This window comes from Carica papaya, chromosome 6 (genome assembly GCF_054855325.1).
Source record: "Carica papaya isolate Zhongbai chromosome 6, ASM5485532v1, whole genome shotgun sequence".
NCBI classification, from domain to species: Eukaryota; Viridiplantae; Streptophyta; class Magnoliopsida; order Brassicales; family Caricaceae; genus Carica; species Carica papaya.
In genome coordinates this window covers 14,360,432-14,500,248 of record NC_142314.1, presented here as the reverse complement: position 1 = coordinate 14,500,248, position 139,817 = coordinate 14,360,432, and the positions used below count along the sequence as shown (strand labels likewise).

Here is a 139,817-nt window from a genome sequence, read left to right as displayed (position 1 = left end):
GTTGCTGTCATAACATATATACATGTATACATTGATGGTGAAGTTAATTTGGTAATGAAGGATGGTGTATCGAATTCCCCTAATGATGAGAGGGAGGATTGACAAGACAATTGCTGTTAGGTTTGGTACAATTTATGTAAAATTTAGTATTAGATTTTGTCATTAATTAGAAACTATACCCATTTAAAAATTTTTGTTTCTAGCAAATCTAAGAACAAGTTCCTTAAGTTTTCTCTTTATGCACGTATGCCTTCAAGAATTAGCAGTGTAATATATTATTGTTAGTAGATGTAAGATTTGAATTTTAAGAAGTTTAAAGCTTTGACAACTTAGATCGGACTATCAACCAAAACTTCTGATGTTATTAGTTAACAAAAATTAATGTACAGCCGTCCTAAAATTATTTTCTTGTGTTTTGATATTAAGTTTTTTAGTTGTATCTTTTATGTTCTTTCTTTAATTTTTTTTTTTAATTATAAAAAAAGTTAAAAAGTATGAATAATTTACATGCCAAACTTCTTAAAATTTAGTTCTTTTACGTGTTTAATCTAATGATAATATAGTAATTATTAAAAATATATGATATGTAATTAATTTTATGTACTCAAAATATATGGCACCAACATATAATTTTTTCTTCTTATTTAATCACATCAGTGTTGTTTATTTGTGCAAACTGTATCCAAGTTTGAGAATAATTATTGGATTATTCCAATCAAAATTGGAGAAAATATTTACAAAATATAATTCTATATTTTAATTCAAATGCCAAATAAAATTTTATTTCAATTGGTAATTTTAAAATATTTAATAAGCAACGCCCTTTTAATTTTATAAAAGCTAAGAAAGGAAAAAAAAAAAAGTGATAATTTGTCATACGAAGTTTGCTGCCTTTTAAAAGTACTGTGTGCGAGCAATGTACTAGTTGCTTTTATCAATTTATATTACCTTTATGTATTTACAAATTATGACAAATAAAATTTTAAGCGAAATGACAAAGAGCATACTCTCTATTATTTAATTATATAAATTAACTTAAAATATCATGCACTTGTAATTTTAAATGTCATGATCATGATTCATCAAATATAATTCAAATGATGACATATGTTTAATATCATATGTTGAGATTAAGGTTACAAATACATTTTAAAGAAATATATATATTATGTACCATACATGATGTCAAATTTTAAATGGAAAAAAAATTAAAAAGTAATGTAATATTAAAAATATGATATGATTTCTACAATAATTGATCGTGTTTATATACGTAATCTTAATGGTAAAATATATTGTTATTTTTAATAAATTTCTCAAATATTGAACTTCTTTATTTGGTAATTATTTAACAACGTTAAAGATACTGTTAAATCAACGACAACTTGAGGAACAATCCCTATGACACATCCGAAACAAAGAAGGCAATCCCCCAGGTTGCAAATTGTGTTTTTTGGAAAATGGGCCGAAAAATAAATCAAAAGGTTTGCTCTAGAAATTGAACTTGGTTGCCAGTAAGTTGGAAAACTAGTTTGAGATTTTTAAGCCTCTCAACGTACATGCAGAAAGAGGACCACGTCCGCTGATGCTCTACCTAGAGTGGGTGTGGGCAGGAGTGAGAATATACTCCTGCCCACACCCAAGTTTATTAAGCTGAATACCACCACCATAGAACATTTACATATACATAGTTGTATCTTAGTACCCAAGTTCAGTATCCCCTTGTTCCCCAATCACAGGCTCCGTAAGAGGTTGCCCAAAAGAAAAGTCTATATCTTACTAGTGACAGCAAGGTACTTGGTATGGCGCCCCTGAGCGACAATTTTCCCAGTTTTCTTTTTCCTGATCTCCACACTGACAACACCAACAGCCTTCCCGATACGTAAAGTCTTTGCCTCAATCTCAATTTCCTCCTGAAAGTGAGAAAACACCAACAATAGTATTCCATGAATTGACAACTGCTGTGCTGCAAATCATATACTGGGTACATTCCCCAAAGTTAAAAAAGAAAATAAACAAAAAGAGAAGAACGGACATGTTCTCAGGCCTAGATGCTCGATATCTACTAAAGAGATGCCACCTAAAACCAGGAGAGCAATAATTCCCTTTGCTAATCTATAAAGCACATACAACTAAAAAAACAATCAACAAAAGAAAAAAAAATTAATGACTCTTCTAGCTTGGCATCATGTTAGAATATCACAAAATTAGTTGATTTCCTAACATTAGTAAGGTAATTTATATTTCTATATATAGATCTCTCTTCTATGTATATATACTCCTAACTCTATGAAATGAAATGTGTAAATATTCAGCATTCCTTTCCTTAAATCTTATATGGTATTAAAGTTGAAGTTAGGGTTAAGATTTTAGGGGTCAATTTACATCAAACTAAAAGAAGGATTGAACAAACCATTCCCGGTGCCGAAGGAAGACAGCCACCGTTCTTCGGCCAGTTCAGCGTGTGGCCAGCACGATGGTGTACGCAGGAGAAGCCTAGGTAGCAGTTCGCACGGCGGTTTAAGGCTGCGTGCGGCGGGATTTCCGGAGGAGAGCATCCCTGTGCGTGTTGGGTTCCCGTTAAAGGAAAGAAGGCACAGAGGACTCAGTTGGCCGGTTTTGTGCACAAAACCAGATGGCCGAAAAAGAAAAAATTGTGGCGGAAGAAATCGCACGACAACAAGCGATTCTTCGCTTTCTGGCGCGATTTAGGACGTTTCTGCAAGCGTCATTCCAGATTAGAGTGTGCATAAGGGTTATGTGGTGATTTTCAGCCGAAAGGAGGAATCTTGATGATTTCCGGCAGCGACACGTGGTTTTCCAGTAGCAGCGCATGAACTTCAGTGGCAACAATGTGGTTTTCTTTATTTCCGTGTGTGAAAAAGTATTTTGTTTTCTTAGAGTTTCTAGCCTATTTGCAGTGTTTTTTGAATATCTCTAATTATTGTGTTTTGAGTATTCTGAGTGATATATTTCTTATAATTTCTAAATTGAAATAGATATTGTCTACTATTACTACTGTGAATAAGAGCATATAAAATAGTACTGTAAGAAACTGCAGAATCGCAGAATATAGACCGCTAGTATTGTTGATGCTATTGCTAGCTCATCTTCTGAGAGAATTGTTATAATTTTAACTGACGAGTATGCTAAATTCACTCAATATCAGAAATTTTTGAATAAATTTTCTACTCTTACTGAACTATAGAAAAAATGTCTAATATCAACTTCGAACAGATGAGTGATTAATTCTAATATTACAGATCACATGACAGGTAATCCTAATATTTTTTTCTAGTTTTCGACTACACAAAATACATTTTCCTATAACTATTGTTGATGGATCAACTATAACATTGTGGGGTCCAAGACTACAAAAGCAATTTTATCTATTACCCTGCCATCTGTATTAAGTCTGCCTAAACTTGTCTTCAATTTGATTTCTGTGAGTAAGTTGACTAAAAATTTGAATTGTTTATTTCAAAAAAAAAAAATTGAATTGTTGTATTACATTCTTTTCTGATCACTGTGTTCTTCAAAATTTTACGACGAAACAGATTATTGGTAAAGGAAATATGTTATATAGTCTCTACATTCTTGATACCTGAGTACCTCAATCGGTTGTCTGCTCTAGCGTTACATCTCCATTTAAAGCACATTGTAAATTAAGACATTCCTCTCTACCTGTATTGAAAAAGTTATGTCCTCAGTTCTATGATATATTTTTGTTGGATTGCAATTTATATCGGTTTGCAAAATATTATCGTATTTCGTCAGGTACAAGAGTCAATAGACGAGTTGATTCTGCTTTTGAGTTGGTTGATTCTGATGTTTAGGGCCCCTATCCTGTTTCGTGCAAAACAAGTTTTAAATATTATCGCCTTTGTGGATGATTTTTCTCGAATGATTTGAATATATTTTATGAAGAATCGTTCTGAATTATTCTCTCACTTTTGTACTTTTGTACTGAAATCAAGACACAATTCAATTCTGTGCATGTATTGAGAAGTGATAATGTCAAGTAATATATATCAAATTCATTTTAGAACTATATGACTTAACACCAAATCATTCACCAATACTCGTGTGTTGATACATTATCTCAAAATGGAGTCGTTGAAAGAAAGAACAAGCATTTATTTGAGACAGCTCGAGCCCTCTTGTTTCAAATGTAAGTCCCTCAACAATTCTTGTTTCCATAACATGTTTCTTGATTAATCGTATGTCATCTACAATACTTGATGTAGATGCTCCTTACAGTTTTCTTTTTCTAAATAAGTCTTTATTTCAAGTGCAATCTAAGATATTTATTAGCACATTTTATGTGCGAGATATGCGACATAGTGTAACAAAATTGGATCCAAATACCCTAAAATGTGTATTTTAATGATATTCTTGCTTTCAAAAAGGATACCAGTACTACTCCTCATATCTCAATAAATATTTGGTATCAATTAATGTGATTTTTTCAGAGAATACATCGTTCTTCTTTTCATTGTCCAAGTCTACCAGTCAAGAGACAGACGATGAGTGACTCATTTATAGTTTCACTTCAGGTGCCTCTACTGAGCAAACAGATAATGATATTTCTCTAGATGATGTGCCTCCAACTTTACTTGAACAAGTTGATGAAAGTGTTAGTGTGCCTCTGACCCAAATATCACCACTGATTGTTCATGTTTATTCCAGAAGACAACAAACTCATGATACATGTCCTGCACCAGGTCTATCGTCATCTGGTTCTGTTTCACAGGATCTTGATCTCTCCATTGGTTTTCGTAAAGGTAAATGTCAGTGCTGCATTCCTCAGCCAATTTATTCCATTGCTAACTATATTTTGTATAATCATCTGTCTCCCTCGTCTACTTCTTTCATTGTTTTTATAAATTTAATTTCTGTAATTATGACAGTTAAGGAAGTTTTGAATCATTCTGGTTAGCATAATGCAATGGTTGGGAGATAAATGCTTTCGATGAAAATTATACTTGGTATTTGGTGGATTTACCCAAAAGAAAAAGGGTCGTGGAGTGCAAATGGGTCATTTCAGTCAAAGTAAACCCAATGGCTCAATAATAAGATTTAAACCCAGACTTGTAACAAAAGACTATGCTTAGCCTTATGAGGTTTGATTATTCTGATACCTTCTCTTTAATGACAATTTACATATATCCATTTATTCATCTCTATTACAACATCTTAAAATTGGCCCTTACACAAGTTAGATATCAAGAATGCATTCATTCATGGCGACCTTCTAGAAGAAGTATATATAAAGTAACCACCTGAATTTGTTGCTCAAAGGGAGTATGAGAAAGTCTGTCATTTGAAAAAAATCTTTGTACGGCCTGAAGCAGAGTTCCCGTGCATGGTTTGACAAATTTAGTGAAGTAGTTATGGAATTCGAACTAAAGAAGAGTACGTGTGATCACTCAGTCTTTTATAAGTAGTCAGCAGCTGGTCTTATACTCCTTATTGTTTATGTTGATACTATTATTATTACAGGTGACGACTGTGCAGGAATATTCTCTTTCAAATCATTCTTACATACCAAGTTTCACACGAAAAACTTAGTTCAATTAAGATATTTTTTTAGAGTAGAAGTAATAAGAAACAATAAAGAGATTTTCTAATCTCAGATGAAGTATATACTTGATCTACTTGTAAAAATTGGAAAGTTAAAAGTTAAACAGTATAATACTCCAATGGTACCAAATGTACACCTTACTAAAGATAATGGTAACCCCCTTGATGATCCGGAAAGATACAGACGATTAATTGATAAACTGAATTATCTCACAGTAACTCGTTCAGATATAGCATATCCTATCAATATTGTTAACTAATCTATATCTGTATCTACAGTCAAACATTGGAAGGTTTTGGAACAGATTTTGTGCTATCTAAAAAGTGCTTAAGGACTCAATATATTGTTTAGCAATCATGAACACATTCACATTAAATGTTTTGCAGATGCTGATTGAGTTAGATCTAAAATTGATAGAAGATCCACTACAAGTTATTGTGTTTTCGTTGATGAGAATTTAGTATTATGAAGGAGTAAGAAGCAAACCGTTGTGTTCCAATCCAGTGCAGAGTCCTTATACAGAGCTGTAACCTAGTCCACATGTGAAATCTTATGGAGACAACACTTCTTAGTGGAAGTGGGTTTGAATCCTAAATTACCTGCAAAACTCTGGTATAATAATCAAGTTGCTCTTCATATTGCCTCAAATTCGATGTACCATAAAAAAACTAAACACATTGAGATTGATTGTCACTTCATTCGTGAGAAAATTCAGAAGAACTTGATTTCTACCAGTTATGTGAAATCAGGGAAATAATTATATGATATATTCATAAAGGTTTTGAATGGAACTCGAATTGAATATCTTCGTAACAACCTGAACATGATCAATATTTATACTTCAACTTGAGAGGGAGTGTTAGAATATTACAAAATATATTATGAAATATTTTTATGTAATTATTAGTTGATTTCTTAGCATTAATAAGATGATTTATATTTTCATATATAGATCCCTCTTCTATGTATATATATCCATAACTTTATGTAATGAAATGCGTAAATATTCAGATTTCCTTTCCATAAATCTTACACATTAGAAATGTCAGTGTTTGGTCTTTAAAAGTATAAGGAACTAGAACATGAGATGAACACCCCAATTCAAGAGAAAGAAGAGAGAGAGATCAACAAATAATTCCCAACAAATAAAAATTTGGATACTTTCCAATGTCTAACGCCTTAATTATCCAATGCACTTTTTAAAAAAAAAATACTTCACTTATTGAAGATAAAACTCAGTATCATAACCTCAGAAATACCAACGTTCTCTTTTGTACTACTTAATCTTGAAACTCTCCTCATATGGTCTTCTGTTGCTTTATTTTGTAGCACATCCATCTCAACATTGGCTTGAGATGCTAATCCTATATCTTCACCCATAATCAATGTATAGTAGGTATACCAAATTTGGAAAGCAATACAGAATAAGAAAGCTTCGTTTCTAGAGATTATGTCACTAACCTAAGAGTTCACTTTTAGACCAGCTAGAAAGCCCCTCAATTCCAAAAAGAAGTCTTTCTCAAGCTTACTTGACATCTATAGATTCAGCTAGTTGACATGCTCACTTAAAAATGTCATGGAAATAAAGTAAAAAAGAAAAAAGTGATATGACCATGCAGATACACAGGTGATGCTCTGACATGGACATAATTATTATGTTCTTCTACACAGAACTGACTTTGCTCAAGGAGTTATTTCACTGCAGGACAAACCAACTGAAATATTAAATGAAAAGAGAATTTTTAAAAGAAAAATGTTATGTAGAAATGCAAATTCTCTTTCCCGTAAGTCCAAGTTAAATACAGATAACAAAAAATAAAACGAATATTTTTTGGTAAGAGTTGACAACCTGCAAATCAGAATAAACTAATGAGAGCAGTTGGTTTCCATTAATTAATCTAAAAAATACCGATGCTCTTCATATAATCCCAATTTAACTGGATAAATAAATTCTAGGAATCTCAATTCTTTTGCCTGAATAATTACAGAATGTTGCCTGTAAGAGTCAAGAGCTGGACTGCAAAGGGGAAAGCAGGACATGGCACAGGGCCAAGAGAGTCTCACACTTTTATTTTTATTTTTTTAAAAAGGCACAGGGCCAAGAGGCTATAGACACATAATTCAAAGAACCTAACTTGCTTTGAAACATATAGAAACAAGTTTCAGCCATGAATTTGTAGAACCATGAACAAAGTACCAAAACCAAATAAAATATGTGACTTATCTGTAAAGTACATTCGATGATGAATGTCAAACTTTAATTAACATGGAGCATCTGGGAAAGTTTAACACCAATAAACAACAGATTTTAAGTGAAAATATCTAGAACTGAATGGAGTAAGTTTTGAAATAGAGTTACATACCAATGTGATAAATAACCTATCATAGTTAAGATACCAGTGTCGGGTAAACGTTGCAATTAACATAACCCTTAGACAGCTAATAGAAATAATATCACTTTCAATCTTTGGACAAGCATACCTGGATTTCAGCCAGGACACTGCTAAAATCCTAACCACATTCCAGGATAACAGGACTAGAAACTGAAACTATTAAACAATTTTTCGCTTCACCGACATTTTACTTTTCCAATTTTTCCAATTCAAGTCCATAACGAGTAGTTGAGCAGCAAATTAAGAGATTTTTTTTTATAGATAAAGCAGTAAATTAAGAGATTGGGTCGAATGAAAATACTATGAATAGGTTTCAATGGTGTATTTTCATAAACGGACACATTGCAGCATCTATCTATCCTTGAATCGGAAAACTCATAATAATTAAAAACATAGAGAAGTAACAACAAAACACTGTCTCTAAACGCAGAATAGAGGAACAGAAATACTCACATCAACGTAAACCGCATCCAAGAATGAAACATTAATCTCTACTGAAACTCCGGTAACGGAGGCTCCATGAGTGAAAATCACAGCCGAACCCACTAAGTCCACAAGAGTCGCCGTAGCCCCACCGTGAAGAGTGTCAGCAGAATTCTTAACGACACATCAAGTAAAAACCCTTCAGTGAACAATAAAGCGGAGTTCAAGAAGAAAAACATAAGAATGGAAAGGTTCCGGGAATTGCTTCGGCCATTTTCCGAAGAGTAAGACAAGAGCATGTATGAATTATTTTATTTATATGAATAATAAATAGATCCTTAATTTGGTACAGATATCTCTCAGACCTTTCTCGAATTCTCCGAGAACCAAAGCGAAAGCCGATTATAAGAACTCCTATTTAATTTGCTATCTACTGGTGTTAAGATGACAACCAATTGGAATAAATGACAAACATGAAACTATTATGATGTTAGTGTGTTTGTGTACGATAAGGAAGATAAGAAGAGAGAGAGAGCGAGAGTACCAGCAAGCGAGAGGGTACTTTCATGGAACAAATAATGCGGCCAGGTTCGATGAGATCGATGCGAAGGCCCTGCATTATAAATCGCTCGAAAAATCTCGAAGGCATATTTGGTATGATGGTTGCGTTCTTGTCGTCCTCACCTCGTTCCTTCTCCAAAAGCTTCTTCACAGCTTCGAAATCCATTTCCTTCCTTTCTTCTCTGAAACTGAGCAGATTGATGGACGCTCTTCGCTCTGGTGGCTCAGAGAACAGGAGTAGTTTTATCAATTTATTAATTGCTGCAATTGCTGGAGTGGTCATATAGTTTCGGTCTTATTTTTAACGGAGCTTGGTTACAAAAATCTTACTTCAACTTTCAATTTTTAATTGATTAAATGGTTGGTATATTTATTTATTTATTGAAAATATATATTTAAGTCTGATTATTATATTTATTTTTTTATAAAAATTACTTTTATTGTGATATAATAATTAAAATATATATCATATAGATTTATTAATTTTTGTAACTTATTAAAATAAATAAAAATTTTCACATATTATTTTTATATAATAATTGTGTCATCAAAATATTGTATATTTAGTTTCAGATAAATATTAATATGAGTTTTTTTATGAAAATACATTATTGAAATTTTTTTATAGTATTTTTATTAGACCCAATTTTTTAATTTACTGCTCATTCTTCGATGTTGTTTATGTTGATGTGAATATTTCTATTCTTTTATTTTGTGTTTGGAGAGTATTTTTTGTTATTAATTCTCTATGTTTTTTAATTATTTAGAATTTTTTTTTTATTATTATTATTCAATGATAGAGAGATGCTAATATGAATCTTTTTATGAAAATAAACTATTGAAATCTATTCATGGTAGGACAATAAGCAAACATAAGATAAAAAGAAGTTTTTGCACTTGGCAATGAAAGCATTTGTAAACAAGGGATTAAGGAATTCATCACATTAGAGATCATATTAGAGAGATGATCGTAGGGTGATAAAATAGTCTTAATATGAAGAGTATGATAGACTTGTTGTGTAGTGGAGCAAAATGAATTGATTTATTACATCTCTCAAGTGTCAATTAGTAGATATAAAGAGCTTGTTCGACATCTTATTTAACTATCTCAATATCAAACACATGATAGATCTCTTTATTGTACAAGTTAATAATCTTCCATGATAAAGATCCATGTAGGACAATTTGTTGAATTTTTTCTATAATGAGCACTTTCAAACTTACTTGATATTCGTAAATGTTAAAATTTTGACGTGAAATTTGTTTGTTATAATATTGTTTAATGAAAGTGATCATATCTTGACATAGAGATTACTAATTTAAATTGAATCACAAATGTTGATTGTTTGTAATCTTGTATGGAGAGAGCATTTGAAAATAAAATTTATTAGAAATTAAAATCACCAAATTATGATCTATCACACTTAATTTTTTCATATATGTCTCATAAACTTTTGTATTGTAAGTATAAATATTAAATATAATCGTTAAATTAAATAAAAAAATACTCATGTTTAAGAAAACATTGCACTTTGTTAACTAATAATAATGCTTTATGTAACACCCCAAAATACATAAAAATTTAAAATTAATAAAAGTAAATTTTTTTTTTATTTTGTGTAAAAATGGAGAAAAATAGGGGGGGGAGGGTGAGATTGAAAACAATTTAGTGAAAAAGGGATAAAAATTTGGGTTCTGGGGGGTATTTTTGAAGAAGAAATCAAAAAATAAGGGCCAAAGTGCAATTTAAAAAAAACGCGCTACGTCAGATGCTCAGTCAGCAGCCTCGACCAACCAGGGCACGCCAGGTGGCAGAGGTGCTGACGTGGGAGGCCACGCGGGGGGAGTCACGTGGGTGATCCGCGTGAACGCGATCGAACAGCTGAGATCCGTTCCCGCGCAGACGGCCCAGATAAAAAACGCGCACGAATGGCCCAGATTGCATCGCGCATCGGACGGCCCAAATTGAATCGCGATGAACGGTCCAGATTCACTCCCTATTTAATCGCGATCGGACAGTCCAGATTAAAAGTGATGGACGGTCCAAATAAAAAATGGATGAGTATAAATAACCCCATCCGCACCCAAACTGCAGCCTACCGGAGCAATTTTCGATTGCCAAACGATGTAAAAATTTCTCCTCTTGGACAAAATTCAATTTTAAACCCATCAATGGTCAAATCAGAGCGAAAGAAACGCCTAATTGGCCGAAAAATGCCGCCGAAGCTCGGCATCGCCGCCGCGGGGTGTTTCGGCTTTCGTCTCCAATGAAGCCCTTCCCGATTTCCGTTCGAAGTGATTTTTCCACCGTTGTAATTACTGTTTCCTCTTTTACAGGTTGACCAAAGCAAAACACCCAACTGCAACGTCAGTGGGAGGAGCCACCGCACCAGAGAGCCCCACCGCCAGTGAGTTTCGATTTTTTGCATTTTTTCGGCCCACCGAGGGCCCTAAGTGTGTTTTCTCGCAGGAACTGGTACAAGTTCGGCTGAATTCAATCGAAAACGGCTAAAAAACAGTCAACCCGAGGTGGATCGCAGCCGCGGGCGGCGGCACCGTCGCTGGAGCACGGCGGAGCCGCCGTGCTGGATTTCTGCAAATTGGCTTAGTGGGCCCTAGGTCTGATTTTTGGGTTATTTAGGATATTTGTAGGTACTGTAAGCGCGTTTCAGTTCCCGAAAAAAAATTCAGAGAACCTAGGGACTGCACGTAGGCACAGTAAACATCTAGTTTTCGATGTCAAATTAAGTAAAGACCCTTCACCCTATTTCCTATCATGGAATTGAAGTTTGAATAAATGATAACACTGTATTTTGTACAAATTAAATAGATATGCATAATTAATTAAGGTTGCTAATGGAGCCCGAACCGGACATTATTCTCTGTCAGTTCCTGTTTGATTTATTTTACAGTTTAAATACATTATAGTATCTGGTTTATCTATTCTATGATTTTAAATGTATGTCTTACTGTCTTACTTGACCACTGTGTGATTTTAAAATTTAAGATATTATTGTATTACTGGGTGCATGTTCATTGTTTATGTGATTATGTTTAACTTGGTAACGAAGATTAAGGGAAAACAGATAAGGTGACAGTCTAAGTAGATATCCTAGGAGATGGTAGACAGACCGGGTTCTTAGAGAACCTTACCGTGAACGTTGTCTCATACTGGACGGGTATGAAGACTTAGTCATTTGACGCTCATACCGGGTGGGGTATAGGGACGACCCGCTTCATCCTCATACCAGACGGGGTATTGAGGTTTAATATCTTGACACTCATACCGGACGGGGTATGGGGATGGCCATGGAATTAAGATTGTTAAGGAGAATGGTTCACGTGTAGCGGGGACACCCCTATGGATTCCCATGGATATTAGTAGGCTGGTGAAAACGAGAAACAGTGATAATCAGTTATTATTAATGAATACGGATTTATGATATATTTTATGTTACTGATTATGCATGAAATTGTGATCTGTATGATGTTATTGTCTTTATAGGTTGTTTTTACAGGTTCTTCAATGGTAAGAAAAAGGGTAAATGATTTTATTTTAAATAAATGTATTGGTTTAAATCTACTGCTCCATTGGTTGTTTTGATTTTTTACCAGCATTTGCTTCGTGGTGGTGATATAGTGTGATGTCCTTACTGGGCTAGTATAGCTCATTCCTTATTTAACTATTTCAGATCAGGAGGACCTGGTTCCCGAGCCCGATCCACAAGAAGACTACGAATAGATGCTAGATGCTTTATAGTTTTCTTTATTTTTCTCATTTCTTGTATTTCTTTCAGAGAACTTTTTCTGTGATGTTGTTTAGTATTTTTAAGTTATTGTATAAGGGATGTTAACCTTAATCTTTTATTTCGCTTCCGCACTTAGATTATTATATATATTTCCTTTTGAATTTCTGAGACCGTTACACTTTAACAAATGAATATAACATAACATAAAGAAGTTCATTTCATCTTTATGAGTTTCATAGATTATATTCCTAATACAAAGAGAATTACTGATATATTTGCTTTGAGTTAACTCATTGCCACCCTTACTCAGTAAAGAACAACCAAGTTTAGTTAGCTCATGAATTTATTAAATTTATTAACACAATATATTAGTGTAGTCAAGATTTAACTTTAACCATCAACTATTACTTAATTAAATAATTAGTACATTTATTTCTTCATACGACATCGTTAATTAGAGTCGGACTGTATTTCAGTAGATGTTATTATTTGAAGATTATTTATATTATATAATTATTGATGTATGTACATTACCTAATTGATGAACGTATAAAATTATTAAAAAAAACTTATCTCTAACCGTTAAATATGAAGATATCTTTTAAGGACAAGATTATGTTAAATAAAGTAATGAAAACTTTAGTTCAGTAAAAAAAATATTCATAAATCTATATAAATTTAGTTTATTGATATACTTTATCTATAAAAATCTCTAAAGGTAAAATATTTTTAAAAAATTTTGAAAGAAAAATATATATAAAATAAAAACAAATTTTCATATAGGTTGATGATTTAGGTAGACACTCATGTTAACCACATGCAAACAATAATAATGATAACATATTTCAAAGTCATATCTAAACATAATTTTGTCCTTAATAACCAATATATGTAGTGGCCCCGGAAATTTAAATGAAATATATGTATTAAAAATGTCAAATGCGGAAGCGTAATAAAAATTTTGTTTAACATCCCTTAAACAATAACCAAAACGTACTCAAAACATGAAGGAACAAACTGACTAAGAGAGGTACTCGAAATAAAAACTATAAATATAACTATAAAGTCTTCAGGCGTCCTCTTCGCCGTCTTCCTGCGGAACGGACTCGGGAACAACGTCTTCCTGATCTAAAATGTTTAAATAAGGGATGAGCTACACCAGCTCAGTAAAGACATCACACTATCTCACCGCCACGGAAGTAAAGGTGGGTAGAAAACAAAATGATCAATGGAGCATAATTTATAACAAATTCATTTATCAGTAATAAAATCCTATATTGTCCACTTACCCCGGCGAGATCCATGAAAATATCATATGAAAATAATAACCTTATAATATCATGAAATCATAAACACTTTATAACATAACATATATCACACCTTTACATTTCCATCATTAGGAAATAGATTTCCTTTTTTACCAGCCTACTAGTATCCCTGGGGATCCATAGGGGGTCCCCTCTACACGTGAACCATTAACATTTGCAACCTGATTCCAGGGGCCGTCCCCATACCCCGTCTAGTATGGGCGCCAAAACCATGAACCTCAATACCCCGTCCGGTATGAGGGTAAAACGGGTCATCCCCATACCCCGTCCGGTATGGGTGCCAAAACACATAAGGTCTCCACACCCCGTCCGGTATGAGAGACCACGTTCCCGGTAGGGTTCCCTACGGACCCGGTCCTTCTACTATCTCCCAGGATATTTAGTCATGCTGTCCACATTATCCATTTATCAATTCACATAACCTTTTTGCCTTTTTTCTTGATCTTAATCATCCAATCATACACAACATGTAAACCAGTAATTGACACCAAGTATGACAAAACAGTATCGGGTTCACCATAATACAAACTATAATAAAAGAAACTCTGATTTATGCATACGAGACCACAACATAATTACATCAAACATCATGCTACATTTAATACTGAAAATTAGATCAAACAATAAAAGACCAACATTGTATCAGACTCGGACTTCATTGGTAACCTTAATCAATTATACATCTAAAAAGTCACACAGTACAGTTTAATTATTTGTTTAGCTTTAATACCGCGATAGAAAATAGGGTGAGGGGTCCTTACCTGTTTCGGGGTCTGAATTCGACTCTACAGTGCGCCTACAGGCTATCCCTAATTTCTCTGATTTTTTTTTAAAAAACTGAAACACACTACCGGTACCTGCACGTGTCCCAAAAAATCCCAAATCAGACCTAAGGACCCTTTCGGCCAATATCGCAATTCCAGCACGGCGGCTCCGCCATGCTCCGGCGACGGAGATTTACCTCGAGTTGGCCATTTTCGGTCGAATTTGGCCACACTTGCATCGGTTCCTGCGATAAAATAACCCTAGGGCTCTTGGTGGGCCAAAAAAATCATGAAAAACTGAAACTTACCGACGACGGTACTCTCGGGTGCGGCGGCTCCTCCGGCGTGAGTCGTGTTTTGATGTTTGGCTACGATCAACCTGTAGAGAAAAGAATGGTGATCACAGTGGTATAAAATTTGTATCGAACGGAGGCCGGGAAGGGCCTCATCGGAGGCAAAAACCCAGGAGGGGCACGGCGGCGTCGCTAGGCTTCGGCTGGGTTTTCCGGCCGTTTGGCCGGTGGATTGGCTTCGGTTTGGCCATAGGCGGACTCAGCATCGAAAAACGAGTAAGGGGGAGAAAATTTACCTCGATCGGCGGTCGAAAACTTCCCCAGTGCGGCGGTGGGTGGCGGCGGCCAGCTCTTCCGGCGTTTGGTTCTTCTTCTCCGGTGAGGCACTGGCGGCTAAGGTTTTTGTGGTCAGGTGTGGGTGGGGTTATTTATACCCTTTGTCTTTTAATCTCAACCGTCCATCAAGATTAAATCTGGACCGTTCGATCGCGATTTAATTGGGATTAAATCTGGGCCGTCCGTGCCTGATTGAATCTGGACCGTCCGTGCACGTGAATCTGGGTCGTTCGTGCGCATGTTTGGTCTGGGCCGTCCGTGCGTGCGGGAACGGATCTGGGCCGTCCGATCGCGCGTACGCGGATCGCCCACGTGGCTGTCCCCTGGTCAGCGTTTCCTTGCCACGCGGCGCGTCCTGGTTGGCTGGGGTTGCTGACCGGGCCGCTGACGTGGTGCTGACGTGGCACAACTTTTTTAAATTGCGTTTTGACACCCCGGTTTCCGATTTTCTTTTCAAAAACACCCCCAGAATCTAAATTTTCACCCTTTTTTCCCAAAATTAATTTCAATTAAATCCAAATAATATTTTTACCCAATTTTATCATTATTATTATTTTTATTTTCATGAAATTAGATTAAATAAAATCAAATTCAAATAATTACAAAATAAAATAAAAAATATATATAACACTTGGGGTGTTAAAGGTTGATGATTTAGGTAGACACTCATGTTAACCACATGCAAACAATAATAATGATAACATATTTCAAAGTCATATCTAAACATAATTTTGTCCTTAATAACCAATAATAGTCTATTTAGTTTATTGAAATTTGGTTTAAAAATGCTTCTAATTTTTATATGTAATGAAGGATTTGATAAGTAAATTTTACTATGTATTTTTTAAAAGAAAAACTGGAAGGTTAAAATTTTTATATAATTGTGACTACATAAATTAACATAACCTAATTTTTGTAGAATCTTTCTTTTACTTAAAACGTCATAGTTTGAATATTTCATATAATTTAAAAAGGCAAATTTTAATGTACTAAAGTAAAGGATTTAAAACTATCTTACAAGTCTCGTGGAGATTTTAATTTGTCTACGAAGTTAGCAAGCCATTTTGAGTCATCATATAAAATTATAAATACATTTATAAAATCATTTGTGTTCAAACTTATATATCGTTCTTCCTGAAGGAAATAATTTTAAGTAATTATAATAATACATGAGATTCATACAAAAATTGGATACGTTTTTTTACGTATTTTGAGAGAAATCACTTATATTAAATGCACGAAATTTGTCATACTAAACGCACACATTTCCATCTTCACCAAAAAGTTGTTCACTAAACCTCTATTTTTAACCCAGTGCCACGTCCATTACTCAACGTCTAATACTCGGGTCCGAAAATTTAGGCAAGGATAATTTGTTAATCTATAAAAATATACATATAAATAGTTAAATCTTTAATTTAATTTAATTTTTGTTAAATTTTTGAGAAAAAATGAATAAAGAACGAAATTAAAAATAATTATAGAAAAAATGAGTGAATTTGTAAATAAGTGGGTGTTTTTTTAAAGAAATTTAAAAATATGGAGTAAAATCACAAAAAGAGAAAGTTTCGCCACGCGGGACGGCCCGGTCAAAAGCCACGACGAGTCAGAACATGTTGTGTGGTGGACACAATGACGTCCACTCCACGCGGAAGGCCACGCGAGCGACCTGCGCGCTTTGGCGATCCGACAGCCTAGATCACATCCCGCTCGCATGAACGGTTCAGATGCATTCCCTCTTCAGATGTGATCAGACGGATGAGATTGATCGTGATGGATGGTCTATATTCACATGCAATTGGTCTAAACAGGCAACGATCGGACGACTCTCCTTACTTCTCGTCGACACAGATGAATGGCTAGGATCAGAGAGAAGAGAGGTAATTAAACCTTTCTTCAGTTAGCCTCGAAACCCTAATCGACACCCAACCAGAGAAAAAGAAGAAGGAGGGCGATTAGAGGGAAGGCCAATTGTCGGAAGGAGGCCGTCATCGCTGCACCTAAGCCACCACCGACCACCGAGAGAGGTAAAATTTTCTCATTTTTGCTCGAAATTCTATCATGAGTCTCCCTATGACCATGTCGGAGCCAAAGGACCGACGAGAGAGCCACAAACCACGAACAAAGCCTGACCAAGCCACCGCAACCAAAAACCAAAAACCTTCTCCAACGAACCCCTTCTCGTTTTTCCTTTCATGCAATTTTTTTTTACTATTGTGTTCTCCATCCTTTTCTGGTGCAGGTTAGCCGAAAGGGAGCTTCGACCATAAAGTCGTACCCAAAGACCTTTTGCCGCGAAGCCGTACCCGGTGACCTTCTACTAGTAAGGTTTCAGTTTTTTGCCTTTCCCGACCAACTGAGGCCTCCTAACTTAGTTTTTTACAGGTTTACGTGCAAAATCAACTGAAATCATCCAGACCAAGATGAACCACCACCGTGGGTGGCGAAGCACGGCAGCGGCGCCGTGCCGGAGCCATAAAACTTTGCGGAAAGATTTTAAAATGCCTATTTTGACCTTTTAGAGTATTTTTGGATATGTGATGGATGTTTTAATTTTTGCAAGAAAAATTCAGGAAACTCATGGACCGCCAGGAGGCGTAGTAGGAAGTATGGTGTTTCGGATGCTAATCTGGTGTAAAAATTGCTCACCCTTTTTCCTGTTACGGTAAATTGAATCTTAATAATCAATAATGTTGTATTTTGTAAAAATTAAAAAATTCTAAAATTAATTATAGATTACTAGTGGAGTCAGAACTGGTCAGTATATATTTGCCGCAGTTTACTGCTTATTTTCTTCTCTACTGCATGAAATGCTTACTATTATGTTGTGTGTGTTAAATTGCTAATTTTCATTATTTTCTCGGTTATTTAGTTTACCTAAACCTAACCGCATATGTAATGACCCGGAACTTAAAGGAAATAAATTTGTATTTTTAAATGCAGAAGCAATCAATAATATTAGAGTTTACATTCCTTACATAATAAATTAGAATATCTAATAGAGTTATGAAAATATTCTTACTACAGTGGCTCGTAAAGAGAAGAAAATAAATAATTTAAAATAATTAGATAAATATCTTAGGGATTCACCTCCACTAGCTCTCAAAGGGGTCCGGGAGGTAAACTACTCACAACACTCTTACTGATCAGAATCTAGATCTTGGTCCTCTTAACATAAATGTTTAATAGAAGAGTGAGCTACACTAGATCAGTAAAAATATCATACTAATCACTTATACGAAAAACTGAATGTTGGCAAAAATTATAAAAACAACTAATAGAATCCTTAATTTAAGTAAATTTATTTATTATGAAGAAAATCGTTTATTCCATATTTAACGTTAGGACTTTTTCAAAAATCAACATAAGAAGATCAATATCCATACAACTTTTTAATTTCATGCACAAGTGAAAAAGAAACGACAATTTTTCTCTTTTACTTGCTTATTGGTACCCCTGAGGTCTATAGGGATGTCCTCTTATGCGTTAATCCAATATCTAAATTTATCAAGTAACCGGTTATCCTCATACCATGTCTTGTAATGGGTTCTAAATATTTCATCTCCTCTATATCCTGTCCGGTATGAGAGTCAATCATATCTCTCAAACCCTTCTGGTATAGGACTTCCTAGCTCCATTCGACTAAGGTAACATTCACGGTAGGGTTCCCAATGTACTGGGACTGTCTGCCCTTTCCTAGGATACCCAGTAAGTATTTCATATAAAGATCTTCATCAACAAAATAACTACCAAACGCATACTAGCATCTCATGTCATATTTATAAATTAATTATATGGCATTTATGCAAATAATACAGTTTCATACCTTAATAAACAAGAAACGTACTCAGGACCTTTATTTTCAATCAGTCAATCAAATCAAGAAAATAACGATTAAGCAGTCAACAAACGAAAAAATAATTAAAAGCAATAATTAAAGCACATGGTGGAATAATAATCAATTTAGACAGTATAGGAAAATGAATAGGCAACACAGATAAACTAGAGCAAATATAAGTTGACCGATTTTGTCTCCATTAGTGACCTATAATTATTTTTAGGGTTTTTTTAATTTTTTATAAAGCACAACATTCTTGATTATTAAGGCTAAATTTACCGTAATAGGAAAAAGGATGAGGGATTCATACCTAGATCGATATTTCAAAATGTTGTACTATCTACTACGTCTCCTAACATATCCTAGATTTCTTAAATTTTTTCTATAAAAATCAAAATATTCGTCACATATCTAAAAATATCCCAAAAAACTCAAAATCAGTGTTGAAAACCCTTTCTGGCTTTTAGGGTTCTGTCACGGCAACACTGCCGTGTCCAGCACTGGCTCCACTGCCACGGTGGTAGTTTGCCTGGTCTAACCAATTTTGCCCAGTTTTAAACGTATCCCTACACTGAAAAACACATTAGGAGACATCGATTGGCCAGAAATTAAAAAAAAAAACTGAACCTACAATGGGCGCTCTCCAGGTGCGACAACTTTGCCGGTTCTCCTTTGTGGTTGAGATTTCTTATTTAGCTAACTTGTACAGAAAAGGATGGTAAACACAATGGTCAAAAAATTATATAAAATAGGAAACGGGAAGGGGGTCATCGGAGAAGGTTTAGGGTTTTGGCTGCGGCAGCTCCACCGAGCTTTGCCCGCAGTTTTTAACTTACCCACCGTCCTTTTTTCTCCTGCATGGCCACAGGCAGGCTCAGAATTGAATTCCAAGTGCAAAGGAATTTTTTTTATCTTTTCCGCTGTCGACGGTGGCTTTAGTGTGATGGCGGTCTAGGATCGGCCTCCTTCTCCAACATCTGGTTCTTCTTGTCTTGTGAGGGATGGGTGGCTAGGGTTATGTTCTTCAGCGACGCGATGTTTAAGTACTGATCTCGTATCAATCTAGGTCATCCGTTCGGAGATACATGGAATGAGGAGGACTATTTGATGATTTTCATTTAGGCTGGTTGCGTGGACAAATCTCGACTGTTTATCACGTTCAATCTTGTCCGTCTAATTGTGTATAAAGAGGGAATGCATCTGGGTCGATCGCATGCGTGAGATGTGATCTGGGCTATCGGATCGCCCATGCATGCGAATCGCTTGCGTGGCCTCCCGCAGGAGCTGATGTTAGCCTGCCAGCCACACGACATGCTCTGGTTCACTCGGGTTGCTGATTGGGTCGTCCCATGTGGTCAACTTTTTTTTTGGTGATTTAGCCCCATGATTTTAGTTTATCTTTCAAAACACCTCTTAGATTCAAATTTTCGTCCATTTTTCTCAAAATTATTTTTAATTTCGTCCCAAATTCATTTTTTCTCTAAATTTAACAAAATTAGATTGAAATAAAATTATATTAATTATTTATATAATTTTTATATAAAAAAAAAATTATCCCGAGTCGATTTTCAAAACTGGGTATTACAATTCTTCACTCCTTAAAAAAAATTTGGTCCTTCAAATTTCTCACCTTCTCTCTTAGTTAAACAAATGAGGGTACCATGTTTTAAAGTCTTATTTTAGTTCGCATGTGGCCTCTCCTTGCGTGTGATTCTATCATGGGACTTTGACGAAAGAAATTTCTTTGCGAAGCACTCTACTCTTTCGGTCCATAATGTCTACTGTTACTTCCTCATAAGATAGATTCTCGTTGAGTGAAAGGGGGCTCGGGAGGCAGGATATGTGAGGGGTCTGAGCTGTACTTGCATAACATGGACACATGATATACATTATGAACTATTGATAGCTCTGGAGGTAGTGCTAGTATGTAGGCGGACCTACCAATCTTGTCTAAAATTTTCAAAGAGCCCAATGAACTGATGATTTTATTTCCTCCTCTTGCCAAACTTGCTGATTTTCTTGAAAGATGTAACCTTAAGAAACACTTAATCGCTTTCTTTAAATTCTAAATCCCTCATCTGAGTGTCTGCATACCTCTTTTGCCTGTTGTGAGCTGTCTGGATATTCTTTCTGATCTTAATTATCTTGGCTGTAGTCTCCTCCACAAGATGTAGACCAAATAATTTTTTATCACCTACCTCTTCCCTGCAGATTAGTGACCTACAGGGTCGATCATATAATGCCTCATACAGAGGCATGCCAATGCTTGCTTAATAACTGTTATTGTAGGCAAACTCTATCAAAGGTAGGTGATCATCCCAATGTCATCCGAAATCTAGAACACAAACTCAGAACATATTCTCCAGTGTGTGAATCTTCTTCTCTGATTATACATTAGTTTAATGGTAGAATGTGGTGCTAAGGGATAATTTCATTCCTATGGCTTGTTGAAAACTAGACCAAAATTGAGAAGTGAACCTAGGGTCTCTATCAGATACTACTGTCACTAGAACTCCATATAACCTGACTATATCCCGAATATAGATTCTTGTTAACTTGTCTAAGGAGTCGGTCATCTTGATAGCCAAGAAGTGAGAGGATCTTGTGAGCCGGTCAATAATTATCCAGATAGTATCATGTCTTGAGCGTGTCTTAGACAATCCTGTCACGAAGTACATTATGATGTGTTCCCACTTCCACTCCAGGATCGGTAATGGCTGAAGTAGTCTGTTTGGGCGTTGGTGCTCTGTCTTAACCTGTTGACATACCGACACTCGGAGATAAAGCCAACTATCTCTCTTTTCATCCCGTTCTACCAAAACCGGAGTCGTATACTTTGATACATTTTAGTACTTTCAGGATATATTGCAAACTTTGAGATATGAGATTCTATCATGATGTTCGTTTTTAGTTCAATGTCATTTGTAACACACACCTTTTCTTGAAATCTGAGCAACCCATCGGCAGAGATTTAAAATTGTAGATTTACTCCCTAATCTGCATCCTTCTTGAGAGCTGCTATAGTGGAATCGGTTAATTGGACTTCTTTTATTTTTTGGATCAATTCGGGTTAAACAGTCAGGTTGGCCAAACATGTAACCCTTTTTAAGTCTTGAAGCTATATCTATTGTGCAACCCATATTACCCTGCATTCAGAAACCATTAAGTGAGCTAACATACATGCATTTTTTTTACTAAGCGCGTCGGCTACCACATTGTCATTGCCCAGGTGATGTAGAGTTTTGCAATCATAGTTTTTGAGGAGCTTTATCCAACACCTCTGACGTATGTTGAGATTCTTTTGAGTGAATATATGCTTCAAGCTTTTATAGTTTATGTAAATCTCACAAGTCTCTTCATACAAGTAGTAGCGCCAGGTCTTCAAGGCATAGATAATAGCGACTAATTCCAACTCGTGGGTTAGGTAATTTTTTTTATGACGCTTCAACTATCTGGACTCATAAGTTATAATCTTCCCATGCTGCATCAGAACACAACTCAATCTCAAGTAGAAGACATTACTATACACTATGTATCACCTGTCCCACTTGGTAGAGACAACACAGGTGCAGTAATCAACCACTTCTTGTGTTCTGTAAAGTTCATTTCACAATCATCGTTACACTCAAACTTGACGTTCTTCTTTGTAAATAGAGTCAATGAAGTGACTAGACTAGAAAAGTTTTTCTCAAATCTACGATAATATCCTGTCATTCCCAAGAGGTTACAGATCTCCTTAACCAAAGTTAATTTTTTTCCAACCGAGTATTGTCTCAACCTTCTCATGATTTACTAACACCACATTCTTTGATATTATGTGCCCGAGAAAGGTAATCTGCTTAAGCCAAAACCCACACTTAGTTTTGCATACAACTTTTTTTTTTCTGAGAACTTGTAAAACCTGAGTCAGGTGATGGCGTGTTCCTCTTTGTTCTTTGAATAAACTAAGATATCATCAATGAATACAATGATAAACTAGTCCAGAAGCTGTCTAAAAACTCTATTCATCAAGTCCATAAAAATAGTTGGCGCATTAGTTAAATTAAATGACATGACCAAGAACTCATAGTGTCTGTACCTAGTTCTGAAGGCTGTCTTAGGAATATCCTCTACCTTGATCTTTACCTGATGGTAACTTGAATGTAAATCTACCTTGAAAAAAATCTGTGCACCTTATAACTGGTCAAAAAGGTTGTTAATTTTGAGAAGGGGATACTTGTTCTTAATTGTGACTCTATTCAATCCCATGTTGTCGATATATAATCTATAGTTCTTATCCCCTTTTCTTTGCAAACGTGATGCCAGCTCCCCAAGGAGATACATTGTATCGAATGAGCCCGCTATCCTGTAATTCCTTAATCTATCTTCTCAACTCTTCCATCTCTACACGACTCATGCAGTAAGGGACAATTAAGATAGACTGGGTGTCAGACTTAATGTTTATGGTGAATTCAACTTTCCTGTCCACTGACAGTCTAGGTAGCTCATTAGGGAACACATTCGATAAGTCTCGGATTATAGAGATCTCTTGTATACAAACTTCTTTATTGGGTTTACCTTATATCACGTTCGGGTTAGCTTCAGCACCCTACTGGGTGAAGTTGTAAGCTCTAACCTAAATAGGATGTCTTGCCTGATTATGATTTTGTGGGCACTCTTTCGCGTAATGTTAGGTGCTCCCCCATATGCGACATATATTGGTGAGACGATAGCAGAGTCGCTCTCTATGATCCTTACCATAGGGCTGACAAGTTCTATCGCGCCTTGTTACTGGAGCCTAAGGAGGAGCCTGAGTTACTAGTCTAGACCTCTTGTTCTGCTGAATCGGTACATTGGATGTTGGTCTGTAGTGTAAAATCGGGGATCTGGGACTTTCCACTGCTGAAGAAAAAATACAAAGGTTCCTCTCTACTAATTGTGTCTTGGCAAAAACAGTTAAGTAGGTACTGAGCTCAAATACGTATAGCTACTTTATGATTTCAGGACAGAGACCCCACTCGAACTTTCTTACTTTTCTACCTTCATCCATCATACTCTCGAGGGAATACTGGCCCAACTGAAAGAACTTTCGGGCATACTCTAACACAATCATATCACCCTGTACTAGGTGTGCAAACTCAATTTCCTTCAAATGTCGAAGATGCTCTAAGAGGCACTCTGCTTTTAAAACCATCAGAAACTATTTTCAAGTGATTGGAATGGGTAGGGTGGCTTGTTTAAGTTGTCACCAGCGACCTGCCTCTTCGACGAGCATATAAGTAGTAATTACCACATTCTATTCAAGAACTATTTCAAGAGTCGTAAAAACCTTCTCTGTCTCAGCTAACCAATATTCGGCATTTTCGAAAAAGGATGCCCGTACAAAGGCAGATAGTTTTAGCCTTTTATACATTTTAATGTAGCTTGTGTCCATCATAGGTGGAACAAGGTCCTGTGGGATAGGGATTGGATTGTGCTGGAGAGGGGCTGGGTGACCTGTGGTGGTACCTGGTTTTATAGTGGGGCACTGGATTGTACTATGGCAGTGCCGGATGATATAGTGGAGGAGTAGGGCTTTACAGAGGTAGCACCTGATCTTCTTGCTCCAAGAGTAGCTCAAACTGTGGTAGCAGTGGAGGGTTAGATAGCTCCCTCATCTCTTCTCGGTCTGCTGGATGGAGATGAGTCTCTCTAACATTTCAAAAAATCGATCAACATTCTCTCGAAGTGACCCATCCTGGGCTGTTCGGTTTAGTGGGGGCCTTCTTCTCCGCATATCCCTGTACCTGCATTTTATAAGAAAAGGTTAAACGATAGTTTATATTTTGTGTTTTTAAGTCTTTGTGTAATGAATGGTTCCGAGAAACGCGACACTGATACCAACTATAAGGACCCAAAACTTAAAAGAAATGAATTTATATTTTTAAATGCAAAAGTAAGTAATAATATTAGGGTTTACATTCCTTACACAATAAATTAAAACGCCTAATAGGGCTACGAAAATGTCCCTACTACAGCGGCTTGTAAAGAGAAGCAAATAAATGATTTAAAAAATTAGATAAATATCTTAGGGATTAACCTCCGCTAGCTCATGAAGGGATCTGAGAGGTAAACTACTCACAACTTTCTTGTTGATCAGGTGATGGGTGTGTTCCTCTTTGTTCTTTAAATAGACCAAGATATCATCAATGAATACGATGACGAACTAGTTCAGAAACTGCCTAAAAGCTCTGTTCATCAAGTCCATAAAAATGATTGGCGTATTGGTTAACCCAAATAGCATGACCATAAACTCATAGCGTCTGTACCTGGTTCTGAAGGCTGTCTTAAGAATGTCATCTGCCATAATTTTTACCTGATGGTAACCTAAACATAAGTCTATCTTGGGAAAAAACTGTGCACCTTATAACTGGTAAAAAAAGTTGTCAATTTTGGAGAGTGGGTACTTGTTCTTGATTGTGACTCTGTTCAATCCCCTATAGCCGATATATAATCTAAAGGTCCCATCCCCTTTTCTTTGCAAACGTGATGCCAGTACCCTAATGAGATATAATGTGTCGAATGAACCCACTATCATGCAATTCTTTGATCTATTTTCTTAGTTTTTTCATCTCTACACGACTTATGCAGTAAGGGACAACTGAGATAGACTTGGTGTCAAACTGAAGGTTTATGGTGAACTCAACTTCCCTGTTTACTGGCAGTTTGAGTAGTTTATCAGGGAACACATCCGGGAAGTTTCGGACTACAAAGATCTCTTGAATACAAACTTTTTTCTTGGGTTTGCTTTGTATAGCGTCCAGGTTGACTTTAGCATCCTGATGGGTGAGGTTGTAAGCTCTATCATAAATAGGATGTCTTGCCTGATTCTGATTTCGCGGGCACTGTCTCGCGTAATGTTGGGCACTCCCACATATGCAGCATGTATTGTTTAGACGATAGCAGAGTCAATCCCTATGATCTTTGCTAAAGTGCTGGCGAGTCCTAACATGCCCTATTACTGGAACCTGAGGAGGAGACTGAGTTCCTGGCCTCTGCCTCTTGTTCTGTTGAATCGGTACAGTGGGTGCTGGTCTGCAGTGTAAAATCGGGTTCTGTGACTTCCCACTGTTGAAGGAAAAATACGAAGGTTCCTCTCTACTAGTTGTGCATTGGCCAAAACGGTTGAATAGGTACTAAGTTTAAATACGTATAGTTGTTGTCTGATATCAGGGCAGAAGCTACATTCGAACTTTCTTACCTTTTTACCTTCATCCATTATACTCTCAAGAGAATACTGGCCAAACTCTATGAATTTTTTAGCATACTCTAACACAGTCATATTACCCTGTATTAGGTGTGCAAACTCTATTTTCTTCAAATGTTAAAGGTGCTCTGAGAGGTACTTTACATTTAAGGCTATTGGGAACTGTTCCCAAGTTATTGGAATGGGCAAGGTGGCTTGCTTAAGCTGTCACTAGCGACCTACCTCTCCGACGAGTATGTAAGTAGCAAGTATCACCTTCTATTTAGGAACTACTCCAAGAGTCGTGAAGACATTCTTTGTCTCAGCTAACCAATACTCGACCTCTTTGAAAGAGCATTGCCCTATAAAGATGGATGGTTTTAGTTTTTTTATACTTTTCAAGGTAGTCTGGGTCCATCATGGGTGGAATGGGATCCATTGAGAGAGCGACTGGATTGTGCTGGAGAGGGGTCGGGTGGCTCTGTGGCGACACTTGGTTATATTGTGGGAGCACCAGATTATATTGCGACGGTGCCGGATAATATGGTGGAGGAGCAAGGCTGTACCAGGGTAGCACTTGATCTTCTTGCTGCAAGGGTGGCTCAAACTGTGGTAGCAGTTGAGGGTCAGATGTCAGCTTGCCTGCCATGCGGTGTGCTCTGGTTCGCTCGAGTTGCTAACTGGGGCGTCCCACGTGGCCAAATTTTTTTCTTCTGAAATTTAGCCCCCTGTTTTTAATTTTTTTTTCAAAAACATCCACTAGATTCAAAATTTCGCCCATTTTTCCCTTTTTTTTTTCAATTTCGTCCATAATCCATTTTTTCTCAAAATTTAACAAAATTAAATTGAAATAAAATTATATTAATTATTTATATAATTTTTATAAATAAAAAGATTATCCTAGGCTGATTTTCATGTCCGAGTATTACAAGATAGCCTCATTGTGATTCATTTTGCAATAAGTGTCTCAATTATATTGTCTTAATTTAAGTACCATCTCTTTGCATGACTTATTAACGATTGGTAAATATGGGATGTTGATATATAATTGAGAATTAGTTGATAATGTGAATCTATGTATGAAAGTTTATTGGGTATCTTGGGAATGGGTGGATGGACCCGGTACATAGGAAAAATCCTACTACGAACTTTACCTCAGTCGGACGGGTTTGGGAAGTCATATACCAAAAGAATTTGGGAGATATGATCTACCCTCATACTGGACGGGGTATCGAGACGATGATATATTTGGTGTCCATTATCGGACGGGATATGGGGACGAACGGTTGATTTACAAATTTGGATATACCCCAATGTACCATTAAGTAGGTGAAAAGGGAAGTTGTTATTTTTGCTCATTTGGAGATGAATTACAATGTTATCTGAGTTATTGTTTTCATAGGTTGATTTTTGGGAACCTATAATGGTAAGTATGGAATAAACAGTTTTATGTTAAATGAATTTACTTAAATCAATGACTACATTAGTTATTTTATAATTTTTACCAACATTCTACTTTCTGTGTAAGTGATTAGTGTGATATTCTTACTGGGTTAATCTAACTCATCCTCCTATTTAATCATTTCATATCAATAAGATTAAGATTCAGATCCTGAACAGTAAAAGAGTTAAGAGTAAAGGTTACTTCCCGAACCCCATCAAAGTTGTCAGTAGAGGTTAAGCTCATAGGATTTTAGTTTAATTTCTGTTTCTTTTATTTTAATTTATTTAAAATGGATATTCCCGTAGTCTTATAGGACACTCTTCTTTATTATGTAAGGAATGTAAACCCTAAATTACTATTTGTTTTCACTATTTTAATATATATACATTTTCTTAAAGTTTCGAGCTTTTACACAACGTATTGATATTTTCAAGTAGAATCTCAACTCATATGCATTTTTTGTAATTAAAGAAAACTTTTCTTTTCTATGTATATGCAATTAGTCAAAAATATAAAAAATAATCAAACAAAAAAAAACTGTTGACAATGAACTATGAAAGTAACAAAAATAAGCACATTCAAAATTGAACTTCTTGCATTACCCAATATTTGATGCTACAATATTCACCAATTTAAATAAGATATTTTTTTGAGATGCAAAATAGTGCATAGTATAAAAACATGAGACATCTATGCTGAGATATAGATTATTTGACTAAACGTGATTTGTGTGTACTAGATGTGTCACCAATAATATTATTCGTAAATAATTTTTTTTTAATTATAGTACTTAATTAAGTAGGACGAGAGATTAAAATATATTACATGAAAAAATAATATGGAAGAAGAGGTTGTTTATATTTTGTTTTAGTGGAGTTTAAAAATTATAATAACTAGATACTAATTTTAATAAAAAAATAATTTATCTTATTTAAACCACATAATAATAACATATATTGGGGAAGAAGAAGATGTTGGCAATAACTATTTCTTGATTTTTTAATTACTAATTTTAAATAGATGTATTGCATTTTTTAAATTAATCTTATGGTACTTAAATATTACAAAATAATATATTCTATTTGTCTAAAAGAATTTGAAAAAAATTTAAAATAATTTTGTGAATTTAAAATTAAAGTCTCATAAAAAATTAAATCTAAATTATAACAACTCATAATTAAGAAATCCTGGGACTAAGAGTTTGATTGGATGATTTGCATGATAATTCATTAATGTTGGGTATGGTATGATATGTGCAAAATTCATTAATGTTCAAATTTAATTATGTTTGGATGATGATCTATTAATATCTAGTAATGACATTTATTTTTATTTGAATTGACAGTATGATATGACTGTATATTTGAACAAATTTTCTATTTTGTCGATAATTTATTGCAATAATAAATAAAATAAAAAAAATATTAAAAAAATATATAGTATTAAATATAGAGATATATAAATATATAGTTAAATATATACATATATATAATATATATAATTAAACATATATATAATTAAATATATTATATACATATATAATTAAAATAGTATATACATGTATATTTATAAGTAAAATATTATATACATGTATTTATATATAATTAAATATATAAATATATGTATATATATAATAAAATATATATACAATAAAATTGATATAATCAAATATATTATATATGTAATATTCAGGTTTGAAATTTGGTCTGATATTAATTTTAAAATTAAAAAAAATATATATATAAAAATATAGTTTTTAAATTTATAAATTTTTATTTAATGTAAAATGAGGAAAAAAATGAATGGATGATGAAATTGAAAATAATTTTTTAAAAAATGGGTGAAAATTTGGGTTCGGATGGTATTTATAAAAGATAAATTAAAAACTGGGAGTCAAAATGTAATTAAAAAATTTGTGCCACCTAGGACTGCCCAGTCAGCAATCCTGACGAATCAGAACGTGCCGCGTGATAAGATACACTGACTCGGTGCCACGCGGGAGGTCACACTGGCAATCTGCTTGCCCGCGATCGGATGGACCGGATGCGTTCCCACGCGCGTGGACGATCCGGATTCGTTCTCTCCTCAGGCACGATTGGACGATCGTGATTAAACGCGATGAACGACATAGATTCGTTCTCTCTTTAAACAAGATCGTACGGTCGAGATCAAATTGTGATGAACAGTTTAGATTCATTTCATCTTTAAATACGATTGGACGGTCGAGATCAAACGCGATGAATGGTCTAGATTTAAGGGAGATGAATATAAATATTTCGCATCACATCGAACCAAACTCTAGCCACCAGTCCCCCGCTGAAGAAGAAGAAGTAGTCGCTGGAGTAGGGAGCCAACCGCTGGCCGCCGCCGCACCAAAGCCACTTCTGACAGCCAAAAAAGGTAAGAATTATTCTATCCATTCGGAATTTGATTTCGAACACTCCCATGGCCAAATCAGAGCAAAAGAAACCGCGGATGAGCTGAAAACTGCGGGTAAAGCCCTGTATCACCACTGCGAGCAAAACTAAAAATTGCTTCCGATGAGCCCATTTCATTTTTCGTTTCGTGTAATTTTTTCACCATTGTGTTCACCGTTCTGTTTTTTACAAGTTGGCCGAAGAGAAACGCACAGGTGTGAAGGTGAGCCGGTGGAGCCACCACACCAGAAAATTCTGCCACTATAATTTTTTTTTTTGACTTTTTTCAGCAAACTGAGGTCGGCTAACATTTTTTCTCACATGGATAAGTATAAAACCAACCAAATTTTTGCCAAAAATGGCTGAAAATGGCCAGACCGAGGCAAACTGCCGCTGCAAGCGATGGTGCTGTTGCCAGAGCATGACAGTGCCTCTGTGCTGGAATTCTAATTGTCCGAAAAATATTTTTAACACAAAATTTAGATTTTTAAAGGTATTTTTAGGTACGTAAAGCGTGTTTTAATTTTTGTAAAAAAATTCAAGAAATCCAGTGACCGTCAGTAGGTACAGTAGAACATTCGGTATTTCGAACACCGATTCGGGTAATAATCTCTCACCTTATTTTCTGTTATAGAATTGAAGTTTAATTATCAATAATACGGTATTTTGCATAATTTAAAAAACTTTTAGAATTAATTATAGGTTACTAATGAAAACAAAATCAATTATTTATTATTGTTGTCTTGTTTAACCGATTATTTGATTTTATAACTTTAAATGCATGATAATATACTAGAATTGGTAAAATTATTCAGTTGTGTTTCCTTGATGCATGTATTGTTTATCTTGCGTTGATTTACGATTAGATTGTGAAATTAAAAATTAAATATAAATAGAAAATTGATTGGTTAAGTGAATGAATGAATGACAGTTTTATTGGATATCCTGAGATATGGTGGAGGAATCAAGTATATAAGGACTCAGAACGTCGCCTCATATCTGACAGAGTATTGAAGATTGGTATTTTTGGCGCTTATACCGGACGGAGTATAGAGACAGTCAGTTTCACTATCATACCTGACGGGGTATTGAAGAATTATATTTTTGGTGCTCATATTGGATGGGTATGGGGATTGTCAGTTAGTTAATAAAGTTGGATGTTGGTTCACGCGTAATGAGATATCCCTATAGACCCCAATGGATACCAGTAGGCAAATAAAAATGAAAAATTATTATTTTTGCTTACTTGAATATGAGATTATGATGTTGTTGAGCTATTATTTCTATAGGTCAATTTTGAAAATCTCGCAGCGGTAAGTAAGTAATAAATTATTTTACTTATGATAAATGAATTTACTTAAATTAAGAGCTCAATTGAGTATTTTTATTATTTTTACGAACTTTCATTTTATGTATCGGTGAGTAGTGTGATATTCTTACTTGGTTAGTATAGCTCATAATTTTATTAACTATTTCAGACCAAGAGAACCAAGACCCAGATCCCGATCAACAAGAGAGTGCTGAATAGTTTACCACCTGAACTCTTTCAAAAGTTAGTGAAAGTCGTCTTAAGATGCTCAGTTGTTTATTTTTCATTTATTTCTTTGATTTTTATTTCTTCTTTTAGAATGGATATTCTTGTAACCCTATTGGATATTTTAAATTATTGTGTAATAAATGTAAACCCTAACTTTATTATTTCGTATCCGCATTCAATTAATGTATTTATTTTCTTTTAAATTCTGGATCGTTGCAATATACATGTATATATAATTAAAAATATAAGTACATGAATTTAATTAAATATATAAATATATATTTATATAAAAAATATATATATACAATAAAATAAGAAGAAGAAGAGGTGTGCGGCTCTTCTTGAATTAGTGCCGGGTAGAAGAAAAATAAGAAGAAATTCTAGAGTAGAAGAAAAAGAAGAAGAGTAAAAAATGTAGGTTAGAATGGTTTAAAATGAAAAATAATTTTATAAATAATAAAAAATATTAAGTATATAAAAAAAATTATCAAATCATCTTAAAACTATTAATTCGGTAGTTTGAAAAAATGAAAAAAATCATAGTTTTAATAACCATGACTCAACTATCAAAAAATCATACTATATATTTGAAAGTATAAACAAACAAAAAAAAATTATAAAAAAATCATACTATCATTATTGAACTATCATCCGAATAAATAAATTTTTAAATAATATAAAAAAAATAAAAAAAACTTTAAAAAAACAACACATCATTATTGAATTATCATTTAAACAAACAGATTCTTAAATATTGTTAAAAAAAAAAATTATAAGTAACGCTGAAAAAAAAAACGGAACAGAACTGGCAGAAGCAAATGGGACCTGCAATTGCTACTTGATAAACCTTACCTTGGGGGACGTGATTATATTAAAATTCATTTTATATATGTAAATAAATATATCCGAAGAAAAAGAAATCTTTTTTCTTTCTTCAAACTCACTTCCATCTCCTGCTTTTCTCTCTGCAAAAAATCGAGGGAATGGAAGGAAGAATGGAAATGGAAGTGAGAGTGGTGGGAGGAATCGAAACCTGCTTCGTGTCTCTCCCTATCAATCTTATCCATACATTTCAGTCGACGCGCATCGATCCTCTTCCTCCTCTCCTCCCTCTCGAACTTCGAAGTCTTCGCGACCCTCACCATAAATGGCTCGTCGCTTGGTCCGGCGCAACTTCTTCCTCTTCCGCCATCGAGGTTAATATTTTTGCTTCTTCAAATTGAATACGCAGTTTCCTTTATTCTCTCCATTGCTTTTTTGTTTTTCTAGACTTCATTTTGTGTTTTACTTCACATGCTTTTTTTTTTTTTTAATTTTTTGGTTTGAATTGGGTGCAATTGTCGATGAAGATTGCTCAGCAATTCGCTGAATGCATTTCTTTACCAGACCGTGCTATGGTTCAAGTGCGTGCCCTATCTAATGTGCCAAACGCTACTTTAGTTACTGTAGAGCCCGAGACTGAGGATGACTGGGAAGTTCTTGAGCTCAACGCTGAACTTGCAGAGGCTGCTATAATAAAGCAGGTGATTCACATGTTTGCTAATAATTATAATTGATTTCATTTGTTCCTGTTTCATGAATATTCGTTTTGGTTGGTTGGTTGCTTGCTACTGTGCACGAGAGTCTTTTTAGTGGTAAGGAGAGAGTTGCATTTTTCAGTAATAGTAAGATGATGATACTCGTAATATTTGATTGGGATGCTTACGCTGTTTAGGAAAGTTTTGCGTAATTACGAGCGGTTAGGAATCATTTACTGCTGCTTAGGTGATTTTTCGGATGCGCGTTCATCATTTGATTTTTTCTTTTGGAAGAATAATGTATATTCTGGTCTTTTTTCTGACACAGATATAGTGATACCTGATATGATATTTAAAATTTTACTTTTTTCATAATTGCATTATTGCAAATTAATAATATCCTCTGATTTCATTATTTTCAAGTTTTAAGAAATATCTGTTTCAGTTGGAGGCCCTTTATGCGGTTGTAAAATTTATGGCTGATAAAACAGTAAGTTCCTTCATTGAGTGTCTTCTACCCGGAGTCAATTAAACCACAAAAGAAGAATTGTTATTGAGAAGGGATAAATGATAAATTATAACTCACACATTAACTTCCATTCTGTTTGGACTTGGTTTAACCTCACAATCCTGGGCAGAATATGATATCTCAACTCTTTGAATTCTCTTGCTACCATCCATTTGACAAAGCAAAACCTAACATCCTGAATTACCTACCATTCTAAATAGGTGAACTTCTGTCACGCAGCTTGAGTAATCATTAGTGATTTAATATAAACTTGTCTCCTACATATACAGGCAGCACCTCAATGGTGTCATCTCAATGAAGTTATGTGTGTGTGTGTGTGTCTCTCTCTCTATGTTGAGAAACTTGTTATACACTCTAGACCTAAAGATAGCTTTTAGTTTCTTTCAACTCTCCCCGGCTCCTCTTCAACCTATATAGTTGCAATCTCTTTTTGTTGGTTAGTATCTTTCTAAATTCTCTATAAGTTTGTTAGAGCTATCCAAAAGTTTTATGGACTAGGTTCATGCTGCAGGTTTACTCCAGATGGTTTGTTCTTGAAATTGTAAATTCTGGATGGTACTAAATTGCAGTAATTGAAATAAGAGGAATCTAACTTTCGGTGCTTTACTTCCTACTGCTTAGCATCTTCGTACATTAACTGAATCCTAGGTTCCTAGCTGGAAAGGGATATTTCTAGAGCCTACCTTGTTGCTTCTTTGGTTTTTCTGCATTGTAATGCTATTCTTATTTTTCTTACATGATATGTGAAGGTTTTTCATTCGTTGCATGCCATATAAAATTGTTTGCCACTGCTTGATTTGACATTCGCCATATATGGAGTTTCTTCACTTTCTAAAAGATCGATTGGTTAGTGTTGTTTTTGAATTTGTACTTAGTGCTTATTCCATGTAAAATATGTTCATCCCTGTGTCTTTACTCCAAACTCCTAGGAGTAGAGAGTTTTTCCTCCAATTTTTTACTTCTGACCGAAAGTCTCTACCTTTATTTTTTTTTATACACTTATAAGCATCATTATGAGAATTATTTAACAAGACTCATTACCGAAGTTTTTGAAGCTAATGTCACTAAATACAGGTGAGGGTTGTTCATGAAACCATGCGATTTCCTTTGTGGTTGCAAGGTCGAACTGTCATAACATTTATTGTGGTGTCTACCTTTCCACAGAAAGCAGTAGGTAAGATGATATTAATTATTTCCTCTTTTCAATTCGAGTACATATGCGATTTTGCCTGTACTTTATAGAACTGTTCTGATACTAGCATTAAAATAATTTTCCAGTACAACTTGGATTAGTTCTAGGATGGAATACATCAATCTGAATTGGTGTTTCAAATCACTGCATAAGTGTGCAATTTCTGCTAGGCATGGGAAAGATTTTGTTCATCATGGATCAATGGCGTTGCACATCTAGCTCCTAATAATGAATACTGTTGGAGTATAAATTATGTAGGGAAAAGTGTATCTTTGTATAATCATGGTAAATTGTATATTAGTAAAATGTCAGAAAATGTAATTAATTGTATGTTTCCTTTTATTGTCCTAAGATTGTGTATATACATGGCCCTCTAATTCAATTAAAAAAAACAAAATATTCTATTCTTCAACATGGTATTACAATTGTAGGAAAAAATCATAGTTCTCTTTCACAAAACCCAGTCTGCCTTGATTGCTGAAATAAGAAAAAAACCGAGTTAGGGGGGTCAACCTTCATTCCTGACCACCACAACCCCAGCCGCAGGCCACAACAGACTGGCTACCAGCCACGGAGACCAGCCTACATCGCAAGCTCCAGCCCCTTAACAGTGTCCTAGTCGTGCCTACCAGCCTCTGTCCACACATAGCCCATTCTCGACTGCCATCCCCTACAGCGCACAGCTTTAGCCATTGCTCCTTGCGGTCGTACAACCTTAACCGTGCACGGCCAGAATTTGTCCAGCCTAGCCACACCTGCACTTCCTGCATGCAGCCACCAGCCACAGCTTCAAGCCATGCCTGTTGTCCTGCAAGTCTCTGCCACACAGCCGAACCTGTCTAGCCAGTAAGCTCATTTCTTTAACTTGTTTAATTGACCTTAATTGCTCAAAAAGTTTTAAACAATGTGGGAGGTCACTTCCCAAATTACTTACACAAGTTCCCACATAGGAAATTCAGCAGAAAGCAATAACAAATTTCATTTAGTCCATTGCCTATCATTTAAATGGTAAGAACTATTTGAATTGATCACAACTGATTTGGACCATCCTAAAAGGAAAAGGAAAATCAGTCACCTTCTAAATATCGGACCAAAACTGGGAGACCCAAATTTTGATTCATGAGATGAAGGAGATTCAACAATAATGGCTTGACTCTGGTATTTAATGGCACCAGAGACAAACAATACAATATCAACTGCAAAGGGGGGTTTTGGGACTAAATCAGGGAACTTATTCCAAAATGAAGGATGCAACCCAGTTATATGACCTGACTGTCAAAACTTGGACAACCAAATAAGGGAATAAAACAGTTCCAGATTATTCCAACCTTTTGAAGAACTGGTGACAAGAGCTTGATCAGTATCGCAGTCTCACTATGAGGTGTAGCATAGATGCAACAACTTTGAAGGAATAGTTGAAAAAGTTAGGGTGTATCTATTCATGGCTAGAGTCAATTAAGAGTATGATCAAGTGAGAATTTTACTTCTGGGAAAAAGAAGAGATTTCATCCTTGAATGAGGTATTATCTCTTGTTAGTGCAGAAGAAAGTAGAAGAGGAGTTATGCTAGAGTCCCGCAGTACTGACAGTTCTGCTATGACAATTAAATGCTCCAAACCATGCCAACAAGGGAAGGAGTGAATTCACAATGAGATCGTAGCCACTGGCGGGCAGAACGCGGACAATATTTGATGTATCTTCTATAAGAAATCTCGGAATACCAAAGAGATGTGTTGGAAACTTCATGGAGAGACTCAAGCGTCTTGTAAGGATTGGGGATACAAGAAGAATTAGTGACAGACCCATATAGCACAAGGAAAAGAAAAAACTACAGACTGTAGTGATTTCGAGGCAGAATCGAACACCTGAGATCTGGACTTGAATGTCTTGAAAAACCTAAAGGGACCAGTTACTTGGGCTATTAGGTTATTTTTCTGTATCTCATGGTTTAAATGCCTCAGATAGGCCTTTTGTATTATCATGAGCCACAGTTCATATAACTAACTCTGCTTAATTTTTTAATACCTATGCCTTTTGCTCCAGCAATAGGAAAATCATTACTACGTATGGTTCACTAACCATGTGGTTATGAGCTGAAACCATAAAGCTTAGCCCTCACTTTATAGTTATTGATGTATTACATGTTCCTAAATTATGCATAAATCTAGTATCAATAACTTGGAGAGGACAATTTAACGTGTTCAGGCTCGGAATGAGTTATACTTCCTACGATGCACTTGAGGCTCCATGCCCTGCTAATTCTACCAGCACCCTTGATAAGATATGACTTTATCACTGAAGATTAGGTCACCCCTCATTCTCCACCCTTAAAGTTATGCTTCTCTCTTTGTTTTTGGATTCCAATAATGGAAATTTATACTATGGTATACGTGAATTGGCAAAACAAAAACATGTAATTTTTCTTCCTAGTGATAAAAGAAACAATTTTCCTTTCAATTTGGTTCACAATGATATTTGGGGACCCTATGATATTTATGATATTTTTAGAGTCCGATTATTTGTTTCTTTTATTGATGATTGCACTAAAGTAAGCTGACTTTTCTTGCTAAAAACCAAAATTTTAGATGAGTCTTATTATTACCAACTTCCGCAACATGATTAAAACCCAGTTTGGAGTAAAAATCAAATATTTTGGAATTAATAATGCTTGTAACTACTTTAATCAAACAATCTCCTCAATTTTAGGAAGCGAACATATTATTTATGACTCTTCTTGTTTTTACACTCCATAACAAAATGAAGTTGTAGACAGAAAAACAATCATTTGCTTACTATTTTCTATGCTTTCTTGTTCCAAAACCATATGTCCAAGGACTACTAGAAGGAAGTTGTTTTGACCGCAACCTATCTTATCGACGAGTTATCACCTCGGGTACTATACTTTTGTAGTCCCATGGGAGTTCTAGCTCTTTTTTTTTTTGGAAGTTTGAAAAAGGAATAACCTTATTCCTCAAGTCCTTGATTATGTTACCTATGTTCACATATATCAATCTCAACGAGGAAAAATTGAATTGAAGTCCATCGAATATGTGTTTCTAGGGTACTCATCTATACAAAAATGATACAGATGTTATCATCCTCCCACTCAAAAATTCTATGTATCTACTATTGTTACCTTTGTAGAGATGAAGTGTTTCTTTGCTAAACTTTATCTTCAGGAGGATAGTCTATTAGAAGATAAAGGGGATTCATTCCTTTTTGTTATTCCCCTACTTACATCCCCTCAACCAAGTAACCACTACATCAGAAAACTAGAGACTGCAAGATACACTTGAACATAAGTACCACTAGAAACCAAGAAAATAAACCAAAACCCTCAACCGTACAACACCCGTGGTTTTCTCAGGTGTATCCAAGAAGGATAACTCATAATCAAATCCAAAGCAAGTTCGTGAATCCAACTTGGTTGCTAGAAATGAGGTAAGCCATGAGAACTCTTTACCGTCTGATATGAATATACCTATTGCACTGAAAAAAGAGATGAGTTAATGCACTAAGCATCCGTTCTATTTGACCTCGGACTTTTTATCTTTTGAAAAATGTTTTCCATCTCATAAGAACTTTTTAATGAGTCTAAATACAATATCTGTTCCCAATAAAATATCTAAGACTTGACTGTTGAGGAATAAAAAAATGCTATGGAAGTTGAAATATAGGCTTTGGAGAAGAATTAAACATAGAAAGTGGTGGGCCTACCGAAAGAGAAGCAACAAATAGGATGTAAATGTTTATTTATGATAAAGTATAAACCTAATGGATCTATAGAGAGATATAAGGAAAGATTGGTGGTCAAAGGAGATGCTCAAACTTATGAGATTGATTACCAGGAGACTTTCGCACTAGTGGTAAAAATGAATTTGATACATGTTCTATTATCCTTTGCTGCAAATTTTAATTAGCAGTTGCAACAGTTGATGTGAAAAATGCCTTTCTGCATAGAGAATTAAAAGAAGAAATTTATTGGAAATCCTTCCAGGATTTACTAAGGGCGTAAAGGCAAATCAAATGTGCAAGTTAAAAGAGGCACTATACGGCTCAAACAATCTCCTAGAACATGGTTTGGAAAATTATAAGGGTTATGCTAGTTATGACTTACAGGTAGAGTCAGGGAAAACATACCCTATTTTCCAATTCAGGGGGAGCCCTTGTAGTGTATGCAAATGACATAATATTTTTTTTTTTGGAGATAAACATAGATGACATAATAGTGACAGGTAATGATGAAAAGGAGAGAACAATGTCAAGTAATGTCTGACTAGAGAATTTGAAATCAAGGAATTAGAGGATTGAAACATTTCCTCGGGATAGAAGTAGCCTACTGTAAAGCTCAGATATTTATCTCACAATATAAGTATGTCACTAACCTTTTAAAGGAGATCGACAAGCTAACATTTAACTCGTTGATATCCCAGTTGATCTCACTCAAATTGGGATTGGCAGAAGAAGACTCGGATGTCAGTAAGGAAATGTACTAAATAGTAGTTGGAAAACTAATATACTTGTCATACAACAGATTGGATATCACATATGTAGTAAGTGTAATAAAGCAATTTATGCACAAGTTCAAGGAGGACACTTGCAAGTTGCATATTGCACTCAATGAGTGAAGTTGCATATTGCACCAGGGAAAGGTATTATATTAAAAAAGAAATAATAGGTTGATGAGTGAAGTCTACACCGATGCAAATTATTCAGGGTCATTAGTGGACCGAAGATCCATTACTGATTATTGTACTTTTTTTGAAAGTTAGTCACTTGGAGAAGTAAGAAATAAAATGTGGATGTCCGGTCTAGTTCATAGTTGAAATTATGGGCAATGACACAAGAAATGACTAAATTTTTATGGCTGAAATTGATCCTGGAAGATTTGAGAATTGAATGGGATAAGCTTATGAGACTCTACTGAGGTAACAAGTCAACAATTAGTATAGCACACAATCCGATATAACACGACAAAACCAAATATATTGAGGTTGACAGACACTTTATCAATGAGAAACTGAATAATGGTGTTATTTACACGTCTTCAATGCCCACCAGCTCACAATTTGCGGATGTGTTGACTAAAGGGTTGAGTAATCTCGCATTTTAGATGATAATTGTCAAGCTGAGAAAAAAAAAATCTATTTACCAGCTTGAGGGGAAGTGTTGAGAAATATATACATTATATAGGAAAGTCTATACTTGTATAATCAAGGTAAAAGGTATATGTAATTAATTGTATGTTTCATTTTATTAACCTAAGAATGGGTATATATATATGGGCTCTATAATTCAATTAAAAAAGCAAGACTTTCTATTCTTCCATAGATACTAGGACATAGCTCTACACTTAGTGATAGTTGAATCTCCATTTGCTTGTATTGAAACCATATGGATAACACCTGGACTTTAAGTCAATGGTGTTTATCTCGTGATTACGAGACGAATTCAGTTTCAACTCCTGCTGTAAGCAGCTCTATGCCTAGCAAAAGGAAGCAGCAAAAGTAAGTTATATAAGTAATGTCAGTGTAAATTTCTTTAGAAATAGTTGAGCATTCATTTAAGCTATAAAATGCTCCTAGGTTTCTTCTGGTTTTTTCCTTCTTTCCTTTTACACATTTTCCCCTTGTCTTCCTCCCCACAACCATTGCTGTCTTCATTATCAGCATTTTCAAGATTTTTTTTTTCAAAGCTTCTGCTGAAGTAAGGTCTTAGGAATAGTATTAGCAAACTAGAGTTTTAGCATTTCACTTGTTTCCCCTATGTGTTCTATCTATCATGGTATCACAGCTTGCTGGTGTATATATTCTGCTGCTTTTGGACATTAGCATGTCTGGTTTAAGCTATACATTTATTTACTTAAATGGATATGGATTAAAAAATCTGTTTAATGATGATATTTTGTCTCTTTGATGAGTGTCTTCTCAGTGCAACTTGTGCCGGGAAGTGAAGTTGCTGTTGCTCCAAAAAGACGCAAGAGAGACACAGATGCAGCTGGAGATTCCTACTTGTTGTCTGCAAATAAAGAAGACCATATTCCAAAGGCTCTACTACGTGTCCAAGATTCAGACAGATCATTTTTTCGTAGAGCTGATGTCAAAGGCCTTGAGCTGAATGTAGTGCTCACATCTATTGCTTTTATTAATCCAGAAACTGCCAAAAAATTTTCGTTATGGTCTCATCAATTGGTTGCAATTATCCCTAGATTATCACCAACACAGAGCACAAATCTTGAAAATGATGCTGTCAGAATGAAGAGCAGCTTAACTGCCAAGGAAGCTAATGGGGGAACTGACAAAAAGGAATCTCATGCAGCAACTGTTCGCCTTCTAATTTCAGATTCAATAGCTCTAGGACATGTTATGATAGCTCCGTCACTTCGTCTTTATCTGAAAGCAGGCGTGCATTCATGTATGTTTAATTTTTTTGGAACACATCTGTTATTCATCTCTGCTTACCTGTTCCTTAACAGTTCCTGTTCTTTGGTATTTTAGGAAAGTTATTTTTTGTGACATTTCTTATTGGAATTTCTTCATTGTTAGGAAAATGAAAAATGACAAATTTTCTGGTGCAAGATAATTTCTGAATTAACACATTTTCTTAGAAGAAAGATCTTGCAACATTGCTGTCCCCTACACCGATATTCTCAGGTTGAGCATGTAGAAAACAACACCATTGATCATCAAATCATTACCTATCATTACAATTGGAATTCATTACTCAGTACATGCATGTGTGGTGTAGGAGCATAGAAACAATATTTAACCTTAAAATAAGAATAGGGTTAATTTAGTTGTTTACTATATTGATTCCTCAACTTTTAGAATTAATTGTGGATTTATTATATTTATCTATAGTTTTGCAGATTTGTTTTCCTGTTGGGTTAGGATTTATTTTACTTCTCAAATTAGGAATTATATCTATGAATAGTATTAGAGGGCTCCATATATATGTTGTATCTTTTGAAGAAAATTTGTTCCACACAAACTAAAAAGCAAAGTAAGAGAAGTTTCCTCAAATTTCTGTCTAATCAAAATTTCTACAATCCTATAGATTTGGATTTGATCCTAATGTGTATTTTCCCCACTGTTTTTTGGAGTGTATTCATGAATCTTGTGAAGCTAAAGATACTTATTTATCAGGCCATGATGGCTTTGTAAGATAATAGTGTTTGGCTTCCTGGGTGAAGTAGTGATCCTTGGCTGGCTAAGTTATGGATGAATGAATAATCCTGTTCTCAAAACATAACTAAATTGTCGGAGCTTGTTGCCTTTATGAGAAGAGGAGAAAAAATTTGGTTTTTATACCAGTTTCCTGTTGTAAGGCGCTTAGTATTTCAGCAATCTGTTATCTCTTAATTCATTTGCAAAGTTGGTTTCAAGTGAGAATTATCTCATGCTTTCAGGGGTTTATTTGAAGGGAATTAATGCCAATTTGAAGAAGGAAATTCCTGCAATTTCACTTTCTCCGTGCCACTTTAAGATTATTGGAAAGAGTAAGGACAAGGCACTAGAGAATGGCATGGAAGTACTTGATATCCACAGGGACCGAAAGACAAAAAATGTGCTTCCAAAAGCTGGCATCAGCACCTATGTGGATGTTGTAGATTGGTCAACCCATGATGAAGTTATTATGGCTCTCTCTTCTGAGAGTCCATTCAAAGAGGAAGCAGAGACCACTAATCTATCTGACAACAGGAAGGGACTAGAATATCTTCTTCACTTGTGGTCTTCTGCACAACTTGATGCTGCTGCTTCAGATGCAGCAGAGGATGTCAATACATTAGCTTTGGGGAATGAAACTCTACTCCACTTTGAAGTGAGAGGGCACAGGTCTAGCGATTACACAAAGGTACAGGCACCATCTAATGGTTTTTTAGAGAACAGAAACAAGACTAGAGAGCTTCCAGTAGAAATCTTATATGTATTGACTGTCTCAGAGGAATTTTCACATGGTGAAAAGTTGGATACCTACAAGTTTGCCATAGATGAAAGAAACAGAAAGGGGAACACTTTAGAGGGCTTAAAAATTCTCGCTGGAAAGATGGATTTGTGTGGTCCTGTATCCCTGTATTCTGTTAAGGAAAGAACCTCTATAAATGGTATCTTGTCAGATGTATCTTCCTTGAGCTGGATGGGTCCAATTGTATCTGATGTTATCAAGAGTGAGTATTTTCTCTTTGATATGCTTTACATGAAATGCCTTTCTTCATAATTCTTTCATGTACAAAATGGTATATCTTTAGCAACAATATGCTAGCTTTTGTATTTCTTACAACTCTGTATGATCTTTATTGCTAATGGTTTGCATATGCATGAACATGCTAATATAAGGAACACACACACCAATCCAGACAAACCAAGAGGTTGGTTAAGATTATAGAGTGACTTTTTTGTATTATCTGCTAAAAACATGGCCAGAACTCATGCTGCTTTCTCTTTATTAATTTGGTTTGGATGAACTGCTCAAATCTTCGAATGTTTTATTGTTGATGTAGAACTGTTCTATGCTGCAACATTATGACATTTTCTCTACTGTTCTATAAGGAGAATGCAGAATGAAAATGCACCTTGCTAATAGTAGCAGACAAAATGCTTCTCAAGCAAAATAAAGTGGATAAAGGATAAGAACTTTTATTTGCCATTCATGAATGTTCAGAATTTTTTTTTTCTTTTTGATGTTAAGGAAAGTGGATCACAAAAGGGTATCACTGAACACTTTCTAAACCATGTTCAGTATGGGGCTTCGCAGCATGTGACTGAGGCACATCAGTTACCAAAAATGGCTACACATGCACCCCCCCTTTCTCTAATACATACTAAACGGGTTTCATAGTCTTTCAGTAATTCTTTTATTTTTATTTGTTGTTATTCTGAATTTTCTTATCCCTTATTGTAATATTCCTTAACTTATCTATATTATTGCAATTTTATTGCTTATTTGGTTCCTTTTTTATTTTTTTAATTAGTGTTTCTATTATTTGTAATTTAACTTAATATCTTTTTTTATTCTCAATTTCATTTGTTATTCCAAAAACTTTGTTATCATATCACTTTACCACTTTGGTCAATGATTCATAATTTAATTGTCTATTTATTTATTCATGTAATTTCTAAATGTACTTATTTTGGTTCTCAATTTGCTTTATTAAGTTATTATTATTATTTTACTATTCTTTTATTTTCAATTTATTATTTTTATGACCTTCTTTGTTGATTATTTTTATAAGTGTTTAAACAAATTTAGTGGCAGACTTCTACTTACCTATGTGTTTCTCTTGGTCTACTAAGTTCTTGACTTTAATTTATTTTAAATCACTAAGCTTGTGATTAAAATTTTAAAATCATTTTTCGTATTCAATTGTTAGTTATCTACTTCATTTCTTTTATTTTTCCATGTGTACATACATATGGTTATATATATATAAATATCCACAGCACACAGATTTATATACTTAAAATTTTTTTGTACATGTAACTACACCCATATAAATATATGTATTCATAAAAATTATATGTTCCAGATCCACATAAAAAATAGTGCAGTATGGATTTGCAGAAGTGAAAAATACTGTAGCCAGTTCATGATAAAGATGATCATGGCTGTAAGGTATCAGACCATAGAGACTTAAAGAAAAAGAGAGAATGAAAACTCTGGGTTGCATAAAATATGTTTTAAGATCGCCAGATTATTGTTGTACCTGTATTGTCTTGCCCAATAAAACCTGTTTTGTTGCTCAGAAATTGGCTTTAATCGGTTTATAGCTTTTTCATTGTTGAAGGAGAGCTTTAGAGCTGGTACATTGTGAAGGATCCTTAAGTGCCTTGAAATTAAAGGTTTGAGAAGGAGTTCATTCAAGAATAGTGGATGTTTGCAGAGTAATCTCATGCAGTATAATCTTGTTTTCTGTGATCTAAACTATAGTTTTGGTTTTTGAAGGTTTAGTTCTTTTATGCATGCATGCAGCATTGCTATATTTTATCCCAGAAGCAGAACAACTCTATCATTGCTCTTAACAATTTTGCTTCTACACATATTCTCAAGTTAGATTGGGTAAAATCTTTTAAGGTCTGATTGATAATTATAACAGCTTTAGAATCTTTTTTTTTTAATATCTATTTCTGTGAAAATCTTGTAATGGGCAACTTTTGTTTAGGTTCTTAGTTTGATATCTAGTTGCTGAAGTGCCTTTTCAGGATCCTTGAAACGTTTATGCACCTTTTTTAATATAGAAACATTTATTATACCCACCAATCTTTGCTGGAATTGATCACACTTCCCATATGTTCTACTACTAGGGAGAGGCAGTTTCACTCTTAATCCTAACACAAGTCTCAATGCAGGGATGATTGTGTTGTTGTCTTCTGCGTCTGGAATGTGGTTCGGTGTTCACAATCTTCCCTTACCTGGGCATGTTCTAATACATGGACCTCCTGTATGTGCATCTCTTTGAGTTCAGTGATTCATTTTTTATTTATGTTTGGCTGAAGGAGACATAATTAAATTCTTAATTTTGCATGTTCTGATTTTATGTTATAGAGGATTGCTCTGGCTCCAAAATTCAGTCTTCTTGTGCAAGAATGGTTCTTTTAGATAGTCATTGTCAAATTTTTTTTCCTTGTTTGATCTCATAAATACTTTACATGGACTGTTGGGCGATCCACCGCCATTAGTGCAGTTGTATATGTAGGTGTCATGTTCATCAATTGTCAGAGCTTAGGAACTAAGTTCTTGTTGTGACTATTGGGAAATAGATGAATGCATGTAGCATGGGAGGTTAAGTATAGGCGCATGTATATGAACTTCTGTTGAGATATCAATTTGATGAACAGATTAGAAAATCTTTAGAAAATTTGTTAGAAATTACCAGTACATTCATGTGTTCAGAGCCACTGCATGATATTATTATTTTTTTTCTGTTCTAAGAGTGATAGTCATTCTTTTAAGTGCTTATTTTAAGTGGTATTCACTTTAGAGTAGAATTATTGTTTAACTTTTAAGTAAAGAAGTGGTTATAAAAGCATATTTGTTTTTTACTTTTGATAAAATTTAAGTCAAAAGTTGAAATGGATATTTTCTCTTTCAAGAAAAAGCTGAAAATAGATATTTTTGAGATTGATAGGCGAATAATATTTCTACTTATATATTTCTCTGATTTATTAGTTTAATACTGTTAAGATAAAAATATCAGTTAATAATATACGAACTTACATGTTAGTCAAATGATTTTTCCTTTAACATTTAAATAATGGTGACTTAAAACTAATATTTTAAATATTGAACATAATATCTTACATGTGTCTTGTTGTGCTTTCAATCGGTCTCTGGTTAATATTAATTTGATTGTCAGAATTGGTGAGACTAGGTGATGGGAATGATACTACCTAATTGGCAAATGTATTGGGATGCAAAAGGGTGGAGTTAAGTATTTGGGGTTTTTAGGTGCTATTTACAAAGATGTGAGAACATGGGATCTGGTCATAAAAAGGTTTGAGAGGAGGTCAGCAGGTTGGAAGAGAAATCTACTATCTAAGGAGGAGTAGCTTACTCTCATAAGAAATATGTTAGTTAATCTTCTCATCTATTATATGTCTCTCTTGACAATTCTTGGGAGCATGACGAAGAGATTTGGATTCATCCAATGCAGATTTCTGTGAGGTGACTCGGAGGATAGAAGGAGATATCATATAGTGGCATGAGATGAGATTAAAAAACCATTGCATCAGGGTTTGGGGTTGAGATCGTTCGTGGATATGAACAACGCGCTCTAGGGCAAGTGGCTTTAGCAGTTCATGATAGAAAATGGTACTCTTTGGAGAAGGGTAATTGAGGTGAAGTTTGATACCGTAGATAGAGGATGATACACTCAAATTTTGTTAAGACCACATGGGAAAGGTCTGTGAAAGAAAATCTGTATGAGGAGAGAGAAATTTTAGGGTTGCATCAAGTGGAGGGTTGGCAATGGGAGAACAATTAGTTTCTGGACAGATTCTTGGTTTAGTAGGGGGGCTCCAGAATGACAAGTGGAGTTGATCAGGAACCTTAACGATTGGGAGGTTAATGAGTTTGAGTCCCTTATCAGCTCTGTGTCCATAGTCTATCTGAATGAGAGCAATTATCTACTAGTTTGGTGCCTAAGGGCTGAGGGCACATACATGATAAATCTTTATATGATTACTTAGTAAAAAATGACTCCTTTAAGATCAGCTTTCTGTACAAGCAAATTCGGATACTCCCCCTAGAATGGCTTTTTTCGCTTGGGAGACAGGGAGGGAATGTATACTTACTATTGACGAGCAAAGGAGAAGGGGAAAGATTTTGGTGAATGGATGCTTCCTATATAAGGGTGCGGAAGAGTCGTGCAATCATATCTTGCTGTGCTATCCATTGGCGTACAAGTTGTGAATCCTGGTATATGGGTTATTGAGAATCAGTTGGGTTATGACAGACATGATGAGATTTGAGCATAGTAAGGTATTAGTGACGGGAAAAGGCATGTGGGTCTCATATCCCCTTGTTATTTTTTGAGTTGTGTGGAAAGAAAGAAATATGAGAGCTTTTGAGAGGGTGGAAGCTAACTTCTATGGGATTAAGAATAGATAGTTCCAAATTGTGGGTTTATAATTATAGGTCACTCTTTGCATACTACGAAAGATTTTGGGAATCTTATAAATATTATGATTGAAGTGTAAATAATATTGTACATGGGTTGACAACCCCTTGGTTCTTGTACATGATGGATACTATACTTTTATTTGAAAAAATATATATTGAATATAATAAATAAGATAGTGAAATTAAAATAAATGTTTTAAGGTAAATTAAATTATTAGAACTGTTATCGATGCAAATATTTGATATTAATAATGAATATTATTTACTGCAATGCAATGTTTTTTTATTATTTCAAAATTTAGTACTAATTTTATAGCATAATTAATTGAACGTAATATCATATTATATATTGAAATACTTCTTCAGTAAGTTTTACCAAAGATTACCACTTTAACCTTAGAGTTGCTTTTATTGAAAGTAATTTTGACAGCATATTTACGACATTTGGGTTTCTGGATGTAATAAAACTGTAATGCAATAACAACTTATCAGGAATGGAATAATGTAGTAATAGAATTGTGATTACATTATAGTTTGGATGGTAAGCTCAAAAGGTAGAATAGATTAAGTGCCAAAAGTACTCTTGTCACTCTATTAGTAATAATCTATAATTTTAAATTAAAATATTAATCTGCATAATTATGAAAAAAAAACTAATCGATGCCTAAATATCAAAGTTTAAAGTTTTCTTTAGAAAAATTATAGATCCCATATTTTCTTTAAAGAAAAACTTTTCATATTTCTTTTTAACTTTCAGCTTCTATACTACCTCTTTTTGTTTTTTTTTTCAATACCATCTTCCTTGTTTTCTTACTAGTGGCCGCCCAAAAATCAAACAAACTAGCTTATATGGGTGATCTTCCTCATTCTCTTATTAGCAACCGTCCAAAAATCAAACAACCTACCTAAGTTTCTTCTAACTCCTCCTTCCGTTCCTATATCGTTCTGGCACTGGGTAAGTCTCCAGAGACAAGCAAGCAGGTGGATACTAGCTTTGCCTGGACGTTTGCCTCATTCACTCATAAAGCTTCACCAGTGATGTCCATGTGAGGTTTTGACAAGATTTCAGCCACTCTAATGACAGTCTGGCTGAAATCTAGTTAGTATGGTGAGTACTAATATATCTTTCTTACTAAAGTTTGCCATGAGGTGGCTGTGTGATAAACTTCGGCCAGCTTTGATGGTGAATGTGCACTGCTCTTATGGTGGCGGATTGGCTATCTGAAAGATCGCGTTTATTGATAATTTTTTAATGATAACAGGGGAACTTTGACATTTACATGAAAACGAAGAACGACAATGTCCATTTTTATTTTTTAAAAAATGTCCATCTTGATCTTGGCTATCGCTAAATTTCCATGAACCAAACAAATGAATGACTATTATTCGTAATAGTCATTACATTCAAGTGTTATTCAACCTTTAATCTGCTTACTAAATGTACCCTTAGCAACTCACTGCACAAGCACCAGCTTGATCCAACCAATCTTTTTAAAAAAAATAAAAACAGTATGTATATATTACTATAAGCACCTAAGGGGTTGCAACCCATTTACAATAATTACATAGTTTAGTCAACCCGGCCTCAACATGCCTTGAAAGCCTCAGTGACCTCGGGTGATTGACCCGATAACAAAAACTCGAGGGTCTTGAACCATCTATTATTTAAAATATCAAAATCTTTTGTGCTTGTGACACAATCAAAAGCCCTCCTATTTTTGTCCTTCCAAGCCATCCACATAATGGTGAGAGAAATCAAATTGCAGAATGGATACCTCTCATTTAAATTTTCCATGCCACACTCTCCTCCCTAACGGACCCCGCCATCACCCAATCAATCCCCAAGCTTCTATTTGCCATCGTCCATAAACTGAAAACCATCGGGCACCAAAGGAGCAAGTGGTTACAATAAGACTGTAATGTAATAACTATTTACTGGGAATAGAATAAAACTGTAATGCAATTGCAATTATATTACATTGTTTGATTTGCAACTAGGAATAACCATTACAACCTTTTTACTATGTTTGCTTCTGTTGTAAATGAGCTAGGAATATGCTTGTAAGTAACTCTAAATGACTAGAATGCCTTCTTATTGTATTTGGTTAAAAGTGTATTTTAATGCACTTTACAACATAAGACTATGAATAATTAACAAATATTATAATTAATGTAATAATTAAAATGATTAATAAGTAATTCAAATAATCACAATTGCATATTGATAATTAAATTTCTTCTATGTTACATAAAAGTTCATAAATTTGTTAAGTTTTTAAATAATTTCAATAAAAAATCTGAAAATTTTCCAGATATGACCAGGAACTTATTTTTTAAAAATTATGAATTCTCAGTTTCTAATATAAAATTTAGCATTTAATTGAGATATTTTCATGCGTCATTAATAAAATTTACCAGAAAATATATTAAAAACATCATATATATATGTAAGTTTTAGAATTTGCACATTTATATAAAACTAGGTTTTGATGTTGATTTATTTGTTAAAGTGGGGGTATGTTAGATGTAAAATAATGTAAATTGGCCATTGAGGGTATAATCTACTTAAACTAAAAAAATGATATTCTGAACAGACTGATTCATGACCTGCAGGCATGAATCACGACTGCAGCATCTGTTGGAATCATAATTTCAATGGAATTGTGATTTATGGAACGAAACATGGTAATAAGAGTATCTAATGTAATAGGCATTACATTTCTCTCTTATTACAGTTCTGTTAGGCCAAACGATCTATAAGTGGACAACCTGACATTCCTAGAGTGTTGGGGTTGCTGACAACTGGATTAAGCTGTTGGAGTCTAGTGCCTGGTATATGGAAGCTGCTAAGTTGGACATAATTTGGATAGAAAAGTGTTCTTGATCATTCATTTTATTCTTGGAATCAATAGTAATATATATTGTGAATTCAGTTGTGAAGATACAAGTATAAGTAATTGTTTGTTTCAGAAACAAATGACATCAATCTTTTCATAAGTAATTGTTTGTTTTAGAAACACAAGACGCCAATCTTTCTATCTGTATAACTCTAGATTGAGTTATAACGATGTAATTAGAGTCTTAGACCTTTGTTGGTGGTTCAAGTAACATCATTTTGTTGTGTTAGGGTTCTGGAAAGACACTGTTAGCCAGAGCTGCTGCAAAGTCCCTTGAGAAACGTGAAGACCTTTTTGCACATGTGTAAGATTTTCTTTTTCATTTTGAATGATTTTTATTTCTATTAAGTTTTGAAATGGTAATACTTTGATTATATTTAACTTCAGTTCCAATTGAGGTGGTGGGTTTTTGGTATGATTGACCAGTAATTCGATCAGGAGGTCCTGGTCCAGTAACTATCACTCTAAGATTTTACTTGAGATAGGATGGAAGAGATTTGGTCCTGGAAAGGTATTAGTGGAGGGAAGAAACATGTGAGCCTCATTGCCCTTGCTATTTTTTCGGTGGTGTGGGAAGAGAGGAATATGAGAGCTTTTGAAGGAATGGAAGATGATTTTGATAGAGTAAGAGATAGATGGTTTTAAATCTGAGTTTTTTTATTGTGAGTCATCCTTTTTATACGATGGAGGATTTTGTGGCTCTTATTGATATTTTGTTTTATGTGTAAATATTTTTTGTATATAGGTTGACACTTCCTTGGTGCTTGTGAATTAATGAATCTTAACTTACTTTTTATTTTTAAAAAATAGATTTTACTTTAGATATTCATGTCACTTCCTTAAAATGGGATTTGTTTGGAGGATTGCTTGGACTTTGTGCTACGGTGGGTTCAGGGGATACTTTGTTAAAAGGGCAGAAATTATAGATCAATCAAAAATTTTATAGCATATGGGTACTCCAATAGCCATCACTCAGTGGGTGTAGTAGCCATACGAATAGCCCATGTCCTGCTATTTGTTTAGAAATTAGCACTTTATTATATGACATTGCTCCTCTAGAAGTTACATAAACTTTTACTAGAAGTAGTTTATGAGAATGAAATGTTATGGTCTGGTTTTCTTTTATTTGCAGAATATTTGTTTCTTGTTCTGGACTTGCATTAGAGAAGGCCTTGACTATCCGCCAAGCACTCTCTAGCATTATATCAGAAGCATTGGATCATGCACCTTCTGTTGTCATTTTTGATGATCTTGATAGTATTATCTCATCGTCCTCTGACTCAGAAGGATCTCAACCCTCAGCTTCAGTTGTAGCACTTACAAAATTTCTAACGGACATCATGGATGAATATTGGGTAATAACTAAAATCATTTATTCTTGCTGGTTTTGTTGTCAAATTAATATATGTGATGTATCTATATATTTAAGATCGATATGGGTGATATTTTGAGTCAATGTGGGTGTGACATATTCCCCAATTTTCTAAAATCTAAGCCGCAAGTTTTTCTTTTTCCCCACCCCAGTTGGCCTTTCGGCATCCATGCATTTGCTACTGCCATACATTTCATTGTTATTCTGATCAGTCCAACCTAGTACATACCCTAGATATGCATACTTAGTAGTGTTAAGTCCTTTAGATTGGATCTTGTTGTGGATTTTGTGTGGAAAAGGGTTAGGGCTCCTTAAGATAGAAAACTTTGATCTCTTAATAATAAGGGTTCTACAAAAGAGAATCTTGCAGTTTTTATATGATAAGGACTCATCAAAAGAAAAGTTAACAATCCCTTCAGTAGGAAAAGTACTAAAAAACTTCTAATGAAATTTCTGCTTGTTACTTTTACCGCACTAACTGATTACAAACATATATTTTAGAACAGGATAAGGACACAAAAGTAGAGAAACTAATAAAAACCAAACAGATAATATAACCAAATCTTCTAATCTCTTCCATCTGCTGATCTCCCTGATCTGTTCAAACCTTGTGATGTCTTTTCTTAAATAGTAATATACCTATAAAATTTCTTATGAGATATTAATACTCTTAAATGTTGCTGTTTTATCAAAGCGCATAAAGTTACTTCCCTTCCAAAGAAAGTGCTTGTCCTCAAGTCCAAAAGTAAGATAAGAAACCTGCTTCAAGTACTGGCAGATTTCAAATTTGTTACCTACTTTTCTATTTTTTTTTTGAATATAAATGTGAAATTTGTATTAGCATAGGCACCAAGGGATTTCCACCCATTTACAACACTTACAAGTCAATTAACATATCAACAAGTTCCACTAAATACTCCATACTTTTTGTTACCTCCTCTTAGTACTTGTTTGGCCAAACTTCTACTTTTGCTCTGCTGTAAAAAAAATTAAAGTCTGCCTGGACACTAAAAAACATATTTGCTTTTAGGTAACAGCAGAAGCTGTTTTTGACTTTGGATAAAAATGAAATGAAAAGTTAAAAGTTAATATTCTTTGAGAAATGACTTGTGCTCTAGGAAATAAATAATACTTTCAACAAGAATATATATTGATTTATATTTTGTTAATTAACAAATTTAATATTTTTAAATAAAATATAATCTTTGTTTATTCTTCTGTGATTTTATATTTATTATAAATTGTTCAAATGATATTTATTTTAAAATTTAAAAATAATATTTTAAAATTAATATTTATATTTTATAGAATAAATAAAATAATTAAATTCAAATAAGTATTTCAAAATAATTTAATTATCAGAATAATTTGTAGACAAAAGTAGTATATATTTAAATAACTATAATAATTAATATTTTATTATTATGTGATTATATCATTTCAACATGTATTATCAATATCACATAATTAATCAAATGTAATACCACATTTTCTATCAAAAGCATTTTTACAGCAAAATTTGCCTAACTATACTGTTTTTCATTATAAAGCCGCTTTTATTAAAAGTTAAGTTGCAAAGCATTTTCACTAGTTCCTAGCACAAGCATCGGCCAGGTCGAATGGCTTAAACATGCAATGAGTCATCCGAATGGTTGGCCAATTCTCATTGTCTTGCTTCCATGGCCATATTGCCATCTTCCTGATCTATCCTCTTTTGTTCTCTATCCGTGCAACCACACACCCTATCTTCCAGATGAAGTTTTAGGGATGTTTTAAGTTGTTGTCTTAGAGTGCAGAAAACATCTATTAACCCATAGCTCTGACAGGGATATGTTACGCTCCCCTAGTTTGGTTCTTGTTATGTGTTTTGTTGTGGGAGAGAGAATCTTTCAATCTCTTAATGACTTGTGCTTGTTAAGAGAAAATCCAATAATATGTTAAGTAAGAAAAGTACTAAACTTTTATTCAAATTTCTGCCTCCTACATCTATAACCATAGTACAATCGGCTGCTGCTGTTTTATTTTTTGCTAAAAGCCTATAATAAGGAGCTGCCTACTAATCCTTGAAATAGCTTTGCGGGTAGGTGTTTCGTTGCTATCAAAGAGGGTCCTCCAACCCCTCCTCTCTCTTTGTTTCTTTGTATTTGCCAACATCAAAAGAAGCTTATGGCACTGGCTATTGGACATGCTGATGAGAATTTACCACCAGACCGAGCAGAATCCTCCATTCTTGAAAGTGCAGTAAGAGTTCAACTTTCTGCTTCTAAGATCAGCCTACCACTTTTTTTTTTTCTCCCCGGGAGAACTGAAAATCTCAGAAATCATCAATCTTTTGCTAGAGCTGCTGATTTTTTTGGGGTCACTTGTTACTAAAGATTTATTACAGTCTTCCACTGAACCTAAGAACTTATTTTTCAATTTATATCACATCTCCTGGCTGATGCTTCATAAACAGCTCCTGGATAATAGGGTTCTCTATTCTCATATTTAGTCTTTATTTTGTTAGCCTTTCCAAAGTTGGGATATAGGTATATAGAGATCTTGATCTCTATTAAGCCTGGTTTGCAGTTGGTTGCAATGGACCTGGTGGATGGCCCAGTTATATAAGGATGGATCCTGAAAGCCTAATAAGCATTTTTGACTCTGTAACCATGTCTTTATGGTTGTAACTGTTTGAAAGTAACTTATAATGGTTTTTCTAATAAAGAAAAGGAGATTATAAACAAAACATCAAGGTGCCACCCCTATACAATAGGATTGTGTCATTCCTAAAGAACACAAATCTGTTCAGGTTTTCGTGATCTTCCCAGCAAAGGAGAGAACGATCTCTAAACAAAATATTCAAGGTCTAAAGCCAATGATCTCTAATGTTACGGAAATAGTTGGTAGTGCCATCAAATAGATGGTTGTGGATTCATCCCCATGAAGGCACAATAGTTTACTGTGATTTTTCCTCTTCTTCTAAGCTTATTAAAAGTGAGAATTTTGCCCCAGCCATCTTCCAATACCTGGCATCATCTTTTTCTTCTAAATCTATTTCCAAAGAAATTCAAAAGCTGCATCTGAATGAAAAAGAAGGTTCAGGTGAAAGACTTCACCAAGAATAGCCCATGCTTTGAGAGGGCCCAAACTGGACAAACAAACAGAAAAAGGTCAATCTTGCAAGGAGCTAACGATGAAAAAAGCTGCCAAATAATTAATCTCCCCAATCATTCAGATTGTAGTTCAGTTTGCTGTTCAACTGTGGTTATTGGAACCATCCCAAACCAAGAGATCTGTGACTGAGGCTTCCTTGTCCCTTTCTAGCTCAGAGAGACTCAGGCGTTAATCAATTCCTGCACTAATGATCAGATAAAAAACCCACTTACTCCCCATTGCAAACCCTGAAGCACACCAAATCAAACTCAAGACTTTAGTACCATAGGCCTATTTGCTCCTAGCTGTCTTCCAAGCTCTGGCCTCCAAACCATATTGATCAATTGTAACTTGCTTCCAAAAGATGCCTCTACAATGCATAAACCTCCAGAACTGCTCTATGAACAGATATTTTTATTCATAGCATTTATACCAAAGCACTCTCGCCTATAAGGGGTACTTGATATATTCCTACATCAGAAGGTGATAACACCTACACTCCTCAGAATCTCCCAATGGGAATCTGCAATGAAGACACTCGAGCCTTTTCAAAATCTTTGATGAAATGGTAGAATGGAATGAAAGTAGATTGGAATGTTAGAGAGAGTGCTTCTAATAAGGAAGCAGATGCTTGATCCGAGCATTGTAGATGTGAATCATGACATGGTTGGATTCTCTTCTTAGATCTTTCTTAGCTGGTTAATGAATTAAAGAAGCCTAATTGTAGCATTCAAATTCTAGCATAGGAAGCCTAATTTCTCCGATAAGAAAAACTTGTCCTATCCCATAGTTAGCTGTCCCACCCGAAACATTCTGTTTTTCTTTTTTTCTCCCTTCCCAATCAATTTAGCTTTTCCCTCAGCCATCATAAAAGCATCGGTTAATCATAGAATAACTGAGTTTTAAATATCCCAGATCTCCCTGATTTTTATGGTTCATTGCTTGTCAATGTCAATTTATGGTATTGGTAGGAATAATGTGGAAAGCTGGGAAATTTAGATGGATTTTTATCATGAACCAGCAACACAGGATGGAACTAAATTTGAGCAAGACTCAAGGGAGTAGAAGTTACGATACTGTCAGGGTCAAGAGTAACATGGGAAAGGAAAAGAATTAGTAAGTTAAGTTAGTAGGAAAATTTCTTCTTTTTTGATTGTCTCGCTGTTATCGAGGTGTAACTGGATACAAGTACAGGCTCGAAGACCAGCTGTCTCCGTACCACCTTGGTTGTCATTGTACTGTACCAGCAACCGCCACCAGTAAAATACCCTGTGATGGTAATTGAATGATTATTAGCAAGATTTCTCAAAATTATCCTATTCTCTGTTCTTTCTCCTAATCTTTCTCTCTCATTCTTCTTCCTTTTATTGTTCTTCTTCTAAACCCTGAAAAACACCAGTCAGGCCAAATCCTGGCCACCTCGTGAGTCAGTGACCTCACAGATACTCTTGGATCTTGATCGACCCTGTTATGGAGCAAATTCCCCTAGTCCTTTTTCCGTTCAAGGTTTATTTAGAATGCATGCAGCTAGATGGTTCTTTCTAGTCTTAATTATACTATTAGCTGATATATTTTATCTGTATGCAAACAGGAAAAGAGAAGAAACTCATGTGGAATCGGTCCTCTTGCTTTCATAGCTTCTGTGAAGTCTCTACAGGGCGTACCCCAGGCGTTAACCTCATCAGGTATATCCATTTTTTTATACCTTGGTTTGATATCTGATTATATTAGCACCACAATTAGGAAAACTGGAACATTGAACTTACCTCCTATCTTGTTGCTCATAGACTGGATGTTATGCTGATAGACTTAGTTTTATCAGGAAGGTTCGATTTTCATGTGCAATTGCCCGCTCCTGCTGCCTCAGAACGTGGGGCTATATTAAAGCATGAAATTCAAAGGCGTTCATTGCAATGTTCTGATGAAATCTTGGTAGATGTAGCTTCCAAATGTGAAGGATATGATGCATATGATCTGGTATTTAACCTTTTGTATGTGTTTAGTATTTACCCTTATTTCCTAGCATGTGAAAGTAAAGAAATTATCCTTTACTCTTTTATATTGGTAAATATCTTTTAATTGAAATGTCAATATTTTCATATAGTCAATTCTGCCTTCTCATCCTTACCTTCAGTTTCATTTTTCTTATTTTCTTATCTTAAAACTTTTACATGCCAACATTTCTTTTTTAGTGAATTATTCTCCTAAGGCTTGTAATGTTGTTGATTTATCTAGGAAATACTGGTTGATAGAGCTGTTCATGCTGCCGTTGGCCGTTATTTACCCTTGGAATCTGGTCTTGAGAAGCATGTTAACCCAACTTTACTTAGGGATGATTTTTCTGAGGCTATGAATGAGTTCCTTCCTGTTGCCATTCGGGACATTACTAAGCCAGCTACTGAAGGTGGTCGTTCTGGGTGGGATGATGTTGGTGGCCTTACTGACATTCGAAATTCTATTAAAGAGGTATGTAGGCAACCATTACTGACATTTGGAATTCTATTAAAGAGATATGTAGGAAACCATTACTGACATTCAGAATAACTTTATCAATTTTTTAAAAGCTGTAATAAGCTCCCACTTACTAAGTATTGATATATTTAACAACTAGATAAATTGGGATAAAGTGCTTACTAGCAACTGCAGACATCCTTACAATATCTTTGAGTTAATTCAATCGATAGTAGTCTTTGAGTTACCAGTAAATAATAATTTTACTACTTGAACTGCATCTTTCCTCTTCTCCACTTTCAATCTATAATAGCTTTGATTTTAATTACTTGTTATTTATCTAATTTATTTCCATGTTCCAAATTCTTATACTTTATTATCAGATGATTGAATTGCCATCAAAGTTCCCAAATATATTTGCACAAGCTCCTTTAAGGTTGCGGTCAAATATTCTCTTATATGGTCCTCCTGGTTGTGGTAAGACTCACATTGTTGGTGCTGCTGCTGCTGCATGCTCACTACGATTTATATCAGTCAAAGGGCCCGAGCTTTTGAATAAGTATATTGGTGCTTCTGAGCAGGCTGTAAGAACTTCCTCATCGTCTGTTTTCTACAAATCCCTTTTGAGATAAGAATTTCTTTCTTGAATTTCAAGGGAATTTGTAGCCTGTCATGTCTGATTTGCCTAGTCATATTGTGTTATATAGGTTTTATTTTTTATTCTAGGAAAAGTTAGATGTTTTTATAGTTGAGTGAATTGCAATTATAGATAGCATGATCCATGGTTATGCTTTTGAGAAGTTTATCTTTAATTTGTGTGCATGTAAGACAGTTCATTTCTACATTAGATGAGTACAAATAGGAGGTAGTGCTAATGAAAGAGGAGGTAGTACTTTGAACGTTTTAAAAATAAAACAGGTCAGGAGATAGTACTTCCAACTTGTTTCATAACCTTTCTGTGTTCTTTGACAGTCATCCTCTCTTTTATTGAACAGGATCTAGGAGACATTATAGATCTTTTGCCTAACACTCTCTTCTGAATTTTTTGCTTGGGGTAAATGAGTGGCATCCCTTAGGTGCCTTTTTATAGAAATTATTTTTCTGCAAGAAAAAAAGGTAAACACTTCAGTTGGTGATTTTAGAAAACTTTCCTGAAACAAAAATTCTCCTGACTGAATTGACTGATTTTCATTGGTCGTGATAAGTAAAGATTACAATGGCAAAGGAAAAAATGAGCATTTCCTTATTCTCATTTGAATTAGCTGTAGGAATATTTGTATGCTGGAAATTAAGAATGAATTTTGTAAAGCTTTTTTTTTATTAAATACTATGAGCATCCACCATACACTACCAAATTCTAAGATTTGGAAAAACTAATTATTGATTTGTTACATGCTTGTCTCATTCTTTCTTCAATTCTTACAAAGTGATCGGGTGTATAATCTTGCGTATTTTATATCATGTTCACAAGATTATATACTTCACGTTTCCTGATTTTATAGTATGCAGAATGATTTCTGGCATAATCCCCTGTCAGGAACCTTAGAAATTGATACCAATTAGACTGACAATTAGCAAAATGGGAAGACAATCTCCAGAAATTAGCAGAGGAATTAGAGGAATTGGAAGAACAGAATATTCGAGAAAGAAAGAGGAATTACTGATTTCTTTTCTTCATAATACTTTTCTTATCAAATCATGCCCAATTCCAGACTTTCTACACCATTCCTTTCCAAATGTTCAGTAACAACAACGACAGAAATCAATTCAACAGAAAAACAGAATCTCAGCAAATGCAGTGAAAGGAAGTAAAAAGGGGGAAGTAAGATTTTATAAGAAATTAAGAGTTCCGTACTCATTTATTACGCTAATTACCCATTTAGGCTGGCTTAAAGTAGTTTTCTGTTGGGTCAGTTTCTTTTTTCTCTGCATGAAGTGGTTTTCTCTTCCAAATCTTCAGTGCAGGTGCTGACATTTCTCTCCTCTTCAACATTAACCTTGTCCTCAAGGTTGTTCATCAATTGAAAGAAGAGAAAATTTATGCGAACCCTTCCTCAGTGGTAGTCATATATTTCATGATAATGTCATTGTCAAGTGCAACAGATGGGTTCCATAGCTGTGAAGCAGAACTCCTTACGGGCTAATCCCACTAACAATCTTCTGGATTGTCTAGAAAGAAAGAAATAGTAGAGTTTTTGAGAGTCTTGAGGTGAATTTTGCTAACTTCAAGGATAAATAGTTACATCTTTTTGGTTCCATTATTTTAGGACACAACCTTGATAGTTTGGAAGATTTTGGTTCCATTGTAGATATTCTTACTAATCTATAAATTCTCACTTTTTGTACATGGGCGGCGCTCCCTTGGTGCCTATATCAATACCCTCCACACTTTTATTTTAAAAAAATATATACATGGGTTCCATTGAAAAAATCACACTTAATGGATAAGCATGGTCAATCTTGGCAGTACTCCAACAAGCATAATCTCTTGTAGTAAGAAACTTTTGGTGTTTACAGGGGTTTAACCTATACCCGCTCATCAATTAATATCCATCTATTGTCATGCATGGATTTGCTAACCCAAGTAACCTGGGAAAATTTTAGACCAATTACGTCATATCCTCCATTCACATCTTCACTACCAACAACAAAAAATTCATTTCTCAATGAAACTCCTAACTTCTTCACTTCTTTGTTTAACAGCCTCCAGTCATCGTATTTTCCACATAATTAACAATTCACTTGAAATAAAGTGGAGCATCCTTTGATTATAAAGATGATATTTAACATGCACCCAGCTTCAAATGCTAAGGATATACTCTTATAAGTAAAGACTACTGGACTCGTACAAAAACCAGCTTCTACAAAATTCTTTTTCTATGTAATTCTCAAAACTTGTCAACTCTTTGGAACTTTTCACAAAACTTTTGTTTGCATTTTTCTCAGATGGGACTTTCAACAAGTTGGATCTTACTCTCAACTTGTATGTTGTTCACCACCACTTCTTTTTCCTCTTTAGGACTAACAACCTTTTGACAACTTTATCACAAGAACTAATAAATCTTTTCTCACAGTCCCGTTACTCCATTTTTCTCAAATTTATTGTCCCCATTATTTTTACCCTGCAGTTTGGATAAAACAGCTTGAGCAGATTTAGGTGGAGGTAGAAGAGGGACCCGAAGGGAGGATATACTAATACCTTGACCAGATTTTGGTAAAACAAGGGAAAATGATACATGTGAAAAAGGATCTGGAAGGTGCGTTGAGTTCCAAATCATGTCCTTGAGTTGATTGAACCTTTGCTCCGGCCAGTTCTAATTTTGCTGTACATCATAAGAAGCTTTGTGATGGAAGTTCAATGGACCTTTACAAGTTTATCCTATGGTGATTGAACATTTTATCAGAGTTTTTGACATATTCTTCAAGCTGCAGAAGGTGCTAATTATCTGTCATCATGGCAGCCATGGAAGTTAACGTTTCATCTTAATCAACCGGCTCTGACACCAATTTGTCAAGAACCTTAAACATTAACAACAATTAGGCTGGGAATTAGCAGAATAAGAAGAGCATCTTCAGATATTAGAAGGGAAATTAGAGGAATTAGAATAACGAAGTATGGCAGAGAGAGAGAGAGAGAGAGAGAGAGAGAGAGGAATTGCTGATTTCATTCAATAGAGCTTCTTCATAGTATTATTCTAATCAGATCATTCCCAATTCCAGACTTTCTACCCCACTTCTTTCCGAAAGTTCACTAACAACAATAACAGAAATTCAGTTTTAACAGAAAAACAGGATTTCCGCAAAACACAGCGAGAATAAGGAAAAAGTGGGAAGTAAGAGTTTATAACTAATTAAGGATTTCTCCACCCATTTGTTACACTAATTACCCAATTAAGCTGGCTTGAAATAGTTTCTTGTTTCTCTGCACGAAGGGTTTTCCCCTACCATATCTTCAGTGCAGATCTGACATTCACATCACTGATTATTCTTTCAGGTCCGTGACATTTTCTCCAAAGCAGCTGCTGCTGCACCATGCCTTCTCTTTTTCGACGAATTTGATTCCATCGCCCCTAAGAGAGGACATGATAATACTGGTGTAACAGATCGTGTTGTTAATCAAGTCAGTATCATAATACTGGATCACATGATAAGATCATATTCTATTTTATCCCATCTTATGCTCTTCTTCTGATTAATTCCTTTCATATCATGATCCTCCTTTGAGCAGTTTCTGACTGAACTAGATGGTGTTGAAGTTTTGACCGGCGTATTTGTGTTTGCAGCAACAAGGTGAGTTTTGCTTTGGAAAATTAATGTGGTGGCATAACTTTCAGATTCTGTATTGAATGCTAAAATTTATTTTATTGTGTGAAGTGTTTTCTTTTGCTTTCAGTTAATGTGTAATTCATTGATTGAATTTTTTAAGAGAACCAATGGTATTCTTATTTGGTTCTTTTGATTATATGGAAAGTGGCCTTTCATGAATGCCACTAAACTAAGAAGGTTAGGTTTTTCTTTTGGCCGCTAAAATCAAAATAAGGTGGTTTATTGAGAATTTTTCTTTCTATAATTTCTTTTTCTTGATAAGTTATATGCTTTTGCAAATCTGCCTGCATACTTGGGATGCTACTTAGTTGAAGCTTTTTGCATTTATTTTTTTTTTCAAATGGAAAAAGAAAGCATATTTTGGAGGACAAGATAGATATAGAAACATCAGGATCCATGGAATGTTAATGTGTGATTGGGTTTCTGAGATTGTGGAGATGAAATACTATTTCCATAAGTACAATGTGTTCTTTCTATTTGCGCTGTCGAACTCAAAACAGATCCATAATGAGATGCAACTGTCGAAGACTGACCTAGCAACCATAAGCCGCATATTCATATTTTTTCTAAATATGATAAAATATACTCTTGACCCTTTAGGGAGGACCATGCTCAAAAGTATGTCTATATAGTGCAAATTAAGAAATAAAAAATGGTTCAGGAAGGAATCTAAATTTATTGTTCTGAGCATGTATAGCCTTTTCAGTTAGTCTCATTTCTTTGATGAAACTTTACACCATTCCTTTCTGCCCCCTTCAAGCAGTAGACCAGATCTACTTGACGCTGCACTGCTGAGACCTGGGAGGCTTGATCGCCTTCTTTTCTGTGATTTTCCATCTTGGCGTGAGAGGGTGGAGATTCTTACAGTTCTTTCTAGAAAGGTTAGATATATTCTATATTCTAACTGATATACATGTTTTCTACTTGCTTTACATGTTTCTAATTTAAATCTTGGGCATCGCTTCCTTCTGACTTAGACTGAAGTCTGTCGTTATGACAAGATCATTGTGAGTCTGGTCATACATCCAAATATAGAAGTTCTAAAATGTTGAGTTTTTATGAAGCTGAACCACCTTAGACTAAGCATAATAGAATCTACTTAAATAAGGAAACTTGATTTGTATGACATGTGAAAGGAAAGGGTAAACCGAGCATGTTATTTTTATGTATTAATATACGTATATAGACAATAAAAAATAAAAAATAAAAAATAAAAAATTATGTTCATGTACCAAGAAACCTATATTTGATATTTTTCCAAGAGGGAAAATTAACTCTTATATTATGAACTTCATCTAGTTTACCCCCTTCATGTCTTTATTTATCATCCTTCTTTAGTGATTACTCTCTTAAAAACTAATGATGGCCTATGGCTTTATTCAAATTAATGCAGCTTCCACTTGCCAGTGATATTGATTTAGATGCCATAGCTCAAATGACAGAAGGATTTAGTGGAGCTGACCTCCAAGCACTTCTCTCTGATGCACAGCTCGCTGCTGTTCATGAATTTCTAGGTAGTGCAGACAGTGACGAGTCTGGAAAAATGCCAGTCATAACTGATACTCTTTTAAAGTCTATTACATCCAAAGCAAGGCCATCAGTTTCAGATACTGAGAAGCAGAGACTATATGGCATTTACAGCCAGTTTCTGGATTCAAAAAGATCTGTTGCTGCACAGGTTTCTCTCCATCTACATTTCGCAAAGATCTTTGATGTATTGTGTATTTATATTACATTATAGATTCTCAGTAATAAATTAATTTCCTGCAGTCAAGAGATGCGAAAGGAAAGAGGGCAACTCTAGCATAACAGGTAACGTCATTGCTACCAGTTATTTCTGAAGTAGAATGAACTAACAATTATAGTAATTTCTTTAGTTGACTCTTCTGTCAATTTTTTAACTTCCTTTTGTTTAATCTGGATTTAGATTTATTAATTGTTGGTATGTAAATATTTATTTAGTCAGACGTAAACTTATTAGCTGGCTTATTCTATCAGTGATTGATTAAGGCGTATATGATGTTGCATTTTTCATAGTATAGTTTCTTGTTTGACAGAGGGCTTCATTGTTAATTGATAAAAGTTAGGTTGAGGCTCCATTTGGGAGTGGGGAAGAGGAGGGAAAAGAATGACTAATTTGGTTCTGGCAACAAATTAATTAGTTCCCCTTGTTGAGTCTATTCACTACATTGTACCAAACTGGTATTTTGCTATGAAGTCTGAGTAAATATTTTTCCCTTATGTTAGATCTGTTCACATCCTCTTCCGTCCTCTGAAACAGACGTTTAAGCTTAGTCAAGTCACCCATCTTTTACTTTGTTGTGCTTAGAGAAAAAAAATGGAATATGTTTATCAGTAGTGATGAAAATCTTCTAGCATGATTTACTAGTCCTTGTCCACTGGGGAATAAATACTAACATCAGGAAAGGCTTAGACTGCTAGCCCACAGATAGAGAAGTAATATCAGGAATGACATAGACAGCTATCCCATGAATAATGAGCACTCCATTAGGGCCCTTTATTAGGGATCCCTCGTAACAGTACCAAATAAATTTACATTTTACTGTAATTGATATTGATATGCTGTGATTTCAAGAGTTAACTAAAGTCCTTGCAAACAGTAATCTGTTTTGGTTAAAATCTCTAGATAACCAGGGTATTATGGTTTTTGTATGACTTTGCATTTTTCGTATAGTATTTTTTCTTCACTGTCAACAGAATTTATTTTCTTAAAAAGTCTTAATGATGTTGGTCTTTCAACAACTAGAAGTAAAAAATCTGTATGTATACATGCTCTATCTGTCTGCATCTGTATATTTTTAAAATTTGATGTTGTTATGCGTTTGATGGATGGTTTAGTTTACTTTAATGGAAATTCATATTATTTGCTTTATGAAATCTTGACTCGTTTGATGTAATGGATGCATAAGAAGTTTAATGGAGTTAAAAATTTCATTTTTTTGAATTTTCTTTCATGGACATTTATTTGTTACCTTTAAAAAAAATCGAAATTTTTTGTTTTCTTGCTTCCTTAAAAGATTGTGAACTTATGTAATCACGAGTTTGTCTGCACATTTATGCCTGTTATACCTATTTAGGCATATGTTTCCATATAAGTTGAACATGACTGCATTCAAGTACCAAACAAGGAGCGGAAGTAGCATAGGTGGTTAAACATTAGTTTGGGACTCCTGAATGTTGTCTACTAGCAGCATCCTTTCCATTTGATTGACTTGCTTTGTTTTCCTTCATACCAGGAGGCGTCAGAGCCCATGTGGAGAACTATTATTTGTCTTTCTATCTCAGTTTTGGCAGTAATACGATGATCCATCTTTACACGCGGCTTGCCCTATCTCAAGTGGATCCCTTGACGATGATGGATATCTTTGATGCATCTCCATTTATATTGTAGAAATTTAATTGGTAAGGTTGCTGCTTGTCTTTGAAAAGGCATGCTTACCTTATGAACTGAAGGGGGGAGGGGGGGGGAATGGGATTCTGCTTTTACTCTCCCCACTCTTGGGTATTAACAAATTTGCACAATTTCTATACATACTCTCACCTCTTCCTGCAGTAAGATCCCGTTTTATCCAGAAAAGCTAATAGATGAACAAACATATTGTTGAAAAACTTGAGGAACTGAAGAAGTATTGAATCTCAATTCTCATGTTGATCTGCAATTGCTACATGCTAGTACATGGAACTAGTCAACAAGATGAGACAGAGAGATTCCTTGGGCATGAAGATTGAAGAAGCTCATCCGTAGAAGTTGTTTGCTCGGGCATTGTTGACAGCACATGTCAGTGATGTCAGGATTTCATAGTTCACACTGTAAATATACTATCATCGAGCTTTTAAAGGGCTTTCCAAAAAGCATATTTGGCCAGATGGAATCCCTATTGCTCTGTACCACTTGATATGAAGATGTATCTTTCTACGTTTATTATGTAGGGATTGAGTTATTTTTTAATAATAAATTTAACTGTAAACATACTCCAAGTTAAAAGTCTTTTATTTAATTTATTATTGTTATTGTATAGAATTAGGATACCACTTAAAAATTTATGTTGTTCTTCAAAATGTATTAAATAAGTGTTATATCACCATATATGATTTTAATATTTTAACTATCTTCGATATTGAACTTTTTTGTCAGAGTGAGGTGAATTTAAGTTTAGAATTCATGGTGTAATTCTATATGTAAACCAATTTAAAAATAGTGTAATCCAAAAAACTTAAAAACTAAGTGAAATTTCAGTTGAAAGAAAAGTGAAAACTGTGTTAATCAGATTTGTATCTGCAAAACCAGAACGTGCAACCTAAAAAACTAGAAAGGTAACTCGTAGATTGTAGTACCCCATAAAATCTCACAAGCTGAAACGTCTTCTTATCTGCTATACTTTGTATATATTATTGTATAAAAAAGAAAAATAATTCATCAAAAACCAGATTACAGATCAGAAGCTTCTAGTTACTGTGGATTGGATTTGGACGAGAAGTTGTGAGCAGGAAAACCTTCTTCAAAACCTTGAGAATCATCATCATGCGATTGCTTGGTCTCTTATCACACTCCAACTCACTTCCCTTCCTCACCATATTCATCGCCTTCACACAACAAACATCAATTTTCTCTGACTTGGATTGCCTCCTCTCTTCAACTCTTGTTAATTCCTCATTGAAATTCTCCCACAGCATGTCCATCTTCTCCTCAATTTCCCCCGACTGGAATCGGCCAGTCCTCCTCGCATCATTTCCTCCCAAGTTGAATCTGCCGACCTTCTGATCATCTTCATCAGGGTAAACAATCGAAGACACATGCCATAAAGACGGGGAGATTGCAAATAGTGGTATAGGATTACTTATTGTTGGGAAGCTGAAATCTTCACTACCGACCATCCTTGTTATTTGAAAATAAAATGATGAAATTTGAAAAAGGAAGAAGAGATACGTTATTTTGTTGTTGGAAATAATAAAGGAGTTTTAATGGTGAAAAGATATATGCAGAGATATCTGTGGATGTATAGGAGAGGGAATAGAGAAGAGTCAAGCAAGCCAATTAATGAGTAGGGTAAGGTCAGAGGAAGAGGAAGAGGAAGACGAGGAGGAGGAGAGTGGAGTCAAAGTCATTCAAGCCATTACCAATTCATTCCCTTCCATTCGTGGTGTATGGTCATCACTAAAGGTACGCCACTTGGATTGTGCATGAACCAAATTTATTTCCCTGTGCATAAATGTTTCTGTCTGTAACGTTTCCACCAATCTTTCTCACATATATTATTTAATTCACTTAACAAAAAATACCTCCAAAATCCTCCTTTAAATTTAAATATAACATATAGCGGGAGTGTGTTTTATATACAAATAACAACATGCAATCACATTTTTTATTTTTAAAAAAATAATTCAAAATTTTGTGAATATGTCTAATGTAGTATAATCTTATATGTACAAAGTTTTGTTAAGCGAGATTCTGTCTCATCAAATTTTATTCTATAAACAATTTGTTACTTGGTGAGAATAGTTTCTCCTAAAATTAATAAAAAAATTTCTCAATTTTAATTGATATAAGATAAATAACTTTTTGTACCATAATATATCTTCAGTTAAAGAAATCTATTTCACTAATGTAGTCTTAAAGAATGTATGTTTATGTGCAAGTAAGTCTATGACCAAACGTTTAGGGACATCAACAATCCCATTAAGTTTGTCTTGTAAAAATTCTTCATTGAAGAGGGAAAACAATTTTTTCTTAAAAGTAAGACAAATCATCTTCAAAGTTGAGATGGCTTGAGCAAGCACCAATTTTCTATTTATAACTTCTTTGGAATTTGTGTTTCATTTAGTAAAACATCAATCTTTCTTTGTTTATATCTTATATTTCCTATTCCCTTAGCTAGTTTCTTGACCAATTAAAAATCTAGGTTAGGAGACCTCAATCCATTGGTGAATGTGGGCACGGCAATATAGGAATTCAAATTGTAAACTCATAGGGCCTCAAAATCAAAACAGCTAAGGTATAGTTTTAACATTTTACATTTTGCAATGAATTTTTAGGAAGTACATGGTTTTTATTATTATTATTTTTTTGGCTAGTGTCAATTGCTCGTGAAGAGTGCCTAGAAGCTCTTCTAGAGTTGTTTGAAAAGTTGTATGGAGCTAAATGTTAGCAAGAGTACCATTAGTGGAGAGCTTTCCTTAGAGTGGTTAGGAAGGCACAATAAAGGTTATAATATGTTGTCTTGTGGCATCATAAAAGCTTTTAAAATTTAAATATGATATAATTAATCATTCAATCATATGGATTGATGGTTGGAATTATAAAGTATGGGGAAAAGATGTGTTAATAATTAGAAAATGTATAGATGATTCTATCCAATGTTTATTGAGGATTTCTTTTTATTTTAGGGTTTAGATCTTTTTGGTAGCTTTTTGCTAAATTCTTTAGTGAATAATGGGAATTTTGTTTAGTTTTGTTTTTCTAAATGAATGACTTTGTTTTTCACGTGCTACTATTTTATTAACATGGATGTTTTTATATTTAAAATGATTCAGGATGAGCTCCGTCAAGTTTGGATCATAGTCACTAAAGTTTTATATAAGTTTGCTTTGATTAAGGGGTGATCTTTATTTCATATCTTGAAAGTTTTTTAAGAAAATATTTTACTGAGGGTCAACCTGCTCATTTGATTTTAAACTTTAAGATATTTAGAATAATTACATCAGGATATATCATTTATAAGTATTAGTTATGATTTATAAGTTTAATAAAAAAAATTCTCCACTAAAGTGTTGCAGGTGACTTTCCTAAATAAAACACATGAAAAATACATTTTAAGATTTTTCTAGTGTTGTAATTTTAGTACTAAAGTATGACAAAAGTGTAACACCCAAAATTTATTTTTTATTTTTTTTATTATATATATAATTATTTGTTAATTGAATTTAATTTGGTTTATTTTATTTTATTTTAATAATAATAATAATAACAAAGAAGGGTAAAAATTAGTTGATGATTTAATTAAAAATAATTCGACAAAAATGGGTGAAAATTCAGATTTTGAGAGTATTTTTAAAAGAAAAATCGAAAATCAGGGGTCAAAATACAATTTAGAAAAATTTCACCACGTCAGATGCTTGGTCAACAGCTCCGACCAACCAGGACGTGCCAGGTGGCAGAGGCACTGACGCGGGAGGCCATGCGAGGGGGAGCCACGTGGGCGATCCGCGTGTGCGCGATCGAACGGTTGAGATCCGTTCTCGCGTGCACGGACGGTCCAGATTGAATCGCGCACGGACGATCCAGATTGAATCGCGCACGGACGACCCAGATTGAATCGCAATGAACGGCCGAGATTCACTCCCTATTTAATCGCGATCGGACGGTACAGATCAAAAGTGATGGACGACCCATATTAAAAGCGGATGGGTATAAATAACTTCATCTGCACCCAAACCCTAACCCTAGCTGCCAAAGCCCCTCGTCGGAGAAGATAGCCCAGCCCCCGGGGAGCCGACTACCGCCACCCGCCGCCGCACTGGAGCAATTTTCGACTACCAAACGAGGTAAAAAATTTCCCTCTTGCATGAAATTCAATTTTAAACCCACCCATGGCCAAATCAGAATAAAAAAACCAGTTAATTGGCCGAAAAATGCCGCCGCATGGTGTTTCGAAAAACGCCTCCGATGAGGCCCTTCCCGATTTTTGTTTGATATGATTTTTCCATCGTTGTGATCACCGTTTCCTTCTCTACAGATTGACAGGAGCAAAACACCAAACTACAACGTGAGCCGGAGCAGCCGCCGCACCGGAGAGCCCCACTACCGGTGAGTTTTAGTTTTCTACATTTTTTTCGGCCCACCGAGGGCCTTAAGTGTGTTTTCTCGTAGGAACCGATGCAAATTTGGCTGAATTCGGCCGAAAATGGCCGAAAACAATCAACCCGAGATGGATCGCTGCCACAGGCGGCGGAGCTGCCGTGCCAGATTTCTGAAATTGGCCGAGTAAGCCCTGGGACTGATTTTTGAGTTTTTTTTGGGACAGTTGTAGGTACTGTAAGCGTGTTTAAGTTCCCGAAAAAAAATTCAGGGAACCCAGGGACCGCCCGTAGGCGCAGTAACCACTTAGCTTTCGGCGTCGAATCAAGTAAGTACCCCTCACCCTATTTCTTATCATGGAATTGAAGTTTGAATAAATGATAATACCTATATTTTGTACAAATTAAATAGATGTGCATAATTAATTATGGATTGCTAATGGAGCCCGAATCGAGTATTGTTCTCTGATGATTTCTGTTGATTAATCTTGCAGTCTAAAAGCATAATAGTTTCTGGTTTATCTATTTTATAGTTTAAATGCATGTATTTCTGTCTTACTTGACTACTGTACTATTTTGCAATTTAAAATATGATTGCATTATCGGGTGCATGTTCATTGTTTATGTGATTATGTTTGATTTGGTAACGGAGACTAAGGAAAAATAGGAAAGGAGTGTGATATAATAAATAGATAAGATAACGGATAAGATGACAGCCTCACTAGATATCCTGAGAGATGGTGGATAGACCGGGTTCATACGGAATCCTACCGTGAATTTTGTCTCGTACCAGACGGGGTATGGAGACTTGGTCATTTGGCGCTCATACCGGACGGGGTATGAGGACGACCTGCTTCATCTCATATCAGACGGGGTATTGAATTTTAATGTCTTGGCGCTCATACCGGACGGGATATGGGGTCGGCTATGTAATTAAAATTGTTAAGGAAAAGGGTTCACGTGTAACGGGGACACCCCTATAGATCTTCATGGATACTAGTAGGCTGGTGAAACGAGAAACAGTTTCGAGTTCATCTATTTTTAATGGATATGGATTTATAATATGTACCGTGATGGTTGATTATGCATGAAATTATGATCTGTATGATATTATTGCTTCTATAATATATTTTCATGAATTCTCCAATGGTAAGTAAAAAGGTAAGTGGTTTTATTTTAAATAAATGTATTGGTTTAAATCTACTGTTCCATTGGTTGTTTTGATTTTCTACCAACATTTAATTCTGTGACGGTGATATAGTGTGATGTCCTTACTGGGTTAGTGTAGCTCATTCTTTATTTAACTATTTTGAATCAAGATGACCAAATTTCCGAGCTCGATCTGTAAGAATACTGCGAGTAGATGCTAGATACTTAATATTTTCCTTTGTTTTTCTCATTTCTCGTGTTTCTTTCAGATAATTCATTCTGTGATGTTTGTTTAGTACTTTTAAGTTATTGTGTAATGGATGTAAATTTTAACTTTTTATTTCGTTCCCGCACTTAAATTAGTATATATTTTCTTTTAGATTTCCAGGATCGTTACAAAAAGTGAGACGAGCATGGATGAGAATCAATAGGACTTGATCTCTTATACCGAAACACAAATGAGTATTTATGGTGCCATAGTAAAAATACTTACTTTTCTTGTCAAGTTCCTATTTCTCAACTTGTTAGTTTTTAAGTTCGATAAGAGTTGAGTATGGGGATTCTCCATAACTTTGCTTATATGATGAAACTTGTGATTATTAGACATTGTAGTCTTTCGATTATGACATTAGTTCTGTTAAATATATTTTTACTTGCAAATGTCTATATTAACTTTTTTGTCACTTTTGTTTCTAGTATTGAAGTAATTAACCTAAAAAGTTTTGTGGACTTAAAAGCTCATTTGGTGTATATATAAATGCAAAGGGAGGATAGCCCATAAGGTATCATTAAAATTATATATAAGTATAGGGAGAGAGGGAGAGAGAGAGAGAGAGAAAGTATTTGCCCTTGTATATTGTTTAAATTGTCTCTGCAACATATTTGTGTTTAAATTAACTAATAATTTCAACAACAACAAAAAAAACCACTTAAATTAGTTTCCCTCCATCAATTCCTAATAATATTATTTATGTTTGTTCCACGTGACAGTTAACATGGCCACGTGGCTCAATTTTTTTGCTTAATGAAGGTTTGTATGGCCGCCACATGTAATGTAATACATAATATAATTTGTTTATAAAAATAAAAAATCCACTGCAATTTCAAGAGGATCTCATGGTTTTTTTTTTTTTTTATCATCTTTCCATAATTATCTATTTCATCAACATTCAAGAATTTAAACAATCTTTATTCTAAATTAACCGTTATCGTATATATTAAAAAACTTATGAGATTACTCAATAATCGAAATCCAAAAAATGAAAATATTTTCAAAGTTTACATGACTAATCATCTCCACTAAACTCTTAACAGATTGAGGTGAACAACGTGGTTGAGGAGATGAGAGAGGTCATCCATTTGAATTAGTAACTCGTCCATGCACGCATCCATTGTTATAGGCTCATGTCCCCATCTCCATATCTTGGAGTTTCAACCAGTGTAAATATACGATGAAGGGTTTGGGTTGAGGATGAAGATGGTGATGGTCCCTCTTCATTATGGTTTTCTTCCGATGTTGGGCAGTGTGAGGGACTAGGTTATTAAGTTTAGTGGTTAAATTTTTGTAGGAATTTAAGAATCAACCAGAGAAAGGGGTAAAGAATATGGACAATTAAGATTGGAGATTATAGAGCTTTGCTTGGTTTTCTACTACTGCTAACACTCGATGATTAGAGAAAATTAGTAGTTTTAGTTTAGAAAATTCGTTAGATTCACAAATTTATGAGGAGGGGGAGAAAGAGAAAACGATAGAAATGAATAAGCAGAAAAAGAGGTTGTTGATCACCTGATATATATATATATATATATATATATAATGGTGGTCCTGGTGATGTTTTGTAGATTGCAAGTTTCCAAGTCAATTCCATTCAAGTGCAGGTTAGGTTACGTTAAGATTAGACCCTTAACCCATGCTTCTCTTTATTGTTTAAACATACGGAGAACCAGAAGTAATACTTCTCATTTCCTTTTCATTCATATGTGCATACACACACACATATAGAGAAAGAGAGAGACAGTTCACAACGTCCTCTGCTCATCATCTCCAAACAATCATTAATGTCCGCCGTATGATCCATGCAAAACCTCAAATATGCCCCCTCAATAAATTTGAAAGCAAATCACTGTAACAAAAAATTTAGTTGCACGAAGACGAAGAACTGAAAAACATTTTGCCATGAAAATATTTTTTTGTAAGTTTTAACTTTTCATATAATATTTATACACAAAATAAAAGCATGCGTGTTAGTTTAAAAATTAAGACAATTAATATACGCAGCAACTAATTTCCTAGTATGTTAAGCTTAGTTTTTAAAAATGAACAAAATATTCAATACATAAAAATAGGATGTAAACAAAAAGATAATAAGTTAGTACCGAAAACCAGAAAAATTTGGGAATTGAATTGAACTTCCACGTAATATTATTATATACACGTAGGTGCCATTTTTGTTATCTTATTTTGTAACAAATGTTGTTTGCATTCAACGGTCAATAAGGTACAGACAAGTAAGAGGGGTTGTGTTGTTAGAAACCATAAATTAAAGAATAAAAAAAATAACGGTCTTGTGTGAAAATATAGTTAGCTAGCAAAAAGGACATACATACATATATATATATATATATATACACACATTGAAATGATATGGATATATATATGTGTGTGTGTGTTTGTATATATGTGGCCAAAACTAACGGGCTGCAAATGCCTTGTTTATGAGGTTAGCTTTGTTTTGTCCTAACTGGTCCAGACAACCTTCAGCTTCATTTTAGTTGTGTTATTATTATTACACACCCAACTCTTCTTTCTTCTCTCTCTATTAATTCCTTCTCCCTCTCTTCTTCTTCAACCTTTTAATTACCACTCAATCTCTCTCCAGGTATGTCTAATCTTCTTCTTTAATTTCTTTCAGTTTTCACTTTGTATGAATTTGATTCTCCATACCCAGTTCCTGTATTTGGCCACTCAAAACATTCTCACAACTCAAAATTTAGGAAATATAATCTCATTGTCATTTTTTTGTAGCCAAGAAAATTCTAATCCAATGCAACTCATTATTTCATTCCTGTCAGCAGATATATTTGCTTTTCGCTTGCAACTCTTTTCGGTTTTTTTTTTTTTTTCTTGATAAGATCCATTGGCTCATAGAGTTTCAAAGTTTTGACGTTTCTTTATAAGATTCATTTGCAATTCGATTCTATCTACAAACAATTTTCGGCACTTCTTTCATAACTCAATACAGTTTATTCAGTTTTACAACTTGAATTGGATATCAGCTCTATATGAACATGCCAAAATTACTGAGTCCAGATTGGTGAAGAGAGAATCCAGTTGGCATTTTTCTCAAAATTAGCAAGGAGCCAACCTGTATGTACCCATTGACATGTATGTTAGTTACCACGGTGATGTTACAAAAAAGGTACTCTTTTATTTTAGATATCAAAATTAAATAGTAAAAACTTACTAAATATTTGGTTATTCTACTTAAGTTCGTTTTCCAAAAATTGAAGTTGGCTTTTCTTATCAATTTAAGCATTTGGGAGTTTCACACAACATTTTCATCATCCATGGTGTGCATCTTGCATGACATCATCACCAGCATTAAGAATAAGTCAATCAGCAAGTAATTGCCACTCTCTTTTTTTTAAAATAAAGTAATTACCAGACTTATGCAAAGCATAATTCAAATTTTAAGCAATAGCAAGTTTTCAATGATCCAACACAACCAAGAATGACAATAAGTTACAAGTTTTCTAAACACAAAATACCTCTTGTCTGTTGCAGGGTGAGTGCATCAAAAGCCTGCGAATGAGCGAAGATCTATGGAGAAGTCTGCAACCCAAGGTGCAACAAGTTGTAGACCCTTGACAACATTTGTGCAAACAGACACTGACACTTTCAGAGAAGTAGTGCAGCGTTTAACAGGTCCATCAGAGAGTAGCTTATTACAAGAAGGAGCAGCTATGAAGATTGCACTTCCCAAGAAACCAACTTCTAAGCTCCATGAAAGAAGACAGTTGATGAGGCCCAAGCTTGAGATTGTTAAACCTTCCATAAGCTTTAGACCCGGTACATCCCCATCAAAACCTGGGAATACTGGATTTCTAACAAGTCCGGTAGGCACCCCATCTACAATTTTCTCAAAGTTGTCTATATTCGAAGAGGAAATCAAAGAATCAGCAGTAAGTGAACTGAACAGTGAAGAAGAAGAGAGAGCCATTAAAGAGAGGCGATTTTATTTGCACCCATCACCACGAACTAGACCAGGATACACTGAACCACAATTACTCACATTGTTTCCTCTGACATCTCCAAAAGTAAGTGATAAACCATGATTCTGAACATGTAGCTTTCTTTTCTCACATTTTTTGCTTGCCTGTAACAATGAAACCTTCACCTGACAACATGCAATATACTAACATTGCATTTCATTCAAATCTATTCTATTTTACTTCAATTTTCATATATTAATTATTTAATATATAAAATTTAATTATAATTTAAATATTCGATAAGCAATTAAATCAAATCCACTCACATCTTCAATTACAATAATGTATTTATATTTTCGCTTATCGAATGACAAGTAACAAAAACACCCAACTGGGTTGGAAATAAAAACAATTTACTATTAGAAAACTAATTTTGAATTTTTATCTCATTCATACTTATTTTCACTCATTTTACACAAAATTGAATTTTAAATTTTTTTAAAAAAAATAATGAACGCCAAGGGAATGCTAACCTATGTACAAAAAAATTTATATATCTATCAACTTATCAATTCAGTCTCCTAAATCCTTCATCTACTATGGAGAATGCTCTAATAATAAAAAAACTAAGGGTTTAGAACCATATGCTCTTTAATAAAAAAAAAAAAAAATCAAACTCATTCACCTCATCCACCCAATCAAAAGCTCTTTTGTTCCTTTTCTTCTATACTGCCGAAAAGATTATGAGTAGCACTAAGTCTGCTTGTTTACTCCTTCCCCTGACACCCCTCCATGCCTGGGTCTCATCTCTCACCGATCCTGTCATCACCCAACTGATGTCTAACAGCACATAAACCAGAGTCCACAATGTGCACACCTCCTAACACCACAGCAATACATGGTTACAGTTCTCCTTTACCCTCTTGCAAAAGTAACAAGAATTCACCAAAATCTTGCCCCTTCTCCTTAGTTTGTCAATTGTTAAGATACATTCCCTGCTAATCTCTAAGACAAAAGACGATACATGAGGAGGAACTCTTACCTTCCAATTTTTTTTTTGTCTGGAGGTCCAACATCATTACCATCATACTTGAACAACTGCTTGTAGAAAAACTTGACCGTGAAAGACCCATTCTTAGTGAGGCTTCACCAAGGATTATCATTGTTACCATCCAACGAAACAAAGTCAAATATCTTTGCATCCCTATTTTCCATATTCATCTATTTCTCAATCATTCAAATTTTTCGAAACCAAAACTTGCCACTCCTCCTGTGCGCCCCCCCCCCCCCCCCCGCTTCTATGAAAGAGTCACATATCTTTAACATCTTTCTGCTGCATTATGGTTAAAATCCGAGGATATTGATCCCTAAGAGTGTCTCCTTCCATCCACTGTTCTTCCCAAAATCTAACTCTGTGCCACATACCAACCTTCCATCAGTGCATGTCTAGAACTCTTCTCATCTTACCCCTATCTTTTTCCACAAACTTTGATCATGAGATCTTGATGTCATTCTGGTGAACCATCTTCTCACTTCAGTACAGAATTTCACTGCAATGATCCTTCTCCATTACACTGCCTCCTCTTTCATAAATCTCCGTAATCACTTACCTTGCAATGTCTCATTCATTTCCATCAAAGATCGTAAACCCAAACCACCAAGAGTTAGTGGTTTCTTGAACTCATTCCGTGCTACCAGATGATATTTTTTCTATCTTCTACATCTCTCCAAAGGAATTTGCTTTGGATAGCTTCTAACTTATTGGCTACACTCACCGGAATTGTCAAAATGGACATATAGTACATAAGTAACTTGTCCAAAATACTTTTTAATAAGTGTGAGTCTTCCTCCTTTTGAAAAAGGCTCCGCTTCCACCCTGCAAGTCTTTGTTCAAACTTATTTACCATCGAGTCTCAATTATAATTTGCGCCCAGAGGCAAGCCTAATAGGTAAACTAACCGTTCAGAACTCTTGCCAAACCATCTGAATCTCTCTTACTTCCCAATCTCACCATCTCTAATTTAGCACAGTTGACATTGAGTCCTGAGACCGCTATGAAACCTATCAGAACACATTTGAGATTAAGCATGACTCCCTTATCTGGCTCACAAAAAAGCTAAGAGTCATCAGCAAAGAACAACTGAGTCACCTCCTCAACATTATTCCTCACACTCACTTTTATGCCTCTGAACAAATTTCATTTGCTGTTTTTTATCAACATTTTATTTAAAACTTCAATGACCACGATGAAGAGCAAAGGGGATAGTGGGTCCCCCCACATGAACCCTCTAGAAGCCTAGAAGAAAGAGATGGGCCTCCATTAATAATAACCAAAAGATGCTATAAGTAACACAACTAAACCCAACCCCATCATTTCTCCGCAAAGCTCATCCTCATTAGTATATAGTACATGAAACTCTAATTCACACGATCATACGCCTTCTTCATATCAAGATTGCACAGTTTCCCTTCCATTTTACTATTCACCAACTTGTCTACAACTTCATTGTCAATTAACTCAGCATCAAGTATTTGCTCCCACCAACAAAAGCATGCTGACAGTCTTCAATCAACTTGTCTATGATCTTAGCCATTCTCCTTGCTAGGGCATTGGCTATCAACTAGTAAATACGCTCAACAAGGCTTATGGGCCTAAAGTCCTTAATATTGCATGCTCCTCCAATGTTAGCAATAAACACTAAAAAGGAAGAATTAAGAGACTTTAACAAAAGACTCAACTTCATATAACTCCTGAAATAGCTCTATGACACCCTCTTCATCAACTGCCAAAATTCCTACAGGAAACCCATATTAAAACTATCCAGACCTGGTGTCTTGTCTCTTTTGCATGCCTTTAGATCCTCAAGAATCTTCTCCTTAAAAAAGCCTCTTTCTAATTACAGACTGCTAGATTCATCCAGGACCCTAAAGTTGATGTCATCCAATTCTCATCTCCAGTCAACCTCTTCCTTATAGAGCCTGCAAAGATAATCTCTAGTTTCCTTCCTTAACTGCTCATCGCCTTCCACCGCACTGCTAGCGATCACCAAGGACACCAAATTATTGTTTTTCCTATGATGATTGCCAAACAACGAAATAACCTAGTATTGTGATCCCCTTCCTCAATCCAACAAGCTCCTGACTTCTGTCTCCAAGATATCTTCTCCATCTGATGTCTGGTGGCTGCCTTAATCTTAAAGGATTCCCTCCAAGCAATATCTACCGTAGTCGAGGCCCCGCCTCCTCTTCTATCAATCTCCTCAATTTCCTCAAGCACTGGCTTCGTTTCTATTTCATGTTTGATTCCCTCCTCCCTACACCATTTCTTGATTTCCAATTTAATAAATTTTAACCTCCACACTACTCTGAAGCTTGCCTTCCCTCCTGAATTAGTTGCCTCCTACTCAACCTTTACCCTACCTTGAAATCTTCAACTTTCAACCATTTATCATCAAATTTGCATGGACATAAACTAATATAACTTTTTTGGAAAATCCATTTGATTTACAAAACAACTCTTTTTTGCCTTCTCTAGGATCTAATAAATCTTTCATTCACCATTTCATTACATTCTGACAGTATTGTCTTAATTTTTTTAGAATAAAACATGGGTATTCACAAAGCACCAAGATGATGCAACCCATATACAAAAAAGGTATACATCCAACAAAATGTTAATTTAGATCCTCTAAATCCTCCTCGAAAAATGTAATTGATCCTAATAAAAAAAAATCAGGGTCTGGAACCAAGAATCTCTATATCTTTCAAAATTAGCTTCTATATCCTTTAAAACCTTCCTATGTTTTTTTTTCTGACAGTATTGTCTTAATAAAAGATAATTGATCTCCTGGGCATGCAAACTTACATTTCTGAAGAAACAACAGAAAATTAATGCAGAAATCCTCCCCTGAAATTAAAATAGATTTCTAAGAGATAAGGGCATTTCATGGGCACGTGAGCATAGAGAATGGTACCTGTTATGCAGCTTTCCCTCATGTAAAACTTAGCAAATGGCACGCCATCCTTGATGTTTGTAGTTTTGCTATGTAACTCTATAGTTGCAAAAGAGGGAAAATATCATGCACAGAGCATAGATCATTTATTAAATATTATGTAATTGTGTGACTAATTTTCTACAGAAGATCCTTCACCTTGTTCTGACTTTCTACTTTTCTCCCATGCTTAAAAGTTGGTGAATTCATCATAATCATTATCATTGCTTTTGGGAGGAAAATGAAGGATGTAAGACGTACAAAACCAATGAAGTTATGAATCTCAACATAAAACAAAAATGCAGTAAAAACAGCAGTAGAACTTATGGACATATTTTCATTGAGATTCTTTTTTTATTGTTTTGGATAATCACTTGATCATACGTTTACGAATGTGTAAGATGGGAGGGGAGTTAAAGTTACCACATTCACAACTTTCAATTTCAGGGAGGAAACACAAATGAATAGGTTAAAAGTGGACCAAAATCGTAATTCCTTCACTAGTATGTCAGGGACCTCGCTTGACGTGAAGAAATTAAGGAAGAAGAAGAGTTGAAGCAGAAACAGTAACGATTTTAGAAAAAGATGAGAGCGGATATAGGGAGAAAAGGTTAACACGAGAAAGGAGAAACTGTGGTAGAGAGAGAGGTCACTTCAATTAAGTTTCCCTGCCTAATCACTTTCCACTCTGCCCTTATTTATTTCCTTCGGCTCAGATTAGTAGGAACTAGAAAGACAAAAATAAAAGAAATAACAACCCGTTATCTTCTCTAATGACAACCCAGCCTTGTATGTCACCTGGGTCCTGACATTACTCCCTCCACGAAGATAATACTTGTCCTCAAGGATTCATATTAACCTGAAGCTAAGAGCCATGAAGAGAATTCTGAGCAATCCATCAATATCTTGATCTGCCCATTTTCTTTAGACCCTCTTGCCAGTTTAGAACAATACTGATTTGTAAATATGATACTTAAAATATAACCAAACATCCTTCATCCAACTCTTATTGTTGTTGAAGCTCACCCCCAGCTGAATTTCAGAAGGACAATCACCATATACAACTACAGTTTGGATTCTAGTTAAAACTTCAACCCCTTTTTTTGAAAAAAACAAATTGACTTCTTTTTTTTAAACAATCTCATGAGGTCCTGCAGCTACACATTGCTTGGGACTGTTTGATGCTGACAATTAATTTCATCAATTGACACATACCTGGACTGTTCTTGTGGTTGAGGCATTTTAACAAGCACCATATGCTCATCCATTAATCCAACTTTATTTCAAAAATTCTTTAATTGCTTTGGCTCCTCTACAAATTCGTCCAGCTTCTCAACCATCACAGATTTTATATTCTTCATTATTATCTCATCATCAACAGAAGAGACAATTTCAGTGATAAAATCGGGTGGAAAAGTTGAAGATGATGGATGACTCTTCTAAGAGGTAAGAGAGGAAGTGTTGCCACACAATATTTCCATGCTTTGTTGAGTTTATATTCACACCAACAGAAACTCACAACCAGCAAAATTGATGCCAATGAAGGGAAAAAAACAAGAGCTTGCTCGTGGCTTGGTCTTCATATCCTTGATCTTGTGGTCCGACAGATGTTCACCTTCTCGTACAGCAATCTCCTGCTCTAATCTGAGCTCTGTCCATTTTTGGAAATTTACAAACAGAGAAGTTCGATACAGTCGCTCTGTGTTTTCTTGTGAAGCTTCTCTCTGTGTGCATGCTTGGAACAGCCATGCTTTACCTCTCAGAAGTTCCACAATCTGTTCAAATCATCAGCGTATATGCCTTTGTGTTTCACGCATGTCCAATATGATCTTGGACGACTCAGATTGACTCACCGATGCATGGTTGGTTGATTGTCGTTGCCTTTCATTTTTTCCTGTTCATCCCAATAGCAGCGGCTGGCGTCACTGGGAATCCGCTGCTCAGATACCACTTTGTCAGGTGCCCGGCCCGACTTGTTAAGAAATTAAGGAAGAAGAAGAGTTGTAGCAGAAACAGTAAAAATTTAGGAGAAGATGAGAGCAGAAACAGGGAGAAGATTGATTAAGAAGAGAAAGGAGAAATTGTTGTGGACAGTGTAATTTCAATTAAATTTCCTTGCCTAATCACTTTCCACTGTGCCCTATTTATTTCCTTCTGCTGAAATTACTAGGAACTGAGAAAACAAAAATAAAAGAAATAATAACCCCACATCTTCTCTAATGACACCTCAGCCTTATGTGTCACCTGGGTCCTGACATAGTGTTTTATAGCAGGACCAGTAGAATACTAACCGTCCTAGACCATGGATGCTAGACACCATGCAATTCAGTTCAGGAAACAAAAGTAAGAGTAATGTCAATTGAGATAGAAGGACCAGGAAATGGCAATGCAAATATAATATGGCAGAAACTATTAAGGAGAAGTAGAAGCATACGTACCGGATAACTTAAACTATTATAATTGGGTTCTCCAACTAGCATCCTTATATCCAATAATCTCCATTGAAAATCAGAATCACCTGAAAAATAATACAAGTTCACTTTTCAATACAATGGTATACTGAGTTCTCCAACTAATAGTTCAGGCATCTTTTGTTTCAATAATCCACTGAGATAAATTACCTGAATAATAATAGAAATTCTTTTTTGCTAACCAATATAGAAATATTGAAACTTCTGAGTGATGAATAATCAAAATAACTTTTACTTAGATGCCAACACAGAGTTGAAGTCATGCCACGTGATTTTTACATAATACCAGGCATTGTCTATCTCTTCCTCAAAGAAATGGACTGACGGCAGCTAACAAGCTAAAACAACTTCAAGACAAAAAAAAAAAAAGGCACCAAAAGTAATCGTGGCTTTTACCAGGTCCTTGAAGCTTGAAAAGCATATCTGACTTGGAAAGTCACCAACAAAAGGAAAGAACTCTTGTCAAAACCAGTCTTCATAAGGACCAAATACTCATACAAGTACAGTTATGGCCGAGTAAAGTAACAGCCATTGGGCTTAATAAGTTTGATTGAGAGCTGAAGAATGTTAGATTTAGTTTGGATCTAAACTCCCCAAACTGCAAATGGATTGAGTTGCCCCAAGTATACTTTGACAATGGCACCTAAAGGCTGAAACCAACAGAACAATTCTGCTTTCCAAGCTTTCGTGCAATAGGATTGGAGATCCTTCGCAATTCATCAATTGACATTTCCATTAGTGACGCTCCATAAACAAGAAATATCAATGTTGATCTACTCAAACAGCAACGGCTCTTTGAGTTGTTGGTCTAAGATACTTAAGGCACTGTAAATATTGTCCCTTTGAGGGTGAGAAGAGTCTCCAGCAATAAAAAAATTCTTTCTCCTCTGCACTTCAATCCAGCTGCATCCTGCTGGCTTTTTCAGATCTCTCGTTCTCATTAGTTTTCTCATTTCAACTACACGATCCCACCTAGAGTCTGCTGCATATAGGTTAGACATTACGACATAGTTCCCAATATTATTAGCTTCAACCTCAAAAAGATGATCAGCCACAACACGGCCCAAATCTACTTCATGATGGATTCTACAGGCACCTAGTAATGTGCCCCAAACATTTGCATTAGCTTCTGTGGGCATTCCATTTACTAAAGAATATGCTTCATGAATTCGACCTCCTCGAGCAAGGAGATCCACCACACACGAATACTGTTCCATGGTAGGTTTCATCCTGTGAACCTTCTCAATAGAATAGAAAATCTTCAAGCCTTCATCTATTAGCCCAGTATGGCTGCAAGCAGAGAGTATAGCAGTAATAATCACATGATCGGGCTTCACACCCAATTCCAGCATTTGTGAGAAAACCATGAGAGCTTCATTTCCCATACCATGGATGGCATAAGCACCAATCATGGCAGTGAACACAACCAGATCTTTATGGGTGTGTAACTTAAAAAGCTCAAGGGCACTGCCTAATTTGCCACATTTCGCATATACATCCAACAGAGCACCCTTCAAGTGGACATCATCATAGCCGCATCTGGTAACATATGAATGACATTGTCGTAATAGGTGTACTGAGGCCGTTTGAGCACATACAGGAAGTAGACTCATGATAGTTACTTCATCAGGCTTCATTCCTTGAGCTTGTAACTTGTGAAAAAGACCAAGTGCTTCCTCAAGACAACAATTTTCAGCATAAACTCGAATCATCAAATTCCAAGTAGTGAGGTCAGTTTCAGACATCTTGTTAAATATCAACTGAGCATCACAATGATGTCCACAACTTACATATCCTGAAATCATTGAATTGAATGTAACTAAATTCCTCTTCTCTGATAAACTTAGGAAAATTTTGAATGCGTAATCCATATTACCACATTTTGCATAAGCATCAAGTAATGCATTTCCAACAGTTGGTTCTGTATCATTCAGTAAGAGACTGGTCCTAATTGAATAGCAATGAGTTTCCCTAACTTTCTCTTCCCTTAGAGTATTGACACAGAAATGAATTATAGTTAGGATAGTTATGGAGTCAGGAATGATGGCTTCCTTAAGCATCCAGTGTAGGGTGTCCAGAAACTTATCGTAATATTGACCTTCTGCAAAGGCATCAAGCACAGAATTCCATGATATCAAATCCTTCCCAAAAATCACTAAAAATGTCCAGTAAGCCGCCTCTATCTCGCCACATTTTGCATAAAAGTTAACAAGAGCATTCCCAACTGTTGTATCCTCACATAACGAAGGACGGCGGATAATATAGCTGTGGATCTGCTTGCCAAAATGCAAGGCTTTTAACTGTGCACAGACAGGAAGAATGCAAACAAAAGTTACCGAATCAGGTCCAAACTTCTCTGCAGAAATTAATTCATGAAACAAATGCAAGGCTTTCAACCACTCATTATTTGATGCATACCCAGAAATAATAGCATTCCACGAAATTAGATCTCTTGAATTCATCTTTTGAAACAATAATGCAGCTTCTTCCATCCGTCCAACTCGCAAGTAAAAGCTCACCAGAGCATTGCCAACAAAAACATCTGCTCCTAACTCAATCCTCCTCCAGATATAACAGTGGATCTCTCTCCCGAAACAATAGGCACTGCTCCTATCTAAAGAAGCACAAACAGGCAGGATATTTGCAATTGTTGCGTAATTGGGTCGTACAGGCCCCTTTAGCATCCATCTAAACTGCCTAAACGCATCATACATCAACTTATTCTCAGAAAAACCAGCAATGATTGCATTCCAAGAAACAACATCTTTATCAGCAATGCTGCTAAATGCAGCATATGCATCATCCTTAACCAGCCGACATTTTGCATACATAGACACCAAAGCATTCCCAACAAGTGTATGAGTTTCCAATCCAGATTTAACCAGATAAGTATGCATACTCTTCCCTAGATTGGAATTCCCAAATTGAGCACAGCCAGGAAGAATAATAGCAAAGGTGACAGCATTGGGCTTGGTTTCATGAGACGCGTGCATCGCCCTGAACAATCTCATCATCTCTACATAATTTAATTCAGAACCAGCAAACCCAGATAATAGAATGTTCCAGACAACAGGATCATTGCTACCCATTTGAGCAAATAGCATCCGGCAATCATCAACATCCCCGCATTTAGCATACATATTAAGTAGTGATTTTGACATAAGGTGGCAGGAGAGATGTCCTATTTTTACAAGAGCACTGTGTAGAGCCCTCCCAAGTTTGGAAGAAGAGAGAGCAGCACAAGATTTGAGAACACAGGCAAAAACTTGGTGGTGATGCCTACAAGCGAATGAAAATTGGATGTTCTGAACAAATTGGCACAGAACTTCCCTGTGCCTGCCCCCCCCAGAATAATCCATGATAATGGTGAGCCATGACTTAAGATTTGGTTCAAGCATTCCCACAAACATCTGTCCTGCCTACTTATTTTACACTTGAAATCAGTAGCAACCTTTGTTGTTGTCATTTACGAACTGATTGCAAACACAGCTCATTAAGGTAACACCAAAGCCTGTTTACTGTGATTATACATATAAAATACATATTAGAAATATGCTGTAAATGAGAGAAACTTGCAACAGAAAACGTAATTGGATTTTTTTGTTTCAACTTTTAAACCCTTTACATGGGGCAAATGGCTCCAGGCACACTCAAACCTGTGAACAGACTCGATATTAGGGGCGGAGGTTAGCTAAGGTGGCTGCCGAATGTAACTGGAATTTGGATAGCTATGCCTTCACCTATAAGTCCCGCCTTAACCTATAAGTTCCGCTATCTCACTAAATAGATCAAATTTCAATATAGTTGAATAAAAATTAAGACTTTTATAATTAGGTGAAAGATGGAATTCAGATTCGAATGGTCAATTTTTCTGATAGAACTTTGTGCTTTGTCAGATAAAAAATATGCTCTTCATAAAATTAATACCATTTAGTATCGATCCCCAGTCTCAATTTTCTATCTTGTACAAAGTTATTGGGCTTTCTGGTAAATTAGGTTCACTTTTATCTTTTCTAATTAAAACATTTTTAAAAAAAATTTTATGTGTAATGGTATTTTCGGACAATTTTTTATGCATATTGACATAACAGTAACTGATGTAGGATTAATTAGGATTAATTTGCATACAAATAAATTGGGGCAAAATCCAAGTATCATGCCTAGGGTTCTTAAGTATCACACTTGAGTTTTGATTAAGCCACACAATCAATTATGAGAAAATCTCAAAAATATTATTCAATATTTGAATAATCCTCTTAAGAGGTTACAATTTTATTTACAGGGTGCTAAGTAGAACTTTCCTAAAGTGGATTAAGAAATACCAAAACTAATTTAGGAATATTATTTCTAAGAAAAAAAGAATGCTAAAGATAAGAAAAACAATCATAAAAATTGAAAAATAATCAAACAGTAAATTTCTTTAATAATAAATTCCTATTAAGGCTATGAACCACCAATTCTCCCCAAGGGGAAAAACTCGGCTCCATCAAGTTGAAATCATATAATGTGGCATGCATGACAGGGTTGGGCTTCTTGAGGTCAGCTTCTGTGATTCAAGTGCAAACAATTCGAAAACGTCCTTTCTATTTTACTAGAAACTTGTGATAACTACCATTCCTTATGGCTACCCCTTGATAATCAACAATATCTTCAACCTCATCCTTGATATTTGGAGTGTCAGCCAAGCGAATAGGAACACTATCATGAGAAACAATAGGGTCACCTCCTTAATATGAAGTAAGATCTTCAATGTTGAAGACCTTACTTAGATTTATATCTTTTGGCAAATCAATAATATAAGCATTTTTAAAAAAGAAAACAAAAGGTGTAATTTGTATTAGTTACATGCACCAACATGGTGCAAATCCACGTACAAAAGAATTTATATATCAGTCAGTATGTCAATAAGTTCTCCTAAATTCTCCATTGAATACAGTTGTTGCCTCATTATCAAACTACCAAGTGTTTGGAATCATCTCTCTCTCTAATTCTATCTAGGCTCTCCTATTTCGTTCTTTCCAAAGCACCCAAATAACTACCAAAGGGATAAGCCCAAACTGCTTTTTTCTACTCATCATGTCCTTCCACGCGCAAATCTCCTTCTTGACAGTACAGCTATAGCCTAATTGTATCCCAATATCCCAAGAGTCATCAATAACATAAGCATTTGAGCTAATCTTCTTGAGCATTTTGTAAGGGCCAATGTCTTTGGAATGAAGTTTCTTGTAAATGCCCTTAAGAAACCTTCCTATTTTAATGCGTACCATAACCATATTTCCCTCATTGAAGTCGGAAAGTCTTCTTTTAAATCAGCAAAGGCTTTATATCCTTCATTATTTAAGGAAATTTTTGACTAACCTCTGCATGTATGCATGTATATGTGTAGCAAAGTCTTCTGCCTCAATACTAGGACAAGCATTTACTAGAAAATGAACCAAATCAGTAGGCTTCGTTGGTTGTATGTCCATAACACATTCACAGATATTGATTCCTGTGCTTTGGTATTACTAAACTATTGTAACAAATTCAATAATGGGAAGAACAAAGCTGGTAACATGATAATGCACACAATATCGAAGGAGGTCTCCCAAGCTCTTGTCAACTTCAGTTTGCGGATGGAAAGGTGTAGAATACTTGAGTTGAGTATGTAAAATCCTCCACAAAGTATGCCTAAAGTAACTTATAAATTTTGTATCACGACTGGAAATGACGAATAAGGGTAGTCCACATAAGTGAACTACTCCAAAGAACAGTTTGACCGCATGAGAAGCATCAGAGATCCTTACACATGGTATGAAATGAGTCATTTTAGAAAACCAATCTATCACCACAAATATTGAACCATGACTTCTAATTGCTTTTGGCAAACTAAGCACAAAGTCCATGCTTACATCTGTCCATGGCTCATGGGGTACAGGCAGTGTGTGTATAGACCAGTATTTTGCTTCTTTCCTTTGTAGATTTGACTTAAACAATATCTAATAACCGTTCAAGCCACATCTCCTTTTATTCTTGGCTAGCAAAACTAATCTTTCACCATGACAATTGTGTAATTTCTTCTAAAATGACCTATTATACCTCCTGAATGCAATTGATTAATTCTAATAGGAGAGGTGTATTTGGTCAACAAAGACGAGCTCCTTTAAATAACTATTCATCATCCAATAAAAATTCAAATCACACTTCCGACCAACTAAGTCTTGATAAGTTATACCAAAAACCTTATAGGATGGATAACTTGTTTTAACCAAGCCAAATCCCATGACTTGGACATCTATGGAGGTGAGTATTATAGCCATTCGACTTAATGCAGCTGCTGCTTGATTCTCTACTCCTTGCCTATATTTGATAACAAGAGTGTACTCTTGCAAGAATGTTACTTAGCTTTCATGACGGTGGTTAAATTTTCTCTAAAAATTTGATATATTTAAGAGTCTCGTGTTCAAAGTAGAGGACAAACTCTTTCAGGAGTAGGTAATAATGCTAATGTCGAAGTGTTTGGATGACGGTATAAAATTTTTTATTGTATGTAGTATACCTTTGTTTTGCATCATTAAACTTCTTGCTAAAGAAAGTCCGAATGTCCTTGACTAAGGACACCACCAAGATGCATCAGATATCACTTCAAATACCTTGGAGAAATCAAGAAGAGGTAATACTAGTGATTCTATCAATTTCCTCTGGACGAACTCAAAAGCTCTAGACATTATTTTGCTACAAGTAAACTTTCCATTCTTCATGCAATTCATAATGGATGTTATTATAGTGCTAAAGCTTTCAATAAACCTCCTAGTAAAAGATGTGAATCCGTGAAAGTTTCACAATTCATATAAGATCTTGGGAGTTGGCTATTCATGAATAGCTTTATCTTTTTTAGGATAAACTTTTATTCCTTTAAAAGAGACAACAAATCCCAAAAATACAATATTGGTTGTCATGAATGCAGATTTTTTTAAGGTTAATATAGCATCTTTCTTGATAGAGTACTCTCATAACTTGTTCTAAGTAAAAGATGTGTTCCTCTTTGGACTTACTGAAGATAAGGATATCATCATAGCAGAAAATAAGAAAACTCCCATTAAAAGCTTGTAAAACTTGATTCACGAAGTATATGAAGGTACTTGGGGCATTAGACAATCCAAATGGTAAGACTAAATCATTCATATAACTCATCTTTTGTTTTGAATACTGTTTTCCATTCATCTCCTGGTCTTACACAAATTAAGTGATATCCGCTCTTCAAATCTATCTTGGAAAAGTATGTGGAATCTACCATGAGATCTAGCATGGCACTGAGACGAGGTATGCAAAACCTATACTTGATGGTAATCTTATTTATTGTGCGACTATCAACACACATCCTCCAAGTCCCATCTTTATTAGGTGTGAATAATGTTGGTATAACACATGGTCTTAAACTTTCTCGTGTAAATCCCTTAAAAAGAGTTCATCAACTTGTCGTTTAAGCTTAACATATTCACTTGGATTCATACAGTATACTGGCAAGTTTAGCAGTTGAGATCCAGGAACCAAGTCAATAGCATGTTGAAAATTACGAATTGCAAGAAGTTCATTTGATAAATCTAGTGAAGTAATATTAGAAAAGTCAGACAGGCTAGTCACTTCTAGCGATATTGTTTATGTTGAACAAGCTACTTGTTCCTTTAATTTTCGATTTTCAATAGCATAAACAACTTTTAATTTTTTTGCTTTCTCCTTCAAACTGCTTTCTTGATAAAAAATGGAGTTGTTGATCAGTTGTCATAAAATTTGCAATCTTCTTGGCTTTAAAATTTTTGATATTTTCTCGTGGGCTACAAGATAATGTTTCTATAGAAAAGGAATATGTGACTTCCCTACCATTTTTGTGTACATTCATTCATATATCCAATGGAGACCAAGAATAATATGAGTTATTTGCATGGGAACAATATCACATAAGATGACATCTTCTTTACTTACCACATTGGAAAGAGATAAGACATTGTTGAGTAATTGAAATTGTTGTCTCATCAATCCATAATACCTTGTATCGTTGTGGATGTGGTTTAGTGGGAAGCTTGAGACGCTCTATGGTTGAAGCAAACACAACATTCATGCAACTACCCCAGTTAACGACAAGTTTTTTGTTTTAGTCCACAAATTACAAGAGTTTGGGATATAGTAGTACGACATCAATCTTCTTCCTCAACCTTAGGTGTTAGAAGGATATATCTGGCTTCAGATACAAGGGACGCCTCCACATGATAGTCATCATTGGCTAAGTCATCATTGTTGGGTTTAAGCTAGGTAATGGCTGAAAATATAAGTAACGAGTTGTGGGCTTCGGCGGGTTATTGTAAGAAGAAAAAACATTTGTTCTTTATTCCACTAACTGTCTTTTGGGTTGTGTGGAAGAAAAGAAATGCAAGAGCTTTTCAGGGCATTGAGACTAACTTTACAAACATTAAAAATAGATGAATCCATATTTTTAGTTCTATTTTATTAGGTCATGACATCAAATATTGGGATGGTTTTGAGTGCGTCATGAACTACTTAATTGACTTATAACTATACTTTGTACATGGGCAGTACCTTCTTGGTACCTTTGTGCATAATAATATTTCTCTTATATTTCAAAAAAAAAAGTCACCATCATCAATTGAGAAACTGCTTGACTATCATCTTCCACCAACTTTGAATTTTTAGTTCTTCAAACTTTTAAGTGTATTGAATTATTGACATTTTGTCTTAAATTAAAGTACAAGTTCATGAAGTTTGTCAAAGTAGTTGGGAGGTAGATAATTTCATGAAAAATAGTTTTCATTTCATTCCACGTTTGAACTGTTGGTTCTTTCTGGTTGTATTTTCATCAATAGTGAACCATTATATTTCTTCAAGTCCAATGAATTTTATTTTGGCAAATTGCACTCTTTGTGCATCTGACATGTCATACTAGTTGAAGTAATTTTCTATTGAGTTAAGTCAATCAAAAAAAAAATCAAGATCTCTTCGTCCATCGAAATTAGAGGCTTCGACCTTTACCTTCTTTATGATGTCTCCAGCATTATCTTCAACATGTCTTTCAGCAGGATGACTGCTTGAGCAACATGCAAACTTTGAAGTGGTGGATCTACTTGTGTCGTGCATAAGTGTCTCAATTCTTCCAAGATTGTTTTGATAGTGTTTTGATTTGCTTCAAATTTAGTATCAGTAGATTGCCTTATGTGTCCAAAATTTAACATTTAATTTAGCATTAGTGACCATTGTTGAAGCATAATTTCGCTTAAAAAAGTTTGGTTGAGGCGGGAACCAATTGCAGAAGTGAAAGAAGAAAAAATATCACAAGGTCTACTCGCAGCCAGCTGCACATGGGCTTTATGCACTGGCTTCACCGGATGGCAGCATCCATTTGGAAAGCGGCTCAAATGGAGCTGCTGGTCTCAAATTGGAGGCCGATGTAGGATGCATCAGTGCAGGAGTCTGGATTTGTGAGAATCAGCAGTTTTGTGAGCTTGCGACAGCAAGTATGATTGTTTCTAGTGGAATTCCGCAGCAAGGCTATGGGGGTCGGTCAATCAGGACTTTCTGGAGCTGGTGGTGATGGCAAAGTTGACCACCTCTGGCAGGTGGCTGGTGAATGATGCTGGTGGTTGTTTTAAGGTTTTTGAAACTTTTTTTTGGCAATTTTTTTCCCAGATAGATTTGGGACTGTTTGGGTATATGGTTTGGAAAACTTGGGTGTAGGAATCTTTTAACTCTAGTACGAAATTGATGTAGGATAAATTAGGATTAGTTTGCCCACTAAAGTATTGGAGAAAGGTATCACACTTAGGGTTCTTAGGTCTCATACTGAAGCTTTGATTGAGTCACACAATCACTTATGAGAAATTCTCAAAGGTATTTTGAAGTACTTGAATGATCCTTTTGAGAGGTTATGATCTCATTTATAGGGGTGCTACAGAACTTTCCTAAAGTATATTAGGAAATACTAAAACTCATTTAAGAACGTTATTTCTAATAAAATAAGAATATTAAAGGTAAGGAAAACAAATATAATAAAGTGGAGAATAATCAAACAGTAAATTTCTTAAATAATAAATTCTTATTATGGTTATGCACCACCAATGACGCCAGACAAAATTCCACATGAAGTCATTTGTAACCTTATTGGAAGCGGGATCAGATGCTTAGACATATACTGGTCAAAAGGTATTCAAACTTCAAAGTGGTACGAGGTAAGAAGGTGTAAGACACTTATCCTATGGTGTACACTAATAGACTAAACATATTTTGCGTGCATTTATCTTACCTAACTATTGTATAATACGTAATTGGTGACATTCATTTGTAAATAAAAGGTTTCTTAACTAAAATGTTTGCAGATCACATGGGATTGAGAATTAGAAAGAAATACAAAAATTTAGAAGAATATAATAAAAATTCCACCATATGATTCATGAAATTAATTCTCTTGCCTTTCGCGCTTAGCGCACTTCATATTTCATCCACATTGTTAGCGACTGTCATAAACTACCATTACCTTTATGGGGTTTTTTTGGTTGTAATCATAAAATTAAAACAGTATGGAAAATTTTAATTTTAATGTTTTTCCAATAGCAGGCAATAATAAAGAGGGACTAGGAACAACTAATTCCAACAATGACACATTACATGAGCATTGTAGGTCAAATGGGAAACCAATGGATAGGTATCTAATGGCGTGCATACCAAACATTAAACCTAAGAAGGCAGGAACATCGAAAAAGCAACAATGAATCATGTAAGCAGTGGGCAACCGATATTAGACAACCATAAATTTAACCAATAATAAACACAATGCAGTAAGAAGACCAAGAGAAAGATTAAACCACAAACTCATGCACTCCGGCATAAACAAATCCCAAGCAAACCACATAGTAATGTCATTTAAAAAATAAATCCCCATACTTAAACAGTAAATCATTTTCAATCATCCATAATTGGACCTAAACATGGAATGAATAATATAAAATGATATATATAAACCCAAAACGACATATCCAGCAATTCAGTGGAGAACATTGATTAACACACTTAAAAAAAGTGATTTTAGAAATGGTTATGTGATCACGTATGGAACTTACATCATGCAGTAAAATAGATTCACTGAGACACTTAATTTGATATTCGCATATAACTTCATCATATTCCAGATATACTATCATAGAGCATTCCAAGCAAATTTTACACGAACATACTGGAATTACAAAAAATTCGAAGAAATTAGAAACATACTTAAGGATTGGGACAATTCCTCTTTTTCTTCAACTTTCCTTCTCTTTTTTCCTGTTTTCTTCTCTCTCCCTTCTCCAGCTCTTACCTTTACCGGAAAGAAGAAAGAACGGTCCTTCCTGTCTCTCCCTTAGCCCTTGTCACGACTTGCTTCTGGAAATCAGAAACCACTCACGTCTCTCCTCTGTTTTTCGATTTTCCTCCAAGCCAAACGCCTCTGTACCGTCCCTTCTTGTTGCTTCTCTGCCTCATCTTCGACCTGCCATCAATCAATCACCATCATCTGTTCTCCTCTGCCTCCAGCTCTCCAGAGTAAACACTGTCTCTCTCTCTCTCTCCTCGCTATCGACTGAAGCAATGAAGACAGAGGGATGAAGAATCTCTTCCGAACGATGTCGTTTTATATCCAAAAAGGGGATTGGGCCGAGACCATTTGTATTCTGGGCCTAAACGGTGTCGTTTCAGGCCAATGGTACTTGTTGGGGGTTAAATTAAAAACTGCGTTGGCTTTTGGAGATTGAGCAAACAAACAGATTAAAATGGCCGTATAATAAATTCTCCCCTCTTTTAACTTGTGGCTTCAAGCTTTATTTCTTTTTCTCTTTCCTTCTTTTCTTTTTGGTTCCTTTTTCTTTTTTTCCATTTTTCTCTTTCCCTTTTTTTCTTCTTGATTTTGTTCTTTTTTCCTTTTTCCCTGACCACAATGCAAGAGAAATAAAATTAAATCTTTTCGTCACATTTTTTATTTATTATTTCATAAAATTTTAGTATTATTATTATTATTTTCGTTATCATTATTTTTAAAAAATATTTTATTTAATCTTTGAATTATAGTATATATTATAATTAATTTTCAAATATTTTTCTATTATAATTTAGTTTCTAAACTTTTAGTTTTGTTTAAAAATACTAATGTTGTTAAAACATTAATAAAAAAATAAAATTTGATTAGTAAGCACTTCTTTTTTACTTAATAATAATAAAATATTTAGCACTATTCAATATTCCCTTAAGTTCTCATCACTTCCTCTCTCTCTTTCACATACACATACACTATAGAAAGGTGAAGAACTAAATGAGAAGAAAAAGAAAGGTAACTAAATATTTTCCTACCGCGATCTCAATCTTAAATGCCAACACACTCAATCTCTCTCTTTTTAAGTATCTTTTGAGATAAAAATACGAAAAAAAATAAAAACTCACATTCGGTATTTTTCTTAACATCCAAATAGGAAGAAGAACATATAAAATGGGAAGAGGAAGAGAAAAATCTATATATATGCATATATGAATATACACACACATGTACATAAATACTATTAGAAAAAATGGTGAGGAAAAATAACAATTGGTCATGCGCATTCTGAACTTACCTAACATGTAGCAAGTAACTTTACATGATTTGAAGAAGTAGTAACTATTATCTGTTTTACATAGCATCATAATATTGTAGCATCACCAAACAAAAATAAATGACTTATTTACATTATTATTTTATTTGGATCTCATAAATATCATGTATATGTATATCAAATTAGTTGTTGTTTTAAATCCTTTTAAAGAAAATATTTTAAGTATATTGTTCATCAAATATATCTAAATATATATTTAATTATATTTTAATGTCCTCCTATAAATATCTTGTTGATAAGTTTACAAATATTACATTTAATCAAGTATTATTAATAAGATACATTATTGCTGTAAAAACTCGAAACCTTTGATAAAATAAAGTCATAAATTAAATGCGGAAGCGAAATAATGGAGTTAGAATTTACATTTTTTACACAATACTTTAGAATGCTCAATAGGATTATGAGAATGTCTCTTCTAAAAGAATAAACAAAAATCAAAGAAAAACGAAAGAAAAATAACTAAACAATCCTAGGATGACCTTCATTAGCTTTTGAAGGGAGTCTGAGTGGTGAACTATTCACAAATCCTTTGTTGATCAGGATCTATATCTTGGTCCTCTTAATATAAAATAATTAATAAAGGGGTGAGATACACTAACCTAGTAAGTATATATACTAATCACATAGACAAAAAACTGAAGATTAGTAAAAATCAGAAAAACAATCAATTGAGTACACTTAGATAATAATATAGTTTAACACAGATAAATAACTAATGACCGAAATACCAACACACAATACATGGAAAATATATAACCAAATAACCAAAAAGACCTTAAAAATCATCAATTGAGATACACATAATATAATAGTAACCAAATATCGGCAATACAGAAAAATAAATAAGAAATCGAAACGACAATGAACTAACCAGTTCTGCCTCCACTAGTGACCTGTAATTATTTTTAAGGTTCTCTAATTTTTTATAAAAACAAACAATTATTAATTATTAAGCCTCAATTTACCGTAACAGAAAAAAATATGCGAGATCCTTACCCGAATCGATGTTTCGGAATGTCGCGTTGTCTACTACTCTTTCTAATGGGTACCAATTTTTCTGAATTATCTCTGCGAAATTTAAAACACTTGTTAACGTACCTAAAAATATCCTAGGAATCCAAAATTGGTGTCCAAAACTTGTTCCAGCCAATTTCAGGGTCTTGGCACGGCGGCACCGCCGTGTTCCCCCGCTCATAACGGTAGTTCGCCTCGCCCTTGCTGGTTTTGACCGTATTCCTGCAGAAAAATATGTTAGGGACATTGATCGACCAAAAAATTGAAGAAAATCGAACTCATAGGCGATGAGGGACCCCTAGGTGCGGCGGCTTTGCCGGTTTTCCTTCGCGGCTGAAATTCTTTATTCTGTAAACTTGCATAGAAAAAGACAGTGAACACAATGGTCAAAAAATTATGTGAAACAAAAATCAGAAAGGGGCTTATCGGAGGGGTTTTGGGACTTTGGCTGTGACTGCTCCGCCGAGCTTCGCTCGTAGTTTTCGGCTCACCTGCCATTCATTTTGCTCTGATTTGGCCATAAAAGTGCTCGGAATCAAATTTCGAGTGAGTGGGAAATTTTTTTACCACTTTTGGTGATCGACAGTGGCTCCGGTGCAGCGACGGTCAGCAGTCAGCTTCCTTCTCCGGTGTCTGGTTCTTCTTATCCAGCGAAGGCTAGCGACTAAGGTTTGAGTTTCCGTGTGATAAGAGATATTTATACCCATCCTGCTTTGATCTGGACCATCAATCATAATCGATCTCATCTGTCCAATCGTGTATAAAGAGAAAATGAATCTGAACTGTCCATCATGATTTGATCTTAATTATCTGATCGCGTTTAAGGAAGAAATAAATTTAGACAGTTTATCATGGTTTGATCTCGACCGTCCGATCGCGTTTAAAGGAGGAACAAATCGGGGTCGTCCACGCGTGTGGGATCGATCCTAGGCTGTTTGATCGCAGGACATGCGGATCACCCGCGTGGCACCGACGTCAGCATGCCTTGTCATGCAGCATGCTCTGGTTTATCGAGATTGCTGATTGGGCAATCCTGTATGGCAAAAAATTTTTTATTTGCACTCTAACCCCCAGTTTCTGATTTTTCTTTCAAAAACATCCTCCAACCCAAATTTTTACCTATTTTTCTCAAAATTATTTTCAATTCCATCCTTAATCTATTTTTTTGATAATTCCACATTAAACTAAAATTTATTAATTTCAAAATTAGATTTTTTATACATTTTATAATGTTAAAATTAATAACAAGACAAATTCTGGGTCTGGGTATTACAATTCTCCCCCTTAAAAAGAAATTTGGTCCCTTAAATTTATCTCCATCTCACTAAATCAAACAGTTGGGGATACTACTCTGAAGTCTAATTCTAGCTCCTATGTGGCCTTTATGTGTGTGTGATTCTGTCATAGATCTTAACAAAGGGAATTTTTTAGTTGTAGAGTACTCTGTTCTTTCGGTTTACAATGTCCACTGGTACTTCCTCATAGGACAGATCCTCTTGGAGTGAAAATGCCTCGTGGGCCAAGATGTGAGAGGGCTTCGCGTTGTACTTGTGTAGCATGGACACATGAAACACATTATGGACTTTAGATAGTTCCGGAGGTAGTTCCAGTTTATAGAAGGCGGTACCAATTCTGTCTAAAATCTCAAATGGCCCAATAAACCGGGGATTTAGTTTTCTCCTCTTGCCAAACATATTGATTTACTTGAAAAGGGTGATATTGAGGAACACTCGATCACCTTTCTCAAATTCTAAATCGCTCATCCAGGTATCCGCATAACTCTTCTGTATGCTGTGAATCGTCTGGATGTTCTTTCTTATCTTAATTATTTTGGCTGTGATCTTGATGCGGAACCCCAAGACCCTTACTTGAACCTTAGAACTCTTCAATCGGTTTAGAACAGAATCTATATCACAATTAAAAAAGAATTAAATTTGTTCAATCACCCAAACGGTATAAGTTAAATAGAAACCAAGAAAGATAAATAACATCTTTTGAACCCAATCCAAACAAGCACCAAAAATAATTGAAATAGGAAATCAAAATTGAAATACAAGTGATAATAATTGTATACCAAATCAACACTCTGTGCATTAAGTTAAAAGAAAGCCAAAACTCTCTCAACTCAATTCTAAAATATTTGATTACAATTCCTGATGTCCACAAAGAAGAGTTCCTTTGGTATTTATAACAAAAGAAATCAATGATAATGATGCAGAACCCCAAGACCCTTACTTGAACATTCGAACTCTTCAATCGGTTTAGAATGGAATTTAGATCACAAGTAAAAAAAGAATCAAATTTGTTCAATCACCCAAATGGTAGAAATTAAAGAGAACTCAAGAAAGATAAATGATATCCCTTAAACTCAATCCAAACAAGCACCAAGAATAATTGAAATAGGAAATCAAAATTGAAATACAAGTGATAACAATTGTATTCCAAATCAACACTTTGTGCATAAAGTGAAAAGAAAGCCAAAACGCTTTCAACTCATTCTGAATTGTTTGATTACAACTCTTGATGTCAACAAAGAAGAGTTCTTTTGGCATTTATAGCCAAAAAAATCAATGATAAGTTACAATATAATAACTACAATTGTAACTCTCACAATAACTAAGTTAATTATGTAGTAATTACAATTGTAACTCCAATAATAACTAGGCTAATTATAGGCATGTAAATGTTATGTAACTCCTTGTAACTTCAATCTTCTTAACTAACACCACTAATTGTTTGTGGCACCATATAGTTATGGGCCCATTCTTGTAATAACACTAAGACAAGACTTAAGCCTAAAATGAGTTATACTTAACTATATGGGCTTAATTAACTCGAACTAAAATAAAACAATTCAAAATACTTAAAACAACTCAACTAATCCAGGCCATACACAAGGCTTATTCATCCATTATCAATAAGACTCAAACAAGTCTAAATTATCCCAAATCACTTAAATCCAATTAAAGTTACGAATTTGGGCTGTTCAAAAAGTTCATATTTGAACTTTTCACAATTGGCCAGCCCATCATCCACATGTTTTTGAGTAAAAACTGGGAGCAACTCTTTAAGCTTTTTTACCTTTGATTTTGTTACTGGTCCGCTGAAACTTTCTAGGTTGGAACTGTATTTGTGTTTACATCATTTGAAATTTGCTACAAGTCACCTTTTGATATTCTTTGAGTATCTTGAGTGTTTTTAGCATTTTTTGCATCAGATAAGTTACAATACAATAACTACAATTGTAACTCCCGCAATAACTAGGCTAATTATGTGATAATTACAATTGTAACTTCAACAATAACTAAGCTAAATTATAGGCATGTAATTGTTATATAACTCCAATGTTCTTAACCAACACCACTAATTGTTTGTGGCACCATCTAGTTATGGGCTCATTTTTGTAATAACAGTAAGATAAGACTTAAGCCTAAAATGAGTTACACTTGATTATATAGGCTTAATTAACTCAAACTAAAATAAAACAATGCAAAATACTTAAAACAACTCAACTAATCCATCTCATACACAAGGCTTATTCACCAATTACCAATAAGACTCAAACAAGCCCAAATTATCCCAAATCATTTAAACCCAATTAAAGTTACGAATTTGGGCTGTTCAAAAGCTCATATTTGAACTTTCCACAATTTGCCAGCCCATCATCCACATGTTTTTGAGTGAAAACTTGAAGCAACTCTTTAAGCTTCTTTGCCTTTGATCTTGTTACTGGTCCGCTGAAACTTTCTAAGTTTGGAACTCTATTTGTGTTTACATCATTTGAAATTTGCTCCAAGTCACCTTTTGATGCTCTTTGAGTATCTTGAGTGTTTTTAGTCTTATTTGCATCATTCTCTTTCCCCTCAAAAGGATTCATCCTCGAATCAATTCCTGCATCAATTTCAAAATGGAATAAATTAGATATGTTGAATGTAGCCGAAACACTATATTTACCTGGTAGATCCACTTTGTAGGCATTTTCATTGATTTTGGCTATGATTTGAAATGGACCATCCCTACGAGCATCCAACTTAGATTTTCGTTTTGATGGAAATCGTTCCTTGCGCATGTGAACCCACACCCAATCTCCGGGTTCAAATGAAATATTGCGCCTTCCTTTATTGATATGGGAGGCTACTTGTTCATTTTTATTTTCAATGTTCTACCTTGCTTTTTCATGGATTGATTTAACCATTTTTGCTTTCTTATATCCATCCAAATCGGAAATGTCACTTATAGGAATAGACAACAAATCAAGTGGAGTTAAGAAATTAAAAATCATACACAATTCCAAAAGGAGAAAACCCAATATAAGAATGTATACTCCGATTATAAGTAAATTCAAAAAATAGTAGCATATTTTCCTAAGTTTTAACATTCTTTTCAATTAAAGTACGTAATAATATACTAAGTGTTCTATTTACTACTTCAGTTTAACCATCCGTTTATGGATGTAAAGTAGTAGAAAATAAAAGTTTGGTCCCAAATTTGGACCACAAAACTCACCAAAAGTGGCTTAAAAACTTAACATTCCTATTGGACACAATGGTTTTAAGAATGCCATGCATTCTAACAACTTCGCGGAAAAATAAATCTGCTATGTGTATGACATCATCTGTTTTGTGACATGGTATAAAGTGTGTCATTTTAGAAAAACGATCAACAACAACAAATATTGAGTCTCGGCATTTTCTAGTCCTAGGTAAACCCAACAAAAAGTCCATAGAAATATCAACCCAATGATGTGTAGGAATGAGTAATGACATATATAATCCATGTGGTTGAACTCTAGACTTAGCTTGCCTATATGAGATGCACTGTGCATAAATGTTCTCAACATGTTTATGCATATTAGACCAAAAGAAATGTTCATGTAAAATGCTCAAAATTTTGTCAATCCCAAAATGTCCATTAAACCACCACTATATACTTCACGAACAAGTAACTCCCTAATAGAACTATTATGCATACATAATTTTTCCTTTTTAAATAGAAAACCATTAAGGCTATAAAAGTCTTGAAATGCCGCATGTTCACAAGCCACATAAACATTTGAAAAATCACTATAATGCAAATACAATTCTTTAAAATACTCAAATCCTAATAAATTTGTAGAAAGAGTAGAGATAAGGCTATACCTTCTTGAAAGCACATCAGCTACCACATTTTCTTTTCCTTACTTATATTGGATCACATATGGGAAAGATTCTATGAATTCCACCCATTTTGCATGTCGTTTATTAGGCTTGCCTTTCCCTTTCAAATGCCTCAAAGATTTATGATCGGTGTGAATCACAAATTTTTTTGGTAACAAATAATGCTGTCATGTCTTTAATGCTTTTACCAAAGCATAAAACTCTTTATCATAGGTGGAATAATTCAATTGTGCACCATTGAGCTTCTCACTGAAGTAAGCAATGAGTCTTTTATCATGCATAAGAACAGCACCTATCCCAAGTCCAGAGGCATCACATTCAATTTCAAAAATTGAATCAAAATTAGGCAATCTTAATAAAGGCGTATTACATAACTTTTCTTTCAATAAGGAAAACGCATGTTCTTGTTCTTTTCTCCAAACAAACCTCTTATCTTTTTTCATGATTTCAATTAAAGGGGCAGCAACAGTGCTAAAATCTTTTACAAATCTCCTATGGAAACCTATCAAACCATGAAAACTACATGCCTCACTTACACTTGTAGGTGTCGGCCACTCTTGAATAGCCTTTACCTTTTCACTATCTACCTCGATTCCTTTTGCACTCACGATATATCCTAAGAAAGTGATGCGATCAATGCAAAATGTACATTTCTTCATGTTAGCATATAGTTAAAATTTGCGCAATGTGTCAAACATTTGCCTCAAATACATGACATGTTCATCAATAAATTTATTATACACAGGAATGTCATCGAAGTAAACAACCACAAACTTTCTAATAAATTCACATGAAACATGGTTCATTAAACGCATGAAAGTACTTGGCACATTAGTTAAGTCAAATGGCATAACCAACCACTCATATAACCCTTGTTTTGTTTTAAAAGCAGTTTTCCATTCATCTCCTGATTTCATTCTTATTTGGTGATAACCACTTTTAAGATCAATTTTAGAAAATACACAAGCACCATGCAATTCATCTAACATATCATCTAGTCGAGGTATTGGGTGTCTATATTTTATCGTTATTTTGTTGACGGCTCTACAATCAACACACATAAGCCAACTATCATCTTTTTTGCATACTAATAAGGCGGGCACTGCGCATGGGCTTAAACTTTCTCGAATGTGCCCCTTTTGTAAGAGCTCCTCCACTTGCTTTTGAAGCTCTTTGGTCTCCTCGGAATTGTTCCTTATAGGCTGGTCTATTTGGTATGGCAGCCCCGGGAATGAAGTTAATTTGATGTTCAATCCCTCTCAAATGTGGTAAACCTTGAGGTAAATTATCGGGAAAGACATCACTAAATTCCTGCAAAACTTCAACCACAACACTTGGTAAAGAAAGGTCAAGTTCGTTAGTTGAGAAATAAGCTTCCTTGTACATGAGTACAATCATTGGCTTGTTAGAAAATAAAGTTTTTCTCACATCTTTCATTTTAGCATAAAAACTCATTTTTTCCCTCATTCTTTTCTATGGTCGAATGCACCTCTCTTTCTTTTTCCTTTTGATTTTCATTTTTCCACTCTAATTTTCTCTCACTCTTTTTTCTTCTCTTTTTCTTTTTCTTTTCTTTTTCTCTCGGCCTCTCTTTGTGCAAATTCATCATGGGACTTTTCAAGTTGCATTTAGTCTTCAAAAACTTGTTTAGGGGTTAAAAGAAGAAAAGTATACTTTTTACCCTCTTTTTCTACCATATACCTATTGAGATACCCATCATGCATCACTCTACTATCCCATTGCCATGGTCTACCCAACAAAATATGACTAGCTTGCATAGGAACTACATCATATGTCACCTCATCACTATACTTCCCAATAGTAAAAAGCATCCTCACTTGTTTATTAACTCTCACCTCCCCACTATTGTTAAGTCATTGCAGTTTATAGAGTTTAGGATGTTTTGTAGTTTCCAAACCCAATTTATCAACAAACAAGGTACTAGCCATATTTACACAACTACCCCCATCAATAATCATGCTACACAATTTTTCATTCACTAGACATCTAGAATAAAAAATGTTCTCTCTTTGCAACTTAACCCCCTCATCATCATTCCTTACTTGCGTATTCAAAGCACGCCTAGAAACCAACAATCTACCTTCCATAGCCGTTTCTCCATCACTACAATCCTTCAAAGGAGGCATTTCATCCTCCACATCACTCTCATCATCCATTTCAACACCATCACCATGCATCACCATTACCCTTTTATTTGGGCATTGGGATGCAATATGACCAAAATCCAAACATTTAAAACACTTGATATCTCTATTCCTAGCAGTTTGGAAGTTAGAAATACTTTTGTCTTTATTATCATTAGTATCTTTTGGCTTGGTTATGTCATCTCTTTTGAATTTGACAGCCTTGTTATCTCCCCTCCAATTTGGCATCCAATTGGAATTTTGGGCCGAATAAGTGTTGGCTTGCCTTGTGTTCCCCTTTTGCTTTAATTGTCTTTCAATCTTTATAGCCATGTGCACCATTTCATCAATCTCCACATAATGTTGAAGCTCTACAATGTTGGTTATGTCTTTGTTAAGGCCATTTAAAAACCTTGTCATAGTAGCTTCCTATCCTCTTCAATATTAGCCCTTATCATGGTTATCTTCATATCTTTATAGTAGTATTCTACACTCTTGTTCTCTTGTATAAGGCCTTGCAATTTTTGATGTAAGTCCTTATAGTAGTAAGTAGGAACAAAGCGCCTTCTCATAATAGCCTTCATTCCAGCCCAAGTGGAAATAAGACTCTCTCCATTTCTCCTTTTACTTGTGACGAGTTAATCCTATCACACAATGGCATACTCTCCAAACTCCACGGCTGCAAGCTTTATCTTTTTCTATTTCAAATAATTGTGGCACTCAAAAATAAGCTCCACCTTGCGCTCCCATTCAAGATAAGTATTCGAATCATTCTTGCCTAGAAATGATGGGATTTTCAATTTGATGCTCCCAATATTTTTATCAAGATCATTTCGATCTCTACCATAATTTCGACCTTCATTGACCAAAGTAGCTTGGTCATCAAATTCTTCCTCCACTTCCTCATCAAAAGATGGTGTTGGAAGTCTTCTTGCCCTTGGATTAGTTTAGGAAGCTTCCCCTCTCATGGAATTTAATTCACATTGTTGTTTCTCTAGTTTCTTATTCATGTTGCCAATATCTAGTTAAATCCTCTCAAATTGTTGTTGCATTGCTTTGAGGATGAATTCTTGATCTTTTGATATTCTTTCACTCCCTTATGGCTCTATCTTCAAAATCTGAAATTTTAATGACAAACAAAATGGATTGCAACCTCACAAATCACTCCTTCACGTGTTTACTCTCGTAGTATGGGCACTCTTGTTTCACTCAATTTTGGCTTTTTCCCTCTTTTGAGCTCACACTCTCTTGCTTTTTATCACTCAAGTAATCTTTTATAACTTTATACAAAAGGGCCAATTCAAACAACAATTAATTATCATTATGTACTCAATTTTAATTAGAGATAATAAAGAATTTCTAAAGAAACAAGATACACGAATTCAATTGTAGAAGCAAAGTAGAATAATCTAAACAATGAAGAGCACACACTTAATATAAAAATAAGTGTATGATGATTTTTATGTTAATCAGGCAACAATGAATCAATATTATTACCTCAAGATGTAATAAGACGCAAATTGGCAGAGATATTAAATGAAAATTAAAGATGCAATAAAAAAAATGGTGAATATGAAATTTAATGTACAAAACTTGTAATTCTCTAATAAAACCACAAATTATCACCCAAAACACTCAAATTAAGTGAAATAAACAGTTTTGGATGAAAACAAACTCAATTGAGGTGAGTTGTTCCAAACAGCTCCAAAAATTACACAAATAATTTCAACCAAACAAACAGCCTTGAAACGAGTTTCTCTTTTAAATTTTAAATGTATTTGAATGTTATATGAGATAAATAAAAGGGAAATAACAACAGGTGTTTTAATTACACAATGTAGAATTGGTTGAAATGTGTTTTGCACAATTAAGAAAATTAGGCTAATCTGATTTTTTATTTTTATTTTTTGCTGAATGCAAATTTGTTCTTTTTGTGTGCAAGAAATAATAAAAACAAAGACAACAAAATAAGAATAGATTAATTTACGTGGTGAACCAATGCTCTGATACCAAATGATGCGAAATCCCAAGAACCTTGCTTGAACCTTAGAACTCTTCAATCAGTTTAGAATAGAATTTAGATCATAAGTAAAAAGGAATAAAATTTGTTCAATCACCCAAATGGTAGAAGTTAAATAGAACCCAAAAAATATAAATGATATTCCTTGAACATAATCCAAACAAGCACAAAAAACAATTGAAATAAGAAATCAAAATTGAAATACAAGTGATAACAATTGTATTCCAAATCAACACCTTGTGCATAAAGTGAAAAGAAAGCCAAAACACTCTCAACTCAATTCTAAAATATTTGATTATAACTCCTAATGTCCACAAAGAAGAGTTCCTTTTGTATTTATAACCAAAGAAATCAACGATAAGTTACAATACAATAACTACAATTGTAACTCCCACAATAACTAGACTAATTATTTAATAATTACAATTATAACTCAAACAATAATTAGGCTAATTATAGGCATGTAATTGTTATGTAATTCCAATCTTCTTAACCAACACCACTAACTGTTTGTGGTACCATATAGTTATGGGTTCATTCTTGTAATAACACTAGGACAAGACTTAAGCCCAAAATGAGTTGCACTTGACTATATAGGCTTAATTAACTCAAATTAAAATAAAACAATGCAAAATACTTAAAACAACTCAACTAATCCAGCTCATACACAAGACTTGTTCACCCATTACCAATAAGACTCAAATAAGCCAAAATTATCTCAAATCATTTAAACCCAATTAAAGTTACGAATTTGGGCTGTTCAAAAAACTCATATTTGAACTTTTCACAATTGGTCAGCCCATCATCCACATGTTTTTGAGTGAAAAATTGGAGAAACTCTTTAAGCTTCATTGTCTTTGATCTTGTTACTAGTCTGTTGAAACTTTTCAGGTTTGGAACTGTATTTGTGTTTATATCATTTGAAATTTGCTCCAAGTCACCTTTTGATGCTCTTTAAGTATCTTGAATGTTTTTAGCCTTGTTTGCATCAAGTCTCATCCACAAGATCTAAGTTGAATTATTTCCTATCACCCACCTCTTCCCAACATATCGACGATCTACATAGGCAGCCATATAACGCCTCATATGGATCCATGTCGATACTTACTTGGTAGCTGTTATTGTAGGTAAACTCTATTAAAGATAAATGATCATCCCAATGGCCCCAGAAGTCAGGAACACAAGCTTGAAGCATATCCTTCAGTGTGCAGATTATCTATTTTGATTGTATATCAATCTGAGGGTGGAATGCGGTACTAAGATATAGTTTCGTTTTCATGACTTGTTGAAAATTAGACCAGAATCGAGAAGTGAACCTAGGGTCCCTGTCGCATACTACTGTTACTAGCACTCCATGTAACCTGATTATCTTCCAGATATATATTCTTGCTAGCTTGTCCAAGGGGTAAGTCATTTTGATGGCCAATAAGTAGAAGACTTGGTGAGCCGATCAACAATTACCCAAATGACATCATGTCCCGAGTGTGCCATAGGCAATTCTGTCACAAAATCCATTATGATGTGTTCTCACTTCTACTCCAGAATTAGTAACGGCTAAAGTAGTCCGCCTGAACGTTGGTGCTCTAATTTGACCTACTGACACACTAGATACTTGAAAATAAAGTCGATCACCTCTCTTTTCATCCCGTTCCACTAAAATTGGGGTCGCATACTTTGATACATTTTAGTACTTTCAGGATGCATGACAAACTTTGAGTTATAAACCTCTGTGATAATGTCTTTTTTCAGTTTATTGTCACATGGAATACACATCCTGTCCTAAAATCTGAGCAACCTATCGGCAGAGACTCGAAATTCTGAATTTACTCTTTATTATGCATCTTTTCTGATAGCTGCTAGGGTGAAATCGACGGATTAAACTTCCTTTATTCTCTGAATCAACTCAGGTTGAACAGTCAAATGGGCCAAACATGTAACTCTCTTCAGATCCTGAAGTCGTATATGTTGTGCGGCCCTAATTACTCTGAATTCTAAAACCATTAGGTGAGGTAACATACCTGCATTTTTCTGCCGATGCGTCGGCTATCATATTGCCTTTGTTAGGGTGATACAAAATGTTGCAATCGTAGTCCTTGAGGAGTTCTATTCATACTCTCTTATGCATGTTGAGATTTTTTTGAGTGAATATGTGTTTCAAGCTCTTATAGTCCATATAGATATGAAAAGTCGCCCCATACAAATAATGGTATCAAGTCTTCAAGGCGTAGATAATCGCGGCAAGTTCTAAGTCATGGATTGGGTAGTTTTTTTCATGACTCTTCAATTGTCTAGAGATATAGGTTATGACCTTTTCATGCTGCACCAGAACACAACCCAACCCCAGGGAGGAGACATCACTATAAATGGTATATTCACCTGTCTCACTCGATAAGGTCAACACATGTGCAGTAGTCAACCGCTTCTTTAGTTCTAAAAAATTCCTTTCAGAGTTCTCATTCCACTCAAACTTGACCGTCCGATAACATTTAAGGAGGAAATAAATCTGAACCGTTTATGGCTATTTGATAGACTGTCCGATCGCGTTTAAAGGAGGAATAAATCTGAACCATCCACGCACGCGGGATCGATCTTGGACCATTCGATCGCGGGACATACGAATTGTCCGCGTGACATCGATGTCAGTGTGCCTTACTACGTGGCGTGCTTCGGTTCGTTAGGGTTGCTGCCTGGGTGGTCCTACATTGCAAATTTTTTCTTATTTGTACTTTGACCTCTAGTTTCTGATTTTTCTTTCAAAAATAACATTCGAATTTAAATTTTCACTATTTTTTCCCAAAATTATTTTCAATTTCATCCATAACCTATTTTTTTTTCATAATTCTACATTAAATTAAAATTTATTAATTTTAAAAATAGATATTTTATATATTTTAAAATATTAAAATTAATTTCGGACTAAGTTCCGAGTCCGAGTATTACAATTGCACTTATTAATTTAATATAGGATACTTCGAGACCGAGTAATTTTTCATTATTCTCAAGAGATAAAAAAAAAAATTTATGTACACCAAGTGAGCAGACAATCATATGGGTGCTCAATAAATGTGTTTTATCCATATAAAAGTAATTTAATATCTTTTTTATATGTGCAGATTGATAAATATGAATCATTTTTGCTAAATGTTTAATTTATAAATTATGACAAAATTTTATTTTTCTTATTTTTTTATTTTAATTTTTTTTTTTAAAAACTAATCAACTGATTTATAAAATATTTTAAGAGCTTCGATTACATTTAAATCATCCACATATATAACAATTATAACAAATTCATTTACAAATTTCTTAATAAGAACACATGAACATATTACATCATTACTATAACTTATGTTTCAAATTTAACACTCCACATTAATGCAAAGTGGAGTGTTAAATTTGTAAAGCAAAACAAAATTATGTTGTTCCTAGATCTTTTATTTCAAAATTTTTTAAATAATCAATTATTTTATTAAGGGTTTCAAGAGTTCTAATTATATGTAAACCATCTACATATATAGCAATTATAACAAATTCATTTATATATTTTTTAATAAGAACATATGAATATGCATATATATATATATATATATATTCCTTCTCAAACTATCATGCTTGTATTTTGTTTGGCATATAAATGGTTTTTACTTTTTCCTAATTCTTATACATGTATTATGTAAGTTGGAAGAAATGAAAGGCTCTTGAGTAAAGAAAAATTGTCTTTGTAAAGTAGAACATTTAGTTTAATCCATTTTGTTTGTTTGAAATGGAACATGATGATATATATATATATATATATATATCAATAAAAAAAATATTAGTGCTTGTGTAATTTTAGGATCAAGGAGGGTGGAAAAACAAGGTTTTTATGAGAGAAGAATGTGTTCAAGTTATTAATGATAAAAGGTGGTTAAGATTAAAGATAATCTTATAATGTAATGTAACACTAAAAACAATATTATAAATATGATTGTATAATTATGTAATAATTGTTTTATCAATATTAAGATAATCAATTTGATAACATTATTACATTATAAAATTTGATAACATGAAGTAAATACAAATAAGATAATCAATTTTAATCATAATTTTTTTTTTTTTAGTCACATATGTTATAAAAAGAAAATTACAAATAGGACACAGCAAAGTCGATATTTTGAACTCCATTTAATTACTCCAAAAATTAATTGTTCGCACTTGTTAATTAATGTGACGTGGCATTCTATGATTGGCACATAATAGTCTATAAAACACTTTTTATACGGCAACACGAATCAAGAGCAAAGCAAGGTCATTTTTGTAATTTAATGCTTAATCATGATTATTATTATTATTATTAAAAAAAAAAAAAAGAAATACAACGGCAAAATTGCAAGTTGCAGAGTGGAGTGTGACCTGGTTTGGCTGTATAAACTTTGTTTCCAACACCCCTTCGTAACAAAATCACTTTAACGAATCCCAAATATCTCTCCACCACCTCCTCCTCCTCCTCCTCCTCCTCCTCCTCCTTTTGTTATTGTGTGAACTTCGATTCATTTCTGAACTAACAATAACGAATCAGGTAGCTTTTACGGATACAACTCCATGGCGCCGCCTGCACCAGCAACGGCGGCCGGCGGCCAGCAACCACGGCAACAGCAGCAGCAAGCCGGTGGAATAGGCCAGACCATCACAGGAATCATCAGGATCGCTGTTTTTTGGTATTTCGCTTCCAAATTTTTTGCTCCCAAGCGACCCTCTGATCCCTCTCTACTCATCTCCAATCTCTTCCAAAAAGGCGAACCCCTGGTATTCTCACGATTTCTTCTCTCTTATAGCGTGTGATTGATCTTTTTTTTTTTTTGCGATTTTCCTGTTTATTTTTAATTATTCTAATGATTATTGTCTTGTTGGCTCAATAATCTGAATACTACTTTTAACCTCCTTCCCCTGACCGTATATTTCTACGTGTTTTCTGTATTCCCGATCCCTATTAGTAAAGATTGATAACTTTCTCCGATTTGCCTCCATTTGTTTGAGGAAAGTAGGTATTATGTGGTTTTATGATCTGTTTTCTCTAAATAATTCTGTTCTTTAATTTTAATTGGTGATTCGAGTTGGTAAGCTTAATTGTGGTATTTCCGTTGCTAAAGTGAGGTCCCTGTACTTGCTTTACGTTTATACTTAGTTCACCTTTTTTCACAAGGAATAACTGGATAGAGAAGCAAGGAATCGTACATACAATTTTACCTCAATTATTGTTAGTGCTTAAAGTTTCTTTTTGTAATAAGTTTCTCCCGGTAATGTGGGTACTTCTGAAGCAGTCTATGCTCCCTACTGTTGTTGGATGACTATTGCAAAGTTGATATGTGCTATCTTATCTTTTTACTTACTTGCACCCTATACAATAAAATCTTTGGCTTAAGTTGGCATAAGTTTTTGTTGAGATAATTGAGGTTGTTAGTTGTGGAAGTGAGGAAAAGTAAAGGGTTACTTAATATGAATTCAGTTGTTCTTAGCTCCTTATTTTCCCATTTTCATTTTTGGTTGCCAAATTAACCCAACTAGGCATCTAGGTTCGTTGGGGGAAAACCCAAATCCTGAAAGGTAGGATTACAAAACAAGCAGCCCCTAACAATATAAAGTCCTAAGATTTCTCTAGTTGCTCTGTTCTTAGATTTGGAGGAACCCAGGACTGACAAATGATATCCTTCATCTAGAATCTGAAGTCTTGATTAGTTGGGTCATCTAATATTATCCTTCTTACTTCCATGAGCCCTCGTTTGTGCCTTTTGAATGATATTTTGTAGTTTTTCCTGCAAAGAATTTCCTGATGAGTTACCTCACAGGTTGAGATACTTATCTTACTCCGCCTAGGGTTTCATCAATTTTCACTTTTTGGCGAACACTGTACTTGTCGAAAAAAAGCATGATTTCATCAACCACACACTGCAGTATTACATATAAATTTAATTAGATTCTGTCATATGTTTTGCATTCAATGTAATATCAGCCATTTTTTAATAGTTGGTGTCTCATCTTTTCAATTACAATATATGCACTCTCATTAAAATAATGGATGCATATGTGGAAAAAGGAAGAGAAATGCTATGGACTGTGGATGAAGGGTACATGTAATAACACTATGGCTTACATTTTTTCTCTTAAAAAAGAGAAGCCATCATGGCTTAAATTGAGGGGTGTTTATGTTCATTTATGTTATTTTTGTTTAATATATTTGTTCAGTGGCTTGGAATATCCTTTTTTGGTTTCTCTATTGGATGTTGATTCATGCTAAATATTACCTCCATTTATTGCAGGATATGTGGTTATATCTCTCGGACCATGAAAAATTCAACGACTTTGGTAATGAAGGTGCACTTGTTTGGCACGAATCCAACATCCCTTATGCAGTTTGGGGACCTGAGAGCACCAGATCCCTTTCGTTGAAGTACTACCCATCTGAGGTACTGGCCATTTGAAAGACTCGGATTTAACTTTTAGCCTGCATTCTTGCATGCATGATATGTTTGGATATTCTAATTAGTGTCATTCTGTCGAGCACTAGGAATAATTGATCAGATATGTGGACATTCCAATAAGGAAGACTTACGAACAACCATTTCCTTTGTTTCTATTTTGTTTCTTGTTTGGACTTATTTATAAGTTATTTGTTGAAAAGCAGTCAGATAATACTTAACAGAGAATTGTGCAAAGAAAAGGATTTTAAAATGTTTTTGTTACCTTCTTTTATTTGTTTTATTCAATTACTTTATGAATTATGACCGTAGTCTATTATCTCCAGGCCTTGAAGCATAATGGGAGTCTATTTGCTCATGTCTTCTTCGCAAGGTCTGGCTACCCTCCAGACCCAAATGATCCTGAGTACCAGCCTGGTTCTTCCTTTAGTGGGACACAACGTATGATTGTTTTGGACCATCTTTCTTAATTACAGTTGGGTGATAAAATTCTTTATTCAAAACTCTAACTTGATCCCCTTTTATTGATTTTAGCTATTGTGACGTACTTACTGAAATCAAAATCAGATAAAAAGAGGAGCCTGCTTGGGAATTCCAAGGCTCCTGACGAGGTTGAGGCAGTATCCCAGGTTTGTCCCTGATACTGCAGATTATTTCTGAGATTTGTTTAAGATGATAATCACTTTTGAGCTGTAGCTTTTTAGTAAAGAAAGAAAAAATTAAATGTGAAGAAGAAAAAGAAGCTTTCACTTTCGAATATTAATATGCCATATTATATGGTTTGGCATGCATGGAGAAGTCTGATGAGTATTTATATATTGATTCAGAAATTCTAAGATTAATTCCGTGATTTAGGAAAGAGTCAATTGGAGTACATTACAAAACTTCATGTGAAGTTTTTGTACCTCAAAACTGTATTTGGTGTTTGACCAACTATAGAAAGATATGATTGCAGCTGTAGTGTCAGGATCAATTATTTTTCATTAAGTTTTACGTGTTTACTTTCTCCATAAAAAAAGAAACAATTATGTATCATCAGCATAAATCTGTACATGAAGAGTCAGTTGTGAATTTTACACAACACTCTTAATATATGTTTGGAGTTAGAAGGGGATGAAAAAGAAGCGACAATATTATACTTTCCTTTATGTTGTCTGGATGCTAAAGAAATAAGGAGAAAGTAAACGGACAGAAAATGATTTAGTTTGTTTGTTGGCTGAGAAAGAAGAGAACTGTGTATTTTTATGAATTTATCCTTTATAGCAGTATTTGACCATATTCTTTCATTTTATATTTTCGAGTAGTTATACATTATCCATGAATGAATTCAAGAACTTGAAAACCACATTCCAGATAGTAATTAGCAATGCACTTGGATAGCTAAAAATACCAAAAATTACAGTATGTACAGTATCTGTTTGTGTATATATAGTGGACATATACTGTATATATAGTGGACATATACTGATTATATAGTGTATATACTGCATATGCACTATCTATGTTATATATATACAGCATATATACATTGGGTACATGAAATGTATAGTATATATATATATGCAGCATATATCCGGTGTGTGTATGCTGTATATTTGCAGTATTTATGAAATACATATGGAGTGAATCTATGCAGTGAATATGTATATGTAGTGTATACACAATGTGTAAACTGCAAGGTGTTGTATTTATCCAGTTTATATATGCTGTATATATAGTCATTTATATAGTGGATTCATCTGTATATGCTACTTATATACTTCATAGATAATGTATGCATACTACATAAGTACACTATATTTGGTAGACATATACACATGTAGCTGGCAATATATTCAATATCTATGCGGATATGTATATAATATATGCATATACAATGTATGCATATGTGGTATATATACATTACATATATGCACTATATATGTATCTATGGTATAAACACAGTATATAAACTTTGTATACAGGATATATACACTAGACACATATATAGCATATATGTGCTGTATTTGCAGTATATATGTGCTATATATGTATCTATATTATAAACACAGTATATAAACTTTGTATACAGGATATATATGCTATATACATTTATAGCATATATATGCTTTCCATGTAGTATATATGCACTATATGATCACTTTGTATGCAGTATATATTTTTTTTTGAGAAAAAATAAATATCATGTATACAAGGTTTATACAGTATAGACTATTTTTATATACTTCGTGGATATGCAGTATATATAATATGCTATAATATGATTTATATACTGTGTATATCTGTATATATACTGTATACACTGTATATATGTAGTATGTATACCTGAATATATACACTATATACCTATTGTGTGTATATGCATTATATATACACTTATACATGGCATGTATATGGATATATAGAGAGAGAGAGAGATGTAATGTAAAGGCATTGTATGATACTGTATATATGCAGGTATATAAATATGTGATATGTGTGTGTATATATACATGTGCACATGCATATATATGCATGCACCGCTCACTGAGGCTTTGGTTGCTATCTCTCCTATCATCTGATCACCAGCTTCCTTGACCTACCGACAATAAGTAGGTGTCAGCCCCAATACATGGTCTTACGACTTTGGGAGACCTGTGTTTTTGGTAGACAGTCGCCCGGGCTTCATCACTGCAACCTCCCTTTTTGAGGAGGCACCCTTTCTCCTGAAGTTATGGGGCTATTTTTGTCGAGTTCCTTAAAGAGAGTTGTAGAAATAAAAATATATTTCATGATTATAGGTGTAAGAAACGTTAGTTTGATCTTTTTACTTATTAAGTTTACCTTTCCTTCCATTTGACTCCAATATGGAGATTATATATTTAGTAGAGGGAGGGAAAATTGAGGGGTAGTTAACTTCTTATGATGCAGAATGTGTTAGCTCTAGATTGCCCAATAGTTTGGAAATCATAATCACATTAAATATAGAACTACTATATTATTTAGAAGTCTATTATTACAGTTTTAGTAAGTTTGTGATTTTGTTCTTTTTGATATTTGGTCTTTTATTTGTATTGGTAGTTTTTCTTTGAAAAGAAAAGAATATATATATAAATATATATATTCATATGCACCAAGGAAGTACAAACCATATCGAGAAGGATGTACAGGTTTAGCAAAATATTAATAAGATCTCCTAAATCCTGGCTAGAGTGAAGCGGTATTATTAATACCATTGATATTAGTTTTTTCTTAGCTTAATTCCATCCAGGAAATGTTACTTAAAAAACTTAATATATCTTTGTTTTCATTTTTTTAGAAAAACTTAGTTATTCAATAATATAGTTTGAGAATTTTTTAATCTTATTGTTGTATGATTCAATTAAATTCTTAAGTGTGATGCTCAAGATTCATTAGATTTAATGTGTAAGAAACCTTAAGTACGATGTCTAGTTTTCTATCTCTAGATTCCAAAGTAAGAAAATTAACCCTAATGTATCCTACATTAATATGTCATTTTCATTCCTTGGAAAATATTAACTTCCAAATAAGGGGAGGGAAAGTTATTTTCCTTTCTTTTCCCCCATTATTGTCCTTCATTCCCCTCCATCCAGTGATACCCTTATGATAGTGTTGCTTTTATCGATGCAGTTCTTAAGGTATGTGATTTCCTTTTGCTTGAACTTATTCTAGAATTGTGCTGCTTCAGGTGGTTGATGATCAAGAAAATGATTCTAAAGATGATGGTCCTTTGGAATGGGTTTCATATTGGAAACCAAATGTCACAATCAATTTGGTTGAAGATTTTACACGGTAAGTTTCTACTTTTCTTATATCAAAAGTAATATTCAGTTTTCTACAAACAAAAAGTAACGTTGAATTTAGGAATTCTTATTGCTTCTATTGATCTTGAAAGCCTTGGGCTACAACCCAATACATATCTATCCTAGAACAATAGCATTTGCTAGATGTTTCTAGTTTGCACAATATATAATTTTGTGCATAATTATAGAAATAAGTTCTGGAATATTCTGAAGTTTTGACTTTCCATCTCCTTTGTTTGGCTCAAGTAAAAATTTCAATTAGTGGTGAGTGAGTCATTTGATCACTTTTTGCTGAATCAACAATTGATGGTAGAACCATCTTATCTCCCACCCATGTTGCGTAACAGATTCTGAGATCATATTTGATATGTTTCAGGCACAGTCAAGATTATAGTACCTTGTGCAGGTCTAGCTATTCATTAAAGATGGAAAAAGGAAAAAATTTCCTAAGTGACATAGGATGAAAGTAGCTTTTCAAGAAATTAATATCCACCTGAGTGCAATTGACAGGCACAAAAATAAACAAAGTGGAACCCAATCTGTATATAAGAATTCAAATCTGAAGAGAGATTAGGTTTACTTAATATGAAGAGTGATGTCAAAATTGCAATACGATCAAGGCTGGGATCTAAAGAATTAGAACTTCATTTTGTTCCACCAACTCTTTCCATTAGATAGCAGGTCCCACCTTCTTCTCTTCCCTTAGCATTCCCCTCAATCCCCTCCCAGTAAAGGATGTAGATCCTTTTCATTGTTATTAAGAGAAACTTACATCTTATATTCTTCATTTCCTCTTATATTATCCATTTGCTTTCTGCGGTTTTTGCTAATACTTCTCTATTTCTTTTGCAGCTACTCACAGAATGCTGTACCACCAAATATTGCTCCCTGTATCCTTTTATACTTAAGTTATGTGTTCTTTTTGGGCTCATGAAAGCATGTTGGATGAACATTCTTCTAGCATGACCTATTCGTCTATTTTAAATTATCATAGCATTTTAAGGAATCTTCTTCATTCTCTCTCTCTTGCATGACTAATGATTGCTCTTATTCAGTGTTTTAAAAAGTTCTTCGTAGCATCCAATGTTGTATCACGTTGGAAGAAAGTTACTAAGCATCACCAGTCTACTTCCCTTTCACCTTGAGGCTAACACCTTTTTAACTGGTTTTTTAAAAGTAAAGATATGTTATGTTTTTCAGCATATATTCAGCCATTTGTAAATGTTATTGGGAACCAAAAGTCATGAGAGGCGTTCAAACTTTTAATCATTTGTGAAAATCTCTTAATATTATCTAAATTCCAGTCTGCATTCCTTTTTTCTTTGGTAGAAAATGCCTTCATTATTCATTGGATTAGTAATTGTTTTCTTTTTTAAAACTTTCTTTCGCAACACAAAAGAAGTATTATTATGAAGGGCATAAGAAATTACAAAATTAGTCAAGGATCCTCCAACCAGAATAGAAGAAAAGAGATGAAAGGCCCTAGCATAGAATAACCCCCATTTCTCTCTAAGCTAAATAAAATGTATAGTCTGAAAAATCCAGGTGTCTTAGTCCTATTAGAAGCCAACTTTCTTTAACTTTTGTTTAGCCATTGGATAAAATAAATGATGACAAAAATCTTTAGCGGTTAGTTTCTTGAAATTATTTTCTTTCTAATATAAAACCTTTGACTTCTCAGTAGTAGTACTACGAGATCTTAAAGAACAATATCTTTTGCATGACCAAAGGCCTCTTGGCCTTGCTGTACTGCCTCTTTTATGAAGCTTATGCTGCTTGAGTTCAAGCTTTTGGTCCATGCTTTGTGAAGGCTAGGAAAAAAAGGAGTCTTCCGTTTGATTTTGTTAAAATTGGTAGAGCATAAAATACTTTGTTTTTTTCCTTCTTTTGATTTTGTTAAAATTGGTAGAGCATAAAATACTTTGATTTTTCCCTTCTTTTGCGGAAGCTATCTTTACATCTGTAACTGTTCATTGACGTTCAAGAAAGTTTAACTAACATATTTATTCTAATTGGTGCAGAACAGAAAGATCCTAAATTACGCATCTTTTGATGATAAAATCTATTTATGCAATTCTAATATTTATATACTATTAAAGTACTAAGCTTATTTAAAACTAGTATTTATAGACATTAATGATATAAATATATTATTTTTTATTTACTCAGGATCTTATTTAGTTATTCTTTATTACTGATTATTCTAATTAATTAGCTTATTTTCCTATTTAATAGATTCCTATATGAACTTAAGAATTTTTATTTTAATTGTAATCTAGATGTCCTAACTTATTTGGTAGAATATTCATATTATTATCATACTAATACTGAGTTGTATATTTGATTGTTCAGTTATGAGATCTAATTGTGCTTCTTAATGAATTTCTCTAAATATCTTGTTCAAGCTTTTGTTGTCATACACCAAGTGGTATAAGAGCCAAAGTTTGATTGTCCTAATTTTCTCATTCTAACTTTATGAAACACAATCTTACTGCCATATAAACAAGGACTAAAACCCTAAATCAGCTGCTATGAAGAGCAACATTAGAGCAATTGTCAGCTCAACCCAATTGCTGGCCACCTCCAGGAGGTGGTCAATGCCGCTTCTTTCGTTGTTTCCCATGCTCCAACCAATAGGTGTGCATTTCAGAACTCTGAAGTCTTGACTGGTTCAAACTAGGTTAAGCCAATCATATTCAACTTGTCTGATTCAATCATCTTCAGACCAGTTCTCAAGATTTTTTTACTAGTTCTCAATATGCTCAACATATAATCAAGAGAGCCTCAATTTATATAATCGTAGGCTTTCTCCATATCCAACTTATATAAAACACCCTCATTCATGAATAACAGCACATATACAACCTCATTAGCCACAAGAGCCGCATCCTGAATTTGCCTTCTTTCCACAAAAGCATGTTGGTTCTCGCTGACCACTTTATCCATCACTTTGGCCATCCTTCTAGCTAATACTTTCGCAATGAACTTACTGATGCATCTAACTAAGTTGATAAGTCTGAATTTCTTAATATTTACCACTCCCTTCTTCTTAAGATGAAAACTAAGAAAGAAGAATTTAAGGATTTAATAAAAGAGTTCATGTAATTCCGAAAAGCTCAAGAATCTCCTCCTTTATTACATGTCGAACTTTCTGTAAAAAATCCATATTGAAACCATCAAGGCCTGAGGCTTTCTCTTGTTATCACATAGTACTCTCATGGTGGTACTTGGAGTGACTCTAAATTCCTGAAGCATTCTTTGTAATCAAATTCCTTCACAGATTCTATGAGCCATTACCATGAATTTTGATTCTGTGCTGCTCTGAGCCACTACCAGCTATGTTTTACTTCGCCAAGTAACTAGGTTTTCCCACACATAGGAACAATAACCGAAAGTTGATCTTCAATCTATTATTGGCACTGCTGCTATCTGTCTCTAGTTGAGTTTTCTGCCTTCTAGAATAGACAATCCATTCTTATTTACTCGTGTATTTGATTCGGAGGAGTATAAGTGGTGTTTTTGGTGACACTAGAAGTGAAAATTTCAGGTGCAACTGTTGGTGGTGGTGGAGTGGAAGAGTTTTATGGTGATGGACTTGAAGAAAAAATGGTGTCAACATTTCACCAAAATTGGAATTCATCATTTTTTGTTAGCTCCCTCTGAATTGGGATTTTGGAGTAGAAGGGGTTGGTCTTTGCAAAATGTGACATCCATAAATGTAGATATATATATATATATTTCCAGATGACACATTATTATTCTTTGAACTTAAATAACATGTATGTATTAATTTGCTTCAAAGTGGCCTCGGGGCTCGACATTAATTTGACAAAACTTAGAATTTGTACACATTGGGGTTAATGAATAAGAGAGGAGGTTGGCTGACATTCTGGGGTGCAGAGAAGTGAAACTACTAATTAAATATTTGGGTCTTTCATTAGGAGCCAAGTTCAAGGAGGCTTCAACATGAGGACAGACTGGTGATCAACTGTTTTGAATTTCGATTTATGGGTTGGAAAAGGGATTTATTATCGAAAAGGGGATAGACTGACTCTCATTAAAAGCATCTTAGCCAATATCCCTATATTTTTTATGTCTGTGTCTACTATCCCTTCCAGCCTGGCCAGGAGACTTTGTCCAATGTAGCTTCCTATGTGGTGATTTAGAAGATAGAAGGATATTCCACATCGCAGCCTGGGATGAGGTTAAATCATTACTGTGCAGAGGTTTGGCCTTGAGATCAGTGGTGGGTTTCAACAGAGCACTTCATGGAAAGTGGTTATGGAGGTTTGTGAGGGAGGATGGGAGTCTTTGCAACAGTGTTATGTGCTAAATACAAAAAAGCTGGTGGCGGTTGGTTCACTAATTTTCTTAGGGATCTGCACATGGTTGGGTTTGGAAGAAAATACTCATAGAGAAAAGGGGACTTTCAAGAATGTGTTAAATGGAGAGTGGAGTTGTGGTATAAATAAGTTTCTGGAGGGATGAGTGGGTGGGGGGGGGAAGGGGGGGGAGGAGCTTTGATTCAACTCCATTCTTGGCTCTGACTAGAGAGGCATGGTCAGTTGAGTTGGTAAGGAATCTAAATAGTTGGGAGATCCATGAGTATTTGAGGCTGTTAAGATGTTTTTCAGAGATAAGTCCATCACAACCCCATAGACATCAGTTTATCTGGAAACTAGACTCTTTCAGAACATTCGTAGTAATTGGCATCTAAATGGGGAGATAGTGTTTCGTTATGGCTTTCTGGCTGATTTGATTTGGAAGGTTAGGACAACTCCTAGGGTATCTTTTCTCACATGGGAAGCACTAAGAGAAAACATTTTGATGTAGGACAAATTGATTAAGAGGGAAAAAAATTTAGTAAACTGATGCTACTTATGCAAGAGTGCTGCAAAATCATGCAATCACGTTCTTTTGTGGTGTTCATATACTTATTGGATTTAGGCGTCAGTCTCTGCAATTTCTTGGGTCTGAGCTGGGGTAAGTTCCATGAAGGAGGAGACATGGGCATGTAGAGGTGTCCAAGGCAATAAAAGATTAAGATTTATCCCTTTAGCTACCCTTGTGATATTTGAAAGGAGAAGAATAGAAGAGCTTTTTAAGGGATAGAATGTAATTTTGAGGGATTTAAAGATTTTTAGTTCCAGACTCTTAGTGTTTTCTAGTGAGGAGGATTTGAGGGATCTAATTGACATCTTGCTTCATTTTGTACATTTTTTTGAGATAAAAGGTATAAAGTGTATATTAACATATTGGCATCAAGGGGATGCCACCCATGTACAAAAATGTTTACAATTTGGTTAATATAACAATAAAATTCCCAAAATCCTCTACCCTAAAATATCATAACCTAAACACAAATAACCCATATAATGTAGTCATCTATCCCTAATCCTAGTAATCTCTCCTTCAATCCCCGCAAAAGTCCTTTGGTTTCTTTATTTCCAAACAGCACAAAAAATAATAAGTGAAATGAGATTTACAATTTTCCTCCCCTTACTAATTCCTTCCCAAGTCAATAATTCATCTCTCACGGTTTTCACAATGACCTGGTTAGTGCCCGAAAAGTCATAAACTATGGTCCATAAATTGTAGACCATTGAACACCATAAAAGAATAATTCATCTCTCACGGTTTTCACAATGACCTGGTTAGTGCCCGAAAAGTCATAAACTATGGTCCATAAATTGTAGACCATTGAACACCATAAAAGAATATAATTGTAGGACTCTGGCTCCTTTTAACACATAAAACATCCATTCACTAGAATTTTACCCCTCATTAATTTATCAATTGTCAAGATACATTCTCAACCCACTTCCCAAGCAAAAAAAAAAGCTACTCTAGGTGGGGCATTCACCCTCCAAATTTGTTTGGCTGGAAAGTTGGTATCCTTGTCCTCATTATGTTTAACCAGGTATCTATAGTAGGATTTGACCGTGAAGTTCCCTTTCTTCTTTAATTTCCATAATGGTTGATCCCTGTTCACATTCATAGATACCATAGCCAGTTGTCTAAACAGATTCTCATTTTATTCAATTTCTCAATCATTAAGGTTTCTGATTATATTGATGTTCCAGTCATTTTGTATATATTTTCATATATGAGTTTGCACTCCCTTGGTGCTTATGGATATATTATACTTTTGTTTTAAAAAAAAAAGGTCTCTCTGGCAGTATCCCATATCTCCTTGGTAGTATTGTAATACATAAATTTTCTACAGTCTTGCTGATCATTCAATTTATAACCATGACATCACTATGCTATTCTCTAATCTCCAGATACGGTAACCTGGGTTGGTCGGTTCTGGTTGTATGGTGGCTTCCGCGAGTTTTCTTCCTTTGCTGCAGATGAGAATCTGGAAGGACTAAGCCCATTGGATGTAGTTTTGCCCCATTGAGTTTATGCTCTGTGGTGGGGAGGGTCATTCCTTGTGAGCACAAATCCTGGTCTGGAAGACACCTCTGAACTTGTCCCTTGTTCACTGACCATGGTCGAACGAGGGAGTTTTTCCTTTATTTTCTATTTTTTAGACGTGGTTCAGATTGTGCTCTGGTACCATAAAGAAATTATCTTCTTGCTCCGTGATTTTCATTAAGTGCATGTGGATATATATATTCACAACTAGGTTACAATTCAAGCTCTTCATGTATACCCAATATATCTAGGCACTAAAATAGGAAATCTGCAGTTACTGCAGATATGTTCTCTCCATCAGAATACAGAGGAAAGTTGCTTAAACTAATGCGACTCAAATATACATGGCTATCCATTAATTTAGGAAATAAGTCACAGCTAATTGTTAGTTGACCCCAGAAACGAGGAACTATATTTCAGAAGGATGTCCCGATTTAGTCGTAATGGTGTTGTTTGAGGTTGAAAACGATGATATTCTTGTTGATTATAAGAAGAAAGCAGTGTCACCTGAAGTTACTATCCCAAAAATTTCTTTGGCCCCTAATACCAATGAGGAAAGTTTGGCTTTCTTCCTTTTATGAATTTTAATTGTTTCACTGTGTCTTTGGGGGAATCCTTAATTTTAACTTTCTTGTTTTCTCACAACAATCTCAATTTACGTAAACCTCAATTTTTTAAGAAGACAATTTTCAACTTTTAGATTCTTTATACTTTGACATTATAAAATTTGAAGTCGAGTTCTTACCAAGTGAAGTAGAATAATGCAGAATAGGAAGATCCTAAATGAACATAATTTGATGATAATATATATTTATCAATTGTAATGCTTATGTTATTAAAATATTGAACTTACTAGGAACTAATATCTATTAGTTTATTAATGGTATAGATTCATTATTTCCTATTTAATTAGAATCTTATTTAGTTATTTTTATTATAGGTTATTACATGTAGCTTATTTTTCTATTTATTAGAATTCGTACTTAAGACTTACGAATTCTTATTTTGATAGGTATTTACTACCTATGAATAAGGTAGCATAGCTTAATTATATGGTGGATTATTCATATGATATCAAATAAATATTAAGTTATTGATTCGATTATCAAATATGAGATCTTCAATTTGCTTATTGATATAAATTTCTCAAAGTATTTTGTTCAAGTTCTTTTTGTCTTACATCACTAATTTTATCAAATAAATAAACAGAGTGCTTATGCTCCACTGCTTCAATGCTTCATGCTTTGTATCATGAGTCATAACTTTGCCTTCATCTTGATGGCTTGGAACACTGTTTATGTCAATATCATTATTCTAGTAAAGCTTGATCATGCATCTCAGTCACCACTTTGTAGAATTACTGAATATCTTTATAACATGTTTCATCTTGTGGCCACTGAAACTTTATTTTTTATACCAAGATTCCCTTAAGAATGGAGGACCATAGAGAAACAGGTCAATAGTTGAATACGATGGTTATATGTAAAGCATATGGTCCTTTAGATTGATGTTATAGGCAGTCTCTCTTGTTTTTTTTTTGTTTTTTTCCTCTCTCTCTCCTGGTCTTACATACCAAGATTTGGATTGTGAAGTCAATACCAGTTTCTTTTTCTTTTGCATTTCTTGACTTCGAATTTTCAGACTTGAAGATGGATTTTGATACAGGAAATTATTACCCAATCATTTTCTTCAATGAATTTTGGTTGCTGAGAGATAAGTTGATTCAGATTAATGAAACAGTGGCAGAGTTGCCACTTAATCTGGAGGTGGGCCCTATAAGCATGACAAAGTGGCAGTTATTCTTGCAGATTGATCAGTCATTTCAGATTCATCGTAGTTATGGAAGCATGATTGAAGGCGAGGCTGATGAACTCAAGGTATTGCTATTGTCTTGCTACTAAGCTATATGTGAGCTCACAATTGATTAATAATCTCATGCTTGAGGAGAAAAGAGGACATTGACAAGATTTAATAGAATAGGCAAAAGATGGTGAAAGCTTTGGCGTATGGTATTTGCTAATTATCTTTGCATATGTAATCAGATCTCAATTCAAATATTAAGGTTAAGCATCTTGTCTCCTTCTGGAAAAAGGAACACTCCTTGTAGCATTAATTTTTATACCAGGTGTTGTTTGCCTAATAAGAACACTTGTCCAAGTATCAGTACAAGGATTACTCTCTTCTCCTCCTTGCCTCCTGTAACACCTCTCTAATATAAGAGCTGCCTTGAAATGAATCTCTCCTCATATTTTCGAACCTAAGGACCACCATTGCTTTTCAGGGAAAAAATGGTTTTAACAAGTGGAACTTAGTTTAAGGGTGTCATATTTCTGTATTATAGTTGAATTGTTGCTCTAGTGCACATGGATGACTGGAGTTCCCCAAATGGATCTCTTCTTAAATTTTTGTTTTCTCCTAGTAGTGACTCGAGTGGATAAATAGCTAGTTGTTGTTGGATATTGGCTTCTTTTACTGCTTACATTATCTGTTGTTGAAGTCAAAGGATTATGATTCTTTATTTCCCCAAGTGCTGATTTAAATGCAAACTTTTCAGAGGGTGTTTTTGGAAGGAAATCCCTACCTCCTGGGCATCACGATGGTTGTTTCATTACTTCATTCCGTGTTCGACTTTTTGGCATTCAAAAATGGTTAGTATTACAGGAGAATAACACTGGTGAACAGCATTTCAAGATTCCATAATGTAGTTATTAATGTAATTCTTTCCTGCAGACATCCAATTTTGGAACAAAAATAAATCAATGGAAGGATTATCTGCAAAGTCTGTTGTTGTAAGCTTTATAAGTCAACTGATTGTCTTCCTCTATCTGCTTGACAATGATACTTCGTGGATGATACTCGTAAGCTCTGGAATTGGTTGCTGCATTGAATTTTGGAAAATAGGGAAAGCCATGCACATAGAGGTATGAATTGTCTCACTTTTAGACCTAGCACTTTCCTTGTTATGTTGGAGAAAACCACAATTTAGAGATTGCATTTGTTCTTATATTACATATACACGATCGATCCTCTTAATCTTGTCATCTTCTCATGTTTGCGATATCTATGGTTGACATTTGCTGCATTATTACTAGGCTGGTAGTCTTTGTGGAAATATTGCCAATTTTATGAAAATTTTTCAGATTATTCTGACAATTTTCCTTCTCTTCAGATTGATAGAAGTGGAAAGATACCCATGTTGAGATTCCGAGATCGCGAGTCATATGCAAGGAACAAGACTAAGGAATATGATGATATTGCAATGAAATACTTGTCCTATGTGCTCTTCTTCCTTGTTGCATGCTCTTCTGCTTATTCACTCATGTATGAACGCCATAGGAGCTGGTATTCATGGATACTCTCTTCGCTCACAAGCTGTGTTTACATGTTTGGTAAGCCATATCTTTGTTTAATTGTTTAGTTTTGTGATTTTTGCTTCTGTTTCTGTTAGTTTCTGCATCTACTTATAAGCCTTCCATCAAATTGCAAATGTTAGTGTGTAAAAGGTTGTGTAGTAAAGATGAAATTTATTGTTTTCAAAAAACAAAGATGAAGCTTTTTCTTTCTTTTTTTTTTGTTTGGATAAAAGGAGAAGCTTAAAGGAAGAGATGGAAAAAATTGAAAAAATGGAGAATAAGACATCCACCTGAAAGCATAAACAAAAAGAAAAAAGCTAAAAAATACTGCACAAAATCTCTAGTCCCTCTGGATTATTGCATCCCAATTGAAGCTCTAGGAGGATAATGTTAGGGAAATGACCATGTGCTTTTGCCCAAAGGAATGCCATGAAAGTCCTCTCTTAGGTCATAAAATGGTGCAGATCGTTCATGAAAAACCAACCAGTTCCTTGCTAGGCAAATGCACCAAAGACCTGCAAAAGCAGCACCTTGCCACAGAGCCTTAACCTCTTTTCTTATCCCACTCCCAGGATAAAAGAATTTGTGAACCTGTCTACCATAGGAGGAACCACGCAGCTTAGGCTAAATTTATTCATAAGATCTGCCACAACTTCCTGGCCATGCTGCAGTGTGGGAACAAGTGAGATGGGTCTTACTTTTTCTGAAGCACATAACACATATAGCAGATATCTAGCACGGTGAGGGCAAAAAATTTGAAGTAAGTTGTTGGTGTTGAGTCTTTGATTGATAGCAGTCCGTGAATATACCTTTATCTTAGAAGGAACTGTAGCTTCCCAAAATATATTGGCTATGTGGAATTATGTACATCGGGATTGTTAACGAGTTGATTGAAGAAAAACTTATATGACACTAACCCTGAGGAAATTTGGTGGTAAGTGGTTGATCCTCTACCCATATATCTTCCTAAAACCACACTTTAGTTCCATCTTCCATTTGTTGGGGTAAAAAAAGGGTGGGTTTGGGAGATGGATTTCCAAGGGACTTGGTGAGCAATGGATCTTCTAGTGAGGGCATCCTATTTGTCCCTTTCACTTCTGTCAATACTGTTTATCACCCTGCGTGATGAAGAGTTTGGTTCACGAGAAGAACATTAGTCATTTTGCTAGTAGAGATAAATTCTTTGTTCTGAGACTTCCAGTGGCCGATCCTCCATGAACATTTGGACTCATAACATACCTCTCACCACACTGGATGACCTCAACCTTCCTCACCCACTCCAGCCCAAAGAAATCTTCTCATTCTACCCTCTATCCTCTCAGCTTCTGCTGCTGCAGGTATTTTAAATAGGGATAGATAATAACGTGGTATGCTAGGGAAACAGGCGCTAATCAAGGAAGGCCTTCCTTCTAAAGACAAAAGACCATCCCTCTAACTCTCGAGATGCCTGGCTACTTATTCTCTACACCCTCCCATAAAGTCCTCTTCAGTTTACCACCTAATGAAACTCCCAGATAAATAATAGATCAAGATAACTTTGTACAACCTATTGATTCTGCTAGATGGTCAACCGATTCATCTCCCATGTTAATCCCAATGAGCGCACTTTTCCCTTATTAATTGTCAGCCTCAAATGTTTTCAAACACATGAAGAGCATAAGTGCTTTAGCGATGGATCCTATTGTCACTTATCAGGAACTGAGTCCTGCCATCCACGAATTGTAGATGGGAAACCTTCACTCTCCCTGCAACCCACTTTCATACCTTTCATTACGCTCCTCTCAGTTGTCATAGTTAACATTCTACTTAATACATCCACTACAAGGTATAGAGAAAGGGTGAGAGAGGATCTTTTTACCTAAGTCCTTTTTGAGGCTCTAAACCAATCTTGGGGTTCTCCATTTACAATTACTCTGAGTGAACATGAAGATAAATAGCCCCGAATCTATCTTCTCCACCTGTGACCCAACCCTTTTTACTCTACCACACTGTCTAGAAACTTCCAATTTACCTGGTCATATGTTTTCTTAGTGTCTAATTTTAGGACCAAACCCTTCCCTTTCGAGTAGCGAGTATATCTCACTACCTTATTGGCGACTAATAAGGTATCCAGGATTTGTCTACCTCCTAGAAAATCACTCTGGTTTAGTGAGATAATGTCACCTAAAATTTCACTAAGTTGAGGGGAGAGAACTTTCATGATAATTTTGTAGACACTAGTCACTAAACTTATTGGATAGTAATCTGAGACCTTCATAGACTTATCCGTTTGGACCTAGGGTAATGAAAGTAGAAGTTCATGCTTTTACATATGGATCCATTTAAGTAAAACTCCCCAAACACTTTGATGAAGTCTGTTTTTACAATTTCCCAATGCACCTTAAAAAACTCAATGGTGAATCTATCCAGTCCAGGTGCTTTATCTTTCCCTAGATGGTAAGTAGCACGTCTTATTGCCTCATCTTCAAAGGGTTTCTCCATCCAATCTCCCTTTTCTCTTTGTAAAGGGGCAGAATCAATACCTTCAAGGAACCGCCAGTAGACTTCTTCAATATACAAGCTCCTGTATTATGAGTAATCTCCCTAGCTATCTATATATTTACCTCTCTCCTTTGCGTCACCCTGTGGACAAGATTTTTTTATAATAACATTTTTTCTTCTCTGGCCGCTCGCTATTCTATGGAACAGATTGGAATTGGGATCCCCTTCCTTGACCTGCTTGAGAAAACAAAGATGAAGTTTGTTCTTTTTGTAAAATGATGAACTGGAACTTTAATTGTCCAGGAAAAGCCAAGTGTTGGAGTATCATTTAGTTCAAATTTAGCTGTTTCTTTGTCATGTCATGTTATTATCTTATATGGAGAAAATGGAATAGTTGTTTATTTGCTTGAAAATAGATCTAATCAGTAGAGGAGAAAAATTTTAATGTCCATAAAATAATGAAAGCAAATAATTTTGATTATTATTGTGCAATGTAGTTTGTGAAACAGATTTTCCTCCTCCTGTTACACTGGTCTTAGAATTTCAAATGTAAAGTTGCAAACCAGCCCAACTGCCCAAATAAGAAACGTGAACAAAAGAAAAAACGATTTACACTGTTCACTTCGTTCTGTAAACACTTAATTAATGGCCCAAAAGTAAATTGTGAAAATTGTTTGGTTACTAATTATTATAACAACAATAACTTTGTATTGGTTACACCTTTGTGAGTTTACATAAGTTGGAATGTTTTAGTGCTATATGGAGGTGGATTAATATTAAAATATCTGTGTGATTATTTAAGGATACAATTGGTTTAAAGTCGAATTCTATGTGATAGAATAAGAATATAATAGAAATGAAGGAAAGAGTGAACACAAAAATTATTTTAATTCTATATTCAACATTAAGTGAATTGATAGTCTTATCTAGCCAAGTAGAATTCATCACTACAGAATTTAATATGGTCTGAAATAGCAACCTTTTCCGTTTGAATTTTAGAAAGAACAATGGAATGAAAATTATGATCCAATCCTAAGTGTCAAGTAATTGAAGTCAAGGATTAGGATAGGAATAACTTAAAAATTGAGGTAAATGTGCCATAAGATGTTGGTGATGTTCTTGTTTCTGACAATTTGACACTTGTTTCTTTTTTTTTTTTTAAATAAAAATTTGATACTTGTTCTAATTGCTAAATGCTTTACTGTGAATAGGTTTCATTATGATGTGCCCTCAGCTGTTCATAAATTATAAGCTCAAGTCTGTGGCTCATTTACCTTGGAGACAGATGACATACAAGTTCCTTAACACCATTATTGATGATCTCTTTGCTTTTGTGATCAAAATGCCAACACTGCATAGGCTTTCTGTATTCCGTGATGGTTAGTTCTTAAATTACTTTTCCAATATGTTATTCCTCTCCTTTTTTTTTTTTTGTGATGTTCATTTGTTTGAGATTTCATAGTAATGAAAAAATCATTGTAGCGTTTGAATGATATGCACTATATTTCCACCTTAAACTACTTTCATGTGCTTCTGTTCTCACCTTAGAGTGCCTCATATGCATTTTTAAAACTTACAAGTGATTCAGACCATTGTCATGGAGAGACCTGATCATTTTCTGATATTTCAATTAGAGTAAAAGCAGACTGACCTCCATTGGACATGGCAAAACAGCCTCCAGTAGGCGTAGCCTGTTCAAGCAGTTAGAGCTTGGTTCAATTGTGCTTGGCTTACAAGTGGTTCATATGCTTCTGTTCTCACCTTAGAGTGCCTCATATGCATCTTTAAAACTTACAAGTGATTCAGACCATTGTCGTGGAGAGACCTGATCATTTTCTGATATTTCAATTAGAGTAAAAGCAGACTGACCTCCATTGGACATGGCAAAACAGCCTCCAGTAGGCGTAGCCTGTTCAAGCAGTTAGAGCTTGGTTCAATTGTGCTTGGCTTAAGTTCAGTTTTGCTTGCAATATTTGATTTCATTTTGGAAACAATTTTTTTTTTTTTTTTTTTTTTGTAGAAATTAATTTACAGATCATGTAAGGAAATAGTTGCTATTTTGACAGCTAACTCGAAAAGTTAAAGTCTTCTAGCATATATAACACTTTTTGTTGATAAAATCTAGCTTTATGTATCACTGACATGTAGAAAATGGATTTTTGTTATGTTAGGTTATCCCTGGCTTCCATAACCGAATCAAACATAGACTAAGTTCTTATTTTCAGTTCAATCTTGGAAACTTGCTACCTTAACATATGTGATGCTAGGGTTGGGTGCACATATTAAATTTGGCTAGCTTTCCTGTTGACCTTACTTTTTAAACTGTGCTATATTCTTGTGGATTGGACTAAACGGACAGGATTTTGTGACAAAAGACCAGATCTTGGTTACTAAGAGATTTTATTTTTGTGGTGGGGGATGGGAAGGGAGGAGGCAGATGTTATGTTTGACTTGTGGTATCAACCATGTGTTTTAGATTGGGAGTTAGAACTAGAGATTTTTTTTATATATTGGGTGTTAATTTGCAAAAATTTCTATTTTTAAGAGACTAAAATCTGAGATGACTGATTAAAATGATTAGATTCTCGTTTAGTTATTAGTAAAAATGTGATAACAAATCAGCTTATACTCGTTCGGAATACAGGGTAGTTTCAACTTGGAAATACCTAAATAGGCCCAAGCCCTTGCTTTGGTAGGAGCGAGACCTACCTTTGGTATTCAAAGGATCTCTGGCTCCGCTTTTTTATTGGTCAAGAGGAGCAGTTGTCAAATAACGTTTTGAGTTTTTTAAACCTTTAATGAAATCAAGAACTTGTACATTAGGCAGTTATAAGCATATAAGCTCTAGAAATTATCAGAAAATATATTGAAGACTAACTTTTATTTTAGAGAGCTTAAAAAAAGTTGGTATCGGCCATGTAATTGTCTTTAATTCCTTTGAAGCAATTTTTAAAAATACAGTTTTTTTAATCTCAAATGTATGAAATATAAGTCTTTCTTCTGTTATTTTAATAAAATTAACTCTTATATTTTTAACAAATATGAATGAACTAGTATAATAAGTTATGGAGTTTAACGATTTATTATTATTTTAAGGATTTATTATTATTCAAATGTTATTCAAATACTTTAATAAGATTTATTATTATTATTATTATTTTAAAAAAGCTTTAATTGCTTAGGCATTATAAGTTATGGAGTTTATTAGCTCTTATACCGTAACAAGAGCCAAAGGCCCTCTTAAGTACTCGTGCTAATACCTAACGTCTAAATCTTGTTTCTCAATTAGAGACCTAAAAGTATTCTTATGCAGCTGCAAGAATTAACATAATTGACCTGAATTTTGTTGGTTGTGCTTGGAAAGCAATGTTCTCTTGTTATGTTCTCCTCAAGATAGATATTCTTTTTTTTTTTCTTTTGATAAGTGGTTGGGCTGCTTTTCTTCAGAAGCTGGGATTGAACCTAGAATGTAACCATCATCCTTTCTCAATGAGGAGAAAGAACCATTGAGTCAAAGTTAGGAGTCAGTTTTAAGTGAGAGAAATTTGCTAGGCAATATTAGAAGATTCTAGATCCCATCTTGACAACTTCATCACATGGAAAACACTCCATTTCAACTTGGGATGTAATGATCTACCAATAGAATGGTTATGATATTAGACTCCTGTATGCCGTGATATGTTGTGCCACTAGAATGATAATTACTTGTGCTGTAAATGCCATTCGTTATTGTTATGTATGTAATTCTTTTATCTAAAAGAACCATGTCAGTTAATATTGCATGTTCAAATGCTGATCACATCTTTCCTCCAAAGATGGAACCTCCTTTCTTCTAGTTTCATTAATAAAATATCACTGTGTGCATCAGTAAGGTTAGAGTTGCAAGTAATGTATTTCACCATTCCTCTGGTTGAATGTGATTTCTTCTGACATTAAGCCATTTCTGCCTTGCAGATGTTATATTTCTGATATATTTGTACCAAAGGTGGATTTATCCAGTTGATAAAAAACGGGTCAATGAATTTGGTTTTGGTGGGGAGGATGACCAGGCTTCTGAAGGTACAGGTGAGGTTGCTAGCAAGGAAGATGAGAAGAAAACTAATTGAGCTAGTATTCTGTTCAATCTCGAATCCATTTTGATGGCAGAAACACCACTGTAAGATTCAGTTAGGACTTTCATTGGCAGCATTACTTATAAATTCAGTTGGGACAATCTTTTCGTCCTTTTAGATTTTTGTCTTAGAAATGGAGTTTATACTTATGATTCTGGAAAAGGTTAGTTCTAGGTCTTCGCATCTTTTTGGGAAAATTCAGAAGGGGCTGTAAAAAAAGCCGATATTCTATCACTGCTTACTGGTTTTTATAAGCTTTTTGTCTTTTGGAGGGAGGGAGCTAAGATTTAACTTTTTTCCCTCCTCTTGTTAACCTTATTGATGTTTGTTTATCAAAAAATAATTTCAAAGTCTGCTTATCATTTTCTTTTTCTAGAGAATTAATAGTCAAAAAGGGTTTATTTGCAAATTTGGTAGTGTTTTTTGCTCATTTTTTGATTTATTTGTCTCTAACTTTTCAATTTTTTTTTAATTAATCTTATTATTTCTTTTTATTTCCTCATGTTTACTTTGCAATCAAATTACTTAAAAAAAAAAAATCTGAAAGTTCATCATTTTCCAAATGGTAGTCATGTCGGTATAAATAAATAACATGCTTTGTTATATAGATAAATAAATACCCAATATGTAAGATAAGAAAATGAAAATTTTTGCCTGACTGGTTTATTTTCTCCTTTCTCCCTCCGTTCCAACTTTCTACTCTGCTTATCTTCATTCCCTGCTTGATCCACTTAACACATTTTCCATAACTTTAAAACACTACATATGGAAAAGAAATATGCAAAATCTTCAGTAGAATACATTTTTTAGGTTAATATATATTACCTTGTAATAAAAATCTATTAATGCTAACAGCTTCAGCAATCCAACTTTCCACGTTCCTTCCTCGCTTCTTTCTCCATCTTCTTCTTCTTCTTCTTCTTCTTCTTCGTCTTCGTATTCGTATTCGTATTCGTATCATTATCTTGTGTATCTGACAGTGAAGTGAAGCAAGCTGCAGCAGCAGGGTTGGAACGGAGAGAAAGAAGAGAAAAAAATGAAAATGGGTCAGATAAAGTTTTGATTTTTACAAAGTGAGCCTTGTAAAATCTGTCATTAATTTATGTAGAATGGTTAAATTAAAAACTTAAATATTAAATGTTTACAAAGTCAAAGCCAAAATAAAAATTTAGAATCAATTTTACAATTAAACGATGGAAAAATGAAGATGAAAGGAATAATGTACAAGTATCTTACAGTGTAATATCATATTTTATTGTCATCGATGAACCCATAAATAATTTAATATATAACTTTTTTCCCTTCCCACGTTCCTACGTATATTATATATATTGTTGCTTACATTTAAGATTTTAATTTGAATCCTTCGTTAAATTTAAACCCACAATATAGCTTTATTAAAAAATTAGTAACATAAACATCTGCTTGTTAATTAATACCTCTGTATTTTAAACTCACTGTGGCAAATTTTCGTTTAGGCAGTGGTGAACTTACCCAAGTGGAGAAAGCAAGTGATTGTGAAAGTTGACTATCAACTAAAAAACAAGTAATAAAACCAAGGGGTCTCTCTATCCCATTTACCCTCCTCTCCCATTCTCTCCTCCACAGTAAAAAGTTTGTTTTGATTCTTACTTTGTGCAAGGTCAAAAATTACATTCAATTTAAAAGAACAAAGAAAAACTAAAAACAAGTCATACAACTTCCGCTTCTTAAATTAGTAAACTCCCACATTTTACTTTTTACCATATGCTATGAAAGCTGTTAAGATAATAAAATTCCCAAAACTAGCTCTCACCAATGTGAAGCCTGAAAAAAGTCTTCTACCACTTTTAATTTAGTATTTGCTATTCATATGCCAATGTTGTAAGATTGTTTGCAGTAATTAAATTTAACCCTGCGGGGTATACTTCTCCATAACGCAAGCCAATTCTTCGTCAAACACCCTCTCCATTTCCATCACTTCTTCCCAGTGCCTCCGCCTCAGCTCTTTCTCTTCTTCCAAATGCCTGTGGCTCATAGCACTCATCCTCTTTTCATGTGCTTCCACCACTTTATCCCTCTCCTCCACAAATTTCCCCACGTACTTCTCTTGAATCTCGATTTGCTTTGATCTTTCCTCAGCCCTATGGCAAAACACAAGAGAAACCCATGATAAAAGCAACAATTGGTATTAAGTGGCTAACATGAATGTCACTATATGCACTTGCATTTAATGATTCATCATCATTGTGCGCTTACTTGCATCTATATTCATCTGCATTCGAGGGATTAACCATAACATTAAACTGGTTAATCTTTTCACGCTCTTCCTGCTGCAGCTTCTCAAAATCCTCTTCCTTCGCATCCCGTGCTTCATGGATGACTTTGATTTGCTCCTTGAAAAAGTTGTCTTGGAAATCCATCTTTGGAAAGATTTCACAGTCAGGTACAAGAAACAAGACATTTAATTAGGACAACTGCTTTATCATAAAGCTAATTACCACATCCCAAAAAAAATTAAAAAAGAAAAGAAAATAGTAGCAGCATATTTGAGTAAACAGTACAAGAATGCAGCCATGTATTAAGCTCAACCTATATATTCATTCTCCAAAGACTAAGGCCGTTTTTGGTATATGAAAATATTTTCTAATATTTATGTTCTATTGTTAGTACTTCATACCAAAAAAATAAGCAATAGTCAAAATTGAAAACAATGTCTACAGAATGAAAATGAAAATGAAAATCTGATATAAGTTGGAAAATAATATAAATTATTTTTTCTGTCCTTAAAATTTGTCACTCATTTACAATCAAGTACTCTGTATATGTCCATATATAGACACATATCCATGTTTTATGTATAACATATATGACTGTAAAAACGAAAAAGTAAAAAATTATTTTTTACACCAGAGAAATCCTGACTTTCTAACTCCCAACCAAACAAAGAGGATGTTATACACATTTCGACTAGCAATACTGCGGAGATATTTCACAAACAATACCACTTTCAAAATGTTGCTCTTACTGTTGGAGTAAAAACTACATAACAAAGAATAAACTATGTAGGCCGAAACAAATACCTCTTCCTTGTTTTCTTCATGCTGAACCTTGGTTCTCTGTCTCACAATTCGGCTATCCTCAGCTGTTTGGCGTAGCTTCTCAGTCACAACACCAAGAGACTCCTCAAGAGCCCTCGCATGTGTCTGCACCCTTGAAAATCTGTTCTTGAACCAATTAAGCTGCTGGTTGTCCTCACTCATTTGCCTGAATTGACTCACAACCATCTCCTGATAAGACCTCATCTCAAATTTAAGCCTAGATTTTCCTGCCGCAAAGAATATAAAACAACTTGATAACATATTATTGCTCCACCTTATAAGAAAATGGAGAAAAAATATTTTATGCTTTCACTTGTCTCAGGGAGATTAAAGGGAAGGAGAGAGAACCTTGGCAATGTTGGTTGAACAAATCCAGGTCTCTTTTCTGCACCATGAAGCCATACAGTTGTCGCTTGCCACCTGGATTAAATAAAACACGCCGATGACGATTGTCCCAAGCATCCCTGTGGGTTCCTTCATCAATGAAATGCTTGTGAAGAAGTTCAGCCTCAAGATAACCATTAGCTGAGCTTTCAAAAATAAGAATGCTCATTCCCCGATGTCCCTGTGGACCATAAGAGTGACGAGCCTTCACAGCAGCATAGTCTTTGAAGTAATCTAAAAGTTCTTGATTTCCCATGCCAATCCACTTAAGTCCAAAGTTCAGACAATAGTTAGAATGTGATATCAAATCCTATAAGTGATTTACACAGAAAGAAGAACGCATAATAGATAAGTTTGAATATCAATTAGCACTTAAAATATCATCTCAGAATTAAAACATGATAGTACCTTGTCGTTCTCATCTTTATCAAACTGGGTATTCATGATGATTACCATGGGTGGCCAAACAATTTCATGATCCTTCTCTTCCCCTAAACCTTTCCATTGACCAAATACTTCACCTGCTGGTATAACTGACGCTCCCCTCCTGTGCAATTCCTCTCCCAAAAGTTCTGCAAATTCTCTGTGGAGTTTCACCCTTTGTGCTCCCTTCGTTTTCGCATGTGTTATCAATGGATGCAAGCCTCTGTACCAGTCAATCGCACCGGGACCACCTTGGCAAGCTGGACAATGCCACTGCCTTTCTGGCTCGTTAATTTCTTGAATAGTCAAACTATCCAAGCTCTCAAAAAATTTCTTAAACCATCGATTCTTCTTCCGTGTGTCATGGCTTTTTTGACTAGAATCTGAATCAAATTCATCACTTAAAAGCTCATCATCATAATCATCCAAAGCATCATCAGTAACATCGTCATCGTCATCGTCTTCATTAACAACGTCATCGTCTTCATTAACAACATCATCGACCTTCTCCTCGATATCCAAAACTTCATTGCCTTGGCTATATTTTGAAGTCTCAGATGGAACAGAACCAACTCTAGATTGCCAATTCCATCCATGCTCCAATGGTGGGCCAATGACAGCTTGAGGCGCAGGATAACTGTTCCCAGATCCCCTATTCACTATTTTGGCCCTCATATTTCCTCTGCCAGTTAGAATCTTAGAATCAGCAGTGTGTGTGGCCCTCACATTGGTCTGCATACCAGGTTTCTTAATTGCATCTTGATGACCCCATGGTTTTGAATTGGGATTCTGAGAAACCCAAGATCTTGCAGCGCTGCTTCCAGCTTTGTTCTTAGACTTCCTTGACATAGTCTCCCACTGACCATCATCGTTTTGTGAAGAATCCATGACGATGCCTGCCACATCTTGACTCAGCTTCTCAACCTTAGGGCTAGAAACACTAGATGCATTTTTCCCCTTGGATAACTGGTTGCTGCTGCTGTCAGCAACAAAAGGATTTCCACTCCCTCTTCTTGAACTCATTTACGCCTATTATTCAGGATGAATTATGCAAGTAAAAATCCATTCAGGTTAAATATTTAATCATTGACGTAGAAATTATACAAGAATAACATGTTATAAATGTGGAGCACAAACAGAGTTAAACTTGACCTGAATAAAATGGACAAAGAACTAAGAACATCTGACACCAGTAACATTAGAAGCATAAACACAAAGCTGCATGCATCTCTTTGGTAAACAGACGGGAGCCCATTTCATAATTATTCCCAGATGGTTTACTACGTTTATCTAATTTTTGTGGCTAACTCAAACAAATGAATTTGTTGGGTCAACTGGAAACTAGTTCCAAAACCTGAGAAGTAGATATAGCAAATAGACAACTGGGGACGCTACCATGGGACTTGTTTTTCCTGGTGAAAGCAAAGATTAGAACCCCAAACCAAACAAGTGATTTCATTCAAATAATCATCCCAGAGAACTTTAGCCACTCAACTGGCTTGTAACCCTAAACCAGATACAGTTTTCCACCGTTAGCACGGAACTTAATCAGTATTACTTCTCATCTGCGTCCGACAAAGTTCCTACATTTAAACTATAACTGACACTGAAGAACCGCAGTATAGAACAAAGGTTTCAAATTGACACGTCTTTAATGAATCACTATAAACAAACAAAACCTTCAATTGGCAATTGCCATTATAATTAGCTGTAATACATCGCTTGGGAAGCCAGCAATTTTCAGTAACTTTTTGACCTTCTTCTTGAAAACCATTCAACACTGCTGCTGTCAAAAGAAACAGTAGATTAAAAAAAAAAAAACTGAAATCCTCGAAAATTTCCTGGCTTTCTTTGTTTTCTCAAGAAACGGCGAGCAGATAGTTTTCGGTCAACATTGAAACAAAAACAAATCATACAAAATATCAGCGCATAGCATCCAAAACCACTCAATCACTAGAAAGATGCACTGGAAAATCATCAATAGGAAAATGTACATGGCAATGACTGATCTACATTTCTCCGGAAACCAAAAAACAAATAAAAAAGAGCAGGACAAAGGAACATCCCACTACCTTCAACCTGATCAGTAGAAGCGTAACCGATTCCGATATCCGCTCCTGTCAAAATGATCAAACCACATTTAGACAAATAAATAAGATAAACACACACAAACATAGTTGTACACGCATGCTACAGTTCTCTCTGTCCGTCATCATTACAAAGCAAAAAGAGAGAAGAATCATCTACGCGACATAAGATTTTATAGAAAAAGAAAACTGAAAATCTGAAGTGACAGAGCAAAAAAACCAAAAATGGCGAGTTCCGCTGTCGAAGGCGCCGAGGATTGCAGGACGCCTCGTCTCAGTGAGGGGAGCGAGAGAGAGAGGTAAGTGACACAGTATAGCTTAACGAATAAGAAAATGGAGAAACCCTGTCATAAATGCGGTCAAGACTAAGGAATCCGGACTTGAAATTTTATTTCAAATTGTTTTTTTGGCCAACGCTCAGCATTTTCTAATTATGTATTTACTTTTATTCCATTTAATTTTAATCAAATTAATTTTTATATTTTTTTAAAAAAAATATTCGAATTAATTTCTCTCTATAAAAAAAAAATCATTAGCACCGTTAATAATTTAAATATATAGCATAATTTAACTATTTAACTTTATAATTTAAATACAATTTATCAAAAATATCACCATAAGTATTTAAATATAATGTTAGAAGATTTATTTTTTTCATTTCTCAAAACAATGTAGATCTTATTTAACATACCTATTATATTACATGTCAAATCATATGATACTAGAAAGGTAATGTTACACATCTAAATTATTAATAATTTTGTAATTATTAACAGAAATAGAGTACTTTTTTTTTTTTTGAAAATTTGATGCAAAATTAAGAAAGAAATCAAATCAAATAATATATAAATTAAATATTTTATATATACGTATACACTGAATTTTTGGTTAGCAAACAAAATGTCTAGAAATAAAAATTATGAATTTAAGGACAAATTTCAATTTTAGTGGTTGTTGTTTACCGTTTCTCAATTTAAAACTTAATAAACTATATTAATTCTATTAAGAGTAAAAAAAAATTATCATGTGACAACTTCCTAATTACATAGATGTATATCTGAAAATTGAAAACCCAAAAGAAATTAATTTACATAATTAAAAATTAAAGTTAATATTAACCATAAATTATTAAAAAAAAAAAAACAAACCAACAAATGAACCCTTAACTGTGAAAAAAAAATATAAATTTTTATATTTACATGTGTTATTTAAGTTTTAATTGAATATGCAAAACTAAACCAAGCACTAAGTTTCTCATGTGTAAGATATTACCAAAAATTATATTTTATGGTAATATTTTGACAAGTGAATTAATTTATTAATACTAATAAAGATTTAAATAAACAATACAATTTATAAAATAAAATTTATATTTCTAACAAGTTTGGAAAATATATAGATTTGAAAATTTTAATTATGAGATTTGAATCAATAATTATAAATTTACTTATCATATTCGAGTCAACAATGAATGCATAAAAGTAGATCATATGAGAAACAAAAACTTCAGTTAAAATATCAAAATATTTTTTTATAATATTTAAAATTTCTACTTTTTTTTTAAATTATGAGAATGCATAAAAACTATATTTCTTTTTAAATTTCTATATACTTTAAAAAAGAAGAAAAAATTCTTATATCCGTTAATTTTTACTAACATTATTTGTGCATGCTGGTGTGTTACAAGGCACTGGAAATCACGTGTAGATTCGTTTTCAATTTGTTAACCGTTTTTACTTTATTAACGTGAGTGCTACGTCAATTTCACATCGTTGCAAGTCAGCACATTTTTACCCCCACCTTCCCTCACATCAGCCCCCATTTCTTTACAGTTTCATCATCTTCTCTTGTTTTTGTATCTTTTCTTACATGTTCATTATCATCTTTTTTTTTTCACGAGTTCTATGTTTTTATTCCATGTCAACCCACATGCTTCATCGCTTTTGCATCACTACCCATGAGTCCGGCCAAGTCTTTGAGTGACTCGTTGAGCTCATGCAGTGACTAGACCAAGTCTAACTAAACAAATTCAATTGTCAACCTTGACTGTCTTTTTAGAGACAAGAAATCTCAAACCAAAACTTCATTTTTATATTTTGGCTTGGGTGACTTCGATTTATGACAAAAAAGTCATTTCATGAGTTAAAAAATAATAATTTTTGTAAAAGTATAAATAAGTTCGCAACTCACATTTTTTAAAATGCACTAGGTAGAAAAATGAGAAAAAAATAATAAAAGATGGTGAGAGCGAGTGAGAAAGAGAGATTTGTTTTATTTCCGTACGCTTTACATTTAAGTCTCTACTTAAAATAGAATTTTGATTTTCTTTTCTACTGACATGAGTTGTAAATTACTAAATTAGTATTGTAAATTATTATATTAATTGCTAAATTACTATATTAGTATTATAAATTAGTGCTATAAATTACTATATTAGTATCATAATTATAAAAATTTGATTAACTAATTTTTTATGTAATAATTTCTATTCATTTTTTTGTGATGTAGTTGTAACTATATATTGCATCTAAATAGAGAAAAATAGATATCCCTGAATTATTTATAAATTCTATTATTTTACATGGTATCGTAGCATTCTTCCTAAAGGACTTCTTGAATCAAATCTCTTATTCCTTTCCGTAAAATCAAATGGCTGAACTAATTCCCT

The 139,817-nt window shown here is 34.5% G+C and overlaps 6 protein-coding genes and 1 long non-coding RNA gene across 26 annotated transcripts; 4 read left to right on the top strand and 3 right to left on the bottom strand.

The window, feature by feature from the left end:
• Positions 1–1,519: 1,519 nt before the first annotated feature.
• On the bottom strand, positions 1,520–9,240 carry LOC110808614 (Thioesterase superfamily protein). The gene is made up of 3 exons (XM_022034157.2): positions 8,945–9,240; positions 8,431–8,574; positions 1,520–1,913 (listed from the first exon to the last, which is right to left on the bottom strand). The coding sequence occupies exons 1-3, from the start codon at positions 9,125–9,127 to the stop codon at positions 1,770–1,772; spliced, it is 471 nt and encodes a 156-aa protein (XP_021889849.1). The 5' UTR covers positions 9,128–9,240; the 3' UTR covers positions 1,520–1,769.
• Positions 9,241–32,729: 23,489 nt separating this feature from the next.
• PEX1 (peroxisome 1) lies at positions 32,730–65,896 on the top strand. Of its 4 annotated transcripts, XR_015812881.1 has the most exons (19): positions 32,730–33,067; positions 33,221–33,394; positions 34,992–35,091; positions 41,040–41,522; positions 42,517–43,275; positions 45,455–45,546; positions 50,854–50,927; positions 51,756–51,978; positions 56,722–56,815; positions 56,953–57,107; positions 57,366–57,596; positions 57,965–58,165; positions 61,576–61,701; positions 61,810–61,871; positions 62,671–62,788; positions 63,301–63,585; positions 63,678–63,719; positions 65,165–65,330; positions 65,482–65,896. XR_015812881.1 is itself a non-coding variant. In XM_088206584.1 (18 exons), the coding sequence occupies exons 1-17, from the start codon at positions 32,855–32,857 to the stop codon at positions 63,714–63,716; spliced, it is 3,429 nt and encodes a 1,142-aa protein (XP_088062710.1). In that variant the 5' UTR covers positions 32,730–32,854; the 3' UTR covers positions 63,717–63,719; positions 65,165–65,896. The 4 variants fall into 4 exon arrangements, 3 of the variants coding, with proteins under 3 accessions (XP_088062710.1, XP_088062713.1, XP_088062712.1); XM_088206584.1 differs by having other exon boundaries at positions 65,165–65,896; XM_088206587.1 differs by having other exon boundaries at positions 32,880–33,067; positions 33,312–33,394; positions 65,165–65,896.
• A 1,057-nt stretch (positions 65,897–66,953) lies between these two features.
• On the top strand, positions 66,954–70,786 carry LOC148253325 (uncharacterized). Its single transcript, XR_015812882.1, has 4 exons — positions 66,954–67,089; positions 67,829–69,470; positions 69,662–69,732; positions 69,950–70,786. It is a non-coding gene; the product is annotated as an uncharacterized LOC148253325 (long non-coding RNA).
• A 3,280-nt stretch (positions 70,787–74,066) lies between these two features.
• SLG1 (Tetratricopeptide repeat (TPR)-like superfamily protein) lies at positions 74,067–93,189 on the bottom strand. 16 transcript variants are annotated; one of them, XM_088206599.1, is made up of 7 exons: positions 92,803–93,189; positions 81,943–85,064; positions 81,514–81,593; positions 80,291–81,011; positions 79,235–79,302; positions 79,058–79,135; positions 74,480–75,268 (listed from the first exon to the last, which is right to left on the bottom strand). In XM_088206599.1, the coding sequence occupies exon 2, from the start codon at positions 84,954–84,956 to the stop codon at positions 82,320–82,322; it is 2,637 nt and encodes an 878-aa protein (XP_088062725.1). In that variant the 5' UTR covers positions 84,957–85,064; positions 92,803–93,189; the 3' UTR covers positions 74,480–75,268; positions 79,058–79,135; positions 79,235–79,302; positions 80,291–81,011; positions 81,514–81,593; positions 81,943–82,319. The 16 variants fall into 16 exon arrangements, with proteins under 16 accessions (XP_088062715.1, XP_088062725.1, XP_088062719.1 ...); XM_088206593.1 differs by having other exon boundaries at positions 74,480–75,247; XM_088206589.1 differs by lacking the exons at positions 79,235–79,302; positions 80,291–81,011 and adding an exon at positions 74,067–74,236 and having other exon boundaries at positions 74,640–75,247.
• Positions 74,694–75,302, top strand: LOC110808637 (VQ motif-containing protein). The gene has a single exon (XM_022034182.2). It carries the CDS (start codon positions 74,694–74,696, stop codon positions 75,204–75,206), a length of 513 nt encoding a protein of 170 aa, XP_021889874.1. The 3' UTR covers positions 75,207–75,302.
• Positions 93,190–108,933: 15,744 nt separating the features above from the next.
• Positions 108,934–131,525, top strand: LOC110823493 (uncharacterized). The gene is made up of 12 exons (XM_088223445.1): positions 108,934–109,336; positions 110,848–110,994; positions 111,333–111,447; positions 111,541–111,635; positions 114,695–114,798; positions 115,662–115,699; positions 122,871–123,106; positions 123,784–123,877; positions 123,960–124,150; positions 124,399–124,618; positions 128,275–128,442; positions 131,018–131,525. The coding sequence occupies exons 1-12, from the start codon at positions 109,133–109,135 to the stop codon at positions 131,167–131,169; spliced, it is 1,764 nt and encodes a 587-aa protein (XP_088079571.1). The 5' UTR covers positions 108,934–109,132; the 3' UTR covers positions 131,170–131,525.
• Positions 131,526–132,856: 1,331 nt separating this feature from the next.
• Positions 132,857–137,520, bottom strand: SGS3 (XS domain-containing protein / XS zinc finger domain-containing protein-like protein). Of its 2 annotated transcripts, none has more exons than XM_022034159.2 (7): positions 137,370–137,520; positions 137,135–137,179; positions 135,048–136,091; positions 134,604–134,904; positions 134,238–134,482; positions 133,414–133,577; positions 132,857–133,298 (listed from the first exon to the last, which is right to left on the bottom strand). In XM_022034159.2, the coding sequence occupies exons 3-7, from the start codon at positions 136,083–136,085 to the stop codon at positions 133,064–133,066; spliced, it is 1,983 nt and encodes a 660-aa protein (XP_021889851.1). In that variant the 5' UTR covers positions 136,086–136,091; positions 137,135–137,179; positions 137,370–137,520; the 3' UTR covers positions 132,857–133,063. The 2 variants fall into 2 exon arrangements, with proteins under 2 accessions (XP_021889851.1, XP_021889852.1); XM_022034160.2 differs by having other exon boundaries at positions 137,142–137,179.
• Positions 137,521–139,817: the final 2,297 nt, after the last annotated feature.

Coding starts and splice junctions, on each gene's coding strand:
- SLG1 (XM_088206589.1), bottom strand. CDS start 84,956: ATGTTTGTGGGAATGCTTGAACCAAATCTTAAGTCATGGCTCACCATT.
- SGS3 (XM_022034159.2), bottom strand. CDS start 136,085: ATGAGTTCAAGAAGAGGGAGTGGAAATCCTTTTGTTGCTGACAGCAGC. Junction 134,905..135,047: donor ATAAAGATGAGAACGACAAG/GTACTATCATGT, acceptor TTTGGACTTAAG/TGGATTGGCATGGGAAATCA. Junction 134,483..134,603: donor GTTCAACCAACATTGCCAAG/GTTCTCTCTCCT, acceptor TCTTTGCGGCAG/GAAAATCTAGGCTTAAATTT.
- LOC110823493 (XM_088223445.1), top strand. CDS start 109,133: ATGGCGCCGCCTGCACCAGCAACGGCGGCCGGCGGCCAGCAACCACGG. Junction 109,337..110,847: donor TCCAAAAAGGCGAACCCCTG/GTATTCTCACGA, acceptor CATTTATTGCAG/GATATGTGGTTATATCTCTC. Junction 124,619..128,274: donor AAGCTGTGTTTACATGTTTG/GTAAGCCATATC, acceptor TACTGTGAATAG/GTTTCATTATGATGTGCCCT.
- LOC110808614 (XM_022034157.2), bottom strand. CDS start 9,127: ATGGATTTCGAAGCTGTGAAGAAGCTTTTGGAGAAGGAACGAGGTGAG. Junction 8,575..8,944: donor AAGTACCCTCTCGCTTGCTG/GTACTCTCGCTC, acceptor TGTGTCGTTAAG/AATTCTGCTGACACTCTTCA. Junction 1,914..8,430: donor TGGATGCGGTTTACGTTGAT/GTGAGTATTTCT, acceptor TCTCACTTTCAG/GAGGAAATTGAGATTGAGGC.
- PEX1 (XM_088206584.1), top strand. CDS start 32,855: ATGGAAGGAAGAATGGAAATGGAAGTGAGAGTGGTGGGAGGAATCGAA. Junction 45,547..50,853: donor TTCTAATACATGGACCTCCT/GTATGTGCATCT, acceptor TTGTTGTGTTAG/GGTTCTGGAAAGACACTGTT. Junction 50,928..51,755: donor GAAGACCTTTTTGCACATGT/GTAAGATTTTCT, acceptor TTTTATTTGCAG/AATATTTGTTTCTTGTTCTG.
- LOC110808637 (XM_022034182.2), top strand. CDS start 74,694: ATGGAGAAGTCTGCAACCCAAGGTGCAACAAGTTGTAGACCCTTGACA.